This window comes from Opisthocomus hoazin, chromosome 7 (genome assembly GCF_030867145.1).
Source record: "Opisthocomus hoazin isolate bOpiHoa1 chromosome 7, bOpiHoa1.hap1, whole genome shotgun sequence".
Classification (NCBI taxonomy): Eukaryota; Metazoa; Chordata; class Aves; order Opisthocomiformes; family Opisthocomidae; genus Opisthocomus; species Opisthocomus hoazin.
This window is the reverse complement of record NC_134420.1, coordinates 8,530,407-8,674,585: the sequence shown is the minus strand read 5'-3', so window position 1 is coordinate 8,674,585 and position 144,179 is coordinate 8,530,407. Positions and strand designations below refer to the sequence as shown.

At 41.9% G+C, this 144,179-nt stretch overlaps 1 protein-coding gene across 6 annotated transcripts; it reads left to right on the top strand.

Moving 5' to 3' along the window:
- The first annotated feature begins 30,709 nt into the window (after window positions 1-30,709).
- MPPED2 (metallophosphoesterase domain containing 2) lies at window positions 30,710-140,277 on the top strand. 6 transcript variants are annotated; one of them, XM_075425948.1, is made up of 7 exons: window positions 30,710-30,795; window positions 35,645-35,888; window positions 71,067-71,248; window positions 92,280-92,505; window positions 133,972-134,087; window positions 136,774-136,887; window positions 140,054-140,277. In XM_075425948.1, the coding sequence occupies exons 2-7, from the start codon at window positions 35,761-35,763 to the stop codon at window positions 140,170-140,172; spliced, it is 885 nt and encodes a 294-aa protein (XP_075282063.1). In that variant the 5' UTR covers window positions 30,710-30,795; window positions 35,645-35,760; the 3' UTR covers window positions 140,173-140,277. The 6 variants fall into 6 exon arrangements, with proteins under 6 accessions (XP_075282063.1, XP_075282066.1, XP_075282064.1 ...); XM_075425951.1 differs by lacking the exon at window positions 30,710-30,795 and adding an exon at window positions 31,896-31,956; XM_075425949.1 differs by lacking the exon at window positions 30,710-30,795 and adding an exon at window positions 31,981-32,065.
- Window positions 140,278-144,179: the final 3,902 nt, after the last annotated feature.

The window sequence follows — 144,179 nt, the reverse complement described above, 5'->3', positions numbered from 1 at the left end:
GTAAATTAAAAATGCATATGCTGCTTGTATGGTATTAACACAGATGCTTCAGCCTCAAGAAAAAAAAAACTCATGCAGAAATGAGGTATGAAGGGTAATGGGTGGGTTGTTTTTTTTAGGAGGTCGAATATTAATCATGAAAATTGGATCTACAGTGGGATTTGTAAAGTAGGGTAAGGGTTGGATATTGCCTGCGAAAACCCATGTGGTTGGATTATTAACCAACGCATCTTTGTAAGAAATCTTTAAAATACGGAACCTATCTACCAGAAAGTCTTTTCATGTTTCTTTCTACAAAATTTTCATGAAGCTTTGACTCCAGATAAGGGAATTGTAATGAAATAAAGGAAACATTGTTTAGTTGTCAAAATGAATTTGAAGTGTGACGTGTGGGAAGAAAGAAACCACAGAAAACTGGATATTGGCTCCTTGAAATTTACGTATGTAATGTGATGACTGTGGATTGTCTAAAAGAATCTAGTCCTTCATGGTTGGTAGAATCAACTCTTTTATTGACCTTTCTGTTTTTATGTTTTAAAAAGTATTAATATTAATGACACATAAACAAATACTGCAAAAAAGCTCAAGAAGTATTTATTTGTAATTGACTTGATAATCACTGTTTCTGCTTTTTTCAAGTTTTATTATCAAGCTTTCTCAAATCTCCTACTAAGTGAAATAGTAGATTTGAACTGAATGTTGTAGAGCTTCCATGAAAGAGAACACCTCTTGCGTCATAAACAAACACTCAGTTTACTTAGATGATTAAGATTTGCTTTTATACAAATAAGAACTAGTCACATGCCCTGCCTGTGAATCAAAAATCAAATATTTTGGTGTAAGAACGACCAATGCTATTTCTCCTAATTACTGCTCAGTAACCTTCATGAGGCTAAAGTGTCTGATGTTGAAGCATAAAGGTATCAATACAGGCTGGGGGATGAAAGGATCGAGAGCAGCCCTGCTGAGAGGGACTTGGGGGTACTGACAGACGAAAGGCTGGACATGAGCCGGCAATGTGCGCTGGCAGCCCAGAGGGCCAACTGTGTCCTGGTCTGCATCAGGAGAAGCGTGGCCAGCAGGTCGAGAGAGGTGATTCTGCCCCTCTACTCTGCTCTGGTGAGACCTCACCTGGAGTACTGCGTTCAGCTCTGGAGCCCTCAGCACAAGAAGGACATAGAACTGTTGGAGCGGGTCCAAAGGAGGGCTACAAAAACGATCCGAGGGCTGGAGCACCTCTCCTATGAGGACAGGCTGAGAGAGTTAGGCTTGTTCAGCCTGGAGAAGAGAAGGCTGTGGGAGACCTGATTGCAGCATTTCAGTACTTAAAGGGAGCCTATAGGAAAGACGGGGACAATCTGTTTAGTAAAGACAGCAGTGACAGGACGAGGGGTAATGGTTTTAAACTAAAACAGGGTAGGTTTAGGCTGGATATAAGGAAGAAATTCTTTACAATGAGGGTGGTGAAACACTGGAACGGGTTTCCCAGAGAGGTAGTGGAGGCCCCATCCCTGGAAACATTCAAGACCAGGTTGGACAGGGCTCTGAGCAACCTGATCTAGTTAGTGGTGTCCCTGCTCGCTGCGGGGGTTTGGACTAGACGACCTCTAGGGGTCCCTTCCGACCCAAAACTTTCTATGATTCTATGATTCTAACATACAGAAGTGTATTCTCTCTCACACACAGAGATTTATATATGAGCAGTGTCAAATGATGAATAAGCATGTTTTCAAACACAGATACGAATTTAAGGCATTGTGCTTATCTTCTAAAACCCAAGCATTTGCATAATCAGGATAGTATCAACTTCACAAGAAATGTATGGAATCCTGAAGTCAGCTTTGACAGCTGTAGCACAGGGAGCTACCCCAATCTTTTGATTTTGATGTGGCTTTCTAGAGAATACTGGCATATGCGGTAATGATAGTGCAAACGAGTTGCTGTAAGACAACTTGTTCTCTCAATAATATTGCTCAGTTCTGTACAGAACATCAGTAAATTTTTAAGTTTCTTTCGAATCCTCTAAGGCCTTTATAAAATGGTCCAGGAATATGCATATAGTATGTTTATGTTGACAAGGCTAAGAATCTAAAGCAAGGTGGCTGAGGGTCCATGTTATCACAGCGCAGTGACGGAGATAGCACTGTAAAGCCAAAGACACTATCTGATGCTTCTTTTGTTGCCATTTTATGCTCAAAAATTACTCTTGAAAACTAGGAATAGCAGTACTTTTCTTCACAGACATTAGTCAGTAGTAAAATTTTCCTTTTCCAGAAGTATTCACAGGAAAAATTTACTAATACCAACTGATCAATATTGGGGTGGGGGAGGGGGAGGCCTGACTAGCTGGTGATGGGCGGTGTGTCAGTGGTTAGAAACTGCTGGAAGCTGGTAGCAACTGGAGTAGTCTTCTTCTGACAGCTGTTTGAGAGTTGTGTAAACCAAGCTCATGCTTCATTCAACTCAATTGACAAATGCCTTGAAGAAACTACTGTGGTGGTTGTCACCAACTGCAATGCCTTTTTTGGTAATTTCGCACTGAAATTCAAGAGGGAATGAATTATAGTGACTTGGATGTTCCTTTGCTATGAAAGTTGTAGAGGCCCTCCTCTCTACAGCTGAAAGTGTCCAAGTGGATTTATAAAGACTCACGGAATTTAAGCCTCAGCTCTGTTGGGCTTATGGTAGAGTCTCTCGCTTTACGCTTCTCTGTGAAATTTTCTTTCTTGCCTTTTCTTGCTGTGGGCTTACTGGCCAACAAGAGATGCTTCAAGAGACTCCACGTGGTGGCAGGAGTGGGACCCTGAGTGGGCTGTGGGTTGGGCTGACCGAAGGCGCTGCCTCCACGCATGGTCTGAGGGAGAAAGGCCTTTCCCTCTGCGGGGCTTGCTCATGGAGGAAAATAATCTGCTGCCCCCTTAGTAATTACAGGACCCACCACGCACGCACCTTCTTTCTACACTGCAAACTGACTGAAATGTTGAAGAAAAGCTTAAATTCATTTCTTTCAACCAGCCCCATGCCTTATCTACATGAGGAAATATTAAACTGTAGCTATAATCCCCTCTCTCCGGGTGTGCATTTATATGAAATGAAATGATGCTATGCAAGTGCATGGCCTCTGCGGGGCTGGGGGGGGAACGCAGGGAACCAACCAGACAGAAAACCCAGTGCCCTTGCAGAAAGAACAGAGAACTTGCACTAATACTGTGTGTGAAATGTGTCAGCAGCAGCGATATTTATATTTAAACAGCAGTTTACAAAGTCAGTTCAACAAATCAAAACTCAGTGAAAGGAAGGGTTGAGTAAAAATCTATTTTTTTATTGAATGAAGGGTATTTTGAGACAATTAAATCTAATCTGAAACAGAATACGTTGCCAGTGAACGAAGCCTGTTCAGGAAGACCTACAGTTGCAGTTAGTCTGTGGGTGTCTTTCACCACATGGCCTTTCATACACCCCAGCTCTTTTTCCCCTTCCACTCCCTATGCCTGGATGCAAGAAGCGATCGCAGCCCAGGCTGAGGCAGGCAGAGGCCCCGCTTCTGCTCTCCGTAAAAGCCAGAGTGGTTCCACGTCCTTTAATGGTGTCAATCTGGATTTACTGTGGCACAACTGAGTTTGTAATCTGGCTCTGAAATAATAAATTGATGCATGCTTGAGGAAAAAAAGGTCTTAAGTAAAATCAGGAAAATGCTTTTGTGAAAGGAGGACCGCGAGATTTTTAGTTTTGGTTTGTTTTTAATCTCGGGTTTTTCTCAGATCGGTTTGTCACATCACAGTAAAATATAAAGAATGTATAGTAAATAGTATTTTGGGCTTTGTGGAACTAAATGTAAACAGGGTGTTGTTTGTATCAGTGAAATGCGTGCCATTTTCCACATGTCAGAGCACTTCTGATACACTTGTGTTGGCATCATTATACTGGGGTAGGAGGAAGTCATTGATTTATTCCCTTTTGGCATCCGCAGGGTTTAGAGATGAGACATTGCCCTTCTGGATTCCTAATCCAATTCTGATGCTTAAGGTTTTTCCAGTAAAACATCAATAATTTGATATGTTTCTATTGTCTAAAGGGGTTTTGTCTTGATGAAAGACGTTGCAAGCGAGCAGTGTTTCAGAACGGAATTTCTCTTATGTAGCTTGTCATTATGTGTGCGATACATAAGTAAATCTTGTCTATTAAATTAATGAGAATGTGGGGAGAAGGAAATATTTTTGATCAGCGGTAACCGCACTCTGAGAACAGGGAGGGGAAAAAAAAGACGTGCAAAAAGCTTCAAAATAGAGCGTGGCATTGTTTGCGGAGAGCCTGCTGCTTCCTTTATGTCTGACTGATCCGTGCCAGGAGCCCTCTCGAGTTTCTGCCGAACAGAGCCTCAGATCATCTGCATTCAGCGCCAGAGTCATGGCCCTGGAACCGATAATTGCCTCTGACAGGATTTAATTACCTTCTCCAGGACCTTTTCTCCGCTTGATGGCAGACCACCCCCCGCCTCCCATCAAACCAGACAGCGGCAGCGCGCCGCGCCGCCGGGGCCAACCCCGCGCGCGCCCGCGCCCTGACCTTGCCGAGCCGGAGCCCGGCGGCGTCGGGGGCGCGCCGTGAGGGCTGGCGGGGGCGCGCCGCCAGCGGGCCGGAGCCCGGCGCTAGGGCCGCGCGGCCGCCCGAGCGGGCTCGGCGTGGCGCGGGCGTTGTCGGGAGGGGTCCACTCCCGAAACGGGGGGGGGGGAGCCCGGCCGGGGGTCTCAGCCGGGGAGGGGGCGGGGGGGAGCGTCGCTGCGTGCTGTGCACGGCGCAGCCCCTGCGCTTAATGCTAACGTGACACGTGCGCCCACTGTGTTATTTATGGTCATTTTAATGTGGCGTCCAAACGTACGCCCGGCATTCCTTCAGCAGCCAGCTTCTGGAGGCGTCGTGCTGTCGAGGTGAAACAGCAGCAGAATTCAGAGCACGGTTGTTCTGAGCAAATATTTTCTCCTTCCCAGAAATCAAGAAAAGCCGTTAGCCCGCGCCTCGTGCGGCAGCTGGGTGTCTCGACGGCGGGACTGCGTTGGGAGTGTGGGTGGCCGCACTTGGGCTGTGGGATGCGCGTGGCAGCCGAGGGTCAGCAGGTTTTGTCTCTTGGTTTTGGCCAGAGTCACATCCATCTTGGCGCAGGTGAAGGGCCCGTCCCTGCGCCGCTGAAGCTGATGGCCGAGCTCCGGGTGGAGCAGGGGCAGGTCCAGGCTTATTTCGTGCCGTATTTGTTGCTTCATGAGGTAAATGCCACGTAGTGAAATGGGAGGAGGGGGTGATCTGATGTCATGGTCACTTCTCCAACTATCCGTACAGCCGTATATAAAATCCAGCGCTGCTGGAGGCAATGCATCTCACACCGCCTCAAACGGCAGCGGGGCGATGCTGATGCGATCCTTTTCCTTGCGGCTCCACTGAGAGGAGCAGCAGTTACCCTGGTGAGTGCCTTGCCCCTTCCCATTTGAAAGGCCTACCAGTACAACAGAAAAAAGGATCACAAACAGTGCTGCAGAGTCAGCGTTACTCAAAGAAGCAGAAGCACGGGGAGGGTGGGAGCATGTTCGGTTCTGCATTGATAATTGAGCCCTTTGTGGAAAGGCCCTGCCTTCATTTTGCCAGTTACCCTGCTTTTTTCCTAAGTTTCCATGTAACTGAGGATCCAAGATGTTTTCCTATGCTCTGAATAGGAATTACAAGGACACAGGGCTCTCCTAACTCAAGGTTAAGAAACTGCCATATGAATACATCGTTTGGTTAAAATAATTTGTGTTTCTACAAGGCAGCCAACACTCATGTATGCGTGACTCTGGTCTGACCAAAGGTCGGTTTAGTTGGGAGTGATTTCACCCTTCTGTGGATGGTCTGGCAGCACAGCGGTCTTCTGAGATGAATAGGTGTTAGAAAGAAAAAGGTGGAGGTGCAATTTTTTTCTTTTTCTTGCAGACCTCTGCTAGCATATAGCAAAGTATGCAGACTGCTGGCGTGGACTGAGGCACCGCACAAATGCTCTTAATGGCAGTGCAAAAGCTCTTCCCTTTTCTCAAAGTACTGGAAGATCAAATAGAATAACGAACTGTTCTGAGTGCAGGTCCCTCCGGAAACATGGAGGGAAAATCCACTAAACCTGACTAAAAGTTTTAATTTCTAGAATGCACAAAATCATTCATTTTTTTCTTATTTCAAATAATAACAGAGTAAAAGAGAGTGTGTGTGTGTGTTGGGGGAGAGCGAGTGGAATCTAAGGCAAATAGCATTTTATTTTTTTTTCATTTGCCCAGACAGATTCCACTGTGAACATGTAATGGTTTTCACTGAGGCACTGTGTTATTTTAAGGTAAATCTGCTGACTTCAGAATGCATAATCAGTTTCATGATCGTAGTAAATTATATCACAGCCGTCTCTGGTGGGAAAGTGGAACGGTAGGAAACGCAAAAAGCAAGAGTGCTAGGACAGCTTGCTGGTTAGGATGCTAGCCTAGGACCCACTGCTTTGTGGCTTTTTTAACAAATATTTTCAAAAGCACCTGGGTCAATTATAAGCTCATTTTGAAAACATTGTAGAATTTAAGTCTCTCTGAAAGGTATTTTTGAAAATGTTGCTGCACTTCAGTTCCATAGCTGTAAATTGGGAATTGCAGCACTTCCTGAAAAGGTAATGTGTGAATAAATATTTTTGAAAGAAATTGGAACAAAATAGACACTCTCTAAGGACCTAGGATAGACAGACAGGCTACATAGGCTGTGGTACAGAGAGCGTTTATTCACTAGCATGCATAGCTTAAGGAGCTCCGGCATCTCTCCCCTCTCCTGTCAGGTCATTCCCAGCTCTTGACTTTGTTGCCACAACTGTTCGCACAGTGGCACAGTGAACTTGAGCAAGAAACAGATCCAGCTGGTGAAAGATAAAATATGTGCTGACTACATGGCAACACAAACGTCTGTGCCAGCCAAAACACTGGTTGGCACGTGGGACAGAACGAAGACTGGGAGGAAGGAGAATGGGAGCTACTTAAGCAACCCGTCGCCAAATGCAAAATCATGGTCTGTTCTTATTTTCCAAGTACCTTAAATGTTAGTCTAGAACAGTAGAGGTTTTGTTCTAATGTGCAAGAAGGGTTGACCATGGTCTAATAAGTAGACTTGGAGAGTTTTGTCACTGATTTCTATACAACCATAACTGGCTTTCTCATTTGCATATTAAAAAGAAAGAAGTGACTTAGGACTCATACTGTCAAGTGTTACGTTTTGATTTTTCTTAAGAATGTAATAGAAAACACTGCCTTTAAAAAAAGACAGCTCTAATTTTTCATAACTTCTTAGAAGCTTGTATTGTATGTCTGCTCCAGTATTACTTTTTTAATTACCACTGCCTAATTGTGAGATAAATCATTGTTGCATTACCCTTTTATATTTGAGATGCAGATACTCGTACTTTAGGTTTGTTTTTCCAGGCGGTATACTAAAGATGAATTTCATCTATTCCATGTGACACAGGTTGTTTAACAGGAAAATGTTTTTATTAGAAGAGCTGGGTTAAGGGTCCATCTGGAACCGATTGAATCCTCTAATGGCCTAACCTTCTATTTCTAGAGGGAGGGAGGAGAAAAAGCAGGGAGGAAATTCAGGCTAGCAGTGTAGTTCTGCAGTGTGAATTTAAGAACTTTCCCCTCTGCTCCCTCCAGCCTCTTGTTCCTGCTCTCTTGCTGTAATTTGCCATGTCCTCAGGTTTGTACATACAGCTACTTCTAGGCTTGCTGTAAATTATACTGTTCAGATAACTGCTGTTAAAAGTCATAATCAAAAAAGGAGGGGGGGAGGACTTAAATAGGACAAACGAGGGAAAGGTAAATTGTGCTATGGGAAAGGAAATAAATGTGGGTCTATAAGGGAAGACCAGGAGCTCCTCAAGCCATTATCACTTAAGCCAGTCATCACTACAGTCCATATGCTGTATAATTACAGACTCAGTCATAGCCTTTGATGATCAGCAGCCTTCTTTAGATTACCGAAGTAAAGGACTGCGTGTCTTGGCTTTATCAATGTATGAAGCCCTACAAAAATGGAAGCCTACATACTACAGCCTGATTCGAAGTCCAGTGACGATCCCAGATGTCTTTTCGTTATTCCAAGTGGCTTGGGAGAGAACCTGTGTGTGGCATTTCCACATCAGATGGGAGGGATTCTGCCCATCATGTGCTACAAATCAGGCTGAGCTAAAAAAAAAAAAAAAAAGAAAAAAAAAAAAGAGGTGTTTTGCAGTAACATATCTTTAAAGGACTTTTTCATATCAAAAAGACATTGAGGCAGCATTTGTCCTGATAGTGTGTTGTTTATAAACCCAGAACTTACCGCACTTCCCATTTGTAAACCTATTTTCACATTCAGGCACAGTGTTAAGCAATTTCTTTCTCAAATGCAGACAGCCTGTAAGACAGCAAATGATTGCTGCTTGTCCAGGACAAAAAGGGCTACAGTGCATACATTAATACATGTCGTGGGATTCTGAACTTTTTAAATTGCATTGCTTGTTTATTTCAAAGCGGAATGCGAGAGTCGGTATTGATCTATCACTGTATTTGTCTCTGCTGTTTTAGCAGCATGAAATAAGGTCTCTGCCCCAACCGTCGTAAGATTTTATTAGTAAGCAATACATCAAAAAAATCTCCAAAAAGAAAATGCTTTCCCTTTCCGAAGTTGTCCACTGAAAACATTTTATTTGTAACTCATGTTGTATTATTAACTGGTATCAGGGTGGACTGATAGCAAAACATAGAAAACGAATGTTACGTTGTTGATAGAAACAAACAGCTGTGAAGTCTGAAGCTGTGAATTTTGTGTAGCTTGTGTTCCTTAGCACCACATCCCTGGCAGAAACATTATAGGGCAGAGCATAGCTAGAAGAAATTAATGTAAAAAGTGTTATTTATAAAATATTGGTGACTATATTTGTGTCTGTGTTTGGGGAGGAGATAACTGTGTGGTTCACTCCTAACCCCATCTGCTTAAGTGCACTGCACAGTTATTTGAAAAACCTTATAAAAAAAGATAAAATCCTGAGTACAAAGAGCCTAAAAATGCATCTATATTGAGAAACTGTAGCCAATTGATTATTCAGCTGGCAAAATGGAAATTTCAAGTTGCATAGACAGCTAATTGTGGCCTGCCTATGGAATGACAGGTCTATAATTTTTAGTTTTGTGCACATTCAAAGCCAGTCACCTTGACACTTAACAGTCCATTATCTGCCGGCCACCGACCATATGATGATATTCAAAGAGTGACAGGTCTTTTCCATTACAGAATGATAAAATGCACTATGCTTTATTTGGATAAGGCTGTCTTCACAGACAGAACAAACCAGGTGCTTATCTGATCCTTGCATGCAACAATGACATTGGGACACCTTTTACTCCACAGGGCTAACCTTTTATTTGATGATGTTGTTGTTCTTTTGGGATAAAGATGAGTGAAATGCATGAAATTGGTGTTCCCAGTATTGTTTTCTAGAAGAACAGGTAAGCTGGCATTCATATAAATGATTTCTTTCAGTATTAAAGAAGATAGATTGCAAGAAGCATTGGGACCCAGGTCATGCAACTACATGAATCATAATCTGGGGAGAAATGTTTGGTTTTTTTATAGAAAAGATTGTTGTGTTTTCAGCATGAATACAGAGCAAGGTCAGGAAACATGTCCCAGGATACTTGCTATCAAATAATAAAAAACAATAAACCGCCACAAATCAGGCTGAGACCTAGCATTTAATTCAAACTTAAACAAGAGGCTGGATCCAGCCAGGGACTCTGCTGCACCTTCCCTGGATGTGGTAAACATGTCTGTGGCTCTGTACGTGGGCTGCAGAAAGAACACAAGACTGGTGACCATCTCTGTAGGAAAAACATGGCTTGAAGTGCAGCCGGTGCTTGGAGCTGGCGCTTTAGGTTAGGGTGTTCCCTGCCTGGGCATCTCTTCAGGCAGTTGTGCAGTCCGGGGAGGGCAGGGAAGCGATGCTGCTGTAACAGAAAGATCTCAGGCCACAGTGGGCATAGAGAGTCTCTTCCATGTGCCTTGCTGTGCAGGGAAAGCCGTACCTTCGAGCGCTGCAAACGGTTTGAGAACAGGAGCTCGTGGTTGTTGGGAGCCTCATGCGAGATGGACCCACGCCAAAATCATAAACTCTGTTTTCGCCTCAGCACTAGTTTTTGTGCCAAATTGTTCTCAGTGATTTTTATTTATTTGTTTCTAAATGTGAGATTTTAGTTGGGTATTCTGAATGTGCCGTTAGAATAACTATTGTTAGACTATTTCTGAAGTTTTAACAAGAGTCGGTATTGTTTTTCTTTGCCGACAGAGCCTATTTCAGCCCCCAGTGACATTAGAGCAAAGACATTCGCCGGTTCATTGTGTGCTGGAGTAAGGGCTATAGGAGTAACCATGCAAAACTTTGCAAGAGATAAATTCTATCAACGGTTCATATTGAAGTGATCTTAAAATGATAAAAATCCTATGAATTACAAATTTACAAAGCAATCTTTTTAAGCATTTAGAGTTAGCACTAGTAACCTTTGCTACTGGAAAAGTTGATTTGTGGATTTTCCAAATGATACACAGCTGTTAGTTCAGTGTTAATTATTATTCTTTTAGCTCCATGCTTATTTGGTTATGAGTGAAGATAAATCTACAGTACTTTTGTGATTTTGTTTTCCTGTAAGAAATGTGCTTCATATTCAAATGTTCAGTCTCCTGTGTTCTCATATGTACAATACATTGCATGTATTTATAGCTCTGGAGAAAATGCTAATGAAGAGAGCACACTCTGAAGAGGACAGTCATGAGACTTCATTTTTTCCCTACATACTGCAATAGTACTAATACACCTTTTACTCTGCAGAATGGCTTGTACTTGGGGAATTGTGTTTCATCCAATTTTCTTGCAAATAATGAACAAGTTCCCCCAGGTTTATTGGCACTATCTTGTGCACACTTTTTTGGTGTAAATTATTTATTCTACTAATTTAACAGCAAACAGTCCTGGATAGTGAGCTTAGTGAGGCAATTTCATACATATTGGTTGTAGGTTAATTATTCAGGGATTGAGATGTCTCTGGTAATGCCAAATAAGTACAGACCTAATCAGAGAAAGCAATTGAATGCGTCTAGGTTTTCCAAATCTCAGATCATGCAACCATTATTTGATGGTCATTAAGTTTGGTGTGTTATTGCAAAAGAACACGACTGTGTTTTGAGTGAGACCGCAAGTTAACCCTTATAGTTCCTATCATTTCCCAGGCGATCGACCCTTTGGTCACTATGAGCCAGCTAACCAGAATGTTCAGATCCACATATTCTGTTGTTCTCGAAATGGAGATGGTTAAGGGTGTTTTTGGATATGCATCTCAGAGGATAGCTTAACAGTTTGGAGGCTGTTGAAATACGAATGCTAAAGAATCAATAGAGAAATCATATTTAGAACCAAAATAAATATCCTCCACTAATTTTTTCAAAGATGGTGTGCAGCCACACAGAGGAGGTAGCTTAACTGTTACAATTGTCACTATTTTTGTATAGAGATTTTGATGCTCATCATTTGATAAACATGAAACGTCTCAAGTCCTATGTAGCATCACTTTTTAGTGGCAGTTTAATGGGAATGGGTATTGTGTATTTTTTCTAATTCAATGAGGAAAACATTACTCTTAATCGGTATGAGTTTTTTTCAGCTGATATAAGATGGGCAATTCACTGGAGAGAAGTGTAAGCTCTAAGTAGAGCCTGGGAAGACAAATGAATGAAAAGCAGCGTGAGGAGGAATCTGTAAGCAATGCTTGATGTGGATAAAATGTTGATGCTAAGGCATAGTTGTTTCCACTCTACAGTCTTTATTTCTAAAACAAAGTTACTGTTCTGCGCTGTGCTTGACTCCTTAAATGGTGCTCAAAGCAGCCCTTCACGAGGGCTAGAAACTCTGTATCTTCCGTTCCTGTTCTAGCACCTCTTCAGTAGCGGCTGAGGGGGCGGTGTTTTATTTTTGAAGATCACCAATGGACTAATCTGCTCTGTAGACTGCTTTTATTTTCTCTTTATGTTTGTTTTGTTTTGCTTTGTTTTTTAAATATGTGTGTGGATTCCTTTTTAATGTTAAAATAAAAGCAAGTTCCTAAAATGTGCCTTGAAGTGAAGTTGGAACAGATGGTGGGGAAGATTTGTGATGATCTTTTTTTTCTAAGGCAGTTCATTCCACAGTTTTAGGTCAGCCTTTATGGAAGTGCTTGCTCCCTTCCAGATGAGCCCTGCCTTCTTGCTTAGGAATCTGTTTTGCTGAAGAAGTGAGTAGTTCATTGCAAAGCTATAGGGTTCACAGGCTTTCCAGTGTGGAGAGTAGAGGATATGATGGTGAAAGCATGATAGTTTGCATTGTTGAAGAGAGGGACTGAAGCATTCTGCACTAATTGGATTTTCTTTAGCACGAAAGCCTTCATGCCAGATGTGTTGCACTGGTAAGAGAGATGAATAACTGAAGCCAGATCATTAGTGAGCAGGATAGGATGGAGTCATTTAGCAGCAGATTGAAGGAAGCCCCATTCATTGCCACATAAAGGCATTCTGCTAGCAAGGATTTCAAGAGTACAACTAAAAATATTTCCCTTTTCACATTCAATTCATCTGAGATGCATCCTAGCAATATATTCTTTTTCTCTATTTCACTATGTAAAAATAAATACAATCTTTCAAGGAGAATGAAAAGCTCAGATACATCAACTGTTCTCTGGTAGGAAAGCATGCTAGTCTGCTAAATTCTCCAGTTGCTGTGGGATTTTGGCATTTCTGAGGTGAGAGCTAATAAAACTCATGATTATTGGAAGAAGATAAGAGAACCTTGGATAGTGCTTTAATGATGAAGTGCTTCAGGGGAGCAAGGAGGAGACCTCAGGCTAGAGTCTAATGGCCAGCTTATGAAAAGAAGCCCAACAAGGATGTGTGTTAAAGTCTGTCCAAAGTTCTGTGTAGCTACAGGGTGGAATAAAGAGATACTTCCAGCCATGAGCTTAGAGATCATTCAGCAACTTGTATTTAATGGAACCACAGAAATTAAAAATTTAAACCATGAAAGAAAGACTGTAAGAGTTGGAAGAGTGTATGAGGAATCTTGGCAAAAGTATGAAATAAAACATATACAGCTGTGTTAAGAAAAATATTTAACTCCATTTTCAATGCCATAAGCCATTAGGATGTGTTAAAAGGCAAAAAGCAGCATAGTACGGTTTTCCAGCAAAAATGAAGAAGGAAAGCTGCATCTCGCTTAATTGTAAAATGTTTTAATTACAGGAGTGTGCTGCACTTCTGCTTAAGTGCAGTCCCTGTGCTCTGAAGTCCATCAGCACAGAATTCTGCAATTACATGTGGAAATGGAAACACAGATAATCAAAGGCTTCAGAGTTACACAGGGTGACTGTAGGAAGGGCTGAACAGTTTATGTGGAGGATTTGGAGTGACTGGACATGTGCTAGTCTTGTTATTTTAGAATCTTACGTTGTTAAGACAAGGTGCCAATGACAAGTAAGAAAAATGACTTTTTCATAATTTTCATAATTCAAGAATTATATGACCCAGTAGGCTGGAAGAAAAGAAAGAATCTCTTAATATTTGGCTTCTGTAGGCTATTCATGCAGTGCAACTATTTTTCCGACAAAGCTGAGAACATGTAGGAAATTGAGCTGTGCAGTGTAATTAGAATTGAGGAATAGCGCGTCTAATTTTGGTCTGGCCAGTGAGTGAGAGCAACAAATGAAAGATGCAACTTCATAAGATGAATGATTTTCTGACTGTGATAAACCACTTGTTTGTTCAGTATAAGGAAGAAAAATGGATATGGACTTAGAGAGCAGTGATGGACGGTTCTTTAAAAGCCTCCTAGTTTGGGGAAAAAATGTAAACATTTATTTTACTAGCTTAGATGGGGACACTTTAGGTCATTTGATGTTTGAAGTTATGCCTGTACGACACATCTTAGAGTTCTGTAAAGAGCTACCTGTAACAGAGGTAAATGAGCAAGCTGGGTACGGGAAATAATCTGGTTTCTGACAGTAAGGAACTCAACAAGCCCTAAATTATCCTGTTTAAGAAAACACTGGTTTTAAATTCCTCAGCTTTTCTGTCCTGCTTAAGGATTTTAAATCAGCAGTGCAGGATGCAGTGAAATTCATGGGTTATGAAGATGTGTTTTTGTTGGTTGTGATGCTGCTTCTGGATGAGTCTTCAGTAAGAAAACCCTGGATCTCACTCTGCCAGGTTCCTTGCTTCTGCTTTGCTGCTCTGAGCTGAGACACGCTTGCTGCAATATGACATGAGATCCAGCACTATATTTCTAGTGACAGACTTCTTCAAGTTCCCCCTTCTCTTTGTGGCGTTGACTTGATTTTTTGCAGAGAGGATATTGTAGACAGGCACAGCAGTAAGGATTTTTAGTCCTTTTCATAACAAAACTCAGTGAAAGTCTTCAGAAACTCAACATACCTTGTCTGCTAGGCTTTGTGCAGTAGCTGCTTTTACATTTCTGCTGAGAAGCAGTGCTTAAACAGAGTGCAAACCAGTAGAAATGACTGTACAAAAGGTGTGATGCTTTCCATTGTATTACGGAGCTGTTTTCCAGTTTACTTCTTGGCATTTGTAATGGCACAGAGACAAAATTCACAGCCTGTCTGCATGAAAAGGGGGACACAGGGCTGATTTGGATACAGCCAAACTGAGCAGGGAAACTTGAAATAAGAACACCTGACAGATTCAGAGGTCTTTGGGTGGAATATAGCCTTTAAAAGTCTCAAGAGAATAACATGTCTTTCAATGGCATATCTTTCCATGAGTCCTCTCATTGTCACAGTGTTCTTTGGTATGAAATGTTAAACGGAGATTCCACCTGCCTGTTCCACAAGTAGGTCAGCATTTGATAACTGCATTAAAACTGGCCTTTCCTAAATCCTCTCTCTCACTATAATCCTTCCTGTCCCTCTCAATTTTCCTGTGTTCCAATGCTCCGTTATGGAGAAAATGTTGAGTCTTTTTTCAAATTATTTCCAAACTGTCACCCACAATGGAGCTGTTTTGGTTTTGTTTTGGATCACATTTCTTCCTCAAAAGCTTCCAAAGATAGACATCACAGATATGATGCCACGTGGAAAAGAAGGGGTTTTTATGCTCATGCAAAATTCCATGTCTGTTGTTCTGAAAAAAAACCCCAAACTGTTTTAGGCTGGTGAAAATGTGTTAAAGAATGTATTCAGAATATTTAAATATATTTGGTAATTTAATTCTCAAGCCTAACATCCAGTTCATTTTCAATGTGGCCTATCACTTGTGGTGTGACATTACTGAAAACCTGCTGATTAAAGCCAGCTCTCTTATGCATACTTTACCTCTGTGACCTATGAGTAGCTTGAAACCATTTGAACTCCATCTAAATTGGATCCCCCTGGTTGTAAGTGTTACTGCATGTCAGTTCTATGTCAGTTGGATGGAAATCTTGCTGCAGAGGATGAAAGTTCACAGCTCAGTATTAATCTACTGGGCAAACTACATCTGATGCTTTCAGTTTTCTTGAAATACAGCTTCTGATGACCTCTGACAGGCAAAATACAATATAGGTTTTCTAATATTCATTTTTAGTGTAGATATATAAAATGTAGCATGTATCACCCTTCTGTACCAAATAAATGCTATGAGAGACAAAATTAAGAATAGTTACAAGCGGGTTATTGGACATGGAGACTTTTATTAGAGAAAGATGTCTGGGTCTACTACTTCGCAACTGTCTTGTTCTCAAAACAGAGTATTCAAATCCTGGCTTCACTATCACAGAATCACAGAATCACAGAATAGTAGGGGTTGGAAGGGACCTCTGTGGGTCATCTAGTCCAACCCCCCCGCCGAAGCAGGGTCACCTACAGCAGGCTGCACAGGACCTTGTCCAGGTGGGTCTTGAATATCTCCAGAGAAGGAGACTCCACAACCTCCCTGGGCAGCCTGTTCCAGTGCTCCGTCACCCTCAGAGAGAAGAAGTTCCTCCTCATGTTCAGACGGAACTTCCTGTGCCTCAGTTTGTGCCCATTACCCCTTGTCCTGTCACTGGGCACCACTGAAAAGAGCTTGGCCCCATCCTCCTGACACCCACCCTTCAGATATTTGTAGGCATTTATAAGGTCCCCTCGCAGCCTTCTCTTCTTCAGGCTGAACAAGCCCAGTTCCCTCAACCTCTCCTCGTAGTGGAGATGCTCCAGTCCCCTCACCATCCTTGTAGCCCTCCGCTGGACTCTCTCCAGTAGCTCTTCATCCTTCTTGAACTGGGGAGCCCAGAACTGGACACAGTACTCCAGATGAGGCCTCACCAGGGTAGTGTAGAGGGGAAGGAGAACCTCCCTTGTCCTGCTGGCCACATTCTTCTTGATGCACCCCAGGATCCCATTGGCCTTCTTGGCAGCCAGGGCACACTGCTGGCTCATAGTTAACCTGTCGTCCACCAGGACACCCAGGTCCCTCTCCGCAGAGCTGCTCTCCAGCAGGTCCACCCCAAGCCTGTACTGGTGCATGAGGTTGTTCCTCCCCAGGTGCAGGACCCTGCACTTGCCCTTGTTGAACCTCATCCGGTTCCTCTCTGCCCAGCTCTCCAGCCTATCCAGGTCACGCTGAATGGCAGCACAGCCTTCCGGTGTATCTACCACACCTCCCAGTTTGGTGTCGTCAGCAAACTTGCTGAGGGTACATTCTAACTCTTCATCCAGGTCGTTGATGAAGAAGTTAAACAAGACTGGGCCCAGTACTGACCCCTGAGGGACACCACTTGTCACCAGCCTCCAACTAGACTCAGCTCCGCTGATGACAACCCTCTGAGTTCTGCCATTCAGCCAGTTCTCTATCCACTTCACTGACCACTCATCCAGCCCACACTTCCTCAGCTTCCCCAGGAGGATATCATGGGAGACTGTGTCAAAAGCCTTGCTGAAGTCAAGGTAGATAACATCCACAGCTCTCCCTTCGTCTACCCAGCCAGTCATGTCATCGTAGAAAGCTATCAGATTGGTCAGGCATGATTTCCCCTTGGTGAATCCATGCTGACTACTCCTGATAACCTTCTTTTCTTCCACTTGCTTGATGATGGCCTCCAGGATAAGCTGCTCCATCACCTTTCCCGGGATGGAGGTGAGGCTGACCGGCCTGTAGTTCCCTGGGTCCTCCTTCTTGCCCTTTTTGAAGATTGGAGTGACATTGGCCTTTCTCCAGTCCTCGGGCACCTCTCCAGTCCTCCAGGACCTCTCAAAGATGATGGAGAGTGGCTCAGCAATGACATCCGCCAGCTCCCTCAGCACTCGTGGGTGCATTCCGTCGGGGCCCATGGATTTGTGGACGTCCAGATCGCTTAAGCGATCCCTCACACAGTCCTCCTCGACCAAGGGAAAGTCGTCCTCTCTGTAGGCTTCTTCTCTTACCTCCGGGGCCTGGGATTCCTGAGGGCCAGTCTTAGCACTGAAGACTGAAGCAAAGAAGGCATTCATTAGCTCTGCCTTCTCCGCATCCTCCGTCACCAGGACACCCGCCTCATTCAGCAGCGGCCCCACGTTGTCCCTAGCCTTCCTTTTGCTGCTGATGTAGTTGAAGAAGCCCTTCTTGTTGTTTTTGACATCCCTTGCCAGCTTCAATTCCAGGTGAGCCTTGGCCTTCCTCGTCGCATCCCTGCATGCTCTCACTACGTTTCTGTACTCTTCCCAAGTGGCCTGTCCCTCTTTCCACATGCCATGCACCTTTCACTTCTGCCTGATCTCCGCTAGAAGCTCCTTGTTTAACCATGCAGGTCTCCTGCCTCCTTTGCTAAATTTCTTTCTCAGGGGGATGCATTGCTCCTGTGCATGGAAGAAGTGTTGTTTAAAAAGCGACCAGCACTCATGGACCCCCCTGCCTTCGAGAGCCCTGGCCCACGGGATTCCTCCCAGTAGCTCCTTGAAGAGGGCAAAGTCAGCCCTCCTGAGGTCCAGGGTTTTGATCCTGCTTATCGCCCTGCTTCCTCCATGCAGGATCCTGAACTCGACCATTTCATGGTCACTGCAGCCGAGTCTACCTCCAACCTTCACGTCCTCCACCAGTCCCTCCTTGTTTGTTAACACAAGGTCCAGCAGCGCGCCTTTCCTTGTTGGTTCCTCCACCACTTGCATCAGAAAGTTATCATCGATGCTCTGTAGGAACCTCCTGGATTGCGCCTGCCTAGCTGTATGGTCTTCCCAGCTGATGTCAGGGTGGTTGAAGTCCCCCATGAGAACCAGAGCCTGTGACTGTGAGGCTGCTTGCAGCTGCCTGTAGAAGGCTTCATCAACCTCCTCCTCCTGGTCAGGTGGCCTGTAGTATACACCCACCGTAATGTCACCCGTGTGAGCCTGTCCCTTAATTCTAACCCACAAGCTTTCAACTCCTTCTTCACTTGCCCCCAGGCCAAGCTCAATGCATTCCAGTTGCTCCCTCACATATAGAGCAACTCCCCCACCACTCCTTGTTGACCTGTCTTTCCTAAAGAGTCTGTAGCCATCTATGACAGCATGCCAGTCATGCGAGTTGTCCCACCACGTTTCTGTGATGGCGACCAAGTCGTAGCCGTCCTGCTGTATAATGGCTTCCAGCTCCTCCTGTTTATTGGCCATACTACGTGCATTGGTGTAAACACACTTGAGCTGGGCTGTCAATCTCACCCCTGGCCTTGGCACTCCAAGCCTAGGCTCATCCCTAGTGAGCTGGGCAATATCCCCTTCCCCCTTCGAACCTAGTTTAAAGCCCTCTCAATGAGCCCCGCCAGCTCGTGGCCAAGAATTCTTTTCCCCCTTTGTGATAGCTGAGCTCCACTTGTTGCCAGCAGGCCCGGTGCTGTGTATACCTCCCCATGATCAAAAAAGCCAAAATTTGACCGATGGCACCAGTCCCTGAGCCACCTGTTAACCAGGTGGGTTTTCCTGCCCCTTTCAGTGCTGTCCCCTGCCACTGATGGGATGGAGGAAAACACCACCTGCGCCCCTGATCCCTCAACCAGTCGCCCTAGTGCCCTGAAGTCCCTTTTGATGGCCTTGGGACTTCTTTCTGCTACCTCGTCCCCGCCAACCTGCATTACCAAGAGGGGGTAGTAATCAGAAGGCCGCACCAGACCAGGGAGTTTCTTCGCAACATCCCTAACCCGGGCCCCAGGGAGGCAGCAGACAGTAGAGGAGGCTGTGTGCCGATGAACTGCTGGCTGGGGTTCCCTCGATATCTGCTGGATGAGACTTTCAAACTGGTGTGTGAAGAGGAATTTAACACACCCTCCTAAAGCTGCATGGCTTCTGGAGCGGGCAGCATAAAGCGCTGAGTGCTGCTGGAGTCCGTCTTTAACTCACAAATAAGAACTTTGTATATAGCACCAGCTACTATTTAAAGGACAATCTGTATAGATTTGTGCAGCCTAGAAGACACCATTATCAACATCCTCTGTTACACAGTGACACCTTGACTCTGGTCAGTCAGTGTTGGGGAGTCTTAAATTGCAAGTACCTTACATTTGGGTTTGCTTTTGAAGTGACCTTTTTGTGCATAAAACCTCAAGCTGAAAAAAAATGTGTCTAATAGTTTCAGGTTTGTACGTCTGCAACTTGATCTCACTTCTATTCAAAGTAGTTGTAAAACTCATACCTCTTCCAGTAGGAGCAAGATTGACTTTTAGATATTTAGTTAGTATCTGAAAAGAAACTGATCCTGCATTCCTTGTAAATCCCCAATTGTCTCTGAAAAAAGTGGGATTTGGTAGGAGGAAAGACATCCAAGATCAGCTGTGGTTTGTGATGGGGTGATGCTGACGCTGAGAGGGACGCTTTTTAGGCACTAGACGTGAATCAAATTCATCTTACTCAAAACCCTGGTCCAGTCCTACTGAGGAGAACTGAAAAAGTGTGCTTGTGCTAGTCTACAGAGTGTGTACCTAGTTGATAGTATCTTTTGAGCCCTGCCAGCTCCGCTTGTTCTGTAACTACAGTTTGTCATTACAAAACATTGCCATTTCAGAAGTCAGATAAAATATCTCATCTAATGACTCTCATCCTGTCATTCCTCTTAGGGGAGTACAAAATAATAGTAATAAATCAGTATCGGTATGGGCAGAGGTATTTTAAGACAGTGGCTACTGGATCAGTTCTTGGACGGTTTAGGAGCATATTTTCCTGTTGTTTCCATTTTTAAACCCAGACTTCTAAAATCCTGAGAGCCTCACTCTTCTTCCTGTGAGTCACAGAGAGAAATAAATTTTTGATTACATGTGCAGAACCTAGAGTCCAAAACCTTGGAGTTCTCTTCTGTCAGAGGCTCCAACACCTACTATCAAAAGATATATATATGCCAAAAGTCGATGGAGCGTTCTCTGGGTGCAGCATTCGGGTCACACTGATCTCTGGGAGACCGGAGCTTATTCAGCAGCAATGCCATGGAAGTTTTCTACAAGTATACATGCTGTATGTACACAGGTTCTAATATAAATATAGAATAACAGCATAGGGAATCTTACAACAATGTAACAAAAAGAAAGTATTTAAAAAAAGGAAATTAAGCAGCTTGCAGACTATGTGACTTGTGAGCTTTAAACATTGATTTTTGCTCTGTTAATTTGGCGGTATTGAACGTAGGTGACTGTAGTGTTCTGATCTGACAAATATGTGGAAAAGAGCACGCTGATGAAAATCCATCAGCAGGTAAGTGAATGTTTCAAAGTAGCATGAGTGTGCATAGTTAGGTTGTGAACTGGAGGTACTAAAGTGTGGGCTGACAGTGGTGATCTCTTCCTGTACTGTTGATTGGCTCAGACTATTCATTTTAATAGAGACCTCTAGATATGAAGAATTTACCCACTGTAGAACTCCCATATGTGTTAAATTTTCTTTTTAACCTGAAAGAGTGCTTTGTGATAGGCTAAACTTGAAAGAATAGAAAGACACAATCAACAATGGATGAAGTAGCATGATTTAATAGTTTTTACATATGAAATAGCTTCCTAAAAATCATGTATACTTGAAAAAAAAAGCTTTTGTATAAACAGCTAATGTCTTATCTCAGATATAAGCGTCTGATCTCAAGGCAGGGCAGAACATCTGCTCCTCTCAATTTTATCAATTTAGCTAGAAGTGCAGCCAAGGATTTCAGTGGGATAAAGGTGATTCTGTAGCTTCTGCTCTCTGACCCAACAACATAAAGTATAGCCTTTAGTCTGAAGCTTGGACAGAAGCTTAAATATACATCTGCCCAGTTTTATTCTAGATTCTGACCTTCTTAAGGTTAACAGCTTGTTCTAAACGGGGAAGAGTCATTGCCAGACTACTAGTTTACCTCGCATCTGGGAAGAGTCATCAGCTAATCTGGGGAAGTTTTGTGTCTGGATTTGCTTTAGAAGATATAGAGTTTTGTGGGGTTAGCTCCGCACTGGATGTGCCACCGGGCTTGTGGAAAGTTGGGATCCGAAACCCTACTTTTTCCTTTGTCTTTTGCGTTGTCTTTTTAATTTTTGCCCTTTTCACTTCTCCTTTCCAGAGGTGAGACATCTCAATGGATGGGTCGCTGTGACAGTGAGGGTGCTACAAACAGACACTGTGACTCTGCTTGTCTCAGTTACTGTCACAGGCTATGCTGTGTGCAAATCTCAACAGGAATCCATGGGACCTCTGGGTGGACAGAAAGGTACCCTGGTTAAATTTTAACTGAGACTTATAAACCGATTTTATAAACTGGTTTGCTTTTAGAATGCATTTTTACAATAAGATCACAGTTTTGAATTTGCTGTAATAACATCACAAAAGGCAGAATTGTGGTCGATAGGTCTGAGAGGGGGGAAGAACTCTGATAGCAGAGCGCTCCTCAAGTGCATACTTTGGGTTAACAGTAACTGACAGAGAAAATGACTTTTTAACACATAGATTTTGAGCTCACCTCATGGGAAGAGACGATATCAAAACCTATGGAAATCATGCCTAGATTAGTTTAGAAACTTGAATGTATTACCAAAAAATCCTCTCGACATTCCGCTTACCCTTTTTCTACTAAGCCTCCTATCTGTATATTCCCTAATAGAAAGAAGTCCATTAGACATTTGTTAGCACAACTTTCTCATTAGGCTTATTGATAATTAATCTGGATAAATCCATGTGCAGAAGCTTCTCATTATTATCATTCTTTTAAAGTGTGATACAGGACCTTCAAGAGGTGTTTGTTTATAGATGTTTTCCATTTCATGGTTTCTGCTATGTGCATGCCATGGTGAGGTGGTGGTTATATAGTTTAGTTAAATTTCCAAATCAGACTGCGCTTTAAAGAAATGAGTGCTTGATATCCACTGCTTAATCTTGATGATTGCCTTTTGTACCTGAAAATGTTGACTGTAATAAATATCCCAGTGTAAATATTTTCATTTATAATAGCACACTCACTTTCTGTAATTTCTGGGTCATTTTGTTTTGTTTTGCTGTTTGGTTTTTGGTTGGGGTTTTTTTTTTTGTTGCTTCCTGGTTCTTGTTCAGCGCTACAATCACACTGCTAAGTGGCAGGAGGAATAACATATAGCTTGCAGTCCATCATCTGCATTCCCTTTGCATTAGGTGTAACACTGGCATGAAAATCAGAGCCCCTGCTCCAATTTTTCCAGCTGTCTCTGTCTCCCTGTGATCTTTTTGTGCAGATTTTCTGGCAAGTCTTTGAATGTGCAAGCTTATATCCCTTGCTTGAGCATACATACACATGTTGCTGTCTCAAAACATGGGTACAACTGAATAGAATCATTCATGGCTTTTTCAGTAATTTGAGTGTGTTTACTGATGTAGCCAAACCCTTAAAACATATGTCTTCTTCCTTTGTCCTCTCGCTCTCAGATTTCTATGTAAGTTTGTTTTCTTTTCATTCAAAATCTATGAATAAAGCAATATCAGGATCTTTTCGCTGCCATCTTCAGGTCTTATTTATAGAGTGCTTTTACAGCTTCAGGAATTGTTAACTTTTAGGCAATAAATGTCATCTTACTTCTGAGGTTACATTTGTTTTGTTTTCCTTAGCAATATTATTGCTTTAAAACTGTAATATGTTTTCTATTTTGGTCTTTTTCTATTGCCCCAAGGGACTAGAGCTATAACTAGGATTTGCATTGGCCATGGTGCTGTTCTTTTTCTGCACATGATTACGGGTAGACAGGCGAGAGTGCCAGGGCCAAATGTGGGATTCTGTTGGAAGAGCTCGTGCCAAGATCTGGGCTTGAACAATTTGGAGGAGACATGATGTCACTGTCTCCATAAAGTGATTTTGGACAGGAATGTTTTATTGTGTTTTGGGCATGTGTTTCAAAAATAACAAGTAAAATAATATTTTATATGATTCCTTAATTTTTATATTTACTCTCTGGTTTTACAGTCGTTGCCCTGCATTTGTTGTGTCCTGGTGCTATTTCTGTTTCATTATTTTGCAAGCAGAGTTTGCTGACACTGATTTAGCAGTTTCTCACAGTTCACTGCTTCAGTTTTCATCAAATTATACTTCTAGTTATACTAGACACTTTCATCATCAATTTCCATATGCCTCAAAGACATGCAGGGACCAGTTTGCCAGCACTGAACTCAAATGCTAGACCATAACTGGAATACAGGATTTTTTTTCCTAGGGTGTCTGAGACAAAACGTGTAGAATCCCTCAGTTCTTAGCAAGTGTTTTCAGCCTGGATGCATTAAAAATCTAGACAATAGCTGCTATGGAATATTGATTTTAAAATGTCAAACCGAGGGATAAAAATTAACACTAACCAGATATTATATGGTAAGATCTTACCTATTTTCTTTCCAGAAACCTATCTTACACTAGAGAGCACTGCATGCGAATTCAAGCTTCGCTCTTTCACCACAGAATGGGAGGATTCCTAAGCATCCTGAACTGTATTTTCTGTACAACAGAGTTTGATAATTATGATAGGTAACACATAATAAAGAATTTGGCTTCAGGCTCTAGGTTTACATGTACTTTTAGATCAGTAGTGTTACTGGGGACATCCAAAGTGACAAGACTCCTGACAATGACTGTGAAAGTCTTTTCCTTCCTTTAGGGAGTCTCGTTCTTGCTCAGATTGAAAGGATCTCCATCTTGGAACACCTGACTCCTTTAAAGGCTTTTCATAGTGTTCATCTTACAATTCCCTACATTTTTCTACAAAGGGAACACACTCCTGACCCAAAGGTAATTTGGGACTGGATGTAGATGAGCTGGAGACCACGGTTCTTATGTCTGTCAAAAATGTAAAGTTAATTATCCAAGGCATGAAGTGAAGGTCTGGTTCCTATTTGTTTAGATGTAAAGAGGTTAACTCTAAGTAACTGCTGGTAACAGTCATCATCATGAAATTAATTTGCTGTTAAATCTGTAGCCTTCAAAAAAAAATCTTCACGATAGCATAGGAGTAATAGTCTCTCTTCTGCACCACTGTGTAAATTGCTTTACTTGCCCTGTGAGTTAAGGTCTATTTCAGTTTTGCGATTTGCTTTTTGTGTGGAATTTTCACCGATGTTGAGAATTTTGTACATAACTTTCAGTGCAATAGGGACCTTCTCTCAGAAATAGAGTTTTTCTTCATCTGCAGGAATTTCAGTTCGTGGAGGCTGTCATTTGCAGAATGCACTCAGTGCGATGTAAACCCACTTCATGGAATCTTCTCTCTCAAGTCAGAAGGACGTGGGTAGAGGGAGAGTGTAGACAGGAAGCTGTCTGATATCACTGTGACTTCTCAAAACTCACAGGGACACAGTTCATCTTACATCTAGGGACAGGAATGTAGTGTGGACGGAGTCTGCCACAGGACGAGATAATCTATATGATGAAGAGGGAAGGGAGTTGTTGAGGAAGTTAAAGGTCAAGGAGAAGAGAGGTTTGTGATACTCTTTACTGTAGTGCTAAATGCCTGTTTCCTGACAAAACTTGAAGTTTTGGAGTTATTTGATACAATGAGCTTAGAGTACTTGAACAGCAGCTGAATTAAACTGAAGGTTTTCTCATGCATTGGCTTTGACTCAGTGCGTTGTAGACCAAGTAAGTGATAAAATGATCGCCTGAGGAAAAAGGCATCCATCTTCTCCTGAACAGGTAAGTTGATATGTGATAAATAGGATGTTTGAGCACGTCACATAACTCCCACAGTTGCGTATTCCCTGCCACAGCTCATTGACCGGAAGGTGACCACCAAAAACCTTTTGTGCCCTGAGTCTTCAATATCTGGCTGTTCCTACAGTAATGTCTTTGCAATAACTGCTGTGCATCAAACAGTACTTACATCTTTATGTACGTACAAAACTGAAGTCACTGCCTGCTCTAGTGTGAAGGAATAAATCATCCATACATCCTTCTCAGTTTTCAAAAATGAGTGGTGGAATGCTCAAAACAACAAAAAAAATTTTTTAGGAATGGTTTCTTCTCTAGGTACGTTGACGAGCAGTTACACTGGGAGATTTTAGAAGGGCAAATGGTTCACCTGCAGCTTTTTTGCATCGCTTTTTATTTCTACAGAGAACAAGTAGGAAAGTTCCAATCAAATACTTAATTTAATTCAATAGGGGCAAGGCGGCACACAACCATTATCCTGTAACAGTGTTCTGGTCCATCAAATATAAAAAGAATGCCCAGAGGACAGCTAGTGGTATTTCCCTCAGTAGTCTCACCTGATGCTCTGTCAGCATTCGAATGACATGCTCCTCTCTGTCTGCAGATTCTGCCAGCAGGTTCAGGTTTCTCTTCCTTTGGAGAGTTGTCTTTTTTCTCAAAAAAATGGTGTGCTGCTATGGAGAGGGCATGAATTCTTCTTAAAGATGTAGTGTTTGCTGGAGTATTAAACAGGTCAGTGTATGGACCCATATTTGTGATAGAAAAACTCAGATAAAAATTCAGAACGTTACAGAATACAAAGCTCAAAAGCCAAGAGACTTTTTTTTAAAAAAATTCAGTATTTAGGGTTTAATTATCTACTAGTTCCAGTTTGTGATTTTCTTAAGGGAAAGAAGCTCTAAGTTTGCATCCTCAGAATTGGAATCGTGTATTTTTCTGTTTATTTGGGGGTTTTTTATATCTAATACTATGTTTTTCTGTTGCTTTCATGTTGTTGGCCAGCATGCACATCAAATGCTCAGTGACTTACAGGCTACAAATGGAGGAAGAGAGCAGAACTTTTAATCTATCCAATTTTGTTCTGCAAATTTGGAATGTAGTATCTGCTCAGTGGGGCATGAAGCCTAAACTAACACAGTTTTCTCTGGTTGTCTTCTGTTCCACAGTTACTGAAAAATTTCTACTTTAATGAGGGGAACAAGCCTGTTGAGATGCAATTTTTGTCAGAATCACAGTGATCTATATTGAAATATATTGAGTCCAGTGACTTTCAGTGTAGATTGCTACAAGTAGATGTCCACTGGATCAAACTCTACTTTCTTAAAATGTTAACAAATCAAAATATGCATTGTCTAGTACTAGAGGTAATTTACCGGCGTACCAGTATGCCCCAGTCTCTGCAGGCTGAAACTGAATTCTGTCTGCAATACAAATGAGAACCCTTGATGCTCTGGTCTTAAAATGGCTAAAAATGCAGGAAATGCGTGTTTTAAAGCAAACAGACAAAACCCCTCTGATACTGTGTCCAAGCTAAAGAAACACTGGCCCAACTTTTTCTGCAACTCTGGCATACCCTGTGCCAGTCTTGGTCCCACGCTGCAGACTGCAGCACTCTGTATTGTGCCAGCATAAGCCTTTGGGAGACTGTGTGCTGTGGAGTAGGCTGGGGAAGTGGTCTGCCTTAAAACCCTCTTTGCCTTTTTGGAAGGAGGCTTTTTTAAAAACGGAATTTATTCTTCTTGTGTGGTTTGTATCCCTGAAGTGTGGGAGCAGAAGAAGAGAAGGCTGCAAGGGGACCTTATAAATGCTTACAAATATCTCAAGGGTGGGTGTCAGGAAGATGGGGCCAAGCTCTTTTCAGTAGTGCCCAGCGACAGGACAAGGGGCAACGGGCACAAACTGAAGCAGAGGAAGTTCCGTCTGAACATGAGGAAGAACTTCTTACCTCTGAGGGTGATGGAGCACTGGAACAGGCTGCCCAGGGAGGCTGTGGAGTCTCCCTCTCTGGAGATATTCAAGACCCACCTAGACGCAGTCCTGTGCAGCCTGCTGTAGGTGACCCTGCTTCAGCAGGGGAGTTGGACTAGATGACCCACAGAGGTCCCTTCCAACCCCTACCATTCTGTGATTCTGTGATTCTGTGAGTGGGGGAGTTGTGGAAACACCCTTAAAGTAGCATTGTGGATCACTTGATACAGGGAGACATGCCTTTCCAGTCAGGTCTTCCCTCCTTTGGTCAGACGATGGAATGTTCTTGCGACAGCTTACTCTGAGAGTACCCTCGAGCAGCAGATTGTGGAGCATAGTAGTGCACTGCAATGCACCGCACGGCGTGGTACATCTTGGCCAGGTGGCATCTCTGTCAGGACAGTGCTGTAACCATCAACCAATGTCATGATATGCAGTTTGAAAGGTTTTTAAAATTCCTTTCTGTGTAAAAGATCACTCAAAAAATCTTATTATTTAAGGAATGAGTTCTCAGACATGGACTTTAAATGGCACCTTTCTTGTATTGCTTCACACATACTTAGGGAACGTTTTTCCCAAAGTAAAGAGCAAAGTGAGATGAGTGTCCACGGTTCACTCCGGACTACCCTATGTGTCTCTTGAAAGTTGTTAGCTCGCTCTTGTGCTTGGCAGAAACTGGAGACAGTGTGTTAGAGATGACATCATACATTTTGAATAATCTGTATGTTTTTTCATGATACTATAATGTTTTATAATTTTTAGCATGCATCTGCTGCATCTGTACATTTGATGATACTTGCTTTGGATTTGTAAAAGCGAAAAAACAGAATCCAGAGCAAACTTTGAACATGACTAAGGTTTCATGTATAATATACCCTTTTAATATTATGATTAGGAAGTATTAAAGTAAACAAAAGCTGCTTGTTCACTGTTTTGAATTTCACCCAACAAGAAGAATCAGTCCTGTGACACTCACAACAAAGAGCTTGTTTACTTTTTCAGTTTTCAAATACTATCTCTGAGATCCTCTTGTCGAGTGCATTAATAAATACATGTTCCAGCCAAAATAAAGACACTTTCTATACGTATAGACTTGTATTTTGATGCTGCTCTAGTGAGTTAGGGATGAAAGGCAACAAAATGCAACTCTGTTCCTCAGAAAACCCTTTAATCAATTTAAGAAAAATATTTTTCATACTTTTAGCAACTCCAGGGCCAGCACATGTCTGAAAGTGGATGTGTCTTTGGAAAGAATCCTCTTCTTCGGGAGACAGAAAAAAAAAGTAGTTTGTAAAAATAAAGAGTTTGGTTACGTGCTCTTGACACAAAATGTTTCAGAGTTTATGAAGTCATATATCAAAAGCAGTGCTCCTGATGACTGTGTTACAGCTGGGTGGTGTTGCTGAACATTTAGTATTGTGAAAAAGGTGTGACCTTAGAGTCAGGACCCACTCTGGATTCAGATGAGCAAACCCGCAGTACTGCTGACTTTCAGGCCACATACCTTGCTTTGTGTAAAGACTAGTGAATTAGGTAGATGTGTATTTCCAGTACCAGGACACTGAGACATTGGGGCAATGTCTGATCTGTCTCTCACCGCATCAGAGAGAAGGTCTTAGAGCTTTCTAATTACCAGTCCAGTCGCCTGCCCAGGCTTCTACCCTGTTTTTCACTCTGTGCTAGAGGCTCATTTTTGTAGAGCTGGGGCTCTAGGCGTGGTATGAGGACACAAATATGGGAAAAGCCCTGCTGCTGCAACTGCAAATAAAGGGTGCAGCAGGTTCAAGATCAAATCCACTCTTCCTCCCTCCACCCCCCCCCCCCCGCCGTGTTTTTAGATTTAAGCTGGTAGTGGTACCAGTGAATTTATCACATCCTCTTTGTGTCCCCAGTTGCTGGTCTCTTTCCCTGCCTTGTTCCAGCAGAAGCAGGAACAGTTATGTGCAGTTATGGAGCGGAGCGGGTGGGGAGGCTGCCCCGCACCACGAGACTGCTTTTCCCTGGCGCTAACCGGGTGGGTTTCCTGGGTGGGGTTCCCTGTTCTCACATGAGGGTTAGTGCAGGGACAGAGGTGGGGTATGTGAGCTGAATGCTGGATTGCTGATTTTACAGCAGTGTCGGAGTACGTCAGCTGAAAATCTTTGTGAAACTATGGCCTCAGACTCCATTCCAGGCAAACGTTCCCTGGAAATGTTGCTTTGATTTGGTGAGGAGGACGACTCATCTGTGGGCCATTTTGTCTGAAACGGGAATTTTCCTTTGCTGGTTCACAGTGCTTACTTCTATTAAAAGGGAAGATAGTAAAAAAAATCAGACAGAAAGGTCTAATATCAAATTTGGAAAAAACTTACGTCATTTGGTCTTTTTTCAGGTTGATTTTTCTTAATTTGCCATGCTTCGAAACAGGACAATCCATCCTAGTGGATTTCTGTCTGGCAATACTGGGGACCATTCTCATTGTTTTCAACAACAAAGAAAAACCTGCCCAGTTGCCACGCATATCCAAAGGTTGGCCAGAGCCAAAATTACTCATTTAAAATATGTAGGACACTACTTACTCTTAGAGGCCTGTTAGGAGCTGTCATTTTCTGCCAGCTCGGTTATTCCCGAACTATTTGGAATTTTTTTCCTTTCCTTTTCTTCTCTTTTCTCTGCATTGTCAGTATATGACTGTGGGAGTCCCCCCTTCCGTTTGCTGTCTTGAAAGTAAAAGAACAAACACCTCCAATCGCTACTTTGTTACTGTTGTGGCTGTTGACACAATTGCTGTGGATTGCGGCGGGGGGGGGGGGGGGGGGGGAGACACAGAGAAAAAAAGACAACAGCAACCTCCCTGATTCTACCTCTCCGCAGAAAACCCCCAGTTACCCTCAGACAACGTTCAGCCTCAAGGGCTAACCCTGCCGTAGCGTTCCTTTATGTTTTTCTGGTTGCTGAGGTTAGCTGCTCTCCAGGAGGAGCAGAGCACTGCCTTAATACCTGGTGATGAGAGGTGCGGGCGGTGGGAAAACCCGGTTCGAGGATTATAATTTTTTTTTTTAAATTGTTGTTGCCGTTGTTATTTTATTATTCGAGGCGGGGGGAGAGCCGAGCGGCGATGCGCGGTGCCGGGCCGGCTGCCCTGTCCGGGCTGCGAACCTCCTGGGCGGATGGGGGGGGTCCCGGCGGGGTCCCGGCGCTGCCCGGCCCGCTCCCCCGGCTCCCATCCTCGACCCCGGCTGGGTGGCGGGGCCGGGGCTGCTGCCGGCGGCTCGGCGGGGGGAGGCTGTGCCGCGCTTGGGAGACGCAGCAGCGATGGCTCCTTCCTTCCCTCCCTCCCTCCCTCCCTGCCCGGGGGGGCGAAGTGCGAGGCAGCGGGAGGAGCTGTGCGTGTGTGTGTGTGTGTGCGTGTGTGTGCCTGGGCGGGCAGCGCGCCCTGGCCGCCGTGTTTCCTGGTGCCTGCTCCCTGACCCCAGTGGCAGTCCCGCTCACTGCACCGCGCCCCGCACCCAGACCCGCAGCCGGAGCCGGGCCGCCAGCGGGCACCGCCGCGGGGTCGGGCGCAGGCTCTGCCCCGGCCGCGCCCCCGCAGCCCCATGGCGCGGCCCCGCCGCCCGCGCTGAAGGCATCCCCGACCCGCCCGCCGCGGCCGCCGGCGGAGGGAAGGTGAGCGGCCCCGGGTCCGTGGCTGCGTGCCGGGGAGGCCGGGGGGGGGGGGGGCCGGCGGGGGGCAGCGGCGCACAAAGCGGCGGGTTAGAGGTGCCGTGTCATGGGCGAGAGCGGGGGGGCGCGGGCAGGAGCGCGGCGGCGGGGCCAGCCTCCCGCAAACAATACTCGGGGTAAAACTGGCCGCTTGCCCCCCCTGCCTCTCCCGGCGGGACCGCCCCGAGCCCGCTGGGTCGGGTCGGGTCGGGTCGGTGCGGCGGCGGCGCTTCCCCGCAGCCGAGGCGGCTTTTTCGGCGGCGCTGAGGCGGGCTGCCCTGCCCTCCTCCCCCAGGCCGTGCCCCCGCTGCCCTCCGCCGCCGCCTCGCTCCGTGGCCAGGGTGGAACCGGCGGGGTGGGGGGGTGGGGGGGGGCTGCAGCGCTGGAAGTGGCCTGGGGGCGGGAGGCCGCGTAGCCGGCTCCCGGCCCGGGGTCGGGGCGGGGGGCGCGGCGGCGGGGCCGGGAGGGTAGGCCGGGGAGCATTGTGCTGGCTGGGGCCAGCGGGCGGGCCGGCGGGGGACGGGGAGGGGGCTCCCGGCGCGGAGGGACCCGGGGGTCGGCCCGGGGGGTCGGCGGGGGGGGGACACACGCCGCAAAAGTAAGGAGGGTGACCCGGGTTGCTGTGCCGTTCCCCGGCGGAGTTTCCCCGCTCCGTGTCGCCGGCGGGAGAGCCCGCTCTCAAGCCCTGATCCCGGAGGCCTCGAGCACTTGGCAGCGTTCCGGGGGTGGGGGCGAGGTGCGGGGGGCGGCGGGGGTGGCACCGCCGGGATAAAAAGCAGGGGGCATCCCCCCCCCGGCCCCCGCCGCCGCTGCTGCTGTGGAGTTTATCGCATCCCTCCCCCGAGCATCCTTTGCTCCCCCCCCCCCCCCGAAAAACCCCTCCGTGTCCTGTGGCGGCTCGGGGGGGGCGATGTGAACTTCGGGCCGCGCAGAAATGCCCCCTCGGCGGGGAGCGGGGCCGCGGGGCGGGGGCTGCGGCACACGCCGGGACGGGGCCGCGCCGGAGCCATTGGTCACCCGGAGCCATCAATCACCGGGGGGGCGAGCCCGGCGCCCCGCGGGGCCGCGGCCGGGGCGGCCCGGGAGCCGGCGGCGGGCGGAGGCGGGCAGCGGCCGGGAGCCCAGGTACCGGGGGTCGGAGGCGGGGAGTCGGGGTCCGGCCCCCACCCCCCCCCCCCGGTGCCGCCGGCTGGAGCCCGGAGTCGCCCGCAAACTGCGGCGCGGCGGGGGCGGGGTGAGCCCCGGGGCGGGGAGCGGGGGTGCGGGGGGGGCCGCTGCGGCGGCCGGTGCCCGCGCTGGCTCGGGGCTGCCGCGGGGTCCGTCCTGCCGCCGTCACGGCAGCGGCCGTAGGCACAGGAGGTGCTGGCACGGGTTAACCCTTTCCGTCTCCTCTCCGAGCCTCCTGCGCGACGCCAGACCGGCCAGCGGGGAAATGTGTGAAATTCAGATGAGGAAGGCGTGAATGTTTTATGTGGGGGAAAGGCGTTTTTCGCGTGCCTGCCTGTGGCTGTGGGGGGGGGCTCTCCGGGAAATGCAGCGCTGTGCAATTACTGATCTGGGCGTGTTTCCTCACAGTGTTTTGGCAGGGCAGTAGTGTGCGGATTTAAAATCAGCTGCGCGTAAGTTTGTATCGCTCCTGTTACGAAAAGTGCCGGCTTGTACCTGCCAAAGTGGGCAGATGTGTCCGCGAGCACATCTGGCTGGCAGGACGGGTCCACGCGGGTGAAGGATTGTTGCTCCCAGGATAACGGCTGTATGTGGGAAAACGCAACGTGCTTTAAAAAAAAAAAAAAATCTTCATTTATGTTTTTAATACAGCCATTCTTACTTAAAACTGCCACATAAGGCGTGGAAGATACTGCACGTTGTTCTACTTGACAGGCGTGAAAAATAATGCAACTTTTATTCTTTTGTACTCATCTCCTGCATGTAAGCTTCAAAGAGTGATTGCAGTTGGAGAAAGAAGAACGGTAGTGATTGAAAGTAGCTTTTTGAATTTTTTTTTTTTTTAATCTTGGGCCTAAAATAAATGTTTTTAAAGTTTTGAAGTCTTCAGCTCCTTTTTGATATTTTCTTCAGAGAAGTTCACAGTAAAGAAGGTAATAACTAGATACTTCTGGTAGGTGACATATAGTTCTCCGTAGAACCCTAAATGGAAATTGGAGAATTGACACAGAAGCCGGCTTCAAATTTTACTTTTTTTCCAGTCCGGCATTTGTTGTTGAATTTAATTTTAAGAGGATGCATTGTTCGGCTTTGTCTTAATTTAAGTATAGAGATTTATTCTTAAGATTAAAGATGGGGACAATGGGAAGCAATTGCAGCTTATATACTTATAATCTTACTGAAAGTCAACTTTGAAGTATTTAATACAGCTATTCAAGTACCCTCTGATCATTTATTTTATGCCAGTTAGTTGTAATTTCTTTCTGTAGTATGGTTTGTTACAAACCTTATAAAAAAAAATGCTTATTATCTTTATGTATAGTTCACTCTCATGAACAAATTGGATTTTTTTTCCATGAGTGAACTATAATATGAAATTTAAAGTTCTGACCTTTCTTATGCTAGATTACTGAAAATAGTATGATTTAGCTTTTCTAAAAACCCAAGCATATTTTGGTGTTGGTTTAACGTGTTGTTTTATATTGTAGCTTTTAATTGCGAAAAGATAACATTAGACATGTAATTTCGCACTACTTCTTAATTTATGCAGATGCTGAAGTTCTTGCTGTGTAAAAGAAAAACTGAAGTTTTTTTTCCTGAGAGCTTTGATGGCTAGCATTCTTGTTAATGACAGTCATTTCTCTAACAGGAAGATGTTTTCATTTGTATTTACTTTTCAGTGCAGGGCAATTATGCTGCTCTGTATTGCACACTCCTCGTATTTTCTGTCTCAAAAGAATTACAGTACTTGGAACAGGACTGCAATTTGAAGCAGGTGTTGTGTTTTACTGTTATGCAAAATAACACTAAAATATAATTGTAAGGGAAATTAAGGAAACAGCTGCAAACTTGGTATGGTAACCACTACATTATGATTTGCGAGCAGTTGTTGCACGCGTCTTGCGTCACGTCTAACACAGCAAAGGTTTGGTTTAGTAAAGCTCACCTTGCTTTAGTTTCACTCCTGAAACTATTGCGCTTATTCTTATGAGAAGAGGTTAGTGCAAAGACCAGGCCATAACCTCAGTTACGGAGATGTGCTGTCTCACTAGCGACTCGGTTTTTGAATGGGAACTGAATGGTTTAGTTTCTTTTTTTTTTTTTCTTTCCTTTTTTTCTGTCTCCAGTGCTAAAGAAGATGAAGGATAGAACCCAATTACTGGAATGAAAGTTGTAGAACGTCTTAACCCAACTAACATATGGAAGCCTACATAGGCCTGAGGTTGTAAAATAGTAAAATAAATGGCCTATAGCAGGCCATCTGCCATTTGCAGGGCATTTTTATCGTGCTTCGTGCCAAACTGGAAATTAGTCTTTATATTAAAAATATATTTTGAATACAAATCAAAGATTCCAAATGTTTAATGTTACACATGGCAAACACATTTCTATCTGGGAGCTAAGAGAAGTCCGGGAATATCACACCGGAAAAATACTGCGTAGTTTGATACCCAGGACTCAAGTCACTGTCTTCTCTTTCCTATCTCTTTGTCTTCTCCGTGAGCACTGATTTGCTTTCCTAAATTACACACATCAGATATGACAAATCCGTTATTGCTTGTCGCAGCTAAAGGGGGGGAGGACCAACTGATGGGAAGCGTCATGATTTCATGTAAGTCCTTGCAGCTAGGATAGCATGCCTCAGCTGAGCTTCTTCATCATGAGTAGGGCTTTTAAAGAGCTGCTCATCTTGAAAGTATTCTTCGAACATCAGCTGATCAATATTCACAAAGTCCCTCCGAAAGAACGGCAGCTGAGGTATCCTCTGTTTACTGATTGAAGAAACTGAAGCTCAGATTCTGTGCAGGGAACTCAAGAGATGAGGTTTGGGAAGGTTCTGGCTATTGGGCTTATGCTCATACTATAGAATGCTGCCAGCCTTCATGCGAAATGTGTTGAAGAGCACTTTGACGAAGTGAAAGATAGGGACGCATAGAGAGGGAAGAGTGTACTTCTTTCATCTTATGCAGAAATATTTATGCATAAAATTGCACTTAAATCTGTCAGATAAATCTTTACTGCCTGGTAATTAATCCAAACCAGTTTTGTTGCTAGTGCACTGAAACATGGATATTTTCTTAACGTTGTCTAGATACTGGCCTTTCTCTGGACAGATAAATATTTGAGTCAAAGGTATTTGGGTGTACTTTTGCTGTGCGGTTGTAAAATTTTCTGCTTTGCATCAACTTCTCATAAGACTCTTAGATGTAACTTATTTTTTTAAGCTAATATAGGGCCTTGAAAACAAGTGTGCGTATTTGTGGAAAGCCATTTGTCCTTCAGGAAAGTGGGTCCACTTGTTAATTGTCATGGTTGCAATTAGCACAAGATGCTATTTCAAATAAAGAATAGTAAATGCAGAGTATTTAACTGGAGCTTTCAACACAGATATTTTTTTTTTCCCAAAGATAAAGCCTTATTTTAAGCATTCATCCTTTGGATGTATGTAATGATGATGTAGTTAAATGATGAGGTAATTAAAAAAAATTTGTGAATAGTAATGCTTAGAGAGTCGGGTGATGGGTACATCAGAAATGCGGAAATAGATCTCTTAATGGAAGTCAGGAGAGGGTAGAGTGATGTGTCTGTGTACGCTTACATCTCCTTTGAGTTTATGGCAGTGTGTGCTGTCTTTCTCTCCTGGCAGAGGCCCGTGGCGTTGATGAGGAGCTGCTTGGAGTTGGGAGCCGCCTGGAACACAATGCCCTACCCTGCTCCTGGCCTTGGGAAGTTGTGAGCTGCTCATGTCCATAAGGAGGAAGGATGGCTCATGGAATTCCTTCACAAGGCAAAGTTACCATCGCGGTGGATGAGTACAGCTCCAACCCAACGCAGGCCTTCACACACTACAACATCAACCAGAGCAGGTTCCAGCCTCCGCACGTGCATATGTGAGTATTCCTGACGTGGCCTTCGTGTGCCTCTGCGTGTGTGTTGCAACTGAGCACGGCTGCCGAAGGAGTGGGTGCAAAACTGGGAAAACTGGGTGGTCACATTAGCTGATAGGCAGAATGGTTATCGGATTTCTTGCGTGGCGTGTTTGAGAAGCGCTGCTCCATCGGCTCCTGGAGAGAAGTCTTCCCGCAGTGCCACCGCCTTGGCGCAGCTTGCCCCAGCGCTTGCCTTCTCTGAAGCTGGTCCCTTCACTCGCCTGAGGGACCCAGGGCTTGAAAATTTAAGCTCCCTTCCCCCAGCCTTTACACTCAGCTGCGAAATAGGCCTAATTGGGACTAATTGTACACGCACACCCCCCCCCCCCCCATCACTGCATCCTTTGTCCTCCTGGTTGCGAGTGGAATGCAGCATGCGGCACACGTTCCACTCGCAACCAGGAGGACAAAGGAGTCGGGGGGGGGGGGGGTGCTGCCCGGCAGTCCCTCCCCAGAAGGACAAACACGGCGTTAAAACAACGTCCCTGGCCCGAGCTCACAGCGGCAGAAGCGGAGCGGGGGCCGGGGGCTGCCTGCCCCACCGCCTCAGCCCGGCGCGGCGTGGCCCGCGGGCTCGCCCGCTGCCCGGGCACAATGGGGCGCGCTGGGAGCCGAGCGCCAGCTTCAACTGGGAATTTCCTTCCCATTGTGCAGCTAGGTCCGATCTTTATCGGTTATTTCTGTGGAGGTTCCTTTTCTTTTAACGTTAATAGACTGAAAAGCACGTGAAGCTAAAACAAAGAGCACATCTCTTGACCTCCCGCGTGCCATTGTTAGTCAGGGGTTTGAACCATGTCACGCTATTGAATTTGATAAGGATTTTGCATAATAAGGGGGAAAAAGTTGTATGGAACTTCATTGCATTTTTGTTATGTAGAAGCCCGCCGGAAGAGTCACAATGCAGGAGTTCAGCACCTTCTAATAGGATTTCGTGTGGTTACAGTCTTCCTCGAGTTGCCTTTAGGAAGGATGCTGAAGGATGTTGTGCGTGTGACTTTCCGAGGTGGAAAAAGTTTTCATAACTTACGTTTGATTTATTACTACAACGATAATGTAACTCTTCTTTTAGAGATATTTACTGATTCGTTTTTCAGACCTTTTGTCAGCAAATTCCCATTGCATGTTTTGCACTCCACACTGCACTTCTAAATTCTATGTAGAGAATAATTTCACAACAAAAACCGGAAATTTAGAAAACAATTTTAAAGAACCCCTTCTTATTGACAGTGATTTCAGTGGGGGCTGATTTTAGGACCAGCTAAATGGAGCGCTCAATGTTGTAAAAATTACTCATGGTTTCAAAAAACTCACAAACATTTATACAGCTGCTTCCCTCATAATTTGTGCCTCTCGTAAACGATACTGACTTGACACGTCTTTAAAAATATTTTACTTGTTTAGAGAAGTTGTATAATTGAAATAAATACTGAAACCGTAAAGTACAATCTAGTGGTAGTACTTTAAAGGATTTTTTGACTGAAATACTGCAGCTTTCTTAAAATCAGTAATTTGGTTTCAAGGAAGAGTGTGGCATACTGAAAAGGAGATAAAAATTTAGCAAAATTAGAAGGGGATTAGTCTCAGATTTACGATGGAAGCCAAGAAAACAATGTTGCAATGCAGGAGGTGAGTTCAGGTGTAGGTCTGGATAGCAAATGATGGGTTTTAGAAAACCTGTTGAAGAAGAAAAGACAGGATCCTACCAGGCTTCTGGAGCTGTGGGTAGAGGAAAGCAAGGAAGCAAAGATCCGACTGTGGCTGTGGGTTTGTGTCGTGGTGAGAACAGTAGAGTTATTTCTGGGGAGGAGAGACTAGGGCGTGTGGTAACTTCAGAGGGGGCCCTTATTTGTCTTCCCAATGTTTTGTGATGGAAGCGTGCGTATTTCTGAAAAAGGATGTGTCATCAAGCAAGAAATGTAAACAGAAAATTGGTAGAAGCAGAATTAACAAAGAAAATGTGATCTTTTTGCCCTGTTGTATCCTTGCTAGTGCCACATTGCTGCAACTGCCAGGATTGTTTGATCTGATTTGGTTTTACAGTCTGCTTTTCTTTTTTGCTCTCTTAAAGTAATGCATGGGGTTTTTTTTTAAGAGGGAGTTTGAGGAGATTTTATTCTTCTCTAGTGAGAAATTTATTTAAAAAATCACGGGATGATGAAAAACGAGCAAAGCAAGACAGGAACTGAGCGTTATGGCATGTATGTGAATAGCAGGGCAATATATTGCTACAGGGCCCTGTTGCATGCCCTAAATCGGTGGCTGGGTGCAGCTTAAGGACAATGCTCTTTCCAAAAGGAAATAATTTTTTCAAAAGTAATGTATTTGTGGATATGTGTCTTCATGTGCAAAGGTGAGAACTGGATTCTGGGCATACACGGAGCCATTTCTGGTTCCAGTATCCTCTGGGCTTCACTCTCGCACAGAGTAAGTGGAGCGTCTGTGGAATATCGCCAGCGTAGACGTGGTGGGTAGGGCACTGCTGGCATTAGGCTGCCTGTTCCGTGGGATGCGTGTCCTGTGCTTTTTCCCCCACTTTCGTTTCGTGCCTTTCATGTGACCGTGTCATGCAGTTGGATCAGCAGGGGTACAGTTCTCTTTTATCATCTCTATATGTATTTTTACACCAGCACTTCTTAGTGAATCCATTTAAGTTTGCTATCAGGTAAATAACAGTGTATTGAAGCTTCTTTTGCTTAGTCTGGCTGTGACAGCAGTTTGGTTGGTTGCTTAGGCTCTGCTATAGTATGAATTTTGAATGTTTGTCCAGGCTTTGTGTTTTATTTCTCTACTAATTAATGTTTGAACAGGTGTTCTAAAGACAATTTTTGCTGTACAATTGTTTTGCATAAAGGAATATAATGTTAAATTTTTTGTCAGCTTGAAACAATGCTCCCACCTGCAGGTTTCACTTCCTTTCTGAAGATGTTATAAAATGTTTGTGTTTGAATACTAAGCCATGTTTACTTTCAGTTAGTTTTAATTAACTGCGTCACCTTAGTTCCCGTTCCCTGCTTTAAAGGGCAGCTGCAAAATAATAACAATTATAATGTGCATGCCTTTGCTTCTTAATGATTATTATTCTTCTGAAAGTCTTCATACTTGTAAGCCAGTTTAGGCCCTTGAGATGTTCTGTGTGAGCCTGCGGTCAGCGGTGCCAAGGGTGCGGGGGTGCAGCCGTAGGGTGCGGCCGGGGGACGGAGTTGGCAGGGGCCGGGGGAGCTGGCAGTCGAGCAGGTATGTTTTAAGCTGCAGGAGGCTTCGTCCTGAGAAACCGCAGCCTCCAAGCAGAGAGGGTAGAGAACATTTCTACTATCGTAAGCAAACGGTAGGAAAAAACCAAAAATGACTAAACTTGGAAGATAATTGAATTCATATTTGGCATTTGCTTAGGGTGTTCTCTCTTTTTGTGAGACTTCCCCCCCTTCTTTTAACTCTGTAGCTCTACAGCAGCCACCACAGTGGGTCTTTAAACCATTTTAATTTAACAGGAATTACTAAGGCTCAGTTTGTGGAACCTTCCTGTCTCACCCGTCTTTTTTGTCAGTCCAATGGAAAGGAGCTGAGAAGAAAATGAGACAAATCCAAATGGGAAAATTACTTACTTAGGTTTTAACCAGAGGGAAAAAAGTCTTCCTGTTTGGGTACAACACACTATTTATTTTAACTGAGGAAAAAAAAAGGAGGGAGTGAAATACACTTTGTGTATCTGTCGTGGAAAATGCCCGTTTTGACAGGCCCAGCTGGTGAGGGAGTTCTGCAGAGATAAACTGGCTGTAGCCCGAGCTGCTGCAGGCTGAGCCTTCCAGAGGAGGTCATTTGCTTTTCTCCAGTCTCACCAGAATGGCTCGGTGGCTTGTTTTTAGGATACCTGGAGTACACATTAAGAGCTCTCGTATGGTTTAAATTAAACAGTAGGGGAATAAGAAAAATAGAGGTTTCTGTGCCAGAGCAAAAGTTTTCTAAATGAGTTCATGCATACCTGGAGATACATTGAACGATCTGTAACTATATAATTTTACTGCCTTTTCTGTACTGGAGTAATTCCCCCTGTGAATATTCTTATTTTAAAACAAAGAGTATAAACAACATTTTATATTAGTAGAACTATATATGTATAGTAGAATAAAGCATTTAAATGTATGAGTGTGTGTAAATGTGTGTGTATGATAGTAATATAAAAACATAGCTGTATAATCGTAGAAGAAAAAACTTTCAACTGTGACGAAGTCTTAAGTTGTTAAAACCCAGAGATCTTATTAGACTACTAACCTTGAGAAACAGGAACTTGCGCAGGTTTTTTTTCTTGGGGAAACCATCCTGCATTTAATGGATTTTACAAACTCCCACTGAGATTAGTGGGAAATCATGCATTTGATTTGTAATATTCTCAACATTTGTTTCACATAAGGTGTGTGATATTTAGGAGGAGGGGGAAAGAGCTGGCATTAGTAGAGTGTGGACTCATTTGACATTTATAAAATAGTGGCGTTCGTACATGTAATAATACTGATTGAGAGAATCCAGAGGTTCAGACTTAGCTGGGTAGCTATACTTGGTGTGACTGGGCAGGCTATTTCAGTGGTGTGAGAGAGGATCACAGTTTGGGTGGAAATTGTTGCCCTGTCCATTAATAACATTTCTTACAAACGCATACTTAGCTCCTGACCACCTAAGTTCTTTTTCACTGCTTGTTTTTCTAGATGGATAAATAAATAAAACTCCCTGAAACAAGCAAGTTACGCCTAAGCTCTAATCCTGAAGAGTACTTTGAATGAGCGTAGTTAAAACTTTAGCCCTACTTTTGGACACGGGGATTTTTACCGCGGTCAAGGGTCGCTATCAGTCAGCTTACCTTTGTGCAGTTTTCGTCTCCTTTCCCTCGCTGGTTCCTCGGTGGCATGGGTGGCTACTGAAATGCAGCAGTTTACAACCCGGTGCAAACCTGTTTTTCTTAAGCCAAGATCAGTAGCCCTTCAGCAGCTGCCCTTCAGCAGCTGAGCTCTCCTGCAGCGGCGTGGGGATTCCAGCAGAAAAACAGGGAGGTGAGAATCCTTACAGCTGTCCCGAAATACACAGTCCCTGCTCAATAAGGCCATCAACTGATTGCATTTTCTGATGTTCTGCCGTAGAACAATGGAAGCCAAGTTGCAAAGATGCTAATTTTGCTCGTCATTAAGAAAACTCTTTGATTGGAGCATGTGCATGTGTGTATGTCTGTGTGAGTCAAGCTCTCTACTGTCATTAATGTTTTACATTACTTAAAGTTACTTATTTTGCAAAAATCTAAGATGCTAGAGTGGAGCATGCTGAAAGTGAAGTATTTATAATAGGTGACACAAGGCTCAGGGATTGCAGTTTTATAATTAAAACTCAAATTTAGGCCCCTTGCATTGTGTATATATGGTGTAGTCATAATATGCCAAATTATCTTGAAAAATTGATTCAGTTTCTTGACCTCTCTTGTTATCATTGTGAAAAGGGATAATATCAACCTACCTCTAAAAAAATGTTCTGACATCCCCGGAAGGCTGGTGCTGTAGAAATGCCAATATTATTATTATTAGAAATGTAGGGCAGGTTTAAAATAATTTTTTTGCCCCGCTGTCGCCCTATTAGTTGCTGTATTTGTGGATTGTCCTGTCCTGAGGTGGAGGCCAGGTCTGGTTTAAATGGGTGACAAAACCCTTTCCCTCTAGTACTAGTGGGAACAGGCTGCTGGAGCAGTCTCCGTGCCTGTCAAACTCGATCAGTCAGTCCCTCGGTATGAGGTACCGACCTTGTGCAATCACCACGGGTTGTCCAAGTGTACCAGCAGTGCCTGTAGGTTGCTTGTGGGGCTGGGAGGGGGAAGCTCTCGATGCACAGACCTCAGCGCCGAACCTGGCACTCCCTGCCCTGGTGCCACACACTCTGCCACCTCCCCGGCACTGCTGGGGTCTGCTGTGAGGCTGCTGGTGCATCAGACCGCTGAGATGGTCTGGGTTAAAAATGCCCATTCAGTGGTGGGTTTTTGTCTCGTTTCCCCCAGTGAGTTACTTGCAGTGGTCTCTGTCTTGATGTAGCCTCACCACTGGTGGGTTATGGGGGTGGCCAGCCCAGGTTGAGAGGGCAGTGAGCTTATGGATCAGCCAGTGGGCAAGGGTAGGAGGAGATGGACACTCTTCACCTTACTGCTTTGTTGATGAAATCATGCTGTTAAAACAGGTCTGGGCCCAGTGGTAAACCCTGAGAGGGAGAAAGAAAGAAAATTGGTTCGGTTTTAGGCACGTGTATGTGAGTGTTCTTTTAGGCTGTATTAATCATGTAAAGAAGCCTTCAGGTTCTTTTTTTTCTTCAAGTACTTTAATTGTAAGTCCTGTTTCAGTACCTAAGCACTATAAATGGAAATTTTCATTAAATGATCTGATTCTACGCTATGGTATTAGCTGTGTAGTTCATTTAGTGGTCAGCCATACTGAGTGACAGTTGACTTACGGTTTCATGTCTATGTACAGTATACAGTGTGTTACCTGATGGGAGGTGTGTGATGGGGTCTGGCCAGGAATGCTTCTGCAGCAGTGGTCCCTGCCACACTACCTTGTGCTGGAGGGAGGCTGCTCACCAAGGGAGTTCTTCGCTCTGAAGTAGTTAGGCAGAAAAGGTGCATATGCATTACAATCACGATGTTGTACTAGCACTGGAAGCTTCTCATTTCTTTTTTTAAAATACCAGGGCGGTAGGGATATTATTGTGGAAGCAGCAGATTCTTGCTTTTGTGTAATGCTTGAAGGGTACGAGTGCGATCTATCCTGTGAAACAACTTCTAGAGCATAGATTTCCAAACAGGGACTTAATGCTTTGCAGAATTTGCAGGCCCTGCACTGGGAATATCAGCATGGAGTTTTCGGCTCGTGGTTTTCTAGTGGCAGAATGAGGCTGGTCCTTCCTGCCCGCAGTGATGAGAGAGTGTGTTCCTGTGATGGACGGCTATTCCAAGCCCAAGGAAAGCGCTGCACCTACCTAGCACGTGTCTTGTTATTTTATTTTGCAGGTCCCTGTTTGAGTATCTTGTTGGACAAATAAGCAAAAGGAAAGCCCTGTAAACGATGTGGGTTTAGAGGTCTGTGTTAAATTACCCTATGCAGCTTGCTTACGTTTGATGCAGGACTATTTCGGAAGTGCTGAAGTGTTGGTGATAAACGTCGACTTTGTACTGAATGTTGCACGGTAACTTTTGGAGTTTACATTTCCAATCTTGAGCTACCAGAGGTGGTTTAATTTCCCAGTCAGTTGCCTAGCGTGGGCATCTATGGAAAAATACAGAAATGGAGAGGCCGGCATGTCTCCTTCCCAAAAGAACACCTGAAGAGTTTTGTTGAGAGAGTCATGGGCATAACTTGAGAAAATAAACGTGCTTAGGCATAGTAGAAATACAGTGAGGCGGGGAGATTTCTTTAAAAGATGCATCTCTTACAGCAAGCTGTAAAGTGACTTGTTTGAAGATACAAGAAGTTTGGCGTAAGGGTTGGTTACTTGCATTGCCCCAAGTGATGAGTGCTAGCAGAGAAAGTGGAGTGCCAGTGTTGGGCAGAAAGTCCCCTCAGTCTCGCATGGTAAAATTGTTCACCTCTTAATTCATGCCAGATTTTATCAAAGTCCCTAGAAAGGATTCCAGTGAGTTGTGAGCTTTGGTCCTTGAAGCAATGGCTTCTTGTTTCCACTGGTTTGAATCTTACTGGGCTTATGCAGTTGTAGTTTCGTGGACCTTATCGTGACTGTTTCTGCTTGCAGCAGGCCCGATACTGGCTTTCTGATCTGTTGTGTAATGTGTACATGCAGAGCAGTGCAAAACAGAGGAAGGAGGTGAGTGCGTCTGCATATATACCTGCACAGATTTCATGGAAGAAATTTTAGAAGATTATAAAGAGCTTGTTGTTTGATGGGGTGTGGAAATTCAGGTCTTGCCCATTTACTTGCAGTTTTGATGTGGGCTATTAAGATGCAATTTTTAGGTCTTATATTGCAGAGGGCAAGTTTTGTGATACTGTTTGTGGCTGTTTTTAATTATGAGGAAGGTATGGCCAAAATACGTGTGCGTTTAAAACACTGAAGTCAAACCATTTCTATCCTGCAGTAAAAGTGACTGGAGTTCATTTAATGATTTTTTTATTTTGATGCTATTTTCAAACAAATAGACAGTATCATAATCTTGTACCCAGTAACATGCCCAGTAGCCAGTAATGTGCCTGGAGTAGTACCAAGTGGTTGGAGCAGAAAACTGCAAGTCTGGATTCCAAACAATCAACTTTAGGTACCTGGAGTTGGAGTCGTTTTATTTATCTCCTGAAGAGTCGATCATAAAGCTTGGTCTTAACCTCCATAAACCTGGAGATTTCTCCCGGCACATCAGCTGTATGTATCCTGCAGGATCTGCTGCGTGAAGGTTGGCCGAAACAGACCACTGGTGGATGAGCGTCGGTGTTGCATGCTGCTGCTGGAGCTTTCAGGGTGGCGCAGAGGATGGCTAGAGAGCAAGTCAACCCGTAATCCCCAAATACAGTTGTCCTCTTTGTAACTGATGGATCAAGGCCATGTTATTTCTTTCTCTTGTCTTGTAGATCAGAGTGCTGTCAACAGAGTGCACCTGTGTACTCTCCACTGCCAGAGAAGTGCTTGCCCCTATTTTTATATGCCCTATTTTATAATGAGCATATTTTCTAAATTTAAATCATTGTGTTGAGGGGAGAGACAAATAGGAAAATCCAAACTCTCTCCTGTTTTTACCAAATGATTGTTTAAATGGTTGTGCTGTGTGGTGTCTTGCAAGATTTGTTTTTGTCACAGGTTGTGGATTTCGTATTCCCAGACCCTCTCTTCCTTGCATGCTGCTTGACATTAGGGCGACTGAGATTCCACTGGATGTCGACGTGGAAAAAACAGTACTGGAGGCTTCCTCGCAGCAGAGTCCCCACTTACTGTACTGGGCATTAACTTATATCCAGCACATTAGACTTAAAAGCACACAGCCATTAAGTGTAGCACTCCCTTCCCAGGAGGGCAGCAGATGGAGAGAGAATGGGGGAGGGAAGGAGAAAGCAGTATGATAGAGGGACTTTATCTGATGTATTTGTAAGCTGGGAAACTTGCTATTTACCACGTTTACAATTTCTCTGGTATAAGGAATTGAGTGTAGTGACTGGGAGCATCAGGGTCAGCACATTACTCCTAAATGTTTAGCTATTGTATCAGTTTATGCGAAGGAAAAGGTGCCAGTCCAGTGTATCTTCCATCATGCTCCTTTTATACAGGCAGCACAAAGAAAAAAGTCATTACTTTTTAATTACTCTAGGCTTCTTTGTTTCTGAAAGCACATTCACTTTTGGCCAGCAATGAGAATTACCAAAGGTTATTTTCTTTCCTGTGAATGGTGAGGTGGTAGTTTTGGGGAAAATTGTTGTTAAGAATGAAAATTTCATGTGGTCCAGCATTTTTAATAAATAGAACCTTGTCCTGTACTTGTTAAATGAAGTGATTAGCAACACTCTTATTGCTTCCAGTGGGACAGGACCAGTCACTTAGAGATGCCAGATTAAGTGACTCCCTTGATTTTAAGATGTGATTCTTTCAGGGACTACTTTTCTCTGGTTGTTAACAATGTACGTATAAGATTATGATAATTAACAGATATTAAAGAAGAGGGAAATTTCATTTTTATGGCTTGCTTATTTTGTAGATTTCGAGTCAGTCAGGCATTCACTTTTCCTCTTGGTGGAAAGGAGTGAATAAATTAAAACTAAGCAAATAAGTAATTATACATTAAAAATTGAATAGAACTCAGGCATAATGTTTGAAATTACTTGAAAGTTTTTTTTAAATAGTTTTCATTTTGATTCTATTTCTTATGACATTAGTTTGATTTTTCCATCATCTTTTGCTTGTTAAACAGTGATGTTTGCAGCTTTGAAAGGAAGGCATATTTAGAAGAAGAATAAATTTTGTTCTGCTGTCATTATTATTCTATAACTTGAAAGTTTCTGCTTTGGACACGCTTTTTGGGTTACTGAGGGAGAGTTATGACTCATATTGCAACTTCTTAGATCTTTGGGTATTTTAATTGTTTGCACAGAGTTTTTAGCTTTTCTGCTAGAAATGTCAATATAATGAGGCTGCACAGATCAAATACTTTAATACGAGTTTCAGACACCCTCTGAGAATTAAAATGATGATGATAATCCTCTAGGGGTGGTATATGATTTTTTTTTTTTCCTTCCTTTATTTTTTGTGTGGTTTTTTTTGCACGGTGACCTTTGGCGATGTTCTGCTCGGCTACTTTGCATTGCCGCTGTGTGAGGGTGCCGCTGTGTTAATGGAAGGATCACACATACTGTTCCTCTCAGAACCTGATACATCATCTCAGCAACAAAATGAAGACCTTTAACTCTTGGAGTTTTCATCATTTGTTGTTAATTGTCTACTGCCATAAATTTTATGCCTTCAAGAAAACAGTTTTGTTTTTTTTTTTTAATGTATATGAGTGGAGCCTTTATTTTTCTCTGAGCTGGAGGAGAGAGGAAATCCTGATACTGGTTTCAAGGAATTTTAATGGTCTATGTTTAGGGGGATTTTGTTTTGTTTTCAGGTTCATTTATTTTAGATGTCATTAATACAGAGCATATTTTCCTGAAAAGAATCCTTGCAATTGGTCTAGATTGTCAAGGGGAATTTTGATTTAAGTTGAAAATTAACTTTGGATGGTGTGGCTTCCTTGATAGTCTGTTCATACCATCGTTTAATACTGTGGTATGGAAGAGTCACTATTTTCAGTTAATATTTCTCTTAGAAGGTTTTTAAGACATCATTCTACAGCATAAGAAAGGCTTTTATGAATCATTTTATTAAATGCAGAGTTAAAAGTTGTGAACAGAAACACATACAGTCAGGAAATTGGTAGAGGGTTTTTTTTATTAATTAGTTCAAATTAAATGTGGATTTGTAGAAGATTTGGTACAGGAAGTGGCAATTTTCTGAATATCTATTAATAAAGAGGCAATGCAATTTCGGTAGGGTCCAGATACTTGGCAAATAAAATGCACAAGGAATGTACTGGAGGTGACTAATACAGAATAAATGGAAGATGAGAAATGGATAAATGATCTGAAATACCCAGAAATAATCGGAGATAAGATGTTGGCCTAAACTATAGTTCTCAGCACACCTTGCACCTGCAGCTGTATTTCATTTGTGATGATTTTACTGTCTGCATATGTGTTTAAAGGCAATCTTGCTCTAGCGTGAAGCATAGCAGTAATATATGGCACATTACTGCAGCAGTAGTATTGCAGTCTCTTTCAGGTTTGTATGTGTTTTATTATTTTCCTAACAAAGGCTTTTTTAGATTTTGAGCTTTCAGACTTACGCCTTGTAGTTGTTCACAAGGGAATCTGGCAATGCTGACCAAGAGGCTGTACGTTAACATACTGAGGCAAGGTCATCTGAACCTTTCAGTGCTGTGCCCAGAACCTGGCGGCTTTAAAGGCATGCCTTTTTTTTTTTTTTTTTAATTCTTTACAATTTTTTCTTCTGTTGGGCTTAGTGTGCTTGTGAGCAGTGTCAGACAGTGCACTGGGAACAAATTCTTTTTCTCCACGTATGCACACAGAGCTATTGTAGTTACTGTTAGAGCTTCCCTCATAAGTTCCCCACAAATGACTGTCGTCTCTTACCTGTAGGGACTTCACGTGGAACCAGGAGGGTAGATTAGTCTCTGCCTCCATTCAAACTAGAGTTTCTTCAGAGAACGCCAGTTGCACTGGTGGTCTTTGTTACGTGAACGTCTTTATAGGAACTAAAGCAGAGCCCTTTGTGGTTTTTTTAAGACACTAAACAGCTGTCAGGGGGTAGAATTTCTGTTTGTTTAGGGTCAGATTAGACAATGAGCTCTAAATGAAAAATCGGGTATCCTGCTATCTATCCCCTGAGTCATCGAATCTTAAACAATATACTGTGCATTCGTAGGGCATGAACTATGCTGACAAGTGTGTTCAAAGAATTTATGGATTTTTTTTTTTTTTTCCTATTTCCCACGCAGAAAAAGGCAGAGAACTGAGAGTTAAAATGTTGACTCGCTGGTGGTATAACTTAAGTATATTATGTATCGGCTACAAGGGATGGCTGCTGGAGTTGCCATCGCCAGCATTCTGATTTTAGCACTGTCCTGAAGGCTATTATCCTGCAGAAGGAACAGTTGAATGGCGCCTGAAAATGTTTCCTGGACTGCCTTAGTTTGCCCTTCAGTATATTACTCAATGAAAATCAGCTCTAGTTTACGTCAATACTTTGACTTGAAACGGTGATAGTCCAGAAGTATGGTATATGGGTGGCTATATGTGGAAGAAGCAGGAAAGAGACAGTAAAACTAGGCTGTCCTTATTTAATTTGTTGCCAAACATGGGTCAGTACCCTGGCTCGGAGTGGGCAATGACACTTGTTAGCAGCGGTGCTCTGAGTACTCACATACCAAAGTTACATTAGGCAGCATTTAAACAAATGTTTTAAAATGTTGATCTAACTTTTGCAGTCGTTTTCGGTCCAGTACTGTAGAAGAGTTGTGTTACTGTACATGGGACTACGGATGGGACTGCCTCTGTTCTTTCAGCATGACGGAGCTGAGGTCTGTTCTCCGTGAACATCACGTGTTTCACCCATTGCCAGACCGTAGTAGCCGTACCACAGGATTTCCTCCTTGTAGGAAGCGTTGTGGCTACTGCGTTAGTTGCAACTTCAGATTTCAGTGAAGGTGGTTCAATGGTTCTTGCAGATCTTGTGACTGAAAGGGCTTTTAAAAACAAGTAGGTATAGTATTAAAGCAGTGACTACATAGGGCATAGTAAAAAATGTTTTCTATTTGTCTTACTGATACTGGTGCCTGTGTTTTTGAAATAAAGTCTTCTGATCCATTACACAGCTACACTTCTGTTTTCTCTGAGGAGCCTTATGACTGTATTTTGAATGTGTCTTCTGCAGTGCGTGATACAGCTGCCAGTGACCTGGCAGCTTAATCGAGTTAAAAGTTCAACTGCACAAAGGAAAAAGAAACCTTATTCATTAACCCCCATGTATCTTTGGGTAATTGGTAAAGGTGGTATGGATAATTACCAAAAAGACTTGAAGGTAAATTGAGACATTTTAGTAGGCATTTCCCCCACTGTGAGAACCTGACTTTGCGATGGCATGGGGGAACACCAGGCCACATGTGCAATTTAAATAGGTCTGGATTTGGCATTATAAATATGCACCGGATGCAGCGGAGAGAACCAGCACATTCTCTCAGGATGCTGTTAGGGCCAAGCAGAATCTCATTAGGGACAACTTCAAAGATCAGTTCCTCATGTCCATAAAACCAACTGTAAATTATCTTCTGTGAGCCTGCTGTTAGCAGTTGCACTGTTACATTATGCATGATTCTAGACTGCACATGGTATGAACAAACTGCACTATGTTTCATTAGTGTGTTTCATTTTTATGCTAAGCCTGGCAACTTTGCTAGTTATTGGTGGTGTTTTGGCTAATATACTATTTGGCTTAAAATTTCCTGGTTTATTAGCTGTTTGTAGTGACACAACATCTGAAAAGGACTTTTGAGGTTCTGCAGTGCTGATGTTTTTACAGAGGAATAGCCTATAGACAACTCCCTGTATTGACAGCTTTACTTGCTTGCTCATTCTTCTCCTCCCTGTGCTTGGTAAGAAGGTGACTGCTGCTGACTCTTTGGAGTGAATCTTGAAGGAGCTTCCTGTGACGCTGCTCTGCAGCACTTGACTTAAATGTTTATGAAAATAATAAGAGGGTAGAACTTCAATAACTTGTACGTTCGCTGAGATACAAACCCCATTGTATACATTTGAAAGGCCAGTTAGGAATTGTTGCTGGGGAAGTGTTTTGAAACAGTGAAGTGCAAACTCCACACGTGGAAGTTTTGTCACAAGTTTCAGCGGGATCGAGATTTTTGAGATTGAAGTCTTCGTTATCCTTGCAGAAACAGTAATGTGCTGTGGAATCTTTTCCTAAACTGAGCTATATCGCTAAAAAGGGCAAAATATCTTTTTTTGTTTTTTTGTTTGTGGTATCTCGTGCCTTTTTTATATGGCTTGATTACTGATGGAGCCAAGCTAGGAAAGCATGCACTTGCACACCTAGTCAAGGTACACCATTGCCTTCGGATGTGATGTTAAACTCTCAAATGGGTCAGCAGTTTGATTTGCACTGTGGTTTCACAAAGACCTGCAACCTGGGGCTGCTTTAAGCTGCTCAAACTAACATCCCTTGTAACATCCGCTGTGGTTGGAAAGCTGGTTTAAGCCACGGCTTGTTAAATTCATAATGACCATGAGTGTGTGAAGCCGTGGTTTTGTGAGGGCTTTTTTGCCCCTGTTTTTTTTGGGGTGGTGGTACTGCCAGCTTGAAAAGCCCTCATTCCTTTTCACCGCTGTTCTGTTCTCCCACATGTCTGCGTTGTACGTGTAACATAATTGGGAATTCAGAGTAATCCCCTGGAGTGAGAGGGAGAGAAACTCTGTGTAGCCCCGTTTGGTTCTCCCGTCCTGTTCACCGTCTGTCCCTGTAGACATTTGTCCTGGCACGGCAGGGGAGGCTGCTGGAGCAGGGACCAGCCACAGCACGGGCGGACTGGGAGCTGCGGAGGCTGGCACTGCCGCTCAGAGGTGCGGTTATCAAACTGTATACCCGCATGGGTTGGTAATGGCCTTGTGTTTAATGTGTGGCTGACTTTGTTTGCAGAAGTACTTCATGAGACATAGCTATGAAATTACTGGTTTATGTGTCTTGTGGTGTCGGATGGTTTAGAGTTCAATGTGTAGGTGAATTGCAAAGCTAGAAGGAACCCACATGAGACTTTTGTGTAATTTCGTAAAGAATTTCCCACCGTCGTTCAAAGCTACGAGAATAATCTGAGATAATTTCTCTATCCTGAAGGGCCTGAGTGCACCTATGGAGATCAGTGGGAGTCTGACTTTCTGCAGGGCCGGAGCAGCGCTTTAACACGTGGAGAGTGCTGAGCTGCCAACTGTGCCACTGGTGTTGCTGTGGCAAGTGACAGTGCGAGGCACTGGTCAGTGCAGGGATTGTGAAGGAGCATAGGATAGCATCTCTGGACCTGCCCTGGTACTGAGGCCTCTGGGGAGCTGCGGGCAGTCAGCATGGTCCCACTTAAGTCTGCATGGATGGAATGGCTGAAGGATGGTCTTTGCCACGTGGAGCCTTGGACGGGATGTTCTTTGCTCCTTGAAAACCCTTAATCCTCATTTAGAGCTCCTACCTGTGCCTCCCCAGGAAGAAAGGGCAGTTAGTCTGAGCAGAGGCCAAATCTATTTTAGTGAAGTTTGCTGGTATAGTTCTGATGTTAATCATGTTAACAGATCTACCTAATGAGGACACAGATTATGCTGGTAAAAAAGCTTACACGCTTGACAGCGAGCAGCCAGATGGAGGAAAAACCATGGAAGCAAAAGTCTTGTTCCTTCCTGGCTTTATTTTGTTTTTGGTTTGTTTCATGCATTTCAGATCTTTTACTGTTATAAAAACATTGCAAAAATAGTGTTCTCTAACTGATATTACTTTCTAATGCAGAGTTGACTGAATGTTAATGAAATTAAAAAATGTTGAGTTCTTTACTCTGGAAAACCCCCAGCCACTTCACCTGCCTTTTAAAATCTAATGAGCCAAAAAGCCTGCTTTAAATTTTTTTTCTGCACACCAAGTGTAACAGAGGAAAATTTAATCTTTTTTTTTTTTTTTCTGTGATTTAAAAAAAAAAGGAATAAGCCCCCCCCCCCCCCCCGGTGTATATTTGTTTCTGCATGTGTGTATGTATGTACATATACATATAGTTGGTGTTGACCTGTTGCCCAGAGAGAGTATTTACATGCAGTAATAGCTTTGCCATTCCCTGGAAGCCTGCTTCCTTTTGACATTCTTTTGACTTCGATTTTAAAGCCTGCAAAACCCCGACCTGGTTTGTTATCTCACTGAGGAGTGATCAGTTTCATCAGAAGTTCAAGACTGTGTCGGGAGGAAGTCTTCATTTCACATCATTGTTTAGGTCTGGCTCCTTCTCTGACCACAGCAGACAATGTTTGAAAGGGCGATAAGATAAGAAGTGGCAGTGATCGCCATGCTGCAGGGTGACTGGAAGGGCATGAAACAGCGGCTGGCCATTGGACTTCAGAGGTCTGGTTCTTAGTTGGAATGGGTGATTGAGACGTTATTCTCCTAGACTTGGCAGTGAATGTGGCATTCATGTCAGTGTGTCCCTCAGGAAAAAATGAGGTGGTTGTAGGAAAACAAACAAGAAAAAAGCAAAGTCTGTAAAACTGAGCAGAGCATAACTCTGTTTTTCAGATACAGCATGGTCACTTGCTGCTTTTAAAGTTCGAATAAATACAAGACACAGTGAAAAGATACAATTTTGTTCAAGGAAGATATAAAAAAATGGAGAAACAAAAAAACCATGGATAGTGGTTAGGACTAAGATGCCGAGAAAGAAAGGTGTGAAGAAGGTTGTGAAACACAGCCCCTTAGCACAATAAAGAAACTCCAGTCAGGGCTGTTATCTCAGTGTATTAAAGTTAATTGCTTGTCTTTTTTTCTTTCTTCATTTGTTTTGTTTGTTTGCTTTTAATTTGTCTGCTTAGGAGGTCTGTTTCCTGTCCAAGCCTAATACTGTCTCTAACAAAAGGAGTCACCTAGAAGTCGATGCAAGATCAAACTGTGTCTGGAAATAAGAGAAAACTCTCATTAGACCAAGGAGTTTCTTACTTTTATCTTAATAGGAAGAAAAAAACTCAACATTTAGGAAAATTGCTGTGTTGATCCAACACACAGCTTCTGCTGAAAGGAGCAGCCTGCTGCCATCGTTCCTGCCATGCCCCTGTTCTCCTGTTGCTTCACTTGTGCTTGTACTCCCCTGCCCGCCTGGTGAGCTGAGTCGGCTCAGAGGGGCTACACAGCTCCCAGGGCTGGCCCAAGTCAGCAGTGACGCCACGAGAAGTGGCAAGCTGGGCACAGGAGAACAGCTAGGACTAGGTGTGGGTCTGCGCGGCTGTCCTGTGAATACTCCCTTCTAGGCTGTGATGCCTGAATGTGAGGTCTTGACTTGTAGCACTGGCTCAAGACAGTTACTAATGCAGCTGCGCTGGGAATGGGATCGGGAAGAGGTTTGGCTGAAAGCATGCCTGGAAACGAGGAGTGGTTGGGAAGATGTGACCAGCCACCTGCCTGTAGGCTCCCAGTATAGGTTCTGGGGTAGTGGGAGACAAAGAAGGCCTGTTTTCTGTTTTTGCTGACAAGTACCGTGAAACAGCTCATGACTCACCTTCTGAACTCTGACTTTTAAAGAGAGCCAAGTCTGTGCTTGTGTATTTTACACTGTTAGCCTGGGAGCAGTGGCCTTTACCAGATCTGTGAATGCGATGGATGGTAGAGGCAGTTATCTTGATAGGCTTCCCGATACAAGTTGTAATCCCCCATGAGTCAGAGCTTGGTGGGACACTCAGGAAAGAGAGGATCACAGGCTGGGAACCACGGGTGAAAATCCAGGAGGAAATAACTTAACCGTGAAGACCTGTTTCCTCTGTTTTGCTTAGTGGTGTGAAAAATCACAGCAGAGTTTATACAGCCAACAGCACTTCGCTGCGCTTACTTCAAAATATGAAAGCGGCTGTACATTGTATTATCCTCAGTGCGCAGCTCTGACATCTTGTTGAACGGCTGGCAGGCCATACTTAATGTCCCAGGGCTGCATTCCCTTTCTGCCATACTGCAGTTGTCCCTCCACATACAAGCAAGCACCCATCATGCTTGGATCGGAATTGCATTTTTGCCATCAGGCTGGGAACTGAAAAGTGAGTGGCACATGCCGCGAGTCCGAGGCCTTGTCAAATTCCTGTGAGGTTAGATTCCCGGTGGATAGCTGGCTTCTCTGCAGCTAGGCACACCCCTGCTTGCTGAGGTCTCGGGCTGATGGTACGTACACCTGGCAGGTCGCCTCATACCGCAGAGTAGTGCAATGGCAAGGCTGTAATTCAGGCTGTTCTCTGGGCAGGGTTGTTCAGCAAAGGTCAAGGGCAGAGCGACTTACTGGATCGTGGTTGGGGGAGGTGGGGGTGCACAGAGGGAGGGTGGATTTTAAGGAGGGGTGTCGTGACACAGTGAATGTCCTTTGTCTGTATGGAAGTGATTGTCAGCCCCTTTAATTAGCTGACTTAGGAAAAATATGCATCTGTGCTTGTTAAACTAAGTTGTATTTGCTGCTGTCTTGGTGACACTGTTAAGGGTGTACAAGCGTTGAATCACAGTAACAGCAAGGTTTTACTTCGGTGAGAAATGGCCTTTGGGAGACTGTCATGTTTCAGACAAGAAAATGTCATATGTGTGGGCGAGATCAGCATAGCTTTTTGGAACTTCGTGATGTTATCTTCATCACTTAAAGATGATCATTATTTAAAAAGAAGTTAACGTTTTATTTGACAAGGAGAGAAATAGACGTGATCCTTGTTACTATAGGTAACACCAGTTGAAAAAAGCAAGTGCTAGAGATGCTTTCTTATGCAAAAGTACTTGCTACTGGGAAGCCTCTCAGCGTCTTAGCGTTTGGTTTCTGCAGCAGCTTTCAGACAAAACCATTCTTCAGGAAAAGTTTAGAGCAGTTGATTTTCCAGAAGGCAGACTGACCAGAGCCTCTTAATTCTGCAAAGAGCCAGTTTTGTGCTTTAGGGATACAGGTAGTCTCAAGTCTTCACAGTCTGCAGAAGATGAAGGAGCTGAGGATTTTATAGGCCAAAGTAAACCAGTAGAGTAGAACTAGATGGAATAATCAGTTGCAGAAGGGATTTCTGGGCCAGACTGAAGTATCTTGCCAGTCTTGCCCTTAAGGGCGGTATTCGTTATGAAACAGTCTGTAAGTCTGTTCTTGATTGCCACAAAGTTTGGAGGGAGGGGGGAAGAGAAAGGTTGCAGGAAATTAGTCATTTTAGTCAAAGAACTAAGAATCTTAGCTGCTCATTTTCTTTAATGCAGAGGACTGTTAAAGTATTGATGTGAACAAAATAGTTTCACTTAGCTCACATTCCTGTACCATTACGGTCACTGTGAACTTTGGCTTTATTGACTTCAGGAAGCACGAGCACAAGCCCTTCGTGCTGTCCAACTGGAAATATCAGTGGCAACGCCAGAATGCAGAAATGTAAAGAAAACTAAAATCAAATGGATCCAGATGTAAAGGAAGAAAGACAGCTGTTCCCAGGTTTCAAGAGTTGTGGGGTTTTTTTGTGTCTCCGTGAGCAACTTACTGAATTAGCCTGTTCCTTACTTAGAAAATACCCTAACAGTTACAAGCCTGTCAAAGATGCTGGGAAGTTTTAGTTAATATCTTTTACAGAACATTTAGTAGTGATTTTTTGCTGATAACTCATAGAAATGTGTATTTTTTCAATTTGCAATTCACCATAGCCTTGCAGAGCTGTTGCGGAGTTCTGTCGTAGTCTGTCGCTTGAAGAGACCTTTTCCTGCTTCATAATGGCAAGGAAAAGAACTGACATTTCACTTGCATGCTGAGCAAAATTACTGTGCATCGGTAGGTGGGTGCAATTTTACACATATTCTTAGTCAAAGTAAAAATTATTTTGATAGTTTAAAAAAACCCAAAACAACTCACCCGAGTTATTATAACTGACAATAAATGCACCCTGACATTCCATATATTTATGCATTTTGGTTTTGCCAGTTTGTGAGTTTTACAGTAAATTTTCAAGTAGCTGCCGCTTGTCTTAAGTTTTTATTGTCGGAATACCTATAAAAACTTTTAAGTTTCTTTTGCTTGTAAGTACTTAGAGGACTATGAAGATGAAAACCAAGACTAAGTGTGTGTCCATATAGGGAAACTTATTCAGATAGTTCCTACAGACCAGGCTGTTCTGCAGCTGGTACTCTGACATTCCTCAAGGTGTGGACACTTGTATTCGCTAGAAGTGCTTAAGCTAAATCAGAAAACAGGGCTGTGCTTAATAAATAGACTCCTTGGGGAGTCATATAGGAAAAGCTATGGCACTTTTAATTCACACAGCCTGTCTTCTTTCAGAGTAGCCTCCTCATATTCTCAATCTTGAAGAAACCAGAAGATAAATAAAAACAATGAGAAAGATTCTTTTGCATTAAAAAAACTGTGGGGTTGGTGGGGTTTTTTTTGTTAGTTTTGTTGTTTGGGGGTTTTTTAACTCATAATTTGAGGGATCTGAGTTATGATTTCTCTGTCTTTAGCTTATTAATGACAACTTTGGTGGAATTCATCTATGTGCATGAGACCTGATGTACCACTGGCTATGTGAGCTTAAATGTTGCGTTACTCGGTTTATACCTTACCAGCACCCACCACATTAGGATGAATTTCACCCACCTTGGTTATTCCCATCTAAATGTGAAATTATGGTTTCTATTTATTCTGCTGCAGATAGGATGTTTCATAATTTTTACATGTCTAATGCATTGGTTGAAGTAATGAAATTCCCTCTTTTGTTTTGAAGTGTAATCAGTGAGATTGCATTTGCATCGCTTGTAACTGAATCACGTAAGTGAAATTACGTTGCCCGCATCTCATTTTGTATCGTAAAATGTTATGTGGCTCAGCTTGTTTCCCTCCTTCCTGGAGCTTTTCATGGTGATATGCTTTCTCTACATTTCAAAGCTACAAAGTATTTGCTTTTTGTGTTTGGCATAGAAATTACTTTCTGCAGTGCATTTCTGCATCTGGCACGTGAACCAAAATGTTGATAGCGCACAACATATGGGTCTGGAAAGCAGCTAGTTTTCAAAGCTTTCAAGGTCTTGTGTTCTGTTGCATATTAAGTGATTACTAAGTACGTTTGTACAATTAGCTACAGCCTCTGAGTCATACGTGATAATACTTTACTACTATTCACATATAGAAGCTGCGTATTGAGGGATTTCAGCTTATTTGGCTTTGGAATTGACTTGCAGATAATATTGAAATCAAAATGATTCTGTTGTCTTCCCTCTTTTCCCCTGCCTTTGTTAGAGGCATAGAAGTGAAAGTAAATGCATTTTTAAATTGATTTTTCTAAAAATATCCCTGAGGTAGATTTCTATCTTGACTATAATTCATTTTTAGATTTATTTGATTTTTGGAGATACATATTTGGAAATAAATGGTTTAACACAGTAAGAATAATTGCAAACTGCAGAAGTCAGTAGCAATTCTGATAAATGTGAATGTCCTAGATACTCCCACTGAGGACGTTTAAGTCATTAATTTTTATGATAGAAGTATAAGCAAAACAAAAATGTTCTTAGATAACCTATGACACTGTGGTTGCCCACAAAACCTCTGCCTATTAACTACGTTATGGATAAAACCTCCTGATCGTATATGCTGCAGTGCTTCTCGTAATACTGTATAAACATGATGTGTGTCAAATAAATGCCACAGACAAGTTATGGTGATGGTGCAACAAAAAAATACTCGGTGCTGGGTTTTATCTGTGAGATTTTTTTTTTATTTTCTGTGGGAAGGCACTGATGCTGCGTTCAGCAGCCTCCAGTATATGAGTGCTCATTGTTTAGGAGAAAGTGTATGAGAACACCAAATAATGAGTGAGATTTGAAAAAAAAAAATAAAGGGGGGAAGAAAGTAAGTCAGGATGAATTGTGCATTGCTAAGGAGCATCTCCAGCTGAAGCTACATTCCTGCAGACATGAGATTTTATTTCTCCCTCCTCTGTAGGTTTATCTACCGAGCTGCTTCTCCCTCAAACTAACGTTTGTATCTTGAAATATTGTGGAATGTATACTATTTGACCTGTGGTTTCCTTGTCATGAGTTGTTTAGTACTGGAGAGAGAGAAAAGAGGGAGAAAGCTGTCTGGTATAATATTTTTAGCTGAGAATGTATTTGGCACAATCTTTTACAAATAAAAGAACCTGCTTTCAGTATCTATGGTACAGCGCACTACAGCCCTCTCCAAGCCCGTCACCGAGGAATTGCAGCATTTTGTTGATTGAATCCAGTTCTGACTGCGGCTAGGTTTCATCGTAGACATGTGTATGTCAGGGAGATGATGCTAGCTGTAATGAAGACAATTGCACTAGAAAGGTAAAGGACAGAAAGATAAAAGCACTAAATTCTCTCCAGTAGAATTTGATGCCCAAAGTAATCTTTTATGTTTCTGAATCTCCAACAAAGTTACTGTGAAGGGTTGAGAGCATATCTAAGAGCAGAACTTGGTTCTGGTATTCCCCCCTCCCCCCACACACCTCAAAGACAATTATACGAAATAAATACATATTTTTCTGTACATCCTGAGACTGATTAAGATTTATCACCAGTCTAAATCTAGAATTCGAGTTGACCTTGAGATGAATGGTGTAAAAATTTGTGGCAATGGAATTACTAGGGGTACAGAAACATTAGGCCAGCTGCGTGACTATATAACATGACGGCTTACATCATTTCAATCAACCATCTTAACGTACTACCAAGCTTTTTGGTAACCTGGTTGCTCAGTAGGAACCTGTATTTTGGTGTTGGTAGAAGCTAGTTAATAATCTCCTCTCTCTATTCCTGTTAAAAACAAGGACTTAGCTTTAGAAGGAGAACTAAATTCTCACGTATATTTTATCATCTTCCCTGCAGAAAGCTTCTTAAACCTTAAGAGGAACTGGAGGCTGAAACCTTTGACAGGGGCTGAAATAATTTTTATACGTGAGACTGAGTGGCAAAAGGCCTTTTAAGATGGCATAGCTATTATTAAGAGTTTTACTGAGTAGGAAAGTAGTGTTAGATGCCTGGATTTCAATGGGAAGCATTTTATTACTAATACCGTGAAAAAGTTTGTTAGAGCTTAGGTGCAGGAGAGAATATACATCCTGACAGACAGATTTTTGTACTGGTTCATATCCACAAATGGATTTGTAGATAACATACAGTGTCTGTCAATTTACTTCCTTAAAATAGTATCTCATGCTGTATGAATACTAGGAAATTTCTTTTTATTTGAGTTATATGTTTCCCTCTGTTTGTTCACCGATCTCCTACTAACATCAGTGACAATTTCATAGACATGTTGATGGCACTCTATGCCCTTAGTAACTTAAAAATGGGAACTGGTGGTGTTTGCGCAACATGAATTGTCCTTCCTTTGAACAGGTTCTTTGGACTCGGTTCCGTCACCCCCATGGAAGTCAAATTACAAGGCAAAGCAGCAGAGAGACTCGTGATTAACACTCTGTTTAGGAGAGGGCTAGCACCTTGCTTGCATGGAGATTGAATCGCATCTTGTCCCTGGAGAGGGTGATACCTTCAAGTCAGAAAGCGAAATGGTTGAGAAGGCTGAAGTGCAGAGTTTCTGACTTGCACTGTGTACTTAACTTCTGGATTAAAGAAGAACACTTGAACTTCCTGAGCTGCAAGTCACTGGAATTTCATGTCGTTACTATACTTTAGACCAAACATATATTGGGGAAAAAAAATCGGAACCACCCTCAGGTATTTCTTAGCCAACACTCTAGGCTCCGTCCTGTGGGTGTCTAAACACTCAGTGTTTCTGAAATGTGAAGGTAGATTTTAGATTTCGTAGCAAATTCTGCAAGATAATCACATTTCAAAATTTTGTACACCTTCAAGTCCAGTTGTCCAGTTGCCTTATACAATAAGTTATTGTCTATTTCTAATTTACGATCTCCAAGAAAAAGTATTGAGTTACACTTACGAATTCTGTACATTTTAGGATGCTCCAGATTTCATTCTTAATACAAATGGGAATAAGAAGTGGAGTATATGCTGCAGTGATTTCTCTTACACAATTCTTTTTTTGACAGAACCTTGTGATTCTAACTCCTCTCATTAGTTTTCTACATCTGTCCCTCTGACCAAAATCGTTCTGATTTCTGAGAAAGATGGCATTTTTGATATGTCAAGTTAGAGCGAAACCAATTAAGTTTAATCTATCATGGAGATCTGCTTCTGTTTGGTTTTGGGTGGTTGTTTGGTGTTTTGGTTTTTTTTTTGCATTTCAATTTGAAAAACTGTTTTGATATTGAAGCAAGGTCTACAGCCTTCTCTGTGGTTTCCACCCTAGAAATAAGTCTGGCCCATTTTCTGACTTATGCAGTTGAAATGATAGGAGCAATACCACACATTAATTTAGCCTCACTCTTGCTGAGATATAAAAATGTAAATTTTTCAAATCTCATTGTCCTTAAATTAAAATTGGAAATAATTTCTCTTCTTTTTGAGATTTAGGATGTCAGATTATACTTTGAGTATGTTTAATGAGTCAGTGTTTGCAGAGCTTATAGGAGGGAAATAAAAACCTGCCATCAGTGTAGAGAGCTTATTGACATCCCTTCCTAGTAGGTGCAGTTTTATCAGCAAATAAGTTCTTTTGGGGCGGAGGGAAGGCATAACTTATAGCAGTCCCCCAGCCACAACAACAACAAAAGAACGTGGGAAAAGTGCTTCTTAATGACTTTTAGCTGAAACTGTACCAGCATGAAAACGGCAATTTACTGTTTTATTTAAAGGAGAAACTTCAGTCTGGACCTTAGAGTGATGCTGATACCGGTGTTGATACCTTTTTCAGTTCTGTTTTGCTTCTCTAACCTTTGGAAAGTCACTTATACCCAAATTTTAGAAGGTATTTCATCAAGTAAAAAGAAATTTCATCTGCACAGGGATGATTAATAGGATTTTCAAACGTGCTCAAGCAATTCAGTTTCTGAATTCCCTTTAATAGCAAAGGAGGTTGGGTACTTGAGAAAAAGACCAGCTGACTGTTTGCCTCCGAAGAACATCATAGAAAATCTGGATTTTGCCTCTTTCTGGTTTTATTACTGACCAGAATCTGGGATTAACAGAGTTTGGACTCTTAATTAATCGAGGTTTATATCAGGCTGAGACGATGTATTATTATAAATTCCTTATAAAGGAGGGTTTTCTTAAGTTTGCCCAAATGATGAGAGTGGATAATAGCAGTCTTTTCTGTTTAATCTCATAAATCTCACTGGAAGTAAAACAGCTCCAAAACCTGTAATAAAAAGATCCATCATTTCCCTGCAGCTATAATTGTTGGAAACGTTAGCAGTAAGCTGCCGAGTGGTGCATTGAATCCTCCTGTGGGTTTGTAAATGTAATTTATTTCTTTTTTCCACATTGCACCAAGACACAATTAATGCAGTTTCTGAAATAAATATCAGACCTTCGTTTCACAGTTTCCAGAACTCTCTCTGAGGTTTTGATGGGTGACACATGTACATGGAGGTTTCCAGAAGAAGTGTGGCTTTCTAGCTAATGTAGGGTAGTCTGTTATTAGATACGTGTGCTTGTACAAATCAGATCTACCAGTGAGAGTGTTGAAAGGTATTTGCATCCCTTTCTTTTTAGTCAGGGAAGAGACCAGATGTTTTCTTGGTGTTTGACCATACTGGAAGATGGAGTCAAGTTAACAAAAGCACTAATATGTATGATTTAAACAATTAATGGCTGACAGCAGCCAACTAAAGCAATGCTGTATTTTGACATTCATTGTGTTTATTGAGAGGAAATGAGTATTTGGCTTTCTGTCATTTAGCATGTGTTGTATCACAAAACCAGCTCTGTGTATGTGTACATATATGTTTTTCTGGCTGGAGATGTCTGTATATCTGTATGATGCGCTGAATTTATGCTGTAAGAATTTTCAGACAGTCCACCTTCCACTGGAGGGTACAAGATCAGATAACCTGTCTGTCTCCATCGTCGAAGTTTTTGTAGTTTCCCTTTCAAAATCAGAAAATCGGTTATAAGTACTAAGAAGTTAATCTTTTTACCAAGCCATTTCATAAAATAGTCTCTACAGCTTCAAAAATACCTGTTTGGAATTTGTAAGTTCATGTTACAAAGTGATGGTAATTTCGTGACTGACTAGAGTGAATTTTCAGGACCGCAGATCTTTACACAGGCGTGTCAGCACGGTGGGTCTGGAGGTCCATCTCCTGCTCAAGAGCCAGGAGCGAGAGATGCGTGCCGAGCTTTGGTGTCCCCCTGCACTGGCCCTGGCAGGGCTGCCAGTGAGCTCTCCAAGGCGAGGTGGGGTGGGAAAGGAGCTCTGGAAGGGGAGGCAGCGGTGTCGAGGTAGCCCTGCGAGGTTGCTGGCTTCCAGTCGTTCCCTTGGCTGGTGCGCTGGTTGTTGCCTCTCCTCCCTGACTGATGGCAACATTAGACTGGAGCAGCCATGGCCACCTCTGTGGCGTGCTGTTACTGGGGCTTTTGCCCGGATGGGTTTCCTTCCTGTCCTGCCACCCCGCCAGGGTTTTCCTTCAATGTGTTTGCTACCCTGTTGGCAGAGGAAAGCCGTAGTAACCTGTGGTGTCTGCCTTTACCCATGGGTACTAGGATTTCTTAAATAAGAAAATCAAAATGGTTATTGTCAGCTGGATGTGGTATTCTCCTTCGCCTCCTAACCCTCTTCCAAACATAGAATCGTAGAATGCTTTGGGTTGGAAGGGACCTTTAAAGGCCATCTAGCCCAACCGCCCTGCAGTGAGCAGGGACAACTTCAACCAGATCAGGTTTCTCAGAGCCCCATCCAACCTGGCCTTGAATGTTTCCAGGGATGGGGCATCTCCAACCTCTCTGGGTGACCTGTGCCAGTCAGTGTTTCACCACCCTCACGGTAAAAAATGTCTTCCTTATATCCAGTCTAAATCTGCCCTCCCTTAGTATAAAGCCATTACCCCACGTCCTATTGCAACAGCCCTTTCTGAAAAGATTTTCCCCAGCTTTCTTGTAGGCCCCCATCAGGTACTGGAAAATGCTGTAAGGTCTCCCTGCCTTCTCTTCTCCAGGCTGAACAGCCCCAACTCTCTCAGCCTTTCCTCATAGGAGAGGTGCTCTCCATCCCTCTGATTGTCTTTGTGGCCTCCTCTGGCCCCACTCCAACAGCTCCATGTCATTCTTGTGTTGAGGGCTCCAGAGCTGGACACAGGACTCCAGGTGGACTCTCACCAGAGCAGAGTAGACCTTCTCACCTTCGACCTGCTGGCCACGCTGCTTTTGATGAAGCCCAGGATATGGTTGGCCTTCTGGGCCGTCAGTGCACATTGGTGGCTCATGTACTGATTTTTTTTTTTCTGTTTAATCAATTTCTGTCACTGCGCCCTCATGTAGAGTCTCATTTAAGAGTGTGATCTGCAGCTGTGCTTGGGAAACCAGCATCAACCCTGTGTTCAAGGGCAACCATGGTGAGATGGCTGAAGGAGGTAAAGATGCCAGGGCCTTCTGGACTCGGTGAGCTGAGCCAGTTTTGGGGAGCAAAGCAAACTGGATGGAGCAGCTGGGGAGGCACGGTCATGCCCATTGGAGCTCTGCTGCTCTGAGCATGGGTCGCTGAGCCTGCAGCAATGGAGCGAGAGCGCTGGATAAAATCCCTGGAGACTGGTGAGTCCTTGGGAAAAAACAGGGTCTCAGTCACCATCCCAGCGGTCTTAGAGCATCCCTTAGTTCAATTTGCCTTTTTCTGGATTTTTGTCATCAAGAGCCTTGGTCTCGGCTGTGCACTGTTGGCTCTGGTGTGTGCCCAGCGATGGCCCTGTCACTGGTGTCTTGTCGGGGTGGGCGAGAGGGTGGCCCCGGGCAAAGGCTGTCCCCACGCGCGCCGATGCTGCTAGGGCATGCTGGGGAGCTGAGGTGTTGGGTGGTGAGATGGGTGCTGTTACGGCGATAATTGTAAGAAAGAAGAATGCTTTAGTAGAGGAAAAAAGAAAATGTCTGGATCTTCCAAGATGCTGTACAAATTTGGGGAACTGCATCCAGAGCAGCTGTGGGAGCTGCAGCTGCAGGGCAACGCGAGCACAGGAAGCTTGCTCCCTTGTAGCTTTGGGGGAGGGAAGCAGCTCAAAACGTTTTAAGTTCTCACGAAGAGCAGGGGCACTATGTGCTCCACACTTGATGCTGGAGTTTTGGGGTTTAATCTGATCGTGTATGAAGTCTTTTGTAATGTATCAATGTTCTTATCAGCCTGAGAAACTAAACTAAATGACACTACGTTTTAAGACTTACGTTAATGATTTGAGGTGAAGGTTTTACATTCAGATGTTAAATTTTTGTTTCAAAATGTAGACACATTTACAGTTTGATTTTGAGGTAGTCGTTCTGGTCTGTGGCATTAAAAAATGGTTCTAAAATTATGAAGTGAGCCTAATAGTCCTGAGATGTGTATTTTTTAAGATAAGAACAATTACACATCTTTTATTTTCATTCCATTTCTTGAACATCTGCAGGGCATGCAGGTGTACTTCTTGATATATTTTTCTTCAAATGAGAGACTTCTTGATATATTTTGACAAAAATAATTAAGCCACAAGTCTCACCTGATCACCCAGTTCCAGGACTTGGGACTGGCTCTAAGAGAAATAACAAATATACAATATTTTGTTGTGAGATTTGGTGACAGTAACATACTTCATGTACCGTAGCAAGGAGTTTTCATGAGAATTCCCTTTCTTCTTTCCTCCTGAACTTCCCATGCCAGAGGGAGCATGTGTAGAGTCAGAGGTATGAATTCAAAGAAAGGAAAAGCTGAAGATGTAGAAAATATATTGCTTTTTTTTCCAGTTTAAATAAAATTATCTTTTGTTGCCTTAGCTGAGGAGGGGGAACTAACAGCACTTAGAAATAAGCTTTTTAACATGTTTTTTGCAGAAAGTGTTTGTATTTTAATCCTAAAACAAATATACCAAGCTCTGGCTCTTTGAAAAATTATTTAGTTTACAAATTTTGAAAATAGAAGTAGTAGGAAGAGCGTGAAGATTTTGCAAGTGGAAGCTAAACTGTAAATAAATAAAACTATGACTATTCATAGCAAGTACGAGTAGGTGGTTTTATAAAAGCTAGTAATATAGATACGTTTTTAATATAGAATAGTTACGAGATAGCGTGTCTCCAAATGACTCCCAAAACAGCAGAGTAGGTGCAACAACACACACAGATTTTATGTGGTACGCAGACTTGAAATCTGTGCTTAAATGGGTCTATAATGAATACTAATTTAGATGTCATAAAAAACAAACCCATGAATTCAGTCACAGGTATAGCCCCAAGGAGAAATGATGAGATGAAAAGACAGTGTGTGATGTGATGCAGTCTAGGAAGGACACGGGCCCGTATGTCACGGGGCTATTCATGCATCTGGGGAGCCTGGGAAAGAGTAAAATTGTGTGGTCTTCTGCGCTGGCTGCTGACTTGTTCACCTGTAGAAAAGCCAACAGAACCAGCTTAAAAAGCAGTAGGCTGTGAGCAGTAGTAGTGCTGGTTTGAGCTGTGGGGTTTCAGATCGGGGGAGGGATTTTCAGCATCTGCAGATGTTTTCTCTGACATAGGTGCTGCATTCATCTGAGTGATTTATTCGACCTTAGGAACCCTCAGCAAGTTTGCTGATGACACCAAACTGGGAGGTGTGGTAGATACACCAGATGGCTGTGCTGCCATTCAGTATGACCTGGACAGGCTGGAAATTTGGGCAGAGAGGAACCTGATGAGGTTCAACAAGGGCAAATGCAGGGTCCTGCACCTGGGGAGCAACAACCCCATGCATCAGTACAGGCTTGGGGTGGACCTGCTGAAGAGCAGCTCTGCGGAGAGGGACCTGGGTGTCCTGGTGGACGACAGGTTGACCATGAGCCAGCAGTGTGCCCTGGCTGCCAAGAAGGCCAATGGGATCCTGGGGTGTATTAAGCAGTGTGGCCAGCAGGTCCGAGGGAGGTTCTCCTTCCCCTCTACTCTGCCCTAGTGAGGCCCCATCTGGAGTACTCTGTCCAGTTCTGGGCTCCCCAGTTCAAGAAAGATGAAGAGCTACTGGAGAGAGTCCAGCGGAGGGCTATGAGGATGGTGAGGGGACTGGAGCATCTCTCCCACGAGGGGAGGCTGAGGGAGCTGGGCTTGTTCAGCCTGAAGAAGAGAAGGCTGCGAGGGGACCTAATATACGTTTACAAATATCTGAAGGGTGGGTGTCAGGAGGATGGGGCCAAGCTCTTTTCAGTGGTGCCCAGTGACAGGACAAGGGGCAACGGGGACAAACTGAAGCAGAGGAAGCTCCATCTGAATATGAGGAAAAACTTCTTCCCTCTGAGGGTGACGGAGCCGTGGAACAGGCTGCCCAGGGAGGTTGTGGATTCTCCCTCTCTGGAGATATTCAAGACCCACCTGGACAAGGTCCTGTGCAGCCTACTGTAGGTGACCCTGCCTCAGCAGGAGGGTTGGACTAGATGACCTACAGAGGTCCCTTCCAACCCCTACCATTCTGTGATTCTGTAACTGGAAATTCTTGCTGGCTTAATGTTCAAGATTTTTATTCCATTTTCATGTATGAATTGGTTTCTTGGGAATTGCTCTGTAAGAGGGGATTTGGGGTCTGCATACCGCAAAACCCGAGAGAGCAGGGAAGCGAAAAGGCTGTGGGTTCAGCTCTCTGAGCACAGGCATTCTTGGGGACCGGCTAACCCAGCTGTAGTTTCAGCACTTGAACTCACCCATGCAGAATGACCCTTTGGAATCAAAACTTCTGTTTCTTTCAGAAAAATGGTCCTTGTGTCTTTTCTGAATTTTCTTTGCAAATAGGATCCCAGTGTCGTTCTGCCTGCAGCCATGTCTCTCGCAGGGCTGCACTGCCCTTTCTGTCTTGGAGCTATTTCCTAATGCTGCTGATTTATGAGACATCATTATGAGTAACTAGCGTAAGCTTGGGCCGAAATACAGAGCTCACGTGTCTGTTGCGTAGCGTGACGTCCTAAATCAAGTCCTTTGCCTCCCTGCATGTGAAAGGCCCAATGTTTTCGTTCTCCGTGAGTTTCTGAATTCAGCCCTCCTACCTCACCGTCAAAATCCCCTTGATAACTTCTGCATTGGTCATTGTTGCTTATTTACATAACCTCTGCTTTTAAAGCATAAAGCCGTGACAGAATTCTCTGTCGGAAGGCTGAGGACAGCGTACAGCCCCGGGATGCAGCGGGTGCCCACAGCCCGGCAGGCAGGGCCAGGGTCTGTGCTCCCCTTGCCGGCTTGCACGGCCCCGCGGTCTCGGAAGTGCCATGGTAACCGGGGTTTCAGAGGAAGGTACTGATTAGCGATGGCTGAGCAAGCCAAATCCGAGCCTGCTTTACGCTGTCCTTTGGTTCAGCTGCAGCAGTGTGTGAGGAACTGTAAATTTGAGGTTTGTAGCTGAGGGGCTCTTGCTCTGAACGAGGACAACTGGTGGTAAGGGCAGTTTAGTAAAGCCAAGTAATTACCTAGTAAACAAGCTCCTTGTAGAAGTGTATAGAGATTACATTGTCCCATCTGATTTCTAAACCCTTGTCATAAGTGCATTAAATGTGACAGATCTTACATTACTGTCATGATCTTAGAAAGCAGTCATTGCTCAGCTGCCTGAGGAGATTTCATTCTGGATCTTACACAAACTTTTGAAAAAAAAACACCCAAGCCCACACAAGTGCCTGATTTTCTAAGGTGCAAGATATCTTAGGACAGCTGTCTGCAAAGGAAGTTAGATGCCCAAAATAATTTACTAACTTAAGGCAAAATAATCATCATTTGTTCTGATACGTGACTATTTTGTTAGGTTGTTTTCCATTTCCTGATTGCTGTATTAATCCCAAGATACGAACATTTAAATTTTTCTGGAACAATGTTCACTGCGTCTTTCCATAAGCATACTGTTCCAAATGCAGTGATCAAATAATATGTAAAGTTCAGTCTGCCAGCTCAAAAATACTGAAAATACAGAGTATTGGTGGTGATGGAGAGTGTCAAAGTTAGCTGGATGCACTGTGTTTGGAGCAAATGGCAAAGAATATGTTGAATTTCTTAGGTATGTGCTCTGATTCAGCAAAGACTGGTGGTGGGCAGGGCTGAAACAATTACTTTATCTCCTGTGGATCCTGTGAGGATCAGATGCATAACTATTACAGAGCTTTTGGAAGTGCCAGTCTGTAATCCCCAGATGCTGGGTCGTGAGAGAGCAGCCCACCGAAAGAGTGGGTGACGTCCAGAGCCCGGGTGGAAGCCTGCCAGCGAGCAGCGTGTCACCAAAAGCCGTGGAAGGGTAGTGCCTCGCCTGCTGCTGTAGCAGGTCTCAAGTTCAGAGGCCAGTCCTCTCACGATGTAGGGAAAAAGCAAAATCTCACATTACTGCTTGCCATACTGTAGCTGTGGATGAGAAGAAAACTTGAGGCATTAGGGCTGGCAATAACACCACGTTTATTAAGTTTCTATTGAAGGACTATTCTGAGTAAGATAAACGGATGGGGTGAACACAATAACCCTCAGTATCTCACTTTCAGATACTTAGTGGGCAAGCACTGCTGAATAAGAGAAGAAATTAAGCGAGGATGTAGAAAAAAGGTTACTTGGCAACATCACAGTGTTTGTAAAGGGGATAAAGAAGGGTCAGGAACTTAATGAATTTTGATTATAGAATTTTCTGTAAGTCAGTGCATGAATAGAAAAATCCTAAACAATATTTTGGTGTCATACTCTAATAGGGTTTGCCTAAGGCAAAACTGGGTGTGTTTGGAAACAAACTGCAGAGAATAGCCACAGCGTAGCTGCTGCGTACAAACAAAATTGGACTCCCCAGAGGCAGGCAGTGCTGGTCCTAGCTCCAGCAGAGATGGTCTGAACAAGGTATGTGGTACTGATGAATGTCGATGTTGATTTTTTGTGTTGTCTGGAGTAAACATACTTGGAAATATGAAAATGTTGATTTGGAGCCCCCCATGTTTACTGTGTGACATACTATTAAAAAAGTTTCATTTTATCTTCAGTAACTGGGAGGAGGACACCAAATAGAAAAGCACTATGGCCTATAATTGCAGTTCTGCCCAGCTTGCCAGTGTGATTTCAATGGGTAAATGAATTTTCCTCTGTAATAGCAACCTTATTAATTTCTGACCCTTGCAGAGAGGAAGAATCCATTGATTGTTGGAGTTCAGATTTTTGCAGTGGGTTTCTGTAGTGGTAACCAGTTGTATGGCTCAGCTGGTGCTTTGGGTGAAATAGGAGGTGCAATACCACAGCCAAAAAGAGTTGCCTACCAAACTGCCCCTTCCCATCCAGCCCAGCATGCAGTGAAATCTGTTTTTAAAGACCGTATTAAAGTAAGCATCATTTTGTGGAGCCTGAATTTTGCAAAATAATTCAGTGGCTTATGGCAATTAAATGTGGTACATTTATGGTAGAGACTGTTTGATTGGAAATACTTAATTACAGTACCTAGGAAAATGCAGTCTAACAAATAACATCTTTCCCCCCCAACCCCATGCTAAAGTTGTAGCTGTTAGTAAACGTTCTGTCAAAGATAAAAGACTCAGTAAAATCTTGTTAGTAAGTGTGTTCACGTGGACATTTTCTCACTGGAGACCAGTACATATCCATATGGAGTCTGATTTCTTGAACCACTATAAACTCCCCAGTGTAGGGAGCTGAATTGCTCGCTGGAGGGGGACGCTTATGGTCCTTCTCACCTATGTAGGCAGCTGAAGTTCAAGACACTGGTGGGTGTTTTCACATAGTTCAGTGTGTAGTAAATACTAATACTAATTTAGTTTACTAAAAATAGTAAATAGTTCGGTAAGTAAAGGAATACTTCAAAATTTTTTGTTTCTTTAGGATTTGTGCTTTTTTTACATTACTGATCATACATCTCATTACAACTATGGGGATTTAAGAAAAACAGATTCACAGTGATGTGTGCTAGTTACTTGGTGGGTTTTTTTTCCTTCAGTGTAGAGTAAAGCTAATAAAACTTGTTTAATATTCTTTTTACTTTCAGGCACCAATTTTTGAATATGTCTTGTGCCAGTTTGTCCCAATAAGTCCTAGAACAGCACTATTTTGGGTGCTTTAAAATACTTAGAGCTTCTTTTCACTGCTGTGATGAACTGAGATGTAAGTGGACTATTATTCTGACATAACTCCTAAACACCTCAACATTTCTAGCTGAAGCTAAGCTCTAACCATGAGCAAAGTGGCACATCAGTGGAATGGGTTGAAGTTTTGTGGAGCTGGGATGGGATTTTCTGTGGTGGTAATCCAGATCCTGTGCTATTCAGATGTTGAGTTAAGCTGACCAAACCAAATTATGGTAACTCTGCAGAGAAATAATTGCTATTCCAAAGCAGGCAGTGGGTTGCCTTTTGTTTTTTATGTTATCCTGTTACAAATTACAACTTCTAACCACTAAGTAGGCATAAAGAGCTTCTCTATTATTATTCTCTGTTCTGCTTAAATTAAAAAAAAAACAAACCCCAAAAAACAAAACACCAAACACCTCAAAAGCAAACTTCTGTGCTGGGTCACATATAGTTGGTAAGATCAAATTAACAAATGTAACTTGCAAATAACCAATTGAACTAAATTTTTAACGTCGTTGGCTATAGAAAAAAATGTATTATCTATAGAAAAAATGTATTAACTATGATTGCTTAGTGCTCTACTGCATCAGACTTTATAGATTTTGGGAAGATGAGCTCAGGATTTTGGACAAGGGTAAGAAGTTGTCATTAGAGTCAGTTCTGCAATTTCCAGGCTTCATCAAAGCACTGCTGAATGTGCCTGATTGTGTGTAAACAAATGTTCCTCCTGGAATCTGTAGGAGTGCCCATGCTCTTGAACAAAATCAGGTGCTGAGCTGCTCAGCTCAAGTGAGAGCCCGTTGCTGGCCCACCTGTGAGACCTGTTATTTAGTGGCCTGTGCACTTGTTCATATATAAGGCAGATGATGGAAAAAAACATATCTGAATTCAAAGTCTCTCAAATCCATTTTTTTCAATTTTTAAATTAACTTTAGTATCAGGAACTGGCCATGTCTTGTGTATTTTTTACTCTTCCTTCCTTACCAGGTACGCATTTGAGAAGCACTGTGGTCCCTTCTGGATTTTTGGCAGTGTTGCATTAGAGAGTCATTTCTTGGTGTGTGGAAATGGATGTGTATGTGTGTGCATGCATGCTTATGTAGAGATAGATCTGTGCTGATATCTGAAATAATAGATGTGAGGGTTTTAACCTTGTAACTGTTACGAGATCTTTATGTGTCTGCTCTAGGGTCGACCCTATCCCATATGACACTCCAAAACCAGCGGGCCACACGCGATTTGTCTGCGTCTCAGACACACACTCCAGAACAGATGGCATCCAGATGCCTTATGGGGACATCCTTCTCCACACAGGCGATTTCACCGAACTGGGACTGCCCTCAGAGGTTAAGAAGTTTAATGACTGGTTAGGTAAGGAATTACTGCGTTTTGGTGACCCCAATTAACCTCTTCTGTCCAAGTGTCAGTCACTGCCTCCTAATTGAATTAGAGCACTTGAAAATCCCCCCCCTACACTTGCTTCACTTGTCCTCATGTGATGTGCTGTTTCTAGCTTCAGTATGATTCTGTTAATTAAGACAATTTTAGAGACTTTGCTATGTTTCTGCACTATCTTGGGGGAAAAGATGCTGTCATTCCACAGCAAGGACTGTGTAGCCTTCTGTGTGCGCTGAGGGGGTGGTGGCACCTGGTATGAATGCATACAGCATCCTATTAGTTAATGTTTTGTGTCCACAGCCAAAACTGTTGCTCTCTGTGTTTTTTGTTGACCATAACTGAAAGCGGTGCTGAAAGTTACATTTGGAAATTACTAAGTCCTTCTTCCCGCAATATAGGATAGCAAAATCAATAATACTGTTTGGAGGAGGAGAATTTTTTGGGGGTGGTATTCACATGATTGCCCCTTTGAGTTAGAGACCTGGCATTTTAAATTTGAATGCCAGCACTTAGTGCCTGGTTGGTAGAAGTCTGTTGTCTTCTGCTGTAGTTGATAGCAGGGCCTTGGTGTAGTGTATTGGTACAGGTGAGGGCAATGAAATTCTAGCAGCAGAATTGCAAAATGAAGGAGAGGAACTTACACAGGATGCTTCTGTTACAAATGTCGCTGGTAGGCTGGCTGTGTACTGTCACATCACCACTTGCATTAGAAACAGTCAGAGATGAAGGTGCCTCGAGCAGCTGATCTTCAAGAAATTTTAGAATGAATTTACAGTGTTATGTAAAAACCTTTGAAAGCATAGCTGTACCCACTTTGCTGCACTCTCTCTTGCCTGCTGTATGATGACTGCATCTCTACATGCCTTTAATAGCATCATTTTATTCCACTGGAGTTCCTTGGCTGACCCTTCAAGAGATAAGTAAAGAGCATCTGGATTTACAAAAGGAATTTTTAAATAGAAGAGCTTCCACATTTTCAGTCTTTTCACCCTCCTTTGCATTTTCTCCATACTGTTCGTTTTATATTCCTCCTGACCTCCTCTGATTTCCATAGCCCAATTTTAAAGGACGTTTTTCCTTCTTTTTATTGCTGTGCATGTGGGATTGGGAGCTTCCAGATACTGCCGTATTACTGTAATTTAGTTTTATCGTTCTTATTTCTAGAAAGTGGCAGTAGATTTTATGGGCTCAAAACTATCCGTTTTCTAGGAATGTAATTGTAGGACTGGGAAATAAGAAGTGGTAGGAGAAGTAGGTGCATATGTACGTAGGAGTGAGGGAAGAGACACAGTAGGAACAGTCTTCTTCAACTTTTGAGTGCTCTTTGTGATAACCTGCAAATGTTAATGTTATGCAGGAGGAGGAGCAAGCAAGGTAAGGGCAGTGGGAGGCTGCACAGCTTCACTGGGAGTGGGCGGTGTGGTCCCACCAAGTCCTCGTAGAGGAGCTGGTCAGCACTGTTGCTCAATGAGGTTCAGTTGTTACCGATGCCAGGCAGCTCCAGAAAAGGTATTGCTTGCTGGAGAGCAGAGACCTCCAAAGTGTACTCTGAATGCATTGTGAAGAGCAGTGTCTGGCTGCCATAGCTCCTCTTTGGACTTTGGGTCATTTCACAAGTATTGTTTTGATACAGCCAGAGCCCGTGCCCAGTGCTTGTCATTTGAAAACACTAACTCAGTACTGCTGAAAGCCACAAGAAGTAAGCTGCTAGTGTGTTTTCATCCTTTGTGGGGAATCTTACAGTACTGGCAGCCACTTGGCATTCCTTGTATTTAGCAGGTGTTTCACAACGGTGTTTTATCACATAGATCCTTGGTTTAACATCTGCAACGGAAGAATTATAACCCTTTGAATAGGTTTTGTTCCAGGCTCAATAATTTACCATGGGTCTCTCTTAGCATATATATAGTTCTTGTAGAAGTCAGTATAGTATTTATCTGAGAAAGCAGGTTTTGCGTTCTTTGGCAGTCAGTGTCATTGAAACTGGAAGCTTTGACTGTGTGAGGATCTACTGGCTTTGGCCTCAGGCTTTCATATTTCGGGTACAGAGAAAACTTACTTTGTTCCTACTTCTTCTCTCTCTCTCTTTTTTTTAAATACACGCAGAGTTCACTTGCATTTTCATATCTATGCCAAGACCAGTTATTAGGTTTCTGGCATAAGCCTGGCATAAGGTGAGGCAGCAAACCGATTTCCCTGTGGAATCTTGTCACGTCGGTGAATGCTTGCCCAGTGCTCTCTTCTCCTCGCCTGGAATAGAAACACTGTGAAGTCAGGCATGCCCTTTTGCTGCTTTATTTCAGGCTCCCATCTGCAAAATGGGAGTAGCCGTTTTTCACTATTTACTATGTATATTGTGAAGATTAGTACCTTCAAGGTTGTGAGGTGATGATATATAATAGTTTAAAAAATATATACCAGTGGCAGGCAGGAACAAGCAGGATTCCTTTTTCTTCTGCCATATAGTGGGAGGCATCTTTTTTTGTCGTAGTTGGTAGGAATCTTTTCCAAAGCAATGCATTGAGAATTCCCAGCAAATATATCATTGTCCTTCTAGAAAGGTTTTTTCGTATCTTTTGTGTGCATGGTTTACTCCACTGGCAATTGTGTTGTAAAGCAGTAATGAAGACAAGGCACTTGTATCGTTTATACCTTGAGGGAGAGAAGTGAGATCAAAGCCAGGCTTCATTCTACAGCTTATTTTACCTACTCTGTGGTACAGCCTCAACTCCACTAGGATTATATAATGGGATAACTAAAACACAATAACTATCCATAATTTTCTTGGCAGAAAAACCAAGGGAAAAGTTAAAAGATGATTATTCTGAAGCCCTGCCTCGCTTGTACTTCACTGGGTGTTACATATGCCAGAGTTATACGGGAGCGAAAGCACTTCTGTCAGCCCTGCAATTTTATATTTTGCGGGTCTTGCATCCCTTTGCAGCTCTTTCGGGTATCTTGCCTGAACAAAAGGTTCAGCATCTTGTCCATCCATCTCATTAACGATTATCCTTCTTCCTCATCTCTGCTGCCAAAGCATAGAACATGCTTTCTGCGCCCTCTTCCTACTCTTCCTAGCTCTCAGCCCTTCCTTCAACTTTTACCAACTCTGATGCTTTTTTTTCCCTTTGGCTGATAAATTTTCATTATTGGTTTTGCATGAAAGTCATCTGGGCTCATACATTGAATAACCTCTGTGGTCACTTTAGTGATTACATGCGCTGGCTGAGGTAATTTATTCACTTTTGTTTTGGTGTGAACATGTCCCTTGGGTCTTGTAACTGTGGTAATCACTTGACCTTAGTGACTGTTAAATGCTTTAAACACGGTAATTTTAAATTTATAATTGTTTTCATTAAAAATCTCTTATAGTAACTTAACTGACCTTGCAGTAAACACAGCATTATGTGCTGAGGAAGAATTAAGATGTTATTCTATGCCCAGTATATTTCTTAGTGAATGTTTCAACGTACTGTTATTATCACTGTTCATATTTTTCCCATCCGTTCTCATCCAGTCATATATGGGAAATGAAATACAGGAGTATCTAATTATAGCTCTGTCTTCACAGTGCAATATTTCCTTTCCTGCATGATGGGAAGTGATTGAATAACTCGTAAGGATTGAAGAGAAAGTGAAGATAAATTCAGGCAGATAGATCTTTAATGAGTGACGATATGTTTATTGTGCTCGATTAGTATGGGCCTGATTGTGCATATCCTTACTTGTGTGAATAATTTGCATCTGCTTTAGTCATTTTTCTCAAATTGCCAGTTTGGTTTTGTTCTTTTTGTCTAGTGGTTATTGCTTACTGTGTTCATTTTTGGGTATGTTTTTTTTTTTTCCCTATGCAAGGTTGCTAATGTAAGGCACAGTACTGGATGAATCGGGCAAAATTCTGCAGTGGTGGATGTGAGTCAATCCAGTAGGTGAAATTACTACTGGTTGATGTCTGTGGAGCTGAGAGTAGAATTTGGCTAGGTTTTTTCTGAGTTGTTCTGGGATTTAGCAGCTTGGCTGTTGCATGTTTTTTCTTTCATGTCTTGTTTTTGTTTTGAAGGCATGCTTCTTCTAATTTCTGTGGGATAATGACTTGAGGAACTTTGTGAATGGTTTAGTGGCCAAATACATATGGGTTTGTACTGGAACAAATATTTCTTTACCTGCAATATGTCGTTGCTTTTAGTATAAACATTGTTGACAGAGCCAGAATGAAAATTCAGATTCTTTCCTGTGGTGTAGTTCCTCCATCATGTTACTTAAAGAGAGAAAAAAAGAATGATTATACTGTTTTAACGTGGAAGTTTTCTTGTAAAACTCTACACTCTCCACAATTCTGTCATCCTCAGAAACGTATTGTCAGTTCTTTTAAAGTTCATATTTGTGTAAATGTTTAGTTATTGAAAATAGCAGCTTCAGCTTGGAATTGCTGGCTGTTGCATGGAATAGATGGGAATAGCACTGGTAATGTGGTGTTGCTCTCAGAGGTATGGACCGACACGTGGCTTCGGTCTGCACTTAGATGTCTCCATTAGTACTGTAGAAATTTGAAATTCTATTCCAAAGTGTAAGCCAGACACCTGCCAAAATAGTGCTTGATCTTGAAGATAGTATAATTTAATCTGAAAAAAACCCCTATAACAAAATAGTGTAATAGTGAGATCAAGCTCTTCCCTTATCACTGTTTAAACATTCAGGGTCACATTCCTCTTGCATCCTTTCTCAGTCTCTGTGGTCAGTTATTCCCTCGCTCTATCTAGGCTTCCTCTCCTCTCCAGGCATATTTCATTCAGGGTTTTGTGTGAGTGTGTTCCTTTTGCTCACGTACTCTCGAAACAGCTTCATTGTGATGAAGTATTTGTTCTTGAGGACTTTTGCTCTGTAAAACTGTATTTCTGCTGTGAATTATTTTAGCATCTGACATGAGACTTTTTTTATAAAAGCAAACCAGTAAGCTCTAAATTTCTCAAATTTGGAGGGATATTAGCTCAACATATTCGGAACTAATTTAGAACCAGAAGGAAGCTTATGAATATTTTAAAGTAAAATTATGGCAATAAAATCAAATCTCTTCCTATTTTTATAAATTGATTTATTTCTGATTTGTGTTTTTACCATCTGGAGCATATTTTGAGCCCTGTATTGCTCTACTTGTTATAGCAAGAATGAATAATTGACTAAACATAAAATACTATTTTGATGAACAAAACTCTTAGCACTTGAAAAAAATTTGCATTCATTGCAATTGAAAGAAACTGCTGAGGTAGCTTTAATCCTGTAAGTACGTATGAGTTTTGCACAGCTGTTCTGGTGGAGAGGGAAGCAACTCCCTGGAAAATCTATTAGTCTGATTTTGAAAACAGCTCTAGCTTCTGTGCGTGGCTCTGGTGAGGAGCTGCTTCAGTCTTCAGACCCTGGCGTGGGATACAGTTCTTTTAATATGAGGCTGAGCTGGCTGCTGAAGACGATTGACTCTGCCGTTGGTGCTGGCGTTCTGCTCTCCCTCTGATACTGTTAGGAGTTCCGTGTGAGTTGTGGGATCCAGACCATGCTGGCTGCCTGCTTCAGAGATGCTCTGAACTGGACAGTAACGGAGACCTGGAGATGCACTGGCAAGCCTGTACAGACAGTTTTAGTGTGTCAACTTGCTTATTAATTCTAGTTGCTAATGGTTGCTTAATGTTATGAGTTTGGAACATGCTGATGCAATTTCATTAAAACACCCCCAGATTTAGAAGGTGAAATCTAGAGTCTTTAAGTTTTTGTGGTTTGATGGATTTTTTTACTTATTTAGTTCTCTGAGTTCTGTATTTCACTCTGTCTTTATGGTAAAGTTTTTTTAAAGCTTCTTCCAAGTTTGTTTAGATTTTGTTGCAGTATCGCTGCCTAAGAATATTTCCTTTGCTTTTGTTCTAACTTGAGCTGTGTTTAATGTCATGATTAAATTCTTTTTTGTACTTAGTTTTAAATTCCCATATGACTTGACTAAATAAATCAGCAGGGCTCAGCTTTTATTTGCATACACCTTTTGTAGATATATTAATACTAATTTTATTTTTTTTCTTCTCAGAGGAATACAAAAATAATTTGAATGTTAACATTTTGTTGTATTTATAAAATAGACAGGAAAATACAGCCGTGTGGATTTTTGGTGATAAGCTGAATAATGTTTCCCTGGTGTAGAAATCTCCAGTGAAATGTGCAAACAAAAGGGGGGGCGGAAGGTGCAAAATTCTACTTTTGTGCTATGGTTATTGTAGCTGCTTCTTCATATTTATCCTCTACTCTGAGTCAGATACTAGATGCCTTGTGGAAAACTGAATGCTGGAAGTATAACTTAAAAGGTAAAATAGAAGAAATCGTATAGAAATGAGTGTTGAGAGTAAAATTTCCACTGACTGAAGTGGAGTTTGTGCATGAGGAGCAGTGTAAGTTTATTCGTATCTGATCAGTTGCTTCTTGTTTTGCACTTGTTATTCCTAGCAACTTTTTATAAAGAAATTTCACAAGAAACTATTTTTACTATCTGTTAATAGCATATAGGGAAACTTTGAGTTTTTTTCCTAAACTGTACTCGCTAATTTACTGGAGATACAGTGTAAAATTCTCTATACAAGTTGTGTGCTACCTGCCATGGTCAGTCAAGCCAAACATTAAGGTGTTATTTGACAGCCATTAGAAAACTTGGCTTAGGTGAAATGTGCTTTCAAAGAGAAAAATGTTCTGGATTGAGTGGCTATTTATATGTTTAAACCTAATGTGTTCATTTGGTAATTTTCAATGAAAGGGGCCAGCGAGCACTGGAAAGTATTGCACAATTCTTGGACAGCACTTTCAATCACAATAATAGCTCGGTCATTTCTTGGATCTGCTTCCCTGAACTGCTGTTGTCTTAAAAGGGGGGGGATGATCAGGTTTCAAGTAACAAACCATAACCAAAACAATTTATAAAATAACCAAAATAATTCATCCTTTCAATTCCCTCTTTCCCGCAAATCCACTTTAAAACAGAACAAAGATTTATGGTTGTTGTATTGACCAGGCACGAAACAAGTAATGCCACCCAAATAGAAAGTTTTATAGACATTGTCATCAGATTCTTCCTCCAGCATTGCTGCCGCAGCCGCATATCATAACATGAGAGTGATTTCAGTGGAAAGCAGTCAAAGTGTGTATTCCTTGTACACTGCCAATTTATTTTGTCACTTACAAATTAAATATTGCATCAAAAATACAAAGTACAAAAATGCCTCTCCCCTAAATTTTCAGATCACCCACATCATATTAACAGTATCTAATTAAAACAAGAAGTCATTCTGTTAGTAGAGCATCACATTCCTGCCTGGAAAGAACCATGGTTTCGGGTAGAGGAGTCGCTTTGAGCAGCGGGAAGTTGGGGCTGGGGGGAGAAAGCACTGCAAATTTTCGTATCATGTGTAGTGTTCAAAGAAATTTTATTTCATCATAAAGATTAGCAGGCTGTGTAATTCAATTTAAAGCTGGTTGGCAGTGTCCTGTCGATTACAAAGCCTTTTTCTTTTTTTTTCCAAATCACTGTTTTGTTTTGTTTTTTTTTTTTTTATGTTGTATGCAACTACGGAACCTAGCTGACAGCAGCAATGATCTTTGGATTTTGTGATCCTTGGGGTTTGTGCTTCCCACCCCCTGCCTCTTTTCAGTTCTGCATGTTAGGAAATGCATGGAATTACCTTACACTGAGCTGCACAACGGTATCTCAGTGAAATGTCATCCTGCATTTTTTTGGCTTGTACAAAATGATAATTTTTTTTGTAGCCAGCCACTGAGAGTGAAGATCTGCTAAAAATGTTAGATTGGGGGGGTGCAGGGGGTGTGGTGTTGGATCAAGCTTAAAGCTCAAATGTTAGCATTTATTCACACTGTTGTGGACATTACTATGCTGTAGAAAAGCAATGTGCAGCACTTTATGTTAATGCAAGACTGGCAGACCTTTATCTTACAGTAATTGCCTATACTAGGGGGTTAATAAATGTTCCAAGAATTACTGGCTTGTTTTTTTGTTAAAGAAAAATAGGTTGTGGCTTCTTGCTGGCTATAACCAGCCTGCATAGCTTGTTAATTAACCCTCTTGTTGCAGTGGGCTGAAGCCGAGTATTTGAGCTTGGATGAATTCTGCATGCATTTTGTGTATTGGGAACAATGTGTCTTGGCACAAAAGGGCTGCGAAAGAAAGACTCGTGCAACCCCACCTGTACCATCCAGCCCCATTGCGCCTGTTAGAAGAGCTCAAAATCTTTATTGGGAGTGTATTGATTTCAGAGAACCTGTGTTATATTCATGGGCACTCTGGTACTACTGGTGGGGAGAAAAAGGAGAAGAGAACCCCTGCTCCCCAAGCTAAAGGAATTTGTGTTTTCTTTGTCCTGCTTTGTCATCCTGAGCATGGTGGTGTGAATAACGGTGCCCGCAAGACCCACAGGCAGCATCTTCTCTTGGTGGCCCCGATGCAAGACTGGGAGGACCTGCTCTGCTGCCACGTCCTGTGGCGCCGGGCAGGTCTCGGTGTTTGGCTTGCGTGCAGGCCGGTTCATGGTGGCCCTTCCACAGCTTTGGGAACGCAGTTTCTCAGGGCTCGAGACGATGTCGAGTCTGGGGTCAGTGTGGTGCCTCACTTCACCGAGATGTTCTGGTCTCTCTGTTCTCATCCTGCACCCCAGCTGTGAGGTGACGGTTACCAAACCCTCACTTACTATTGATGGGGACATTTGGTAGAGAAGGAACAAAGCAGCACAACAGGGGACAGCAATGTAAGGAGAGAGGCAAGAAGATGCAAAGCCAACATAGAAGAGAACAAAATAACATCAAACTGGGGGAGGGACGAAGACTACAAAGAAGAGGCAGACAAACAAGAGCACAGGGATGTATAGTGGAGATTCACCTGCTTTTTCCAGAGCTGGATTTCTTCCTAAGTTAATAAAATTAAGAAATGAGAGTTCAGGAACACTCTGTACTTAGAATTTCCTGTAACTGTTGATAAGTGAACCTTAAAGACCTCAGAATTATGTACATCTTTTCTAATGAACTAGAATCTTTAATATTACAAGCCAGGCTGAGTATCAAGAGTGCAATAGCTCCTTTTCTCCTGAGTGTTGCCATTAAATTTTTTTGGTGTAACCAGCCAACACAGAGAGTTTTAGTTTAAAACAGAGCGGCAAATGATAAAAAATTCCCTGTACTTCCTTACTTTTACCTGAGCTGCTCTCCCCCATACGTTGCTCTTCAGGCTCCCTGCTGCCTAACCAGCACTTGATAGTTGCCTTCGCTGCTGAGGGATGAGCAGAAAAGCTACAAGGCAGCCATGAAGTTTCCTGCAGTTTTGCGCAGGAGGTGTCTCCTTATCATTGTGGGGAAGGAGTTCGTTCCTTCTGCTCTCCCCTGTCCCTGCTGCAAGCTTCGGTGGCTGCTGGGAATAAAATAACAGCTGTAGCCGTACTCGTGGTCGTGAGAGTAAAGGTCCAGGACTAACATCCCCTCATAAAACCCCACGCGAAGTAATTCCCAGGCTAGCGCTGTAGGGAAAGCCGTTCGCCATTTGCAGTCTCCTGGTTGTGAAGGTCAATTCCCGTGCGGGTAGCCGGAGTGCGAAAGGGAGGGGTTGCCTGAGCGAGGCTGGCTGAGGGGATGCCCTGTGCCCGGCAGCCCTCGGGACGGAGGGAAGGGCGAGCCGCTGCTCCGGGGACTGCCAGCCCTGGCTGGCTCTGCTGGAACGGGTCCTGGCATTGGAGTGCCTTCCTGGAGAGGATGTGTGTACGGTTATAGTGGAAGCAATATAGCCGTTCATAAACAAATGCTTCCGTGAAGCCAGCTGTAAAAACAGCGATGCTTGCCTTTGAGCCGAAAGGGCAAAACCTTAGCAGAAAGGAGTATAAATAAGAAATAAATTGTTACCTTCGTGTAAGTGACTGAAATAGCTGTTCTCTTAGTGCTTCGTTTCAGTGACCAGCTGATTAACTCTAGTTGTCACTTTATTCAGCAAAACTTAAGGTCTGCATATCATGCCTTTATACAGCAGGTTTTTCATTCCTTTTTTTTAAGTCTAGAAATGATGGCTAAAACGGGTAAGGCAAGAGAGACCCTATTCTGCAGAAAGCATGCTAGATGAAAAATGGCAATTCTGCATGCCCCAACAGTTAATGATAGCATTTAATTATGGAGAAATATTTATTCATGCACCAGAATCCTCAGTGTACTTCTGTACACAAGAGGAAACTACAGGTGCCGCATCATACACATTTTGCAGCACCTTGTGAAAACGTTACTGTACATTCAAATGCACGGTTACAAGTACCATAAATCTCACATATCCATTTAATTTGATTGAAAAACACTTCACTACCTTAGTAGGTTAGGTGCTCACTGTTACCCTTATTAAGGAGCAGAGACGGCTGCAGCAGAGGGCCTATGTACTTGTAGTAACAAAGACAGGAAAGAGAAGAGTTTCACCTGAACTCCATCACAAATAAAGCACGCAGTCTCTTTAGACTGCAGAATGGAGTTTGCATTACATATACAATTTTCATTCATCTGTTTTGTCCTTCCTTCTTTGGAAGGACAGTTAGGGGGTATTTCAGCACATAGGTTTGCCCACTGAAATTCAAAGAGTGGTGCCTTGGATTCTTAAAAAACTTCATTTTGTCTGTCATGAGGTCCTGCGGTGTTGTAACATAACTAATTTGGTAACTGAAATTCTGCAAAGCCAGGCGAAGAGAGGAGGTAGCAAGAAACAGTAGCAGGGTGAGATTTGGAATTCAGAAATCGCTGCCACCAATTTCCATAGTTACCACTCTAGACTTTTTTATCAGGCTTAAAGTTTCCTTCTCTCTGTTTTTTTTTAATGTTTGGAGTTACTATATGTGCTTAAACTTACAGGGAAGGTGTCTGAGGCTGTGTGCCGTTCTGCTTGGGCAATTCTAGATGGCTAGGAAAAAAAACCCCCACGTAAGAGGAATTCAGTTCCTTGTAATAACATGATATAGCTGCAGTGATTCGGTTGTCTCCTTCAGTAGCTAAGAAACCTCTCTGTGGGCTGGGTTATTAAAAGGAATTTCCTTATGGGGCTCAGGAGATTCCTGGTATCCAAGTTCATCTTGAATGACTATAGTGGAATGTTTAGGTTTATTTAGAATAATAAATTTAAATGTAGGATTCAGAAAATAATACTGGAGGTTCATAGAGACCTGCCTGAATATTTTTAGTTGACTGTAATTTCTGTTTGCGTTCTCTGTGTAGTTTTTAAAGATTTCAGGAAAGGACTGTGGAGGTGGTTCTGAATATAGTACCTAGTGCTGTCAAATGGGTGTCGGACTGCCTCTGGAAGTGGAGTTTAGTTCAGGTTTTAGATTTCTCTTCTGACTTAGAAAAGGAAGGAACAGTTCCTAAAAAACATCAGCATCGGTATCCGAAAACATGTTTAAAAACACCTTTGAATATCAAACTTGCTTCTTATACTTAAATGTTTACAAGTAAAAGCACAAAACATGATCACAGGGTAAAATTTCAGAACCCGCTAGTTGCTTTAGCTCACTGGAGAATGTCACATTCTCAGCGTTATTAAAAAGCTGATGTCCTGCTCTTAAGCAGCAGTCCATGCTTTTAAAACCTTCAGGATATGTAAAAAATATTTTACCTTATTCTTTTTCCTTTCAGTTTATTTTCCTTGGGATTATGCTTGCTGTGCCTGCTTATTATTTTTTCCCTTATCATTATGGCAATTTATCTACATTTCGTTAGTATTGGTAGTCAGTTAAGTCTGAGCCCCAGTATGTTTTGTAGTTTACTAATAATGTCCTCAAAAATTATAGTTTTGAAAGGAAGGATTTCAGCTCCAGGTATAAAAATTGTGAAGTTATGTAAAATACACTATATTATAGAAAGAAAATTAAAATAGTTATCTGAAGTTTCTTGTTTATGTATTTGTGATTTTTCTTTTCCTAAGAAACACTGTGATTACCTTCCTGGGATACAGAAAGAAGGAAGCATTTGGAGGGATTTTTTCAGGAGTATTGACTAGGCTTTACCAGGCTGCAAGATAGAGGGAGGTGTCTGCCTACTGCTTTGTGCATTGTAAGCCTCAAAGACTTTCATTTAAAAATGAGAAAACAAATAATGGAAACAAGTCCAGAAAGTAGAGAAACAGGAGAATGTTTATGGTGATTATATGTGTTTACTGATTGATTTGTTTGCTTGTTTATCTTAAGATAGGTAGTTATCAGCAGTTAATTTATTTATTTGTTTATCTTAGGATAGGTGGGTAGTTATCGGCAGTGTCCTGATAGAGGTGTGGTTTTCAGTCCTGTGGAACATCAGACAAGGAAGTTCTGCCGCTCACATAAAGGTCCTTGTCAATAAGGCAGAAAAAATAGGGGCAGAGTCTAGATCTGGGTCCTGTATTTATAGTTCTCATTTCCTTCAGTAAGTTTTCTGTCACTAAGTAGTGAAGAATTGATATCCAGTCTTGGTTCTTTTTTAAATAAGGATTTTACTATGTCTGGAAAATCTTATCCTTAGCATTCACTGTGGCCTTTTGCAGCGTGAGAATGTATGTACATGAAAATACCAAGACATTGTCTGTGATAATCATGATTAGCTTAATTACTTTCTGTATAATTGTTTCTCAAGATGACCTCCTTTTTGATGGCTTTTATTCATTTATTTTAGGAAAAAAAGACTTAATTGGAATTGTAAATTACAGCGACAAAGGGTATGTTATGGGAAGTAGGTCCAGATCTGTTTGTGTCAGAGACCGTTGGGTTTTATATTCTTAAGATTCATGGAGAAAAATAATTTAAAATGGTACAATATGTGTGTACACCAGGTAATATCAACAACTGATATATTATTTCAAAATCTGGTGAGTTTCTTTATAGAGGATTAGGTTATATAGTGTGGGGGGACTCCGAAAAGAAAATAGAATTGTGTATTGATGCCTTTAGAAATACTATTTGAGGGCAATAAAATGTTCCCTGAAATTCCCTCCTGAGTGGAGAAAATGGAGTTTGTTTGCAGTAATTGCATTTTCTAGCATTTGCTTTCGCACTTTCCAATATGAGTTAAGCCAATTGGAACCTGTGATTTCGTTTTGCTTATTGGCAAAAGTACCATGTAAATTGATCTGTGATGCATTTATAGAGAATGCTTTGAAAATTTTGAAATAGAGATGGGTTTTTCTTATTAGATTTAGAAAGTATTAGGGTTCGTTTCTATATATTAGCCTAATGTAATCCTAACCAAAAATGTTCCTTTTCAATTTAGTCTTAATCAAGTTCAAGGAGAACATTTCTACTTAGCCCCGCTGGCACTGTGAAGGCGGAGTTTATGTTCCCATTCTCAGCTTTGGTATTCAGAGTTCAAGATCAGAGCCATTCGAAACCACACCAAGCTGAAATCAGTCTAAAACTTGCCAGCCCTGGTATATTAAGAACTTGATCGCAAGAGAAAATGTAAAATTCCATTGGACAGAATATAACATTTCTATGTATTTGTATTACATATGCACTATGGACCTTAAACTACAGGGGGTTAGATGCAAATCTTATTGGAAGTGTAAACATGGGGTAATTCTGCTCAGAGGAACACCCTTCAGCTCTGCCAGACAAAAGATGTTCTTGCCTGAAAATTTTCCCAAGTGAATGCTATTTCGCTTAAAGGATCTCTTTGAAAGTGCGCACATAGCTCCGAAGCAGTCGTGGTGGTCCTTCATGTATTGCTTTGCTGCGGGAAAGAGAAGAGTAGCAGGAACTACCGTTTCTGCAGGAATCATCTTCAAAAAATGAAAGGGAAGAATAAGGCTATTGCAGTTTCCAGGGAGGGTGGTGTATTCAGAATTTGCTAAGTTTAAAGGGAAATTTCATAGCTGTCAGTTTTTTTGATTTTAAGTCAGGTGATTTTTTTTTTTTTTTAAATTTCTTCCTTTTTTTCTTGGAAGTTCCATCTTTTAGGTTACATAGTTGCAAGCCTGAAAAGAAAGCGTTTCCAGGGACTAGCAAGCAGAGAAATCTGTGTTCCTTCTGTATCAAATTTCATAATTTTAAATTCAGTTTGGAGGACTTTACACCTAAAGTTGGCAGTGCTGTGAGCTGCAAAATCTGGAGGCTTTCTTGTTTTTGAGGTTAGACTAAACAAGAACTTCAAGTTCTGTCTGTTTCAAAACAAATAAATGTCATGTCTTAATTGATAAAACTTCAGGGAAGCTTTCTGTGTTTCAAGAAAGAATGTTTCAATAACAGTAGCCTGGTGAAATTCAAACAACTTTAAGATCAAAACCCAACACATGTAGTGTCCGAATAATGCTAAGGAAGACAGGGAACACTGAAGTGAAACAAGAGAATGCTGCTTATGTTGTGCTACATTTTTTCATTTAGCAGAGAGGAAAAGGATATTAATCACAAACAGTTACATTAGAATAATGTTATGGTTGAGACATAAATACATAAAAGCAAGGAATTGTTACTGGTGCAGATCATCGTTAAATCAGAGCCGTAATTACCTAGGTCCCACAGTATGTACGGCCCTGTTGCAGGGCTCGTGCTGCACTTGGCGATGTTACGGCCCTGCATCGTCCACAATTCACTACATTTACCCATGGGAGAGAGAACGAGGGGCAGCACGTGGTATTAGGTACCGCTGATTCTGCAGTATCAGACTTGTGAGTGCCCGTGTAGGTGAAGTAGCACCCGTATCTGCGGCTGCTGGGAGAGGACTGTGTTTGCTGCAACACCTTGGCGCTACGTAGCTGAGTTATAGGTGCTCAGGCAAGATTCACCCAGGGCTTCCTTGCTTTCGTGGGTTTATGACTCGACCTTGGCATTATTGTAACGTAGTTTTTTGTGTTTAATGTTTCTTAGACTTGGTTTTCCATTGCCAGCATGGAAGAAATCCTAATGCATGAGTTTCAGAGGAGAAGGTAGCAGTCTGAACCTGCTGTGTGGCTCGATCCGCAAGTGTGAGTATTAACGCTAGAGCTGTCAGGCCTTGTGAAAATTAATGAAGCCTGACGGTTACAGAGTGAAAGGTCAGAGGCAGAGCTTGCACTTACCTAACATTTCTGTTTTGTTGTGTCTAACAGCGTGTTTAACAAAGGGGAGCTTTAATGTACAAGCTTTAGATTTATCACAGGAATTCAAGGGTCTCAGCCTTTGCTTCTCCCTGTGCTGTGGTCTCATGTTTTCTTTGCATAAAGGCAAAACAGTTAAACTTTCTTTCATTCATCTACTCCTCTTGCTGTGTTGCCCATGTGTGTGTTTTGCCTTTGTTTTTCCTTCTCCAAAATTTTCTCTTGGGGGTGGGGGGCGGGGAAAGGAGGCATCTGAACTGATGATAGTTTAAAAAACTGGTGGAATACTTTTCATCAAGAAGATCTGGAGAGATTTTGTACTTCAGTTCTTTGTACTTTTTTAGAAGCATGTTCTGATTTTGTGCATGTTTTGTCTTTTATTTGTCTGCTTTTTTCTTTTTAGTTATTTCATTCTGTAGATTTCTATAGACAGAGAGGTAAAATGCTCGTAAATGGTTCATGGGTTACGTTTTCAGCCAGCATGTTGGTGGACATCAGTTTTAGTTATTCCATTGAGGATGTTTTGTGAAGGCTGTTTGATTAAAACAGCTAGAATATTTTCAGTCAGTTGGTCAATCTCATCCTAGAAAAGATGTTTGGTTTTCCTGCTCCGTTTTGGATCTCAGCACCTGCAGATGATTTTTGGTGAGAGGAGTCCAGCTTATCATATGAAAGCTCAAGTCTGTACAACTGTACTTATACAGTCTACCTCATTTGTTGCTGCGAAGGAGAAATCGGAGCTTTTGAGATACTCTGTTTTTCTTTTAAAAGGCTAAAAGGAGCCTGTGTTGTGATTGTGCCATAAATGCTGGGAAGAGAGAGTAATCATGGCCCTGAGGTGCAGTGGGCTTTCCATAAGAAGCCTGTACGAAGACTTACAGAGCTGCTGTGGCCAGTACCAGGTTCTGCTGGTTGCCCTCGCCTGCTGCCCATTTGTCGGTGGGCAGCTTGGGCAGCTGCGGCCAGACAACTGACAGCAAACCTGTGCTGCAGCAGGAACTGGAAGTCCATAGGAACCACACAAAATCTGCTCATTCAGTGTTTATCTCCAGATGTGTATGTGGTTGGCTATAGGTGAACGTTCCATGACCAGTTTTGCATTTTTGAAGCATATAGGATATACCGTAAATTCAAGATGATTCACTTGCACAGGCATCTCACTTGTACCGATTTCCTTCTTTTTGAAGGGACTAGGATTTGCACTAAAAGGTTTCTCAGCCCATTTCTCAACATATGGCCAAAGGGTCTAGGAGGCTATGAAATGGGCATGAAAATGCTTCACATTTCGTGGAAGTGTGACGTGGTTTGAATAGTTAATGCATGCATATGCATATTCAGGGCTTCACATCAAAAGCACTTGCATAGCGTTTGTGTGTAAATACAGGTTGCTACTGTTATGCAGACAGCTAGTATCACATTATTTCTTATTGCTCTACTTCCCTGTGGGTTTTGTAGGTAACAGTAGTCAAAAAATAATGTGATTTTCTATTTTTATAGGGACTCGGCAGTTAACATTCATTATCAGTCAGGCTCCTTTTCATGTCTGGCAGCTCTTGGGTTGTGTGACTAAACTGTACTCATATGAAGCATGCCATTAAAATGGGAACGGTTGTTCAACAGATTAGGGACTCCTAGGATCAAGTACTTACGGTGAACTTAAAAAAACACTGGAACACCTACTTACGTAGGTTAAAAAAACACTCCACTCGCCACCTTCCCCCCGGTTCTGTGTAATAGGTGTATTTAAAGTCAGTCTGTTGTTCAGCTAACATGTTAAAGCAGTAGAAGTGGTTGCAGCCAGCAACAGAATCCTGCTTTACTAGTGTACACAGAGCCTCATTCGTTTTTTGCTACATCATTTTCAGCTGGATCAGTTTCCCGATCCACTGTGCTCTGCAGCCACCAAATCCTTGTGTTGGCAGAGGTGAGGTGGCACAGGAATGAGGATGAGCACTTGGGGGACAAAGGTATGTGGGACTGTAGCTTGGGTTGACTTGTTAAATGAGAAGTCACAGAAATCTGAGACTCCCAGATTAATATATTTAGCATAAACAATTCCATTTCTACAAGTTCTTAACTATCTTTGCTTCTACTTGAGCAAGAGTGATACTGACCTTTTGTCTTCGAGAGAACAACTTGTCTAATTGCACTGTTTTCTTGGTCAATGATTACATTGTGCCCTTGTTTCTACTGTTGAGGGCAGATGTTGAAAAACATCTTAGCCAAAATAATATGAATATATATTGAAGGTGCACAAACACAAACTCTGTGTGTGTATATACATGTAAATATATGGAATTTCAAATACTCAGTATAAGTGACTCTGCTTCACAGACTTGGTACCATAACCGTTTCTAGCAGCTGTAATTTTAGCCTTTTGATCTCACCTCTTAAACATTTAAGTAGTTCTAATTTAAACTCAATTATTATGGTAGGAATTGGTAATAGGGGTTTCTGAAGTGTTCAACCCAGCAAAAGGATCAAACTCTTTTCCTAGTTCGGACAGCGGTTCTTCTATCTTTCCAGATTTATGGTATAAATTAGAATGTATAATGTTACTGATGCATGGTGGAAAATTTAATAGTTAGGAAACTAGACTAATAAAGACCAAGTGTGGCTAACAAAAATTTAGTGAAGGAAAATGTGGAAATGCCTTTCAACCTGTGTATTGTGCTACAGCATCTCTCTCTGTGTACAGACAGCACAGATGTAGATTAATCTGGTCAAGATGAAACGAAAATACCATGGAGTATGAGATTTTTGTGTGTGACTTTTTATGCTTCCGTATTAAACACAGAAGGTCAGCAGATTAGAGACAAAGGGCGGGACTGCCAAAAGAAAACACACCAAATATAAAGTGTGTCAGAGAGAATGAATGTTGTGCATTGCCACAGGGTCTTCCACGAAGGGAAGACCTGAATGCGATGAATAAATAGCTAATCTGATTGCAGGTAATTTACTGCTGTGATTAGTGCTATATAGTCTTTCCTCAGGGAAGAGGAAAGAAGTGGATGAGACTTCCTCTTGCTGCTCCCCTTTGCTTGAGCCTGGCTTTTGATGTGTTTGCATTTAGATGAGTGGTGTTGCCCATCGCTAGCTCCCGAGCCAGCTCCGGAAAAGCACAGCAAAATGTGGCTGGTTATAAAGTCAGAGAACTAGGTAGGGAGCCAGGTCAGACCTTGGTGCCCACCCTATGGTAAATATTAAAGTATGTACAAATACGGAGTGAAGCACATTTCATCTCATCTCATCTCATTGCTGGGGGGTGGACCTGGGTCTGTAGCCATGACATCCACAGCCAGCCCTGGTTACTCGCCGGCAGTAGGTGTGCAGTGCTGCCGAGCTAGAGCTTACAGGTAGACGCTGACGAACTTTGGTCCCCGCGGGATTTCTCCTCCAGGGCCTGTTTTGCTTTACTTCTCAGTCTGGGTGTTGGTCTTTGGGTTTCGTTGCCGGGGTGGTATCCTGGGCTCCCCAGCGGCACCGGGCAGAGGCTGTTCTCTCCCAGGGCTTCCTGGCTCTCAAGAGCTAACCAAGCAGAGCCTCTTCTTAGTCTTCATAAAATCAACACCTGTCTTGACACCAGCTGCACTAAATACAGTTTGGGTTTTGCTGCTGATCTCAGGTGCTTATATAACATGTATAATGTTACATTTATATGTTTTAATAATCGCTGCTGTCACCATTGGCTTGTCTTTTCGTGTCCTGTGTGTCTCCAAATTAAGCCCTCTTTTTCAAGGTGTCAAGACAAAAACACCGCTGACTTCAAGCAAAATGTTCCAGACTTAATTGGACATAATATCAGCAAAATGTGCTGGTTTTCACATCTATCAAAATACATAGGAGAAAGTGCAAAACCTGAACATTTATCCAGTAAGATGAGAAGTTTTCTCTGCTAAAACTGGCAAATGTTGATAACTTGGCAGAAACCTGAATTTAACTTCTCCATCCTACTTCTCCGAGAATTTAATCGCATCTAGCTTGTTTTGGGGGATTGATAGTTATGACAAGTGTATCAAATTTCATCCCAGTGGTATCTTTTATGTTTCCTGAGAGAGGAGAAAATAGCAATTTTACCTTGTGCCCAGGAGTCACAGAAAGCAGGAATTGTAGGTACCTGCCACATTGAGTTTTTAAATAAAAATGAATTGCAGGGCAGCATGTAGCAGAGATGGGGAGGAGGAGGGAAGAGGGAAAGGAGTGAGGCATAAACTGTAGAGGAGCATTTATTGGATCTGCCCCAGCTTTTAATCTAGTACAACACCGCAGAGAGTTATGAATATGTATGAACTGCATTTTGTTCAGATGTGAGGAGTCTGAGAAGATGTCAGCTTGTTTTTTTCAGGGGATTTGTAGCTTTTTGGTTTTCTATCCAGAATTAACTAATTTTGCAAAGATGATGTTTATATAGATATCCTGTGTAACTCCTGTTTCCGTGCTGTAAATATTGAAAAGCAGAGGATTTTGACTGGTTCCCTGCAAATCTTATTTAGGGGCAAGTTAATCTTCTTGTAAATACTTACAACGTTACTTTGAAACTTACTTCTTAAAAAAACCACAAACCCAAACAGTTTTGAAAATTGAAAGACATGTTTTAAACTAGCAAAGCCACATCTGTTTAGGAGAATTGTATTCATGAGAAATATATAGCGTCCGATTCTGTGTTCCTCACGGCAGATGTTTGGGAGTACCAGAACTGGAAGATGGACTCATAGATTTCCACATGCATTTTGCTGCCTTTGGGGGAGGAACGACACCCACCACAAAACTAACCTTTTCTAAATGATTATTAGGAATAAACATCAAAATGATTTGGTGTAAGACTAGAAAATCGGACTTATGGTGAAAGCAGTAGAAGTTAGCTTTGAATCAAACTTACATGTGATTTTTTGGCAAGTCACAGTGGGACAGATTTTGTAAAAGAACCTAACTTCTGTGAAGACACCACAGTATAGGACCATATTTTTAAGGGAACTCAGCGCCCGGTATGTTTATTTGGAAGATCTGGCACTGATTGTTGGTACCAAGTGCTGGAAAATCTGTCTCTGAACTCTGAAAATCTGGCTCTGTGGGCCTGATCCATGCCTCCTTCAAAACAATGGGAATAGTTGCCCTGAATTGGGGTGATCAAGCCTGCGTTCTCTATCTCTGACCCTCACGGTATGTGAATTAACCACATTTCCTTTTTCCTACCTGCCATCTTATTTGCCTGAGTTTCATGGTTTCTTGTACATGTGTACTTCTTACAGAAATGAGATACTAGCATAAACTGAATAATAATAATAATAAAGCGAAAGTCCGTTGCAAGTGAATTGAAGCTTGGAGAACAGACTAGGTCTGGAATAAATGTCACGTGAACACAAATTAATCCGAATAACAGCATAATTTAAAAACAACAGCACCAGCAGCCTAGCTCAGTACCTCATGCCTGGTACCCTCATGACATACTTGTGAGACATGCTGCAGCCTCTGGTATGCCTACCCGCTCGGACAAGGTGAGGTATCCCACCTCAGGTCCCTCCTGTGGACTGGGACTCGGGACCACTGTCCGTGACACAGCCCCTGGACTGAGTGGTGGGACTCAGTCACATCTTAGGGTGATCTAAACCAGTGTGTCGTCAGTGGAAAGCAAGGGAGCAGTGGTGCTTTGTGCCACGTTTGGAGCTGCTTTGGTGCCTACCAGCTTGTTCGGTTTTAATGCTTTTTACTGTGACATTGCTTTGTGTGACATTACATTTTAACACAGTTTCATTGAATGGAAGAGAAGCAGCGCTAATAACTTCTTCTCAAGATGGAGATGCACACAGCTCTTGGGTATTTCATTCTGTCACTGCTGGCTGTCTACTGATTGTGCCGGCAGTGCTGGTATGGGAGGAAAATGTGCTAATTAAGTCCTCTTTTTTGTTATTTCAGGAAACCTACCATATGAATATAAAATAGTGATTGCTGGGAATCATGAACTGACATTTGATAAGGAATTCATGGCAGACCTTGTTAAACAAGATTACTACCGCTTTCCCTCTGTGTCCAAATTGAAACCAGAGGACTTTGACAATGTTCAGTCACTCCTGACAAATAGTATTTACTTACAAGATTCAGAGGTAACAGTTAAAGGATTCCGAATATACGGTGCCCCGTGGTAAGTCTCAATTTAAACTTTCTTTGCTGTTTATTACTTGAACCACAGCAGGAATCCCTCCTGTTGTCAAATGCATGAAGTTGCTTTGTGGCATTACCCTGCAGAACAGTATCAAACTTCGCTGTAAACCACCCTGAAACAATTGCCATGTGGGTTTTTTTTGATGAATAGGTTGTATTTAGCCATGTGTGTGAAATAAGATGAAAGGAATTGTAATTATTTCTACTGTGCCTGCTGAATGCACTTAAAAAATTGTGGACTCAATATCTACTCCGTGCTTGTGGATTAACAGCAGTGGCATCTTAGTATGTGTTACGGAAGGAAACTCCATTATATTGTATGGTGTTCGGGTATTTAGGTCTACCGTGCTAACAAATTAGTATGGTAGCATTTAACACCCACACAGAACAAGGTACGATGCAGCAGGTGCTTCAAGTGTTATTTCTGATTGGTTCTAGGCATTGTTTTCTTTTGCTTGTAAAGTTGGGATAATGAAATTTCAAGCCAGTTTTGATCTCATTTCACCCCGTGACAAGCTTGTGCGGGAAAAACTGCTGTCCAGTTTTGTACTAAGGAGACTCTTCTTGTTTCTTCCACATATTGTTTAATTCTGATGTCCGATATCTCTGTGTGGAGCCTTGGGTAGCACTTGTTTTGAATTCTTACACTAACTGAACTTCAGTGATGGTGATAACCTTTAGGCTACTTGGTGTTCTTAATTGTCAGCTGAAGTACTTAGATACTAATTTATGCTCACTTGTAAGAAGCGTTTATTATAGTCTTATAACTTATATTTTTCATGTCAGGCTTGCTTTAAATGTGAAAGTAGGAGAGGATGGGGGAATGGCAGGGGTTGAACCAAAGAATAGGGCAAACCTCTGCAGATATTGGACATTTACCCCTTTGCCTCATCTCCATTGACTGTTCACTTGGCCCACAGGCCGTGGTGATTCACACACCACCACACACGTTGATGCTTCTGACAGCTTGTTTTTTTTGTCATATTGTGTACGTTAGTGCTGGCTAGAAAACTCTGATGTAGCTCTATATCTTGCATTCTTGACTTACAGCACTAATTTTTTTAATTTAAGTCACAGCCTTTAGCTAGTAGTTTAAATCAGCCTGGCATTTCTTCGCTCAAAAAATCTAACCCTAAATCCTGCAGTGTGAGGTAATTGGGAAAGATGATCTTAATTCAGGTTAGGAATCATCTCTTAAAGACATTTCAAAGTAAGAAGCCATGGCATGTGAGGCCTTGGGTAGTGTGAGGTGGATTTGAGACTTGCTGCAAGGTGAGCAGCTGTCTGAGCTGGAAGGTTAGCTGCTGAGATTAAGATTGTGCTCAGCATCTTCATATGTATGTCTCTGACTCGGAGCGCTTGTATTCTGCAGACGTCCGATGATTATGAAGTGTAGGCATCTTTTCAAATTTATTTTGGGGCAGATTTACATGAACTCTTCTTACTACAGAGTTGCTAGAGAAATACGGAGAACGTGGAATCCAAATTTGGGGAAGAGAGAGCTTGGTATTCTGAAATGGAGAACCGTGCGATATGCCTTTATGTTTACATTTATATCTAGTGGCAAAACGTAGTGATCTTTTTTCCCCTCTTTTGCTCCTGAATCCATAATGGCAATCTGTTATCCTTTTGTCTCCAGCTACATTTAGAAGTTCTTTTGTTTTACAGGTATACGCATGGATTTAGACTGTTTGTTCTGAAATATTAAGGGACACCACATCAAGGAACTGAGTTGTTTTAACCGTAACAGGTGAATGGCACCTGTATTCTGACCTAGTCATGGAAGACAAATCTTATTATTCCTTCCTATAATCCATTGATAACTGCATTTTTCCAATTAGTGATCAATGGGAAATGAAGCTAGATTGCTAGAAAGGCATGCTGAGCTCCAGCCAAGTGCAGACTTATCTCTCTTTAAGGATGTTGCATTTGTGTTCATCTGGGAAAAACTGTTGTCGAAGCATGTTTTGAGCAACTGTTGGCGTGGAGTTGAGGCTATCATTTTGAATATGGCTTTTTAGATCAGCTAGTCTGTGTTCAGAGCACAGAGATGCGGTGTCATCTTTTCGGGTTCTCTTTCCTTCCCCCCCCCCCCCCCCAGCCCCCTGGAAAAAGTGAAAATTTTGCTGATCTCCTGCATTTTAGTTGGTCTTTGAGAGAAAGGAAAAGTCATGTCACATTCTAGAAAAATCTGTTCCGAATCTGTTCTGTGCCTGGAAACTGAGACACGATGATCAGACAAGCCTATTAGCACTTCTTGAATTTTTTATCCTTCCCCTCCAATCCCATCTCACTCTGCTACTATAAATCTTCAGATTACCCCAAATGAAGAGAATTTGTGGGGTTTTGTATGTATTTATGACCTCCTTACCCCAATTAGTTCTGTCACAGAAGTGGAACACTGGTCATTAACCCAGAAGATGCACCAACCCTAAAATGAGAGAAGTTGGCATGTTCAATTTATGTGCATTTTTGTAAGTATTTCCAGAGGGAAAAAAAATCTCATTTGCTGATAAAGCTACTGGTTTTAATTTAAAAAGAGGGATCAAACCAAGAATAACAGCTGTGATTCTGGAGGTTTCAGCCTGTCAGGGGTTTCTAAGAAGTAATTGCAAGGATCCTGGGAAAACTGGCTATAAGTCATCTATTTAGAAAATGTAAATTGCCAACTCAGTGTAACTACAGGAAAGAAATATCAGTCCATATTCATTACATGTTATTACTCATGGTACATCTGAAAGCTTTCTAAAGACCTAAGAGAATTCAAGTAGTGCCTCCTAACTTACAATTTAGTAGAATTTGTATGTAGAAAATAACTTACAATACACGGGAGCATTCATGTGTGTTTGCAATTGGAATGTGCGGTGGTGCATATCAACAGCCTCTAAGGAGCAGAAAATTTGAATTTAGCCTGATGATTCTGAGAGTATTAAATGGCATTAGCTGGAGGGGAGCTGAAAACAAGAGTATCAGCCCCTGCAAGAGAAAAGAGCGAGGGTGGGACATGAATCACATTCAGAGCTCTGCTCATTTTCAGAGGTGGAGAATGTAACTGACATTTTCACACCTTAAATAGGAGATTCTTTGATGTACCTTGAAGGAGCAAAATGGCTGAAGATTTTCCGTTTGGTCTATAGATCACAATCCACAAAAACATTTCCCTCCTTTCTCTTCCTTCTGACTTTGCCCTGTGAACCTGGCTTGTTTGGTGGGAAAAGAATTGATAGTTTATGCAGTGGAAACTCTTAAAGATTCCAGCGGAAACATTTTCTCCTTTGGAAATTTGAGATTGAGGCTATTTATTGAACAGGACAAAAAATACAAACAGTAATGGGTATACGAATCTTTTAAGTCTTAAAACTCCATTTGTGAAGTATACATAAGCATAACTCATAGTGATGTGTCTGTAAAAGGGTAAGGCGAGACAGTCTGTTTTTGCTGCAGCTTTGGGTGCTGAATATGTATAAGTGAATACGTCTAAGTTTTATTTAAATTCAAATGTTGTTATTTTAAAATACATGTGATCTTTTAAATTATATTTGAAATTGTTCATCAGTGCTAAGGACTGAATTTACTATAGTGTGCTGCAGAGGTTTGAATACAAATATTCAAGCAATGTCTGTTTTCTAATGAAGCTTTAAAAGCATTCAAACCACCAGAGAACTGCAGTTAACTGGAGCCAGGATTTGTTTAAGCCACGTTTTGACAGAAGGAATTGTTCAGGGAGAATATTTTTCTCTGTTTTATTTTGTTCTGCTATTCAACTCTACAGGTAGCTTTTATTTTGTTTGAAAACCAAAAATAGTTCAAATTGAAAAGTATTCTGATAAGCTTTGTGTGCATAGAAATCTATGGTAGTTAATTTCATTAATAATGTGTCAATAGGCCTATTTATGGATTTTAAATTCTGTTCTCCATAAAAATTCCACAAAAAAGGTCACAAGCTGTAAGTATAAAATAATCTAATGAAGCAATCATTTACATGATTTTTAGCTATTAAAATACATGGGCAAATTCCACCCATATCGAGCAGAATTAAAAGTAAACCTGAAGACCTAAGACTTTCAGCCTATATATTTGTTTAGATGACTACAGATAAATTAATCTTTTTGAGGGAAGAAAATGTTTAATAGAAAAGCTAATTCAATATAAATCAATGCATTTTAATGGTTAATGGAATCAACTTTGTGGAAATACCTGAAAAGCACAAACATGAAAGATTAAAATTGATTATTATTTAAATAATGACTGAAATCTGCAATTTGCATTATTCTGATGATAATCAATTCATCCCGAATGAAGCCGGGAATAAAGCTCTTCCCTTCTGACAGGAACGGCAGCATTGTTCAGCAATATCCTGCACATTTGTTGAGTTGTAGCTTGTTCGGGTCTCAAGAACAGAAGCACAAAGCTGGCCTCCCAGTTGCTTTTAATGAATACTAGTGGGTTTTTCCTATGTCCAAGAATTTGATCTGTAGGGTGATCCAGAGGTCAAGAACAAACGGTTCGCTATCGCTCACCTCTGCGAAGCCAAGGCTTTCATTTGCTTTTTTTAGTAACTCTAGAGGAAGTGCCTTAACTCTTTTTCAGAAGCAAAATTTTAATTGGCATAGATAATGCAGGCTTAAGAAAGTATAGACAGCTTCAGTCATCTTCTTTAAAAATAATGTTTTGTGCAATATTTTTTTCTGCATTTTTTTTTCTTTGCTTTTTAGCCCAGTGTAAATTTGGGGTATTTCATCGAGTGATTTTGCATCACTTTGGGATTATTCCTGTAAGTCTATATTTCTTCCCCTGCTTCATTTGCAGTCGTATTTTAATATAAGTATCTCCAAGTTAGTACCTCTGCCTTGTTCCGATCAGTGTTTTCAGACTTTGTGTTTATCCTGTCAGAAAAGCATCAGATGTTGGATTTTTTTCATTTCAATTATAAGTTTTGTAATGCATCATGGATTTTGCTGACAGTCTTCAAGTTCTTGAAATAGCAAGCAAATTAACAGCAGATACTGAGCGTGAGGACTGGAAAACCAATTGGCAACTCACATGATAGGATTCAGATATACTGATGGGCTGGAATGGATCTCATTTCTTTTATTTTCATAGTCTTAGTTGGCAATTAGCTTCCGCCTGAAAAAAGGAGGAATAGAAATTGGACTACTCAGCAGTAAAGTTCTTCATTGCTATTTACCAGCAAGGAAACCTGGGGTTGGAGTTTTTCAGGGATTCCAGCGTTCATGTGGTAGAAGTCAGCAGCTGAAAAAAGTATTGGCAAGGACTGAAGTCTTCTGTCAATCTGTTAAACAAACACACCACCACTGTGGCATGGTTGTGTTTAAAGGTGCAGACTTCTGTTTCGTTTTTCTTGGCATTTGTCCTTCAGGTCTCTCATTTTAGGACCGAAGAATGTATTCCCCCCGGTCTAGAATTGCAGCGGTTTGTTTACATTTTTTGCCTTGTTGGCTATGTCGCTGATTTTTCTTCAGCCTCCTTGATATCAGATGCACTTCGAAGTAAAAAATGGTTATGTTTGCTTTTAAAAGCTTTCTTGAGTTCTTTTTTTTTTTTTTAAATTTGTTAAATATATTTAATCTCATAAGTAATTTCTAATGCAATGATGCTAATGTGTCCGAGCCAATTCTTTGGAAAGCTCTGCATCCTGGCACTGGGGCAAATCATGAAATGTTGACCTTTCCTTCAGGCTTGACTTAAGCAGGAATAAGAACTTTAGGATATTCATTACTAGTATAACACACAGACGGTGTCTGTTTGTGGGTGGAAGTCTAGCCAGTTAAAACAGACATAAAATGGTGGCTCTCTTAGCTCTTTTGAATCTTTCCTAGAGTGGAAACAGGGATTTGAATCCTCCAGAGCAGCACCAAAGACACGATTGTGGGTCTCTCCTCTGGGTCTCTCATTCCTGCACCATTTGCCTGGAGTTCAGTTGGTGCTGCGCAAAAAAAGCAGAGCGCCAGAATGAGCATGGGCTGTGCTGTTGAGGGGCTAATTAGTTATGGTGGTCTCCTGTTCATAGGTTGAAGTGTGGTTTGCTCCATAACGAGGTCATCTTGATAACAAGTTGTGCAAACAAAATCTGCAAGTTGTGCATGTGTTTGTGGTTTTGCTTTGTTTTGTTTTTTTGCTCACCAGCTGTCCAGGAACAAGAAGTTTGCTTTCCTTTTGCTGAACCCTGGAGTAACGCAGTGGTCAACGTGGCATTTGTGCGCACTGAGCAGGTGGAAGGCATTTGCATGCAGTGAGGATTTAGGAAGAGTAGGGAATAATGAGAATACTACAAAACCCATGGGATTTTCAGCTTGGCTGCTACAGCCTTCATCTTGGGAGGAGGTCTGAACTGCCTTAAAGAGTGGGAACTGGGGAAAGGGGAGGGAAGGAGAGAGCTAACCCAAATGTGGAGATGCACTGTTCTGTATGGGATTGGACTCAGTGTTGTATGTTGATGCTTGCTTGAATAAATTCTTCCGTGTGGCTTCTGCACTTCACAACTCTTACTTTTCCATTTTCTTCTACCTGTACGTGCACCATATCTCTTTGTGGTGGTCTAGTGTAGGAGGGGGGAAATACAAAACTGAAAATACCATGCTGTTAAGGTTGACTGAAAAATTATTTCACTCAAGGACAGCCACCTTCACAGTAGGAGACTGGAGAAGAGAGGGGCTTGAGCTTTGATGAACTTACATCAGAACTGATTTTGCATTGGATGGTGCTCTTCAAGCCCCACTGCTTTCTTCCCTTCATGGCCCCCATGTGGTATACCCTGAATGGGAAGAGGTAGGGAGCAGCTGGAGGCTTTGAGCAACAGGCAAGGAGGCTGTAGGAGTGCGAGTGGGCGAGTGCAAGCCAGAGCCTGGCTGCTGGAGCCCAGGGCAGGAGGAGGTTCAGGACCCTCTGGAGCAGCTGGTGAGCTGAAGAAACCAGGGCTTCAGCGAGGAACTAAGTGGGAGACCAAGACTTTGCTGTTCAGGGTAGATGGACTACGTGAAGGCTGTATCATTGGAAGGGCAAGACCCATACTTGCCCACCCATCTGATGGGGAGTTAGCAGCAGTGCTGCTGGTTTGAAAGCAATGGATGCATGAATCATTTCTAAGTCAGGAGTTGTGACCATAAGTGAGAAGAGACTACACGGGCCCATACCTTCACAGTATGAGCATCAACCCACACTGGAAAAATGTAGCCAGCCCCTCCCCCTTCAACAAGGGACCTAAATGTGCCAAGTTTGGAACATGAGCAGTTTCACTGACTCGATATTAGTAATAAGCCTTAATTATCAGTTAAATACAGATATACATATAGAGACCTTTGCTGAATTAAGTTGTAATTGGAAAAAGTAAGGTTGCTTTCAAGTGTTTTTACAAGATGCAGTGAAATGAATGAGAATGGAGGGTCAGCAGGGGAGAAGATAGGTGTTGTCCTGTGTACTGTCAGGAATGTGAAACGGATCTAGTCTCCAGGTGGCTTGCTTCTTATTTCATCTATTCAGGACAAACAGGAAAAAATTTGGAAGAATTTACATTGCTTCGGGTGGAGCTGATAGTAAAGCTCACGTGATGGTGATAAAATGAAGTAGAAATAGAAGAGAAATTATGTTTGAAATACTATTTGGTTTTAATACAAAAGTCAGTCAAGTAGCAAGTGACTAGATTTTGTTAGCTCCCAGTGAAGAAGATTTCTCTTGACCGTGTTCAAGATGATTTGGGTCATATTTATCTAATATTTATTGATCAGAATGCTAACTTCACCCTGACACGTATAAAATGCTTAAAGTAATTCACAGAGGCTAGGAAATAAAGCAAAAATTGCACAAGCACTTCAACTGAGAGAACACTGATCATGAATCTGAGCATAGACATAAAGGTCAAGAGTGACAGCTACATTCGTCAGATTTTCGTGAGAATCAGTCCAGTAAAATAGATCTGGCACCTTATTTCAGAAGTGGTCAACACTCATGGATTCAGTTAAAAATCAATGAGACCGCTGGGTGTTTATAACCACCTCTAAAATGTTTAGGTGCTGCTCTGCATTATGGTTTGTGTGCATCTGAAGTATGAGAGTTGCTGACATTTCTGACTCTCCTAGTTAAACATCAAAATCTTCATGAGGCTGAGAGCTATGTGTGTGTGTGCGCACACAGAGAGAAGCCTTAAGCAGTGGTTCTCAGGCAGGAAAATGGCAACAGCTTATTACTGTGCCTTCGTAGATGGGGCAGAGTTGCATACACCCCTGAGCGAGTATAGAAGGGCTCACAAGCTGTGATGCCTTGATACCTCCTCAGTTAATTTTGCACAGGCAAGGGCATCGTTTCATGGCCTGCATGCAGAGTGTACCTGGGAGAAAGTCATGGGAGTTACCACCTAGTAACTCTGTTCTGCGTTGCTTCTCTTTAACATTTTTAGATAAACATTAAACACAATGTGCTTTCATATCTGTGCTTCACGGTTTGCCTTGCATACTGACATGCATGTCGCGCTTGGAAACCCGGTGCCGATGGCTACTTTGACATAGGAAATAATGCTTCCTAGAAAATGAGCTTGTGATGATTTGAAATCATCTGACAAGTGTGTTGTCATATTTATTTTGCAAGTAATGATGTGAGTACTTGGCTATTGTATCTGCACATCTTGCCAACTTGTCTGTCCTCTGCTTTCTGGAGAGCTCTCGCCTTCCGCTTTGATGCTTCAGCCGCATGTGCTGGATGGGTAGGACTAACAAAGTAGTCATGTAATCTGGTTCCTCAGTAAGCCAGCTGATTTCTGTACGTGTGTGAATCGGTGTGTCTTACTGACAAAAGCTGGTGTTTGCAGCTCCTAACTGCATTGCCCTCTTGAGTAAGGTGTACAAGTTTGTACCCTGAGAATATACTTATGGATTGTGTATTGCCTCAAACTTTATATAAGAAAGCTTTACGTAAGAAGGAAGGATGAATCTTTCAATCTCCTTTTGCTGGCACAGATTTTAATGCATCTTGTTTCCAAAACTGGGAATGTAATAAAAAGAAACTGCAAGAAAGGTGTTCTCTCTTTAACACCTCTCTTGGTGTTCCATCTGGGCTGCTTGGGACACTTCCCATGTCCTGCATAGCAGGAAACTGGAGGAGAAAGGCAAACCGAGCGTTAATCAAAAATCTGTGGTCGTAAATTCTTCCTGTTTTTAATATGGGATCCCCCAATACAGTGTAATCCCCTGGGTTCAGGGCACCTAAATTTGTTTTTTCAGTTCTTAGTAAGTTTGTCTCCCTCATCTGTTTGTGAATGTAACACAGGTTTTATGTTTGTTGAGAAACTTGGAAAATACCATTTTAAGAAAGAATGTCTTCCATTGCCTAACCTGACAATCCTTTCTGGTAAACTAGATTTATAAGGTTCAAGAATGACGTTGCTAGTGTTCTTGTGTATATAGCACTGGAAGAGGCTGAGCTTTTATGAAAGCTTGTAAAATGCACAAATAAGTCAAGTCTAGATCACTTTGCTAGAATTCAGTATATTGTTTAACCTTTCTGTAGATAAGGAGGTATTCTGAAACATACAGGATGAAATCCATCCCTGCTGGAGTCAGAAGGACTTTTTTAGTTCATTCAGATTTTGGACAGCAAATTCCACGTGTTTAATGGGGCACTGGCTGCGAGTGGTACCTGCACTAGTTCTGGAGCTCTGAAGCAGGCACAGATGCAGCATTTTGTGTTGCCGTTATCGCCACTACATTTCATTATAGCCAGACAAGTTGGATACTTTCAAAAGCAGAGAAACAGTTTTCCTCAGAGAAAAAAGTTCCATCACTGACTGTATGGTGTTTGTGTAGACATTCCACATAGTTCATGTATAACTTCTAGATGTTCTTGAACATTAGCAAAACTCCAGGTAATAAAAAAACGTACATGCTCTTGCATTTATTTGTAGGACTTTTCTTTGGCTGAGGACCTTTTCCTACGCGGTGGAATCCTGCTCAGGGCCAGCAAAACCCGCTGGCCAGGCTGGGGCGGCAGGAGCGGCACACCCCCTCGCAGGGTCAGGTGGGGTGCGTGGCACCTCTGCTGGCATCACAGTGCGGTGGCAGCAGAGCTTTGGGTAACAGCCATTCGTTATCTGCCAGTATTGTATTTGCTGATCCGTGTATGTTGAACGGAAAAGTATAATTCCTGCAAATTTTGTAATCACCTCATCTCAACAGAAATTCAAGTGATATTTAGTGAGAGGTGAAAGTGTGCTTTGTTATGACTTTTTTTGTTGTTGTTGTTTCATAAATTTTGGAGTTAAAATACAGATCAAATATTCAGAGATGCAGAGGCTGATCGTGCATCTGGAAGTGAGCTGCTTTAGCACAGAACAGTGAGACCTCGCCATAAGGATGTGCCGTTAGCTGATAATTACTAGCAGTCAAACTACCTAGTGTGTACACCTTTTCTTATTTATATTCCAGTCCTGTAACTTTCCCTATTCTCTTGTGCCTTTGTTCTATTAATCTACAAAACAGGGCTCGACTTGTGATTAGTCCTTAGAGGTTGTTTCTATTAATCAGGCTGCAAAACAGGTCTGCTTGGATGTTCTGCTGCAAGTGCTTAATGTGCTTCCCTCATCAGTCTGCAGCGCAGAGCTGCCAGGGTTGTCTTAAATGGCAGTGAAATCAGTGATGTGTCTGCTGCACTTTCTTTGTGTTTACGTCTTGATTGTGTTGCTGTAGGATGGGGGAAATAAAAAGGAGGAAAATAATTGCAGTCCGATAGAAAATTGCTGAAGTTGGTGACATTTGTGGCTACATGTTGATAGGGAGCTAACCGGCAGCTGCGGGACGGATCCTGTCGCAGCCGAACCCCTTGTTAGGTGCGGTTTGAATGAGAAGAACCTGCCTCATCTGTAAAGGAGAGGATTAAAGTTTAAGCCTTGATCACAGAGACTGAGCTACGTTTTAAACTCCTACAGAGTTTTGAGGAAAAATCCATCCCCATAACAGTCAGAGGGTCATTTAAGATAGTGCGTATTTTCCTGCAGTAGGCAGAAAGCCAGACAGATTTCCCCTGATCTATATATAACAAAAAATAAGCTAAGAATTGGTGGAATATAAACGAAACTAAACTGTTCTGTAACACTTCCATTATTAGAACTTACCGTAAAATTTGAACAATAAACAGCGTGTGTAGTGAGAAACTAATCTAATTTCATTATAGAAGATATTACTAACTATAAAAGTGTAATGATTTATGCTTCTAATTAAATACAGTATTTCCTCCCTGTAGAAGGAAACTTATCTATTTTTAAAATGTATCAGAAGAAACAAACCAGGCCCCTAGTTATTTTTTTCTATACTATTCCTTTGATTTTATTTTGTAAAGTTTTTTTGTTATGTTGATTATGTATTTCTGTGCCAGCTCAATGAAGTCTGTCACTGAACTAAAAGACTTGGGCTGCTGTCTGGAAAAAGCCCTGGCCCTGCGGCAGCTGGGTTGGTCTCAGCTGCTGTGCTTGCCTCTCTGCTGGGTTCATGCCTGTTTTCTCTGTATTCCCATGCTGCACGCCGCAATTTTTTTAGTGCGCAAGCTTAAATTGCCAGCCTTTGCAAAACTGGCCCAGTCTTGACTTGCAGTGAAGTCCACACCTGAATTCTTGTTGGCGACACAGAGAACTGGTCCCTTGCTGCTTTGTGCCATCAGTTATTTAACCGCTGATTGGAAAGGCGTTGTGCTGCCTCACCCCAGCTACAAATGGCTTCGTTAGGCTGTGGTTTGTCCAGTTTAACCTTTCATGGCCTAAAGAGCAGAGTCAAATGCCAGCATGACACCTCTGTCCCTCAGCTGACACCGCGCAGGTGTAATGCCTTCGCTTGTGCCTTGTCGCCGATGTGATCCCAGCACAAATAGCCAAGTGAGCACCTTACACGCACCCAAGTAACCGGTTTCACGGCAATTAAGGAGAAGGGGTTCCCAAATGTATCGCGCCTTGCAAATTTGTCGCACCCGCTCTTCACTGTGTTGGTTGAGGAGGAGCTGGGATTCTGGGTTCCCACCACCTCCTCCTCCCTGAGGCAAACCTGAGGTGTTACAGAGGGCTCACCGTTCGAAGGTGCCGTAGAGTAAAGCCATTTATCAAAGGTTTGCAGACTAGTAATAACAGTCACTGAAGCAAACTGGTAATAGTTTGTACGGTCCAAGGTGATTCTCTTTCCAATTCCAGCCATCTTCGGATAATGCTGTTTCAAGGCCACCACTGTGAAATTTTACATATATTGTTCTTATTAGGAATTCAGAAGAAATAGGCCCCCTAACATGGTTTTCTCTAGTCCTCTTTTGGTAATTTCATTTTCACCAGCTATTGGGGTTTTTTCTTCTTTTTTCCTCCCTCCTTATCATTTTGCCAGTTATCAGAGAAATCACTCTTCCTGCATTGATTCATTTTGACCAGAGTCTGCAAGGCACAGAGAATCAAATTAACTAATATTTTACTTTTGCATGTGATTAATGCTAATGCTTACGAAGAAGAAAATACTTTACTGTGATTTAATTTTCATTCTCTGGTTGATTCCCAGTGATTTAATTTTGCAGAGGGTTGTCTCTCTGCTTATTGTCTCTTATGGAATCATTGAAGTTAGAGATGGAAAAGACCTATTAAGTCATTCCGCCGTCGCAGGGTCATCTCCTAAACTTTATTTTTTAATGTTTTGCCCAGTTTTAAGAAAAGAAGTTTTAGGTAATTCCTTTCAAGATTGTTCCTTAGTGTATTAGGTGTTACTAATGGGAACTAATATTCTGCTCATATTCTTCCTATGTTCATTTAATTTTTGAAAAATCCAAATTGTACCATACTTCATGAGATGAGCCTAGAGATTTCCTGTACCTTTCACGATGTTGATATTTTTGTACCTTTCAGGCCCGGTGTCAATTACATTGTAATATTATTCAGTCCCTATGATACTTTCATTTTTTTCTCTTTTGCTCTTGCTTCTGGTGAGGTTTTTTAATATTCCCAGATGTCAGTTTTTGGTTGGTTGGTTTTTTAAAAAAGATCTGCAGAAGAGGCTCAGAATGAAACCCCGGTATTCTGCGTGGATGTCACTAATGTTACTGTGTGTTGAGCAGAGGTGCTTGGCTAGTTGATGTAGTATAGTGACCATATGTTTCGTTGCTTCTGCAGTCCAGACTTGTATCACAGCATGGTTTTGATGTCTTGTGATACATCCATGCGTGTAGCCCGGGTCATTTTATTCTTTTTCCCGTTCATGTTGCAAGCTCATACACAATTCGCTGTCAACTGCTGCCCTTAGCTCTTTTTGTTTTAGGTTAACAGCTTTCGTGTTTCTTCCTCTCACTGATTATTTACTTTTTAAAATTCTTCTCAGATGTATTAGCCTGCATTTTTTTCAGAAGGAATCCTGCTTTCTTACTTCTCTCAGTGTTTTTAACCTCCTTTTGCATAAGTCTTTCCCCACTGTCATGTTTATAACACCTCTCACGATACTGAAATCTGTGAATTTAATTAACGTACTGTTTACCCGTTCTTCCAGATCATTAATAAAGATGTTAAATAAAACTGATCCTAATACCATTCCCTGTGGCAATCCACTAGCACCTCCCTTGTGTAGCTGCGATCTTTTTGTTTATAGCCCTTTAGCCACTATTCATCCGTGTGATTGTCCTCACAGGCAAGACAGTTGTAGGTTTTTTTAAAAGGGGTTGTATCACATTTTGCCAAAGTCTGGGATGATACGATCTACTATATTATTTTAATTTACTGACTTGACTGAATTTAATATATTTACAAAAATTAAGTGTGATGAAATAGAGCTGTGGTTTTGGAGCTCTTTCAAATCTTAGCAGCTGAGTAGCTATAATTCTCCTTTCTTAGAGCAATTACACCTCCTCCACCCCCCACCCCAATTACACCGTAATTTTATTCTATGCTGAATTTAGACTTACTAGGAGATAATTCTCAGTATCGCTCCTTAATTCGTGGTGTACAGATCAGCACCATGTTTCTCACTGCTTCTCCAGGATCTGATTTTAAAGACAAAAGTACCCCAGACAGAATTCAAGCTCAGAATTATCTATTGTTTGTCAGCAGTCATCATGGGCAGAGCTTTGTTATTTTGTAATTTTATATCTATATTTGTGTGTCTATTTGAAATTTCGTTCACCTGTTCGCAAAGGCAACACTAAACTCTTGCCGTAATTTTAAGTGCACACTTTCATCCTTGTGAAATTTGTAAGATTTATGTGTTTGCTGAAGTTCAACGCGGGTTTAAGTGCTTTCTTGCTGTGCAGCTTATGTATCATTGGGTTTTTAGCCCATTGAATTTGTATTTCATTCAAATTCAAAAGTATTTTAAATTACAATAAGAAAAATCTTTTGCTTCATGACTTTTTCCATTTGCATTGTGTGCATCTATATGAACTTGAATAACAAGTTGTTTTATCAGCAGTTGAACAAAAACAATCTTGGGAAATTTCCGTTTCTTTTACGTTTGACTTGATTTTACAAGCTCCGTGCAAAAATCGATTTTTACATCATAAAGCATAGTGTGGAGAGTTTATTTGTCACAGCTTGGTTGGAATGGCGTGCTGTTCAAATCATAACTGAATCATCATAACTGGGAGAGGAAATGGCATTAAAATACGGGTCACGGCCCTGAGCTATGACTGTGTTAATCTCGAGCTATAGTAACATAAAGCCAGAGCACTGGTTGTTACCTTTTGGTTGGTTAGGGCTGGGAGTACCGCAGTCTGAACGAGGAAATCACTCATGGCGTGCGCAATGCTCGTACATCGCTGACCACTCAGCGCTGGGACTTCTTGCTTCTTCCTGCTGTAGGGGGCAACTTCTCCAGTGACACGAAGCAGTGAGATGGCTTGAAGCACAGTGATTTTGATGTCACCCTGCAAGCATTTAAATCCCTCTGAAAGTGGGGAAGGGAAGAGAGACTGGAAGACAACCTAATGTCGATTCCACAATCAGTAATACTGGGTCTGATCCCTGCCGTATTACCCATTAATACAGCCTTCCACAAGGTCAGCCAGGTTTCTGATCCGTTCCCCAGGGAATAGCGTAGGGAGTGTGTGCTGACTGCGGGAGGGACACAGTTACTCCTTCAGCTGTGCTCCGAATGTTGGACTGGCCAGGTTTATACTGGGTAAATGCGTTGCGTCTTGTTGCTGCAGTGCTTTGGTTTGGGGTTTTGATCAAGTTTTGATGAAGTGCTGGGTACATTACAATGGGATTTACTGTCTTGTTGACAATCACTTAAGAAGGGAATTAGTACTTCAGTAAAATCTGCTAATAATGAATAGTGAGAGATGGAGTGACAGGTTTGCAGTGTATATTTGTACTTCTGTAAACGTAAGGGTGTCCTATGCCAATTCAAATGGTTTCTGTATAAAATTGGTAATGGAAAGTGGTCATGATCTATTTTAAAACAATGTTATTTAGCTAGCGTATGTTTTTAGTGTGTTGAACCCTTCAGGAGAAATCCATTAAGAAGCTACTGTACCCTCCCATCAGAAAGCCGTGTGATTTGCGCTTATGCATGTACACGAAAGGCAATTTCACATAGCTGACCGCTGTGAAGTAATGTTACTTCAGACATATTTCAGAAAGAGAAGTGGGTAAGAGGGAGATACAGTAAACCCATTGGTTTCTTTGGGGGCTAAACTGTTGGGTCGTGGGCTCTTGGTGTAGAGGAGAGTGCGTGCTCTAGGAAGGTGTCCGTAGCTTGTGAGAGCTGGACGCAGATGTATGTCAGAAATGCCTGTGGAAGTAATAGTTCGCACAGTTACTACACCAGTAGAAGAACACGTCTCTTGAAGGAGATCTGATCCTTCTACTGTTTCTTGAATAATACTGCACTGGTATCTATCACAGTTTAATGATATGACTATTTGTAATTGTGGTATTTGATCTGCAGACTGTAGTAATTGGTGGAACTGAATTTTTGAAGTTTGCTTGCAGACCTGCAGACTGCTAGGCAGCTGCTGCGTGTGCTGACAGCGCGTCCAGTTGGAGAGCCACGTGGATGCCAGAAGGATGGAGCATATGGGTGAAGGAGCAGGGAAGGGGAGTCCCAGCTCTGACGCTGTCTCGCTGTGCAAGGAGCAGCAAGTAACTGCTTTCTTTGCCTTAATTTCTTCATCTACAAAACAAGGCTCGTAATATTTAGATGCTTTCCTCACTGCTTGCCATTTGGACAGTAGTTCCAGCACGTGAAGCACTGTGCAAGTGCCAAATATTAATGTTCACTTATTTTTAGCAATATGATCCAGCAAGGTACTGAGCAGATGCAGACTTGCTTTCATGAATGATTTTAAAGGAGCCAGTGGGACTGTTTGCCTGCTTGAAGTTTATGCACTTGCCTAAGTATTTGGCTGGATCATGGCACTGGAAAGCTAAGTAGGTGTCTATTTTTTGCAGGATAAGCAGGGGCGTATTTGAGATACTGTTGAAGTGGAATAGATAGCTGTGTTACTTGAAGTGGGAGCTGATAACATGTGATTTTGGGACACTTGAAACCCTCTGCTCCAAAAAGAGGAAGGTTAATAAGAACTGTGCACTGAGTTTACTTCCTAAAATTTCTGTTTAGGAATTATTAATATATATTGTTAATAAGTAGTTTATTAAACAAGTTTAAAAGAATACAGGCAGGCTTCCATCTGTACTGCAGTACAATGGAGTCAGAGAAAACCATCTGAAACTGCTTTGCTCTCTTGCTGCTAAGGGAAGCCAGCAGCAGGCTGGCTAACGTGCCATTACTGCAGAAGCTCTTCCCCAGGCTAAGTCCATACTCGAATGCCTGTTGAGAACTTCCCCTCCCAAGGAAGTGATGAGTTGTCAAAGACCTGGGCAATCCCAGTCCTCCTCTCCCCACCCCAAACTCCGGGTCCACCCCATTTGTTTTCCACCGAGCTGTTCGGGTGTTGCTTATTTTACCAACAGACCCACCTTGGCACTTGAGTATCTGTAGGGAAGATGTGGAGACTTCAAAGGAGTTTAGACCTTCATTTGAACTTGGGGGTGGGCCACACATAAGCACCTGTGGGAAGAAATGAACCTTTGTACTTCACAAAAGAATACTAATATTCATTCCTACCTACTAATAACTGCCTCCTGCTCTTTATTTAAAATCAGACTAGAAGCAGAAGATTCAATCTTCCATCAAAGGCACTTCCCAGGTATTTGAGAAAAGAGTCCTGCAGTCCAGGCAGTGAAAAACGACACTTCTTCTACCTTCTATCAAAAGCGGTGTTGAAATGTAAGGCCTGTTATTGTATATTTATTCAGGCATCAATCACAATCAAGCCTCCTGCTAGTTCATCTGTAAGGGCATTGTAATCCTATTTTTATCAGTTCCTTCCTGTACAACAGACAGTTAAAATAGCATGAGCAGGGGTCAGAAATATCTTAATGGGTTCGGTTCCCAGAGATATCAGTGACCAGAGGAAGAGTTTTGCCGAAATTTCTTCCTGAGCTGATAAGGTAGATAAACAGGGGCAAGGTGCAGAGTGAGGGCACGCTGTGGGAAGTAGAGCGTTGGATGGCACCGTAAAAGAGCTGCAGAAAGATTAAGTAGACAGTATTACTTATGGAAAGACCTCAGGAGCAGATGGAAAATAAATGTTACCGTTTGCCAAGTTACCCATTTGTAAAACAAAGTGTTTAATTTTTTTCATAGTGGGATGATTTAAGTGATTTTTATAATGAGCTTTACTCTTGGTTTTGCTTTTGTACTTCTTAAAAAAATCTAGGAGTGATTATATGAGGAGAGCTGATTGTCACTGATTGGCAATGTTTAATTCTTGTTAATTTTGGATGGTATGCTACTTATTTAAATAACAGCATAGCTTACTATATGTTAAAGTCGTTATATTTTTATTTTATGTTTTTACACTGTATATTTTTTGTCTATACATTTTAAATTTTTCTGGTCATAAAGTGGTGGATTATGCTTTTTACACTCTTTTGTCATGAATTCAAGCTGGTTTAGGATCCAAATTAGAATTAATTTATGATTGAACACAGCAAATGGCTTAAAATTTGTTTTCTTACCAGAATGAAGCTACCTTAGAACTTCTAAATACATAAAGAAAAAGTAAGTTCATTACAGAAAATTTTATCTTGTAAGACCAAGTATTACCTTTGTCTCAGTTTAAAAACTGAGCTATTGTTCCTGGTCAAGCTAGTCTTTCACGATTGCAGAGATAATGGACCTAGTCTTTCATGCTTACTTTTTAGACATAAATTGCAGGTGGCACTTTTGCTTTTCTGATTCCAAGTCTATTTTATTTTGTCTCTTCTTTTTAATTAAACATTAATATGAACTGCTTGTATGGGCTGGAATAAAAAATATATTGTCTTCTCCAAAAGCAGAGACTAATCCTGTAAAAAATCTTTTTCAGAAAACTGATTCTCAGAGCTGATTTGGGGACTTCTGCCAGTTCAGTGGCGTGGCTTTTACCTTTGTGAGCAATTAAACATTGCTTACTTTTTAGGATATTAATGATTTTAATATATTATTGTAAGTATAGACCTCATGTGGGTAGTTACAGAATGAGGGTAAATGTTAAAAATAATTAGCTGCTCAAAACAGTAATTAAGTACTTAATATAAACTAGAATTCATTATGCAAAACCCAAAATAAACAAATATGTTAATTAAATCAGAAATACAAGTTTGTCTCCCCACCTTCTTTTGTTGTTGTGAATCGTACATATTTCTACTGGAAGTCTGTGATAAACTTGCTGAAGAGAACAAAGAAGCCACACGTCAAGCTACTTTTCTACTTGATGTATTTTTTTCCCCACTATTGTGCTAGGAGTTGCAGCTGCTTATGGCACTTGGTTTTATGTTCAGTTACACAATATGAGAAGTTTATGCTAACAATATGCAGAAGATTTTGAATGCCATTCCACCATGTTTTTGTTTTAATTTTAGTTGTTAATTATTCTAATTGTGTATTCCAAAATACCCTTTCCCATGGAAACTTATTTAAAATAAATTGTGCAAGAAGGCAACCAATCAGTAAAGTCAAAAATACTTTTGGAGACTAAATGCCTTTTGCAAGTGATAAAAGAGTGAAGGCATTGGCATTCTTCCATCGTGAATAGTGAAAACTAGAAACAAATAATAAGCCATCCCACTCATTGCAAACTAAAACCACAGACGTAGTAAGCTAAATTTCAGTGTTTCTCTACTTCTGAATTTGTGTGATGTGTGCTGGAACACACCTAACACAAACTGAGATGAACGTGGTGAACCTGTGTACAGCTGCCCCTAGGCAAAAGCTGTAGAGCTCTTCCCAAAGTCTGCAGAAGCTCATGGGGATGGGTGGTGCTCGCACTGATGGATCCCATCTGTCAGGGTTGAGAGCAAGCAGGCACTGCCAGAAATTCTTCCCCGGGATCTTGCACAGATTATCTTGTTTGCCTTTTTTGTTTCTCTAATGGAAGTTCATGGTGTTTTTCAGCCTACCTGTCCAAAGCACTGGCCTTTCCTGCAGAAGCACCATGCTGAATTGTGCATTAAAAATCTTAGATAATCATATATTTGTAGCAGCTGACCTTACAATATGAGAATTTAATCTTACTGTTTGAGGAATAAGCTTTAGTTTAAGAAGAAATTCTGCACAGTTACAATAATCCAAGTTCTTCTTTTGTTGCTGTTCTTAACTGTCCCTTCAATAAGTATTAATCATTTCTGGAGGCATGGTACGTAAGTTAATTCAAAAGTTGATGTGACTTTTTTTTCTGTTCAAATGACAGAGGTAAATATTGGTGTGAGCAAAAGATGTGGTTCTAGTTGGAATAAATAGTGGAGGTGGAGGAGGTTGTGACTTTCATATCACAGCTTTCATGTAATACTTCTGATTCTAATCATATTGCACTTTCCTCTCACCCTACTCTGATGGTAATATTTCAGGTGAATTCATTTCACTCCAGCAAAAGCTGACAAGAAAGGGCAAACTTGGTAAAGGTATAGAAACCGCTCGTTCTTGATATTCTGTTCCAGAAACTAGATTTTTTCATTAGCGCGGTGATTCTTTAAAACAGCTGCCCTCGAGGTAGCCGAGCAGCATGGGGAGCTCCCCAGGCTCTGAACAGAAAATCCATCTCCTGCTGCTGCTCTGTGGCTCCCGGTCAGAGGCACTGCACTTGCAGCTGTTCAGGGCTGAGAAGTTCCTGTTAAAACTGGAAACAAAGAAGTTCACAGAGTGTGGTTTCTGTGCTTGATTTCTCAAATATGCAGTGAGGCTGAAAGTAAGCAGAGGAGCCCATCCCACAAATTCCGGTGTGAGAAATCTCGTTTCCTGTCAGCGACTCCCCTGAACGCGTGTCACTAATTGTGCGTGTTTGTGGAAACGTGGTCTGTCTTCCCTTGCTGCTTCCTCACTGTGTTGTCACCGTTCATGTCTACTCTCTTACATTTTATTCTGGGGGGATTTTATACAGGTAATCACTGACATCCCTCTAATCCTTTGTGTAAAATTTTGCTAGCTCTAAAGAAGATGGTGCTTTGTAAGCTGGGTATGATCCAGAGCTCACTTCATCTTTCCATTGACTTCAGTGAGCATTTGGTCCGGTCCTTCTGATTCCGCCTTCATGGATTTCCAATCTTTTAGTGTCATCATCATTAATGAAATATGTTTTGCAGTAGCTCTGCTGTAAATGTCTTGCCAATAAGTCACCTGGAATTAAATCTCGATACAGTTTAAATCAATGGGCAAAGTTCTCCTCATTTCAGTGGGAGATGACGTTTCAGTCTCTGTAAATGGCTGTCAAATCTGGGATGAGAAGACAGAGGACTGTTGTTTCCCCCCAAGACAGACACGGACTCGCTCTGTTTTGATATATATTTTGCAGTCACGCAGAAGTTACTGTGTAAACCTTGCATTGTATGCCTGATATTCTCCAGCTAAAATAAGACATTGTGCTTGTAGAGGCTTTGGTAAACATATGTTTAAAGGTTAAGCAGTAGATTATAAAACAGAGAAAATGGCAAATCATATTTACCCATGTGCATACATAGCTCTTGTAAGTCAGCAGGCTGCCCTGGGTGGGTTTGGACAAGGAAATTGATTGCAGTGGCCATGCAGTATTGATACAGCAGAGAGAAGTGTGTCTGGATTTTAACAGGACTGGGCTAACAGGCTGTGGTGGTTTTCAGTCTGCTAGTGCCAGAGGAGGCTTTTTTGGCTATGAAGTAGTATCTGATTTTTGTACCATGTTATAAAACATGTCACTTTTTATAAATAAGTGTACTCTAGTCATCATAATGAACTATCAAATAATTATCTCTGATAGTTACCCTATGTGAACTGGGTTTCATAATTTAATATCTTTAAATATGCTAAAAAAGTATATCTGTTTCCATGAATAGTGTGAGCAAAAGGCTCTGATAATGAAGCCATTTTCTCTTTGGGAAGAATAGAATTACCATCTAAAATATTTATAGTAAGTATCTCAATGACCATAATATGTATCAAGTCCAGTTTGAAACCGCCATATCCTATAGCCTGAGTTCAATAGAAGTTAAAATATCTTTGTGTAACACGAGCAGAAGTTAAAAGTGTTATTAATCTCTATTTTATCATGAAGTTCTGTTGTCAAGGATAAAATTGCCATGTGTTCCAAACAGAGAGAGGCAAGAAGGGGGGAAAAAAGGAGAGTGAAAAAGAGGCACCATATTTCCAAAGGAATAAACAGTAAAGAAAATGTCTGATTAGTATAGTTTGGGATAGGAATGTAGAAAAGTTTAGAGAAAAACTAAGATGACTAGAAGGTTTGATGCCAAGGTAGCAAAATTGGCATAGTTCAACTGAGAATCTGTTTTCAAAATCCATGTGGAAAGCACTCAGTCATAAACGTGTCTTCAGCATCTGCAGAAAGGCTGCATCAGTTATTTGGAAGACTTTCTAGATGCGTTTTTAGGCCCTAGATAACTTTCTGGCTGTGGTCCTCTGAGTCTGATACAAAGCTTATTGAAGCCACTAGTATTTTTTCCACTGATATCAGTAGGCTTTAAATTATGTGCTTGATCTTGGAGTTCTTAGACAACAGATGAGAAAAATTCAAATACTGTACTTGGAATTCTGCCTGATGAAGGACTGCAGTTTTACATTATGAAATACAGCATGCAGGCTCAACCATATCATGCCAGCTTTGGCTTCTAAATAGCTTAGAAGAATACATTGAAGTCTACTAGGAAAATATATTGAAGTCTCCAGGCCCATAGGAATTTGAAAATGGCTTTTGCTTTATGCCTGCAGAGAGTCCTTCATTGCATCTATAGTCTGAAAAGTTATGTGGGTGCTGTGTTTTCCAGTGTAGATGTTTTCCAGTATTTCAGTGTATTATTTTAAGAACTTCCTTACATTGAGCAGGTATCGGTTCATTATGCAGATAATAATAGAAGATTAGGGATGAAAGCCAGCTCCCTCTGAAATCAGTAGCATTGGCTCCTCAGTTCTGTAAAGCCAGGGTTTCATTTTAAGGGTTAGTCCAGAAAACAAAAGCCTTCCCAATAAAAGGGCATGGCCAATATAGTTTCATACTAGAGAACTAAATAGAGGACCCTTATCATCCCAACTGCTTTTCAGCTGTACTGTTACTATTTGAACTACTTGAAACAATATGTGAAATTTATGCAAATGTCTTAAAAACTGTTAAAATTTTCACTAAATAATTCTAATTCTAAAAAGAAATTGTCTTCAATTTTATGTTTTTTCAAATATAAATTGTGTTTGTGATACAGTCCAACACTATCACACTTTAGAATGGCAGATGGGAAGGATAAGGAAAAGCATCTAATCCACACATCACCTTTATAATAACCCTATTTATATCGTGGGCTGAAGACGGAGAGCTTTTTAAGTTAAATTGTGTGGACTTGAAAGCATCAATGCTGAATATTTTATGTGAAGCTTGTCAAGGTCCCTTACTAAAATAGCTTAAAAGCAGTATCACAGTTGCCTTCTTATAAGCATTGCACACTTTCAAAGAAGAAACATGCTGAAGGGTTTTCAATATTGCCAGAAGTTGATATATATATTTTCTAAGTGTCAGATGTTATATGCTGTATAAATAATATACATGCATGCTTGTTTCAACAAACACCTTTCTCACCACGTTTTTGCAGAAGCTTTATTTTATGTAATGCATGATGCTTCTTAAGGTATAGTGAATTTTTTATTGTTCTTTTTTGGGGTTGGAGGTTTAATGGGGGTTTTTTTGTATTTAAAAGCTGGCAGTTGAAGCTACGCAAGAGCTCCTCAGTTCCCTTTGTGGTTAAAGGGGATAGAAAGCAGCACCTACAATCCATCCCAGCTGCATTAAACATCAGCCTGTGGACAAGGTGCACCCTTTGCAAGGGCTGGTCTCTCTCCATTGCCTGTAAGGGAGCCCAGCGAACTAGCTTGTACCAAACATTTGACTTCTGAATGGCTAAATTTAGCTGACAAGGACTATAGTATTAATAGGCTTGCATTCACTGTTCCTAATAATAACAGGTCGTGTTTGTTGCTGATGCATTGTAAGAAATAAAGCTACAGCAGCAGGGATAAACTTACCTCAGGATATTGTGACAGTGGTTTAGGCACTGAGAAGTGTTAAGCACTGTAGAAAACTCATTCCTAATGGCAGCCAGCAGTAGAATCATAGAATTGTAGAATGCTTTGGGTTGTAAGGGACTTTTAAAGGTCATCTAGCCCAACCATTCTGCAGCGAGCAGGGACATCTTCTAGATCAGGTTGCTGAGAGCCCCGTCCAGCCTGACCCTGTTTCCAGGGATGAGACATCTCCAACCTCTCTGGGCAACCTCTGCAAGTGTTTCACAAACCTCATTGTAAAAAATTTCTTCCTTATATCCAGTCTAAATCTACCCTCCCTTAGTTTAAACTTCTATTTTAAACACTTCGCTGATTCATCTGTCTGAATACAAGTTACAGCTAAGCAATTGGAGACATAAACAGAAAGTTAAACATGATTTTTTTAAAGGGAAAGCAGTATTTACAGGGAGAAGTTGAACTGCTCTAACTTTTGATGAACAAAGTTTGATAAGGACTTGTATGTTTTGATATGTGAGTATGTCCACCCGCTTTAACATACCAAATCATATTCATTTTCTATGTGCTTTTTTACTTTATTATAATTGCGTAGCATGTAATATAGCAAATATGGCATATCTTGTTCATATATATGTCTATGAAATATGTATGTGTGCATAGACTTACTGGCCTTGCCTGTAAGGAATCATGAGGCTATTCCTCTATGGTTTTTGTTTGGTTTTGAGGCTCACCTTCTAGTTTTTTTCCTAGTGGTTTTTAAAGAGTATATAATTTATGTCTCCTACTTTCTGAGAAAGCTTTTTGGCCACTAGAGTACTGAATAAACTGAAGTCATCATCCCCAGTCTTCTACTTCCCTTCCCCCTTCTTTCTCCCAGCTGTGGCAAAGGTATGGTGAATTAAGGTGGTGACTCAGGCTGTGGGTCTCCTGGGGGCAGGGAATCTCCTGCATCCCCAGAAGGGGAAGGTTTCAGATGCATCCCACTACTGACCTCTGAAAATATATTCCCAAAATGCGGTATGTCTCACTTGTATCATCTCAATCAGGGAAAATTCTGGTCATTTGGGGCCTCAGTTGTGCACTGTTGAAGAAAGTAGTTGTATAGATTTACATCTTCGGGGGAATCCAGCCAAAATGTGGTGCAGAACCCTATTTTTGCCCTCCCTCTACTACTCAGAAGTTTGTTTCCTAATGCATATAAGAAAGACTGTGATGACCTCATGTTTTTTTTACACAGAAGGTATTTGTGATAATCAAAATGATTTCTTCTGAGGATAAAGGCAGGTGAAGGCTGAGTAAGAGCCTGTATCAGAAAATGGATGGCAGCAGAGCCTTGTAAAGAGGGTAGAATGGGAAGTTTTAAAGTGGGTGTTGCTAATAGAAGTACACGTTTTCATATTTTCTGTGCTCTCAGAAGCAAAGCAATATCAAACAGCGGAACAGTGAGAGATGACTTATTGAAAAATAAATCATGGGTGAAATTCTGAACATTGACTTCAGTGAGACCAGTATTTCGCACACATCGATACCGGTGCTGGATGTTTCTGGACGGAGGTTGCTGCATACAAATGCTCACTGCTCCTTTTTTAGCATTGCTCAGAAAGAATCGGTGCTGTGACTGACCAGTTGTACTGCCTCACTGAGGTGAGGTAAACAGGGGTGTTATTCAGAGTGAGCGGTTTCTCAAATGGAAAAGAGAGAGTAAGCAATATATAGGTGTTAATTGATAATATAAACCCATCTATTTTTCTTCTAGCGGTTACCAGCTCTATGATAGGAGCAAGCCTATACAAAGAGGTTGCTTTTAAAAGGCGTATTTCATTACAGCAAGAACTTGAAGGTGTAGAACAATCATTGTAGTTAATAGAAATACTCACGTAAGTTAGCATAATGATCAGTGCTAACATAGTCTTCTCCTGAAGACCTCTGAAAGGAAGTCTTTGCAGATTTCTGAAATCCTGGTGAGCAGGAGGCATCATCTCTTACATAAAAGTTTTCTGAAGGATGTTTATGTTTTCTTTTTTTTTTTTATCAATACTGTCCAAGCCTCAGTCTATTAATCCACATAAAATATGTGTTATGGCCACATGACTCAACATTTTGTATTGAAGGGGATTTATTGCTCTCAGTCTCTCACTAATGTTAGTGAGAGAACCTGTGGTAGTAAAGTAAAAAATGTTTGTGAGATTTGTCCCTCGGTGTTGTTTTTTAAAAATGTGTCTATGCATACATGCATGCATAGATGCATACAAAGTTTTCTTATCCCGTGCTCTGTATTTAAGCCTGCTTGACGTCACATTGCAGAACTTACCTCTGTTACCATTAATACCTGGGAGTGGACCAAGAGCTAAGGGCAAAAGGAAATTTTCACATTTGCAGGCATAGTTTGTTGAAAAAACTAGCTCTGTGGCTTTCTTGTACCTTTGCTCATCTGTCATTGTAGCAATACATAGTGACATTTCAAACAGCTAGCATGGAAATAAGATAAAAAGTGTTTGGGACAACTGTGAAATTTCATTTAGACAGAATGTCAGACCCTAGTCTCCAGTGAAAGTACTGTAGGTTTACCATGTCCCGCTTTACGGTATCATTTGATGTGAAATTAAATCAGAGGCCAGCCATGAACGGCAAAGCAGTTGAGCCTGTTCAGTTTTAGTTTGTCGTACAATTCTGGCACTCCTGATCTCCATTCCTTCCGAGAGTGAGTTACAGTGGCTAACCGTTGGTAAAGGCGTTCGGAAAGCATGATTCCCACAGAAATGTCTTTCAATTCCTTGCATTACCTTGAGGTTTGAAAAGTTTGTTAAGTCTCCAAAAACCGTGTTCTGGCCTTCATTGTTCTTGTGGATCGAGTTCATGCTGGCTAACAGTTATTTTGCTTTGCACAGTAACTTAACACTGATATTTAAGGATAAATAGACACCAGCATGGCTCCTGAATGGGTGAGTTACATGTATTAATACGCTGTTCCATTCATTTCTCTGACATGGAAAAAAGGGCAGGGCTGCTTTCATCCTGCTGCCAACCCTTTTATCTCTAAAGAATCAAATTTCAGGAAACCTGTCCGCCTAGGTCAACATTTCAAAGGGATCCTGTAATATTTAAAAAGTTTAGCATCTTAATTCTCATCATTTTAAGGGGAAGGTTTCTTTTCTGACTGAGAAGACAAAACAAAGCAGCCCCTCAAAAGAAAACAGTAACCAATGAAAAAAGCTAAATCAAAATGCAGGTTTGGAGATGTAGGGGTTGGTAAAAATGTGTTGAGTGTTACTTCACTTCCTACTATTCAGGACAGCGCATTGTTAAAACCGATGCAGTGTTTATACACATTGTGGTTGTGGCTATAGTCGGGGCTATTGTTGAAGGATGGTATACAGACATTTATCATGGTATGTCAGTAAACCCATTGTAAAAATGTCCTAGTAGTTAAATGAGGCTTAGATTTAATGAGGCTGTAAGAAAGGACTGTTTTTTTATCATCCTGTAAATAAGGTTCCTCTAGCAATGTCATTGGGATTAACATGTGGATTTTCTTTCGTTTCAAAATAAGAGCCATATCTCCATGAAGTTAGGCAAAAAATTTAAACAATACACTTTTACAAAGCCTTTGAAGAAATTGTTGCTTGGTCATTCTGTGACTACACAATGATAGTAAACGAAGGTACGACATTACAAAAAATGCAAACCTCTACACCCCTCCCCACCACCCCACGATTAGTACCATCTATGTAATAAAATCCTAACGCTAATAAAATACTGTGTTAATGGCCAAGTAATACATTATCAATAGCAGAAAAACCTTCAATGCTTTTTAAAAAGATACTTAACAGATGTTTGTGCTATATCATATGCTAGTGGTGAACTGACTTTAATACGTTTTTAACACTGCTGCTACGGAGAAATGTAAAAATGAGGCTCGTAACCATTAAAATTTTACCCACCAACATTTTATTTTCTTGTAGCTGTGAAAACAGCCATCTAAAGTTCCTAAAGGTAGTCATTTGGACCACATTTAACTTGCTGCATTTATTTTCAATGTGACATATTTTCTGTGAAGTATAGGGGGCATGCGTTACGTTCTTTAAATTGGAAAGTACAAAACTGTAAGGGGAAATAAATACAATTTTAACCATTGAAAAGGACGTTGTCAACAGCAGAAGATTAGGAAGGGACGAGTGTCTTAATTATTCTTCATATGTTTCTTTTACAGTAGGGGTGCATTGTTACCTTTAAAGCTGTATTTTGATGGTAAAACTTGAAGTGAGTTTTGCCATCAGAGAAGCAGTTCCTGCCCTGAATAACCAGTCCTGAGCCTAGTGCCATCGTTCTCCAGTCCTTTATTTTGTGCTGTTGAAGACTGGAATCCTGGAAAACCAATTGATTGAAAAGATACTCTAAATTTTTTTTAAGCACGGATGATGTTGGTGACCCCATCTCAGTCTCACCAGTACCACCAGAAGGGAGCGGTGCCTGTGGCATGGAGGAGCAGGGAAGGCTCAGGAGAGAGGCAGGAGGTTTTCCATGTGGTTTTGCTGCCAGATAAAATAATGTTTTACACTTTAGTGCTCAGCCATCTAAACTCTGGTCAAGATGGGTAACAGATAAACATCTCACTGCAAGTCTCTAGTCTTCATAGATGGAATTGTGCCCGTCCCCGCGCGAGGAACAGCCCTGGGCTCCTGCCTGTCCGGCAGCCTGCTGTGAGCCCCGGCATGGAGCGCGGCTGCCTGGGACGCTGCTTCACCCGAGTGAGAGGCTCACAGCTCAGTTCTGCATCGTTTGATTCCAGCTGTTGTATTGCAGGCTTTAAGAGGAAGATCCAGACAACAGAGTAGTCTCAGGGAAGAAAAAGATAGAAGATCATTCAGGATGAGGGTATTTGGATCCATGGCAGCAGCCATAAACACAACAGCTTTCTTCTTCCACCAAGAAAGATTTCGACTTAGCCAGGGACTTGCAAGCCCTGTCAGTGTCCAGGGTCCTCTTTGGCAACACGTTCCCTTTCGACTGCTACATTATCTGCTTAAACCTTTCCGGGGGCATTGCTAGGGGCGTGATTCTGAGTGCTTTATCCTACAAGAGCAGATTCCTGCAGCTCTCTATTTAGAAGGCTATTTAGTGTTAGCGCTCTATTCATTTGGAAATAATGGTGTTGGGAAAAAAATTAATTAAAATGGCTTCAGAAAGTAGTTAATTATAAAGCCTACCATGGCCTGAAGTATAAAATACATTGCAGACTGAGAAATCACATAGGGGTGCATTACTGAAATAATTAATTTAAAATTTTACATATATCACCCACACAGCGAATGCCATGGCTGCTGCTAAAATGAGTCCAGTGCCCTTCAAAAACTGTGAGCATCTCTTACATCTCCCACTCACTCCTTTTTAGATATGCGTGTTTTCTTCTTTACTATGGGCATACACTTTGTGTTAAGAACATGAATTTGGTGGAAAGGCTTCAGGTAAGGAATGAAATCTTCACCACGTTTACTTTAGCGTTATCATTGGGTTTTGTGGGGCCAGGGTTTAACTCGTTGATTGCCTGACCTGACATAGGCAAGCAGTGCACAGAGCCAGCTGCTACCTGTGCTGTGCTTCCTTCGTCTGCTGCAGCCTCCGTGTTGATCTGGACCAGCTAGCACCAGCCGTTAAACTGGTCTTAGACCATAGACTGTAATCCTGCCAGTTCTCTCAAGGGGTAACGGAGATGTAGGGCTGCACCGGTGTGCTGGCCTTATACCACCATGGGATCCCATCAAGGCAATCCTTTAAGTTCAGCACTGTTGTATCAAATTTAGGGTTTTTCTCTGCTAGTGCCATGGTATTTGTCTATATATACCAAATAAGAGTTTAATATTGCAAAGCCTCACCTTTAAGTGCAAGAAAATAGCTGGTGGGTTTGGGTATGTGGGGGCAGGGGGGTGGTTTGGGGTTGGGTGGTGTTTTTTTTTTTTAGCTTTACTTTTGAAGAAACGAGAGCGTGTCCTGTGCAGGTTCTGGTTTTGTGTTCATAACCCAACCGTGCCTGCTCTCTGGTAGCTATCAATATGCTGAGATTCTTACCTCTTGTCAGTCTAATTTCTACTTGGTGCAGGTTCTTGACATTCAGCGCTTTATCAAACATGGGCTGCTTGGCACCTATTACCACTGATCTCAGCATTGCTAATAAACAGCAACATCAAGGCCATATTTTCTGGTTCCTGTCAGACCACTGCTTTCCTGGGTGAAATAAAAGTCATATTAACATGCTCCTCCTCATTGGCTCTGACAGTTTGATTAATTAGGCACCCTCTTTAGATGACCTCTGCACTGACACGACAAGGAGGTGAATATAAAATGAATAGTTTGCCCACATAATGGCCTACTGCAAGTTTCAGATTTTTATCAGATCAGACTGAAGTCCGGGGCCTGTGTTGAAACGTACAGTGTACAGCAATATACAGCTGTGGGTTATGAACCGCAGACTTTACAACATGATTAAAGAATTAAAACCAAACCCATCCTAGCCATCCTGATATATTGACTTCTCCTCTAAGAATTAATCTTTTCTTTACTCTCTTGACCATACAATACAAATCTAATTCATTTACATTATCAAATAAAATGACCTTTTGTTTTCAACAGATTTTTTTATTGCTAGAAAATACAGTATGTTAGCTCTGTGGTTATTCAGCCTCCCATAAAATACTAATGTAAAGCCATTATTCTAGTGCCACTCTATTTAAATGTCAGTCTGCCTTTCTATTATAAACCACCAATTCATAGGCTGTAAAAAATCTACTTCAGGTGAGAACTTGGAATATCAGCTCACAACTTTTCTTGGGAAGTGTATTTTTTAAAAATACGAGTGTATGTAATCCCAAGGGATGACTATGTGATTGTGAACCTATAGCACGGCATTTGTAGCACCAGAAGCATCCGATGGTGCCAGCACGTTGCCCATGGGATGGTGCCCCTGACCGGGGCTGGAGCCCTGCAGTTCCTGGAGCAGCAGTGTGGTCAGCCGGCAGTGCAGAGGTCTTGGAAGCACATTGCAGTCCAACTAGGAGGCAGCTCAGGCTTTTCATGAAACGTGGAGTTTTGACTGTTGGTTGATGGGAAAGACATCTTCCCTACCTCTTCTTTGCTGCTGCTTGTTTGCACTTAATTGCATTCCATGAACACTTGTAAGGGGCATTAGGTGTTGCACATTGCCTTGGGGAGATGTGAGGGTCAAAATCCGCTCTCCATCCAGGTGAGAACTGGAAGGAGCATGAATGGCATTTTCTTGATCAGGTGGAGTCACTGATAGGGAGGTAAAAATTCTACTACCATAGTTTCTAATTGAAGTTTTCATGTTAGGCTTTTTTCACTAGATGACTCAAATTAACTCATTCAGCCTGTGGTAATCTGCATCTCCCACAAACTTCTTTGAAGGGACAGCATGATGGGGGGTGAGCCTAAAATTAAATGTTGTGTAAATTAACCTGTATGTAATCGGAGCTCCTTGTTTAATGATCTTGAAGCCAACAAAAGTGACCCATGCTTAAACATATCTTTTTCACTTAAAATGGAACTCCTTTTAGCTCTGTGATGCCAAATGCTCTCTGCAGGCCTTGCAGCACCTGCTGCTTCTTTTATGACCCTCATGTGATTTTTTTCCTCAGTCTCTTCTGTCATTTTTTTTCTTCATGTTCATCTGTTGATCCAATAACTGCGTTACTTTAATGGATTTGCTGAACTGGCTCATACATAACACAGCTCCTCCAGGTAATAACCTGAACATGTTAGCTTATATTCCTGGGGTTATGCTTGAGTGCTGCAGTGGTCGGAGTTGTCAATGGTTTGGGAGTGCATTGCACCAATTCTTGAAGTTATTTGTTGGATTCCTTGTCACAGGCAGAGCAACAGTAGATAAATATATTTTTATGCATAGGTATGCACACACGCACACATTGTATGCATGTTATATCGAGTATGGGATTTTTGTAGGTGCGAACTTTGTTTGCATACAAGTCTCCTGAGGTTGCCTGAGCTGAGAAGGAGGTGTGACAGGCATTTGGAGATCCGTGATCACCCCTTTCCCTAGATGCCTTTCTTCAGTTTCTTGGTTGACACCATTTGACAAATTAAATAGCAGTGGTTTTGGATGAAGACTGACAGGAGTTGCTAACTTTCCCTTCCCTCAGACTCCAAAGTAGGATCACAGTTTTCAGTAAAGGTGAAATTTTGAGTAGGCCAGATGTTAAATTTCTGCACAAAGCAAAGGCTGTAATAAATGAAGAAAATGAAGCAAATCTGCATATCTTTTAAATAAATGACATTTCCTAAAGCTTGTAATTAAATAGCGATCCAGTATTATTGCTTAAAGTCCAGTCGTGATATTTTATCCCCTACCTAAATGCCAAATAAGCATGTATTGTGACACTGGAAAGGCTTTGATTGTTTTAGCTGTTTTCAACTGGTTAGTGAGGGTAAGTGACTTTACATCCAGCTTCAAGAATAAGCTGAAACGGAGGGTAGCACAGGCTTCAAACAAACAAGAAATGCTGGGAGCATCCTGTGGCCTAATTATAACTAAATATTTCCATTCTTTTCTGTAATTTTTCAGAAGATCATGTTACGGGTTCCTACAATTAAATATCATGGGCTATGTGTGCATGGAAGACTAATACACGTGAAGATTGTTTGATTTCCCGACCAGGCATTCTGGAAAGTTTCAGTTCCTGCTTGAAGAGTGCTAAGCTGCATTTTGAGCAAAACATAAATAAAAATAGTGGTGGTATTTATAGATAAACAGCACCATCTGGCAATAAGCAATCTCAGTGTCTGATTTATAATCATTGGAGTAGATAAGGATAATTGACTTATGGTTAAAGACTGATAGTGAAAATCATGGAGGGCGGAGTTCTGTGTCTACCATCTGATTCACTTTAAGCAAGACACTTAGGAATGTATCTGGCAAATTTATTCTTGGTGTAGTCAGCCTAGTTCTACACAGTACCTCTATAAACTGTGCTCTGTTTAGACTGTTCTGAGGCTAAGTAATTATTCGTTGTAAGGTACTTTGAAAAGAGTTTTTGAAGGCCTTCGAGTTCCTGTGATTGTGCTGCAGGTTTGTTCTTGGGTTTTTTGGTTTTTGTTTTTTACTTTTCGGAAACAATAAACTGTTTGTTAACGCTGGAAATTAGATCAGGAAAAGCAAGGGCAGCCAGGCATCCAGAACATAAGGGCACAAAGACCAATATCTTTTCTTGTTGTTTCTACGTGCTAAAGCAGTGCGAAAACAAGACCTAAATTTAGCTCTGATGTAAGCCCACTGTTTGAGAGACTTTCTAACTCAGGTTAATTCTGAGTCCTTTTTAGGTGCATATTAACAACAGTTTTACTGTGAAAGATTAAGACTACTGGTGATGGATTTCATTCCTAAGGTGGCTCAAAAAATAGATGCTATATCTAGTAGGTGTTCCTGGAAGCATAGACTGGCAAGTCTCTTTTGATTTCAGAGGGTCATCTTCAGAGAACAACAGACTGAGAAAAGTCACTTTTCTTTCAGGTAGCCCAGCTCTTGCTTTTTCCTCCATCATTTGTGGCTGGGTTTTGCACCATGGCTTACAGAAGCAGTGACATCATCTAGTATTCTCCTTCATTTGTTGGACAGGATTCAAATAAGTAGGGCCTGCAAAAATGGGAGCTGGTACAAGGACTGATGGCGGGCATATGGGGGGGACGTGGCCCCTCTGGGCAGCAAGGACCCTGTGTGTTGGCTCGGCGGCTCTTGGGGAGTCCCCAGCCCAAACTAACCCTCTAGGGGAAGGCTCGCCTTTCAGGTTGGTGTCATTAAGTTACATATATGAGACATATGAGCAGTATGGGGTGCAGATGTAAAGTTACATAAAGGTGCTGAAACACCACATAAAAGTACGTATCTGGAATTCCTCTGGTTTGTGGCTTTGGCCTTTATTAATGAATGAGCAATCGTGTTGTTCCCTGACTGGCATAGCCTTTTGGAGGAACTACAGAGACTTTCTAGCGATGCTGGAGAATCTGATTTAAGTCTCATTCAAAACCGTAAAGTTTCTGGAGGCTGTTTTGTAGGAACAAGAACCAAATTCACCAGTAGAGCAGGCAGGCATAACCTTTGTTTGTTATACTAGCTTGTATCTGGCAACATTTGTCTCACGGTTCACTGAAATGTGGCTTGCTTGTTTTGAAGGCAGCCATCTTTCAGTGAGCATTTTCCAAAAACCACTTTTATAAATATAGAAAATATTCAACAGAAGCCACTGGATGTAATTACATCTGTAAGGATTTTGCTTTTTTACATGTCAAACGCACACTCTATCCTAGTGGCTCGAAAATATGCACGAATATGCGTGTGTTGGAGAGATCTTTACTTGCCTTTTGCTTTTGCTCTACTTTAATTTGTGTTGTCCTTGCAGAAACGGGGCTACTAGTAAAACACTCTTCCAGATCCACCTAGGGTGGAAGCTTTGTCAATTTACTTTTCCTGCATGGATAATAAGAGGCATGTAGAAAATTAATTTAATTTGTAATACAGCTAGCATATTGTGATCATGTTTGCTAGAAAAACCAAGCATCCAGGCAGCATTCTATAACATCAGCAGTTCTTGAGCAAAACTGAATCAAAATTTCAGCCAGCTGCTTTTTTTCCTTTTCTTTCCTCTTTCCCCCTAGCCGGTCCCTTGGACCAGACATTCGATTTACGTTGTGGTGAGCTTTGGGACCGGAGAGCTCCTTCTTCTAGACAGATATTCTATGGTTCCCTTTGTTTCTACAAAGTCCACAAAATTCTACCATATCAATTTGAGGAGTTCAAGCTCTCTTCAATATTACAGCATCCTTTGACACTTCGAGGGTGCTTGTACCCTGCACAGGGCTGCAGTATGGGAATGAAGGGAGAACGTGCCCATTCTGGGACGAGAAGTGGTTCTGCACATCGGTCTGGCGTGGTACTACCTAGGCCTGAGCTGCTGCCACAGTGCTCCCGTCGCCGTGCAGGCAAACGCAGTGTGCGTACTGTATGGACCTGGCTGAGGCTGGCGCTAGTTTAGACCAGGTCTATCCTTCAAGCCATCCTCAACCATATGCAGCACAGAAATATGCAAGGTCTAATACTTGCCTCTATTACTAGGCCTTTGTAATTCTGTTCTTTTAAAAAGTAGAGTGAAATTAGCCCTTGAGTCAAGTTTGAATTATTTTCATATTTTGAGGATATTAAAATATCTCCCAGATCTCATTAAGTAAAGCCCTAAATAAAATAATTGCAATACAGTTAGGGATTGGAAAACCTCAGAAGAGCTGGAGAAATTTCCTTGTTGATGAGCAGTTCAGATACTTAAGCAAGGTTGTCTGAATTGTAAACTTTAAAAATTCATCTACTCCCTTCCTCTCCTTCCCAGTATCCACTGGCTCCCTGGTGTTGTCCTCTCCTCTGCTTCATTGTATATTTTCCCAACCTGTCCTCAGGGGACCCTGTGCTCCGTGTCCTGCTGTCCTCGTGTCTTGTGATCCCCCATGACATTGCTGGCATTTTAATCTGCCTCTCTGCTCCTTTGGCCTCAAGTCTCTTAAACCCTGGCATGTTTTATGTGTTTCCTCACACAACTTCTTTTTTTTTTTTTTTTTTCAAATACGTCTTCCCCACAGACGATGAGTTGTGGTCTTAAATACTCTCTGTGGTTCTCTGGTTTTGTTAACACAAAACACGTGAACTGAGTAGACATTTTATTTTCCTCCTCCAAAATGCATCACTAACCATTCAGCACACAGGATAGAAGATGCCAGTGGTTGGTATGGGCCATCAGAGAAGCCAAATACTGAAAGGTGACCATGGAGGTAGTAGGCTTTAGATTTGGGGACCAAAGCTCTGTTACCTGTCAATGAAATTGGGGCAGCCTGGAGGCAGCAAGGCAGAGATGCACACAGGGTGAGAGGGAAGAACTGCAAAGTGCGGGAGGAGGGAATTCTTGTCACATACTGTTTTCCAGCCGTATGGACGGCTAAAGCTGCACTTACTGCTGTATCTGTCCCTGTTCTGGGTGATAATCTGGCCCAGATCAGCACATCCCTGGAACGTGCTGAATGGCAGCAGTTGAGGTGCCGGCTTTTTCTTTCTTACCTCTCACAGATCCAAGCAATGGTCTCTGGCAGGAGTCTAAGCTAAAACCTCCATTGACCAGATTGTACAGTCTGAGGTAGAAGTGGAGAGCACCTTGGTGCAAGGAGCATACCAGGTCCCACTAACTTGTGGTGATGAGGGGGTTGCTGTAACTTTTCGTTGTGGAGGACTGCTTTGGAGAGAACAGGCAACCGTGAGGACTCTGCCTCCAAACATGGGTGTCTGGGGGTTGCGTTTCTCAAAGGTTTTGTCATTTAGATGACCAGCAGTTCTTTAGAGGTTGTAGTATGTGAGTGAGAGAGAGAGATAAAACCTGCAAAAAAAATTACCTGCAGCTGTTGAGGCTTTGAGTTTTTGTAACATTGTAAAAATAGCAAACCCACGTTTTAGAGACTTCTGACTCCTGTGCAGGTCAGTGATAAGGAGATACATACAGTAGCACGGCTAACATAATCACAGTCCTGGTAACCCACTTCTGTGAGAGCTTCAGCTGTTTAAAGATGCAGGGTAAGCAAAGTCCCAAGGAACCAGACCCCGTGATGCTTCTTTTGGTTGTGTATTATTGTCCTCGCTTTCTAAATGGGACACAGAGGCACAGCAGGTAAATGCTAGTGGGAATGAAATATAGCTCAAGCCACCAGACTCTGCCTTTTTCTGATAGTACAGCATTACGTATAACGATCACATTTAGGAAATCATTTAGCCTTTAGGATTTCCTGGTTGTTACATTAGGAAAAAGCATTTGATTGTTCACTATAAGAAAGAGCTGAACCAAAAAAGTGCTTTTGTAGCACAGAAGGCAAGTTTCAGAGCCTTTATAGAACGTCTTACCTTGTAAAACTTGCTTCCTTAACACACTGTGCGCTTGCTTTACTCAGCCTTGTGTTTCCATGATTACACCCGCTCGCCTCCGTCCCCGTGTCCCTCGCCCTGCGCCGCAGTCGCTGTTTGGGTGTTCCCACGAGGCACGCTCTGCCCGGGGACGGGACGGGGACAGGCACGTGTGCGCTGCTCGGCCCCGCAAACGTTGGTGCGCAGCGGCAGGGCGGAGGAGGGCGATGGAAAGGCTTTTCTTTGCTGGGCACAAAGGTCACTTTTTTCCCCCCCACTTTGCGGTTTGTTCGCTGCTAGCCCGCTGCGCTGCTGCAGCCTGCGCCCGGGACTGTAACAGATGCGCTGGGGAGGGGTTGGCAGTCCTGTAACTGAGCAAGGCTAGGAGTGCCTGTCCGTGCCCGCGTCCTGTTCGTGCGAGGGAACTGCCTCTCTCCCTCGTGAGCCAGGTCTGTGCGTTCAGTTTGAATGCTGGCAAGAATAAAGAGCAGTTCGTTATTGTTGTTAGTTGTGTGGCAGTGCTTCCCGCTGCCATGCGTTTTAGACAGCCCCTCAGCTGTTGTCCTGTAGGAGGAAACACAGGGAGATTTTGCCTTGTGTGCACTTTACTCATTGGGTTAAGGATCAAATTGAATCTTTCCTAAAAGAGTGGGTAGCCTTAAAAATTAATTAATACATGGGACTAAAAACCCGTGAGATAATTTATTTTCTCTAATCCTGTTTAGAAGTAACAATTGAAATGACTGGATTTACTGGTGGAGATAAAAGGAAAAACTGAATCTAGAAGGTCTCATTGTACATTTACCTTTTGAGTTTTGAACTCTGAGGATCAGGTAATTAAATGCATGAGCCAGAAAAGAGATGAAAGTAAGTAGTAGGACATACCATCCTTCAAAAATGTCAAAGTTCCAGAAGGAGTTGAAATGCCTGTATCACCTGGATGAACTTGGCCATGGCCTTGTGTCTCCTGTTTCCCTGTGTGACGGTGTTGCTTCTGAGGTGTACACACCAAGGAGAGGTTGTGATTATGTGCCATAAAATAATACTCCATCACTGCCTTTTTTTTTTTAATGTAATAGTAAAATAGTAAAACTGTACACAGTCACCTGGAAGAAGGGAGATCCAATCACCTGCTGAAGAGGCAGCGCTCTGCTGTTAAAAGCAGATTGATCTGTGTGTCTTGTCAGTGGGTTCTCCCAACGCTCCTGCAAAAGGAGGACAAGTCTTGTCGCGAAGATTAAGATCCCCTCCTGCCTGGTATTATGTCAAGTGATGTCTGTGTCTCTTGCAGCACAAGGTGTGAAGATAATACACAGCCTACTGCATAAGCATTCTTTTAATCGCAGAAAATGTAACTTCCAAAATGCCAGGTGGAGGGAGATCTGTGGGGATTCCTGTGTAGAAATGAAGAACTGAAGAGAGTAATGATGGGCCAGGTGTCTGCCTTTCATGAGGATATTCCCTGTGTCACATCTGGTGCCAGCATAACTGCTATCCCTAAACGATATGGAAGCTTTGCAGTCAGGGGAGGGCTGAGCTGTCGGGTGAGCGGGGGATCAAGAGTTATCATGACGATTTGATGGCACGTGAAGGATGCTGTGAAGTGCAGCGTGGTTCTGATGAGCAGAGGGTCAATTAGGTTCTCTCAGACGCGGGCTGATACGCCGGGCAAGCGGGACCCGCACCACGCCATGCATCGGATATGAGGAAATGTTCTGGTCCGTCAAACGTAAAATGACAAACTCATTTGTAATCTCTTGTTACTAATCCCTGTGGTTTTTACGTCTGTGCCTCCCTTGTGGCATTACTCAACAGCTGATCGCTTTCTTTTCTTGCCAGCTACTTGAATATGAAGTATACTATTAATGGTTTTAGGAGTTAACTGAAATCCCTTACTTAGAACTTCATAGGAAAGAAAAATATGTCAGATCTTAAATATGGTTACTAATGACTAAGTAGCCTTTACTAATTCTTTGCACCTGATTGCAACTTACCACAGATGGGTGCAGCCGGCGTTCATGGTATCATTTCTTCCTAGATAGGAGGTGGTTTCTCCCAGTAAGTAACCAGCTCAAGAAGATGTTGCAGAAGGCACGTAACTACATGCACAATTTTTTTCCTGTAAATTATTTAGAAGTTGAGAACGACTCTGTTGAACTCTTACATATGTGAAAAAGGGCACTAGTAGCAGTAGAATATCCCTATCCGATACCCCTTGATAAGATGCTACCTGCCTACAGTGCAGGCTTTGTCTTCCCTGCGCAGGTTTAGAGTTTGCTGGGGATGGACAGCTATTCATCTGTCCGCTCGCGGGATTCGCAGTACATCAACTCCATTTTATCTGCGCTGCAGCACAGCATAGTGCAAACATCGGGTGACCTTCCTTGTGATCTCATCTAAACCTGAATCTGTGCCATAAAGCTGTTTTTCTTCTTGGTGGTGTTCTGAACACGTCCTCTTTGCTTTTGGCTCTCAGCAAGGCCTGAACCCCCTCCGAAGCGCTGGGACTCTGGATTTGCCTACTCAGGGTGCAGTACTCTCACGAATACGCAGTGCCGGTTCGTGTTTGAAATGCCTGAAACCTAAATCTGTAATCCAGGTGTTCTTCCAGTCGCCTGCTCTTCTCAATTTATTCATTTCATATGCAAATATTTAGTGTATTAAAGAAGGACTTGACCATCTTTTTTTGTGCACATTCTGCATAATAGGGAAGGTTTCTTGAAAGTTTTCTTACAAGTGGATTCCCATGTGGTGCCTGTTAGTCACAGCTAATTACAAAGCCTGGTGAACCAAGAATATATTGGAGCTCAGGTTCCCCTCCTCCTCCTCCCCCAGTGCTTCAGAAGAAAATAAAATAAAAAACCTGCAGACAAATCCAGATTTTCTGTGGTTGTAGTCTCCAAAGAGCTCCAGAGAGATCACAGATGTGGTTTCACGTTTCAGTTTAACTATGGTGTAATAACTACAGTATTATTCTGCAGCAGAAATGCAAGTGGGGAAAGAATCATTAAATGACAGTGAAAAGTTCAACCTATGTGATGTGTGTTTGTTTTTTTAAGCAGCTGAACGTTTAGCCAAACCATATTCTAACATTTAACAGCAGCCCTGAAGGTTACAATAATCTTGATACCTTAAAACCTAGGAACATTAGAGGAAAGGAAATTTAGGTAGGTGTTTCAGAAAGGTCAATCATAGAAAAGCAGAAACACTTGTGATTTAGTTAAAGCTGAGGCACATGCTTCAGTTTTAATTCAGCTGCCTACAAACCTCCTGTGAGGTACACTGACCTTACTTCACAATATACGAGCTTTTTTAGGTGTTTCGGTGGGTGCAGAGTAAGCCAGCAGTGAGAGGTGAAGTTTCGTTGCTATGCACATGAGGAACCCATAGCTCATGTAAAGTGTTTAAGTAAGATATCATTTTCCCATCTTTTGTTAGCATTCATCCAGCGTGCAGGAAGCCTGCTAAGTTGAATGAGTTCCTATGTGTGTGTAGTATAAGTGTTAGGTCACTAGGACTACATGGGATATGTCTATTATTTGTTACAAAGGCACCAGTGACCTTCCTGCTCCTCTGTCAGCAGTGCCTGCTGTTTTCCCATCCTGCTGATTGTCAGGAATTCAGACCATACATACAACTGGATATGATCTTCATTGGTCAAATGTCTCTGGCAAACAAAATACTTTAATTACAAAAAAAAAAAAAAATAGAGATGTAATCTCAGCAGGAAGTTTCCACTGAAATGCATATTTGAGGCTGAAAAAATGCATAATGTCAAGGGTGCAGGAGGCAGATTACATAATGAAATGATGTAGGTCTCTTAATGATGTCTCTCTCTTTAAACAGGTATGCTTTTCTTTAAGGTTGGTTTGTGGTTAGTTTTTTCCCCCAATTTCAGAACTGCAGGAGTAGCTTGAACTCTGAGAAAGATGCCCCCCTACCTAGAGAATGAAGCAACCAAGTCTAAATCTGTTGCCTGAGCTCTAGGAAACACACACATCGATGAAAACTCTTAAAATTCGTACAACACTAACAGCTGCATAAGTTGTTAGTAACAGGTGTAAATATTATAGTATCTCTTCAGAATAATTGCTCCATGTACCTACCTGCTAAGGAAAGGCTTTATTGTAATATACCTGCATGAAAATGATTCAGTTTGGCTGTTAGACATTGAAAAAGTACTCATGGAAGGTCTGCTTTTCATTACTATGTGGCTGGGTTGATGGATAATCCCATGTCTCGGAATAACGCTGTGCTGTGATGGTGGAGACTGAGGATCTCTGTTTTCCTTAAGAAATATGAAGTGAATTTTAAATGATAAGATCTCTTTAAAAAAGTCACCTTGAGGCTAAACATTGTGTGATGAAGACCTGTGGGAGGCTCAGGAGTTCAAAGCCGAGTTATGCAACAATGTTCTGATATTACAAGTGCTAAAAGGAGCAAGTTTGCATTCAGTGAAACACCGTGGTACGGCCGGTGCTTATAACCGCAGCATCACGCAGCCTTCGCCTTGAGCTGTTACCCACTACCTGCCTTGTGCTGCGAGAAATCGTCTCTTGCCTCCAAAAACTTACGAGATCTTTGTTTGGTTTGGTACGTAACATAGGGAAGGAGTTCTTATGTTTGAACATCCCCAAATTTGGGGAAAAACGCTTTAGATTTAGTCTGCGTTATGTTAACTTTTTTCCCTTCTCTCTGGTGGATAAACAGCCCCGGGGCTGAATACACCTGTACGAAAAGAGCATGGGATATTAATCTAAATTCGAACATATGGATCAGTGTATGTGTGCATTTGAAGCAGGTTGTTTTAGCAACATCCCCTTCAAAAAGGCCATCTGCAAGTAGTCTCTGAAGTACGGAAATTATTTTAATTCAGAAAAATTGGAAAAGGGAAGAGATTTTTATTTTACACTGATGCAGTTCATCTTATTTTCCCCCGAAGGACACCGTGGTTTAATGGATGGGGCTTTAACCTACCCAGAGGTCAGTCTTTGCTAGACAAGTGGAACCTTATTCCTGAGGGAATTGATATACTAATGACACATGGACCTCCCCTTGGTAAGTGAAACAAAAGCTGTGTTTCATTTTTTACATGAGAATTTTACTTTCAAAATAAGCAAAACTAATAATACTTATAGTGATATTGTAATTGCACCTTAACTCAGAACTATGAATTTAAAAGTCTTTTTGGAAGAAGGGCAAAGCGATGATTAGGCTTAGCAGATCTGTTGAGCTTGCTGGTGTTTTCTTAATGAAAACTAAATTTTTTGTTAAATTTAAGATAGGGAAGATCAAATATCTGACTCCATAGCCATTATAGCTTGACATTTTGTTTAAGAGCAGTATTCACCTGAGAAACAGTTTCCAGTCCCGTATGATTTTTTGGAGATTGACTAAAACTTCTGAAACATTTTTCCACTGCAATGATATGTTTTCTTAAGGTTTTAGAGTACTCGGTCAAGACTTCAGGAGTATGTAGTCACGCATTCGCCTTGATAATGTCCTTGTAAACTCAGAACATATAACAGGAGTTTTAAAGATATTAATTGGCTTATAGCAAGTTTGTGAATGAATAAAATTATGCTCTCAGATAATTATTCCTGGCTCAAACTAATGACAGGTGAGCACAAGTATATGAATGCATAATTTACTTTTATCAATTAGTTAAAGTTTTTCATTTAGTTAAATTTTGCTTGTCTTGTAAATGTAATTCAATGATCCCCATTTTAATTCGAAGTTCTAATGGTCTCAAAAAGATACTAAAATGATCATTCAGCAGAGGCAGGAGTACTCAGTTTTGGTGCATCTATAAAGTCGTTAAAGCACACACTAAAACCATTTGAAAATTCCTACTATCTCTTCCCTATCCTGTACCCCAGGAGATAGCATTGCATATTATTTACTGCTTTTCTTTAAGACACACATGGCAAGCAGTCTAGGACCATATTTTAAATGTTTCAGTTGGTTTTTCAACAACTGAGCATCTGCCTTTTATAAATACAGCTTGTCAGGGTAAGAAAGTGTGTCAGTCTCTTCTTCATTACCGTTATTGTTAGTGGACTGATTTTGTCAGGGCTTTAGTATGCTCTTGAAATCCAAGGGGTCAGATCATCAGATGATCACATGAAATCACTGAGTTTTGAGATGGTATTGAATATTAAAAAAACTTCCCAGAATTGCAAGGTGCCCTTATAAAACAGCATTTGAATGCTACCAGGCTGGCTCAGTGCTCTCATAGAGCTTCTCAAGTGACTGTGGAGTCAGGAATTAATGCCTGCTTATGTTTTGTACCACAATTAAGTTAAGAGTCAGCAATCCAAGCAGAGCTAAGAAGAAAAAAATAAAGTCTAGAAAGTTTTTGACCGGTGATGGATGTACTTACCACTCCTTTTATATCCTGGGTACACTTTTAATAAGAGAATGTTGTAAGATGGTCTGCAAATTCTGTTTAATCTTACTAGAGCTACCAGCACGCTGCTTTTCTACAGCAGTGATATACCATCCACTGACAGGGGAGCGCACCGGATATTGAAAACCAACGCTTTGAATAGTGCTCTTTTAATCTGTTTATTTTCCCAAAGAAGCAAGAAACCCCACAAGCATGTTTAAAATGTTTCATGGGTGCTATTTTAAATAGGTTGCTAATCCATCTGCTCTGAATTGGGTTCGTATGGAAATACTGTGATGCTGCAGACGCTAATGAGTGCTGTAATTGAATAAGCATACTTAAATTTTGGTTTTGATGGAGATAATGAAGTTCAATTTCAAAAGGTTGGCACCGTATTTAACTACAGACACAGATTAGGTGTTAGTACTGTGCCTAAAAGGAGAGGGTCTAGGTCTGAGCCTGCATGATAATATTAACAAAACGCTGCTTTTTAAATTATGTAAATATTAAGGGAGGTAGAGCTGTAACTGGATGCTTTGTTGTCTCCAAAATTCAGTCAAGTTCATGTCACAACATGTTCTTACTACCTGGGATAAACCTGGCACAGAGTGTAATTACTCTAAAGTGCTACAGTTGAATGCTACAGTTGGATGCGGCTCCCGATTTCCCTGTTGCTCCTCCTCATTCTTCTTGCCCTGCTGATGCTTACCAGGACTAGTCCAGGCAGCAGACTTCTCTAGTCACTGATGTTGGGGTTTTTGTGTGTCGTTCTGTATTGTCTGTAGGACTGAGGGCAGCGTAGTCAATTAGCACTAGCTTGTTGGAAGCTATTTTGCTACGTTGCTTGTGGCTGGTGACCGAGGGGGCTCAGCAGTAACTTGGCACTTGCAGACCCTGGTCCTCTGAAGGTGTGGGAGGCTGTATTTTAGATCTTTGGGGTTGCAGAGGTGTGGGGTCGTAGATCAGCTCATCTTCCTGAGGTGTTTCATTTCTGGAGTAACCATGTAGCTGGCTTGGGAAGCTGACTGCTGTGAGAGCCAGGGGAAAGGGGAGAAAAATCTGCAGCGGTGCCGGGAATAAATGTCCCAGGGTTTCAAAGTGGAAGGTGAGTTGAAACCTGTAGTTTAAAAAAAACAAATCACATCCAGAAAATATTAATGCAGATGGAGGGAGGAAATCTTAAGGAAGACAAAGTGACAGTGACACATTTCTTAAAAGCCATTGTGTGCTTTAATGGAGAGGTTATGACTACAGATAATGTAATAAACTTTCCATGAATTATGACTTCCTGAAAGACTATGTGAAACCTTGCCTGAATAGAGAAAATTAATAGTATTGATCGCATTTTGCCTTCAGGTTTTCGAGACTGGGTTCCAAAGGAGCTGCAGAGAGTGGGTTGTGTGGAGCTGTTGAACACGGTGCAGAGGCGAGTGAGGCCCAAACTCCATGTCTTCGGTGGGATTCATGAAGGTAAGGAGCGCTGCTCCCCTCCTCAATCTCAGGCTGGTTTCAAAGCAGCGCGTTTCACTGGTGTGTTGCAAAGGTTGGATATTGAATATATGAATATTGAACTAAAGTAGGGAGGGAACTGAGGGAAGAGCTTACATCCACAGCAGTTGTAAATTTATGCCAGAATTAAAACAGACTGTTTCAGGACTGTACACTACATTTAGCCACCTACATCTTTCACTGTGCAAAGGTTGTTCTATGCAGGTTGTTTGAAAGCAATTCAAATTTTGACAAACTTGGTTAGAGAAACAGATGAGATTCTCCACACTTGCAAGCCAAAATGAAAATTATCCCCATTATTCCAAGCTTAGGAGCCAAGAAAGGTGCTAGAAAAAAAGGAGAATCCAAGGCAACGTACTGTCTCAGCGCACCTCCCTTAGCGTATAAGGAAGAGCAGAAAGGAGGGCATCTTGAGTCAGACGTCAGGAGGAGCGATTGCCAGAACTCACTTTGCATTCATTTCTGGAAGCATCCTGTAATACAGTTTGTACTGTGTATGTTACCTTTCAGCAGTCTCATATTTCAGAGGAGATATTTCCCCACTGTCAGTACCAGATCAGGCAGAGTGTGAAGCTTCAGAAACAATAAGCTCAGTTTGTGGCAGTGGAAGAGAGTGAGAGATTGAATCCATTTTGGAGATACTTAAATATTTAATACAATTTTGTAGCTTTCATGTGGCTGAGAGACAAACACTAGGAGTTCTGCCTGAGAGAGAGTGTAAGACTTTGTGACCCTAGAACTCAAAATTGCACATTAAATGCTTTATATTGTCTCCCCTAGAGGTTTCTCCATTGACTCTAATTAGGTTCTCCATAGGCTTAAGTATTTAGAGGAGTTCATAAAAGAAAAATAAAAAGACAGCTTTCTCAACTAGTGTTGTTGGTTTTTCTGCAGCCCTTGTGACTTCATACCATGAGTTTCATGCCTGGTATCTGTAAATAAAGAGTTTATAATGGAAATACTGACATGACCTTAAGTATGGTGGCATGAATAGCAGTCTTTTAATGCACCCAGGAAAAGACTGGATATTTTGTATAAATATTAATCTTTGCATTTCAAGAACAAGTGAATACAGCAGGACTTCCAGCTACAACATGTAAATTGTCTACAGCATTTGTAGGCACATTGGGTGATGAAACTTCTAGTTGTAGTACTGTTGAATGATGGGAGAGGAAGGTATGTTAATATGTAAGATCATTATTATGAGAAAGCACTGAGTAACCACGTGCAGCACCTTACATTTAAATCTTATAGGAAGGGTGGTAGCATGTATTGAAAGTGAACGTTCAAATACATTCTTACTAGAACACTAACAAAAAAGTTAAAATTCTGTTTAGTACTTATTCATAAGACATAAAAACGGCTTCTTTCAGTACAGAAAGAAACAGCCAAGTGTTGAGAGCATTTTCTTCCCATGCAATTAATTCCCGTCCAACTCCAGTTAGAGATGAACATGCACCACGTTCCATTAAATCAACAGAGCCTATACACACATTTAGGTGTTGCAGGTTTTTTTCCTGCTTGATAAACAAGAACAACCGCAAACAAAGTTTTTTTCCACCGTGAGATGATCTAAATCAAAATTGCCAGTCTAAATAAATAAAGTAATACAGGCGGACAGTGCAGCAATTCTGAAGTGATTATTCTTTCTGATAGACACTGTGGGTAGCTGTATTTATCTGAGCTTTCAGACAGCAGTGATCTGTACTGTATCATAATGGTTTTAAAGAAAAACATTTTTCCCCTGTGGGTTAGTGATGGGAAGTTGTCTTCCTCCATGAAGCTCTGATGTGTTTTTTTGTTTGGTGGTTTTTTTTTTTTATTTTGTTGGTGGTGGTTTTTTGGTTGGGTGTTTTTCTCTTTTTTTTTTTTTAAAAAAAAAAAGTACATTTGGTGCTAAATTCTTCCTAGATGTTTTCTTGCTTCTTTATTAGCTTTCTATGGACAACAATAGCAGGGCTTTCTCTCACTGTTTGCACTGGTGGAACTGGAGCTGCTACCTCCTGATCCTAAGAGGAGAGCTGCTGCCTTCTCAGTATCTCCATGCTTTTGCTACTGGTTTTCTCAATCACATTTGCTGCATCAAGGCTCAGGTGTGGCTCAGTTCATGGGTCCTTATAGTTTGCCCCATTTGCCCAGAATTATGGGAGTGCACAACCCCCTGTTACATCCTATTCCTGTGTGGCAAGCGGGAGAGAAGGTAGAGGCCAGCAGAGAGCCAGCACTGCTGCCAGTTCCTCAGGCGCGCTCTGAACAAGAGCGTTGCTGGACAAATGTTTAGAAGGTTGAGAACAGTCTTCAGCATCCTCAAACTGTAGTGTTACTGAAGAGTTCAAGCCCTTGGCATGCCGAAATACCTGCGATTAATATTTGCTGCTGCTTGCTTTGTTATTTGGGAACGAGTTATCAAGATCCCTTCATAATGAAAAGCAGTCATCTGTTTAACCTTCTGCTTAAGCCTGGGGTCATCCATTAACCTCCAGTGCTCTGTTGTGTTTATAGCAGGAGATTCCTTTCCTTGGTCATGATTTTCACTGGTAGACAACATACACATTTATAAAGTAAATACATATGTATGTATATTTTTAACCTGCTAACGAGTTTCTGAGGTTTCACAAGCCAGCGTGAGCTTCGGCTTGGCAGTGCTGTGATGAGGAATTGGATGATAAGGGCTAGCATGGGGAAGGCTTACCGGGTTCGGTTTGTTGCCCAGAGAAGGGTTTTAGTAGGCAAAACCAAAGTTACTTCTAAGTCTTTTGCTCCTGGTTGGTCTTTTTGTTATGTCAGACATTACAGGCGTACAAACTACAGCTCTCTAATTAAGTAATTAGAAAAAGTACATCTGTGGTTTTGTCTCTGTTACTGCTATATCCAGTTGCAACAGAGATTTTCCGTGGGAGAAAAAAGTTTGTACATAAATCAAAAGCATCAGTTCTTATTTCAAATACAGTACATTGTATTTTTTCAATCAAGCCTTTGTGGCAGCTTTCAAGAGCTTGTATGGTTTTGAAGGGATTAATTTGATTTTATTCCAAAGCATTGATCCCACAACAAGCTTTCAGTGCCGCTGCCCACGGGCAGTATCGTTTGTTTATGTTACAGTAAGTGTGACGCGTTCTCCCTACAGGTTATGGCATTATGACAGACGGTTACACAACGTACATCAATGCTTCAACATGTACGGTCAGCTTTCAACCAACCAACCCTCCAATTATATTTGACCTTCCAACCCCTCAAGGATCATGAAGCACTACTGCACATTTGGAACTTGGGGAAGGTCTATAAACTGCCATTTTCTAATTACAAAACTTACATTCTGTTACATGCTTATTTCAAAATTGGGGGGGAGGGGGCTGGTGAGAATTTGGGGGAACCTTGGGGGTTTTGTTTTGGGGTGGCATTTGGGTTTTGGTTTTGTTGGGGTTTGGGTGTTTTTGGTTTTGTTTTTTTTGTAAATTGCTGGTACAAGAGAAACAAGAAGAAAAGTTAGAGGTTGTGCTTTTTTGGAAATGCAGCATTCATTTTAAATTGATAAAGCATTGTGAATTTGTAAAATGAATTTTGTTTTTCAAGAAATTTGCCATTGTAAATTGTTATAGTGTTCTCAAAAGGACAGCCAAGCTTTCTTTTAATAAGTGAGAGACCTTATTTTAATATTATATTATAAGCTAAAAAGTAGGCAGCATTTAAAAACACCCAAATTTGCACAACTTATGTTATTGTCGGGGTTTTTTAAATGTCTTCTTTTTCCCTAGGTCTAAATGTTAGCTTTTCATCTCCATTTATATGAAATTTTTTTAGTAGCGCAAACAATAGTTTGGGGTCCATTTACCTCTTAATACGTGTGCATGTACTGAAACTTGCTTCTGTTAACAGTAGAATGCAGCAAGGGGAGAACAGACGACTCAGTTGTTTGTCTCTACCTGCTTTATGCATTAAAGACTGATAGAGATAGCCACGGTCTATATGTGATACCTACCTTTTATTGTTTGTTTTTAAATTATTTTAGCTTTAAAAGACTGGGGGTGAAAGCTGCAAAGAGCAGGTATTTCATGCAGTAAAAAAAAAAATGTAAATGCGGACTCCTTTTAAATATGAATTTATATATATATGTATTTTTTGTGCATTATAACTAAGCTAGGATTTAATATTGCCAGTATAGCATCTGCAAAATTATGCTGTACAGCACATCTAAATTATGAAGGATGTGACACATTTTCCAAGTGCTCAAGGCCTTCAAGAGCCTGAGTAAAATCTTTGTCGTAGTTCAGGCATGTATAGATTCAAATGGATACAATCAAGCCTAACTAAAATAAGGCTTAGTTGTCCTTTATATTTAAATATTCTTCTTGTCTTTTTATTTCCTTTTTCTTATTTTGCACTGTGTGTAAATGCAATCTCGCTAGCACAAAATATTGTTGCAGATAGTTATTTCTGTTCTACCAGTGTAAATGCTATTGAGCTTTGTTCTGTTTTATGTTACCTTGTTAATGGAATTTAGAAAAGCAGTTGTTTCTTTAAATTTATTGTGATATTATATCTAGCGGCCTTTATATGCAAATAAAATTGCAAGATTTTTAAATATGTGGTTCAAGGGAATTCTGCATTTGTCTGTGGCATTAACAGTTGGGTGGGGGCAGTGATGAGGCTAAGTAAGAACTTTTCTATTTCTCAATAAATTTTTATGGCTTACCTTCTTCATAGGATGTCAGTCGGGTCGATAAAGCACTCAGACTTTTCCTTCCGTTTCTCTGCTATCCCTCTTGGCATTCCTTTCAGACAGAAGAGATTTTGTCTTCAGATGTTGCATTTCAGTGCAACCAAGTTTGCACAGTTAAGCCTTGTAGGATACTGTTCCAGACAACAGGGGGAAAAATTGATTAGGCAGTAACCTTTGTACTTCTGCGCTTGGTCACTAGTACTGAGCTGCAGGTGCCTTACGCTCATCTCCTATGGGTTAAGGGATGAATAGTCATAGATCTAATATATCGCTTTTTCTGGATCTCTTCTCAGTTTTGTGGCTGCAGCGGGATCCACCACTGGCAAGAGAACTGCAGGGGAGTGTGGTTCGGTGTGTGCCAGTAGAATGGCAAACACAACAGGACCTGCTGGTGTTACTGCAGTACGGTGAAGTACACAGTAACAGAATCTTGTTCAAAAAGAGAAGTCATGGCTGTGAAAATCCAGTTTCAAACATCGGAAGACAAGGCACTGTTTCCATCAATCTGCACCTGCAGTAACATAAAACCAGACCTGGAAAGCCACAGAGTATTCCCATTTATCGTAGCAGGTTGATAACTTTTGGCATTATTTTGTTAAAAGGGTTATAGACAACAGATTCTAGGCTCTGACAGCAGAGTGCTGCTTAGAGGACTGCCGCTTGTGTATTTTGATACAATGCACATTACACATAACTATGGAGTTAGGCTGAAATTTTCAGATTGATAAGGCTGCTATACCAAAGTCTTCTCTGGGAAAGAAGCTGCTGCTGTACCTCTTAAATCTAGTTCTTGTTTTGTACGTGGAATTTCTTGTCAGGTTTCCTTATGGAACAGACAGGCATCCTCACTCTTTAATATCTACCCTGCTTTGCTTGCAGTGCTGGTTATTTTATCGATTGAGCCAAAGGGAAAAAAGTCACCAAAGATGAGACCTTCCTTTTGGATGTAGACACAGGATCTGTCTGCTGAGGTTTTTTCCAGCCAGCGATGAGAAGACTAGGGAATTGGTTTGGCAACCACAGCTGTTTACTGGCGAAGAACATGGCTACGTTTATGATGGCTGTCCTTCCTCAGATAAAGCGTTTGCTTGGAGCACGCAGAAATCATGCATATAGTGCACCTGAGGTCATTCTCTTTCACTGATCTGTTGCTTGTTGTCACTGCATAAGGAGGAAAGATCCGTTGCCTGGGATGCTTTGTAGTGAACTTTGAGACGAGCAGAGACTAGCCACTGCATCTGGACTGCTCTCCAGCCCTCTGAAGGACCCGGCGCCTCTTCGCTAGCTAGGACAGGTACAGTCCGTCGTACCAGTCTGTCATTCTCCACTTCAGGTATCTGCCTTTAGTGAAAACTGGGTTATTCCTAAAGCAAAAATTTCAAGCCACCAGCTTTGTTCCAGGCTTTGAGCGGCCTGAAGCCTTCTGGCAGCAGACAGAGCCAGAGGAGTAGAGGCTGGCATAACTTCAGCCAGGAGTCCGCCTCGGGTGCGGCTGGTAGTGAGAAACTACTACAAGCAGCACCTTGAAGAAGCAGAAGTCTGCCCCAGACACTGCAGTAAACTGTGAACTGGTACATGTAGCTGTAGGTGTCCTAAAGGTGTGTATCTCTTGGTTTCAGCCGTTCTCCGTATGGCTTGTTGGCTCTGTGGTGCAGCAGGTGAGTTACCAAGTGGTTCCGCGCTGTGAGATGAGGGCCTGGGTTGTACCAACAGGCTGAGACTCTCCACATCCATTTAGACAAGCGTACAGGATAGTGCCTGCTTTGTCATCTGCTGATGCTGGGGCTGAATACAGCTGTTAATTCGGAGGAATACCTAATCCTCAGGGGCACTTTCTAAGGGTGCCTTTTCCTCTTCTGTTTTTTTTTTCGCTCAGGCTCTTGTCAGCTTCACCTTACATGCTGCTCGTTGTTCAGCACTGAGCTTGCTCTTCTTCATGGCAGAATCCTTTTAATTCCATCTTTTTCATTTTTTTCCCTCAATTTTCCTTTGTGCTTTCAGACATTGGTCTAGCTTTTCCTCTTCTGAGAAAGCTATCATTTTGGCTAGCGGCAATTACAAAAAGGCCAGGAAAACATTAGCAGTTTGGCATTTTTTTCCTTCTGTACTCTTGAGAGATTTTGAAATGTATATGTGTCTGTCTGTGCTGTCACAGGCAGGTAATTTTCCTTTGCTGGATGTCAGCCATATGTGGCAATCAGAGTAAATGGGACACAGTATGATTTGAAGAAGTTTGATTTCACAGGGAGGCAAAAGCATGATGAATCTGCTTCTTTTCAAGGATCCTTCACTACTAAAAGTAGCTCGATACCCGTATGCAGAATAAACCTTGGATAATAAGTCTTTCTCCGGGGTCTGATCCAAGCCCATTGAACTCACTAGGAGTCTTTCTATTGACTTCAGCTGGCTTTGGATCAGACACCTGGCATCTGTCTGGATTGTGTTCCTGTCTGTTACTCTTCCTTCAAACCGGAGGAGATGGTCCCCGGTTAACATGCAAGAACCTCCTGGCAGGAAGAGGGACCTACCTATT

What these genes read in the sequence shown, in the direction of transcription:
- MPPED2 (XM_075425948.1), top strand. Translation starts at nt 35,761, where the DNA reads ATGGCTCATGGAATTCCTTCACAAGGCAAAGTTACCATCGCGGTGGAT. An exon ending in CAGCCTCCGCACGTGCATAT is followed by an intron (nt 35,889 to 71,066) that starts GTGAGTATTCCT and finishes TGTCTGCTCTAG; the next exon opens with GGTCGACCCTATCCCATATG. An exon ending in CTTCGGTGGGATTCATGAAG is followed by an intron (nt 136,888 to 140,053) that starts GTAAGGAGCGCT and finishes TTCTCCCTACAG; the next exon opens with GTTATGGCATTATGACAGAC.